At 36.2% G+C, this 140,498-nt stretch overlaps 14 protein-coding genes across 29 annotated transcripts in view; 5 read left to right on the forward strand and 9 right to left on the reverse strand.

Moving 5' to 3' along the window:
• Window positions 1-26,151: 26,151 nt before the first annotated feature.
• On the forward strand, window positions 26,152-27,424 carry LOC109083005 (adiponectin-like). Its single transcript, XM_019097827.2, has 2 exons — window positions 26,152-26,329; window positions 26,874-27,424. The coding sequence occupies exons 1-2, from the start codon at window positions 26,152-26,154 to the stop codon at window positions 27,422-27,424; spliced, it is 729 nt and encodes a 242-aa protein (XP_018953372.2).
• Window positions 27,425-28,316: 892 nt separating this feature from the next.
• On the reverse strand, window positions 28,317-32,342 carry LOC109083011. 2 transcript variants are annotated; one of them, XM_042714479.1, is made up of 6 exons: window positions 32,186-32,333; window positions 31,825-31,858; window positions 31,467-31,548; window positions 30,696-30,740; window positions 30,429-30,565; window positions 28,317-30,184 (listed from the first exon to the last, which is right to left on the reverse strand). In XM_042714479.1, the coding sequence occupies exons 3-6, from the start codon at window positions 31,528-31,530 to the stop codon at window positions 28,715-28,717; spliced, it is 1,716 nt and encodes a 571-aa protein (XP_042570413.1). In that variant the 5' UTR covers window positions 31,531-31,548; window positions 31,825-31,858; window positions 32,186-32,333; the 3' UTR covers window positions 28,317-28,714. The 2 variants fall into 2 exon arrangements, with proteins under 2 accessions (XP_042570413.1, XP_018953379.1); XM_019097834.2 differs by lacking the exon at window positions 31,825-31,858 and having other exon boundaries at window positions 32,186-32,342.
• Window positions 32,343-33,416: 1,074 nt separating this feature from the next.
• Window positions 33,417-38,010, reverse strand: LOC109083010 (otospiralin). Of its 2 annotated transcripts, none has more exons than XM_019097833.2 (6): window positions 37,840-38,010; window positions 37,648-37,714; window positions 37,246-37,269; window positions 35,751-36,975; window positions 34,916-34,988; window positions 33,417-33,591 (listed from the first exon to the last, which is right to left on the reverse strand). In XM_019097833.2, the coding sequence occupies exons 2-4, from the start codon at window positions 37,709-37,711 to the stop codon at window positions 36,788-36,790; spliced, it is 276 nt and encodes a 91-aa protein (XP_018953378.1). In that variant the 5' UTR covers window positions 37,712-37,714; window positions 37,840-38,010; the 3' UTR covers window positions 33,417-33,591; window positions 34,916-34,988; window positions 35,751-36,787. The 2 variants fall into 2 exon arrangements, with proteins under 2 accessions (XP_018953378.1, XP_018953377.1); XM_019097832.2 differs by having other exon boundaries at window positions 37,836-37,935.
• A 264-nt stretch (window positions 38,011-38,274) lies between these two features.
• LOC109067812 (apolipoprotein D-like) lies at window positions 38,275-40,487 on the reverse strand. 3 transcript variants are annotated; one of them, XM_042714485.1, is made up of 5 exons: window positions 40,221-40,487; window positions 39,424-39,558; window positions 39,083-39,204; window positions 38,908-38,993; window positions 38,275-38,803 (listed from the first exon to the last, which is right to left on the reverse strand). In XM_042714485.1, exons 2-5 carry the CDS (start codon window positions 39,538-39,540, stop codon window positions 38,568-38,570), a joined length of 561 nt encoding a protein of 186 aa, XP_042570419.1. In that variant the 5' UTR covers window positions 39,541-39,558; window positions 40,221-40,487; the 3' UTR covers window positions 38,275-38,567. The 3 variants fall into 3 exon arrangements, with proteins under 3 accessions (XP_042570419.1, XP_018940243.1, XP_018940245.1); XM_019084698.2 differs by having other exon boundaries at window positions 39,424-39,579; XM_019084700.2 differs by having other exon boundaries at window positions 39,424-39,554; window positions 40,221-40,483.
• A 194-nt stretch (window positions 40,488-40,681) lies between these two features.
• On the forward strand, window positions 40,682-47,482 carry LOC109083014 (myoneurin-like). 5 transcript variants are annotated; one of them, XM_042714480.1, is made up of 10 exons: window positions 40,682-40,936; window positions 41,418-41,457; window positions 41,719-41,756; window positions 41,894-42,009; window positions 43,112-44,517; window positions 44,780-44,939; window positions 45,462-45,640; window positions 45,762-45,845; window positions 45,937-46,023; window positions 46,557-47,482. In XM_042714480.1, exons 1-10 carry the CDS (start codon window positions 40,694-40,696, stop codon window positions 46,949-46,951), a joined length of 2,748 nt encoding a protein of 915 aa, XP_042570414.1. In that variant the 5' UTR covers window positions 40,682-40,693; the 3' UTR covers window positions 46,952-47,482. The 5 variants fall into 5 exon arrangements, with proteins under 5 accessions (XP_042570414.1, XP_042570415.1, XP_042570416.1 ...); XM_042714483.1 differs by lacking the exon at window positions 40,682-40,936 and adding an exon at window positions 41,298-41,324; XM_042714481.1 differs by having other exon boundaries at window positions 40,836-40,936; window positions 41,719-42,009.
• Window positions 47,483-48,662: 1,180 nt separating this feature from the next.
• Window positions 48,663-51,368, forward strand: LOC109083013 (leucine-rich repeat-containing protein 34-like). The gene is made up of 10 exons (XM_019097836.2): window positions 48,663-48,803; window positions 48,888-49,000; window positions 49,154-49,218; window positions 49,335-49,418; window positions 49,527-49,655; window positions 49,734-49,829; window positions 49,924-50,078; window positions 50,639-50,794; window positions 50,912-51,038; window positions 51,130-51,368. Exons 1-10 carry the CDS (start codon window positions 48,700-48,702, stop codon window positions 51,355-51,357), a joined length of 1,257 nt encoding a protein of 418 aa, XP_018953381.2. The 5' UTR covers window positions 48,663-48,699; the 3' UTR covers window positions 51,358-51,368.
• A 132-nt stretch (window positions 51,369-51,500) lies between these two features.
• On the reverse strand, window positions 51,501-56,998 carry LOC109066661 (leucine-rich repeat-containing protein 31-like). Its single transcript, XM_042714487.1, has 11 exons — window positions 56,844-56,998; window positions 56,625-56,709; window positions 55,974-56,189; window positions 55,757-55,903; window positions 55,489-55,656; window positions 54,655-54,825; window positions 53,493-53,660; window positions 53,106-53,273; window positions 52,871-53,035; window positions 52,611-52,778; window positions 51,501-52,529 (listed from the first exon to the last, which is right to left on the reverse strand). Exons 2-11 carry the CDS (start codon window positions 56,635-56,637, stop codon window positions 52,186-52,188), a joined length of 1,728 nt encoding a protein of 575 aa, XP_042570421.1. The 5' UTR covers window positions 56,638-56,709; window positions 56,844-56,998; the 3' UTR covers window positions 51,501-52,185.
• Window positions 56,999-57,434: 436 nt separating this feature from the next.
• On the reverse strand, window positions 57,435-67,376 carry LOC109066662 (ski-like protein). The gene is given in 8 exon segments (XM_042714486.1): window positions 57,435-59,090; window positions 60,014-60,226; window positions 60,350-60,546; window positions 60,630-60,799; window positions 61,898-61,986; window positions 64,439-64,612; window positions 64,614-65,619; window positions 67,160-67,376. Coding segments are annotated over 7 exon segments (1,938 nt in total). The 5' UTR covers window positions 65,499-65,619; window positions 67,160-67,376; the 3' UTR covers window positions 57,435-58,880.
• Window positions 67,377-73,342: 5,966 nt separating this feature from the next.
• On the forward strand, window positions 73,343-87,768 carry LOC109066651 (polyhomeotic-like protein 3). 6 transcript variants are annotated; one of them, XM_042714489.1, is made up of 14 exons: window positions 73,343-73,481; window positions 75,698-75,901; window positions 77,007-77,096; window positions 77,204-77,359; window positions 79,789-79,890; window positions 80,590-80,836; window positions 81,118-81,950; window positions 82,680-82,839; window positions 83,064-83,314; window positions 83,628-83,760; window positions 84,039-84,153; window positions 85,142-85,238; window positions 85,312-85,582; window positions 86,714-87,768. In XM_042714489.1, exons 2-14 carry the CDS (start codon window positions 75,725-75,727, stop codon window positions 86,872-86,874), a joined length of 2,793 nt encoding a protein of 930 aa, XP_042570423.1. In that variant the 5' UTR covers window positions 73,343-73,481; window positions 75,698-75,724; the 3' UTR covers window positions 86,875-87,768. The 6 variants fall into 6 exon arrangements, with proteins under 6 accessions (XP_042570423.1, XP_042570425.1, XP_042570424.1 ...); XM_042714491.1 differs by having other exon boundaries at window positions 73,362-73,481; window positions 75,712-75,901; XM_042714490.1 differs by lacking the exon at window positions 73,343-73,481 and adding an exon at window positions 73,529-74,064.
• A 945-nt stretch (window positions 87,769-88,713) lies between these two features.
• Window positions 88,714-93,419, forward strand: LOC109066663 (claudin-11-like). The gene is made up of 3 exons (XM_019083703.2): window positions 88,714-89,133; window positions 90,271-90,435; window positions 92,402-93,419. The coding sequence occupies exons 1-3, from the start codon at window positions 88,908-88,910 to the stop codon at window positions 92,659-92,661; spliced, it is 651 nt and encodes a 216-aa protein (XP_018939248.1). The 5' UTR covers window positions 88,714-88,907; the 3' UTR covers window positions 92,662-93,419.
• A 1,161-nt stretch (window positions 93,420-94,580) lies between these two features.
• Window positions 94,581-101,550, reverse strand: LOC109066652 (probable cationic amino acid transporter). Its single transcript, XM_042714494.1, has 7 exons — window positions 101,036-101,550; window positions 99,607-99,843; window positions 99,276-99,493; window positions 99,017-99,163; window positions 97,930-98,138; window positions 96,179-97,029; window positions 94,581-95,377 (listed from the first exon to the last, which is right to left on the reverse strand). Exons 1-7 carry the CDS (start codon window positions 101,331-101,333, stop codon window positions 95,061-95,063), a joined length of 2,277 nt encoding a protein of 758 aa, XP_042570428.1. The 5' UTR covers window positions 101,334-101,550; the 3' UTR covers window positions 94,581-95,060.
• A 6,431-nt stretch (window positions 101,551-107,981) lies between these two features.
• Window positions 107,982-109,490, reverse strand: LOC109066665 (ribosomal protein L22-like 1). Its single transcript, XM_042714497.1, has 4 exons — window positions 109,350-109,490; window positions 108,791-108,895; window positions 108,306-108,427; window positions 107,982-108,215 (listed from the first exon to the last, which is right to left on the reverse strand). Exons 1-4 carry the CDS (start codon window positions 109,356-109,358, stop codon window positions 108,071-108,073), a joined length of 381 nt encoding a protein of 126 aa, XP_042570431.1. The 5' UTR covers window positions 109,359-109,490; the 3' UTR covers window positions 107,982-108,070.
• A 1,839-nt stretch (window positions 109,491-111,329) lies between these two features.
• Window positions 111,330-114,452, reverse strand: LOC109066666 (eukaryotic translation initiation factor 5A-1-like). 2 transcript variants are annotated; one of them, XM_042714495.1, is made up of 5 exons: window positions 114,320-114,452; window positions 113,146-113,336; window positions 112,951-113,055; window positions 112,223-112,354; window positions 111,330-112,135 (listed from the first exon to the last, which is right to left on the reverse strand). In XM_042714495.1, exons 2-5 carry the CDS (start codon window positions 113,311-113,313, stop codon window positions 112,073-112,075), a joined length of 468 nt encoding a protein of 155 aa, XP_042570429.1. In that variant the 5' UTR covers window positions 113,314-113,336; window positions 114,320-114,452; the 3' UTR covers window positions 111,330-112,072. The 2 variants fall into 2 exon arrangements, with proteins under 2 accessions (XP_042570429.1, XP_042570430.1); XM_042714496.1 differs by lacking the exon at window positions 114,320-114,452 and adding an exon at window positions 114,052-114,308.
• A 406-nt stretch (window positions 114,453-114,858) lies between these two features.
• LOC109066668 (TRAF2 and NCK-interacting protein kinase-like) overlaps window positions 114,859-140,498 on the reverse strand; it is a 57,790-nt gene continuing 32,150 nt past the window's right edge. The window contains exons 13-34 of one of the 2 annotated variants that reach the window (XM_042714498.1): window positions 139,495-139,611; window positions 137,534-137,620; window positions 136,980-137,168; window positions 135,390-135,749; window positions 134,059-134,223; window positions 133,729-133,974; window positions 132,816-132,925; window positions 132,194-132,312; window positions 132,008-132,105; window positions 131,375-131,402; window positions 129,387-129,567; window positions 128,209-128,317; window positions 127,732-127,878; window positions 125,249-125,351; window positions 124,984-125,160; window positions 124,683-124,826; window positions 124,429-124,563; window positions 124,015-124,115; window positions 123,598-123,747; window positions 121,962-122,121; window positions 119,871-120,010; window positions 114,859-119,065 (exon numbers count right to left, since the gene is read on the reverse strand). In XM_042714498.1, the coding sequence (XP_042570432.1) occupies window positions 118,982-119,065; window positions 119,871-120,010; window positions 121,962-122,121; window positions 123,598-123,747; window positions 124,015-124,115; window positions 124,429-124,563; window positions 124,683-124,826; window positions 124,984-125,160; window positions 125,249-125,351; window positions 127,732-127,878; window positions 128,209-128,317; window positions 129,387-129,567; window positions 131,375-131,402; window positions 132,008-132,105; window positions 132,194-132,312; window positions 132,816-132,925; window positions 133,729-133,974; window positions 134,059-134,223; window positions 135,390-135,749; window positions 136,980-137,168; window positions 137,534-137,620; window positions 139,495-139,611 (3,150 nt within the window). In that variant the 3' untranslated portion in view covers window positions 114,859-118,981. The remainder of the gene's footprint in view (window positions 119,066-119,870; window positions 120,011-121,961; window positions 122,122-123,597; window positions 123,748-124,014; window positions 124,116-124,428; window positions 124,564-124,682; window positions 124,827-124,983; window positions 125,161-125,248; window positions 125,352-127,731; window positions 127,879-128,208; window positions 128,318-129,386; window positions 129,568-131,374; window positions 131,403-132,007; window positions 132,106-132,193; window positions 132,313-132,815; window positions 132,926-133,728; window positions 133,975-134,058; window positions 134,224-135,389; window positions 135,750-136,979; window positions 137,169-137,533; window positions 137,621-139,494; window positions 139,612-140,498) is intronic. The other variant, XM_042714499.1, reaches the window with a different exon arrangement.

The raw sequence follows: 140,498 nt of genomic DNA on the forward strand, positions 1-140,498 counted from the left end.
TTCCCGTCATTATGGAGTTTTATTTTTACACTGGTGCCGAAACCCGGGAGGAAGGAGGGACGCGCTGCCGAAGATCCCTTGCCGCTGGGGTGAATCCGCGGTTGCCAAGGAGCAAGGCGTAGCAGTCTGGCGCCGTGGACGCTCGAGGCGGTGGGCTGGAGTGAGTTGCCGGGGACGGACGAACTCGCTGCCGGCCGCCCGCGATGTGGAGGGGCGGCTGCCGTCCGTAAGGGAGCGGAGGAGTCGCCGCCGTTCGCCAGGTGGCCGGAGCCTGCTGCCATCCGCCGAGAATGGGGAGGAGCAGGGAACGGGGGACTCCTGCCGGCTGCCCGAAGCGGAGGAGCCGAGCCGTCGCCGTCCACCGGGCGGCGGAGGAGTGTCGTGCCGTCCACCGAGGGCCGTCCAGTGCCGCCGCCAGGCACCGCGGAAGAGTTCACCCAGCTGGTGGAGGGCCGAGCGGCAGCGTGTCTGGGAACCGGATTTTTTTTTTTTCCTCTCTCCCCTCTCTCGTCTCTGTCGCTCCTCATCCTTCCATCTCCTTTTCTCTCGCCTCGTCTGTCTGTCTGTCCTACCCCCAGGTCCCCGCAGCCACCGTGAGCGGTCCCCCCGGAGGGAAGGGGGGGGTGTGGGGGGTAGTAGAGCGCAGTCTCGTGGGTACCCCCCGGCCTGCGAGGGGCGATGGGGGTATGTGACGAGTGGGGCGGGGTCGAGAGCCGTGGGAACGGAGCGAGGCCGGTGGAGTGATTGGGAAATGAGCGACACCTGCTCCACTCACCAGGTCTCGAGTCCCACGGAGGAGATCGGGAGATACAAAAGAGGAGCGACGACAGTGAAGGACGAGAGAGGACCAGGCCTGGGTTTTATTTTGTGTTTGGTTTTTGTTTGTGCGCGGCAGTCGACCGTGAGGGGCTGCCGCGCTGTTTTTGTGTTTATTTTGTTATTAAAGTTGAATTTGAGTGTTCGCCGGTTCCCGCCTCCTTCTTCCCGTCATTATGGAGTTTTTATTATTACAACACTTATCCCCATGTCGTTCCAACTCATAAAAGCTCAGTTTGTTATTCAATAATTTCTTCGCTTACAAAAAGTGTTCCCGTCGCTTCATATTACCCAGATTGCACATCTGATGGCAGATGGAGTATTCTGACGATGACTTTCATACCTTTTATGGACCTTGACACTATTTATTTGGCAGTCTATGGGACAGTCACAGGCCTCCCAGTTTTCATCCAAAATATCTTAAATTGTGTTCCAAAGACGAACGGAGCTTTTACGGGTTTGGAACGACATGGGGGTAAGTGAATAATGACAAAATTTTCATTTTGAGGTGGAGTATTTAAGACTGGTTTTGTGGTCCAGGGTCACATATATTGCTTAAATTAAAAGGGGTTATATCGTTTTCCTTGATGTTTGAAATACAGAAGTTTGATAACTTGCTCCTCAATCCTAAAAGAGAATCTGTTGAACATAAAACCCAAATAAATTTAGCACATTCACATATACCCTTCAATAATTGATTTTCATTGTCAAGTAATTCTGCCCTTGAGGTATCACTTACAGGAGAGTAATATATGAAGAATATCCACTAAACGTTGTGCTTGGCTGTGGTTTTACTTCATTTTTATAATATGGTGTGACCCTGATCACATCAGTGAGTTTGTGCAGCTCATTTCAGCTAGACTTGTTTTATGACAATCCTTAAAATGTTTGCGGACATAAAACATGTTTTGAGCTGTAAGAAACCTTGACTAACAACTTTAATTAACCTCAGGGAAAAATGTGAAATGTATGATATGACCCCTTTAATGATTAAAATGCAATAGTCTACATGAAATAAACTTTACAAGTATTTAAATGCGAGTTCTGAAGTTCTATTTTAGCTTTCCTTGTATTGTAACAGCTGTTGTGTAAAACTGCTTAGCATATGAGAACAGTCTGAGAATAGCTCTCCGTAGCCTTGCCAATGTATTTCCAAATTTAAATAAGCAAATCATTCATTTGAAATACACAATTTCCTTGGTATGTTATGCGAAATTGGCTGCAGGCACCCATCCCATGTAATCTCTTTATCGTACTGTTTACACACAGAGAGAATAATAATTAAATGCCAAAAAGCTTTCATAAACTAAAACATAATGTATCATAAAGCAATGATGCCTTGAAGCCAAAACCTGGAACAGAATCTGTCAACAATGGAATTCATTTCAATTTAATAATTTATAGTGTTTGTATGTTTGTTTTCGGTTCATTTTGTTTTGATTCTGGTGTTTTGTAATCAATATTTAAATTTGTTTGGCATCAAAAGGACAGGCTTCTCAGCGATGAGCAGAATGTTGACTCGTCAAGACTTGAATAATGTGGTATTGGCCCAGGGTCCCAAGTAGGGCTGACTGTTCTTACCAGCTGATCTGTGTTTACTAATGCAGCAACATTTACAATCAAACAACAACATTTCTATTATAACATCCTGGTGAATCACATATACTGTAGCTGAGACTTTGAAGAGAATTTGAAAGTTGTAGATATTTTTTGACTTATCAAAAGCATTTCATTTCAAGTGTTTTGTGTTTTAGTATCATATTTTTTCTGAGCAATTTTAATTTCTATTTTTGTGCATATATTTAGTATTATCTTGTTAAGGTAAACAAAATTAGAAATAATAATTCATAGTCAAAAACACAGTTTTATACTGCTAATCAAAAGTTTGGGGGCAGTAAGGTTTTTTTTTCTTTTATTTTTTTGGACAGTAAAATTTCAAATAAATAATGTTCTTTAGAACTTTCTATTCATCAAGAAATCTTGAAATTTAGCACAGTTTCCACATATTAAGCAGCCCAACTGTTTTTAACATTGATAATAATAAGAAATGTTTCTTGAACATAAAATCATCATATTAGAATGGTTTCTGAAGGATCGTGTGACACTTAAGGCTTTGCCATTACAGGAATAATATATAAAAATATTTATTTTTTTGTAAAAATATTTCACAATATTACTGTTTTACAGTTATTATTATTATTTATTATTATTATTATTATTATTATTATTATTATTATTAAATAGTTGCAGCCTTGGTAAGCATAAGACACAATTTTCAAAAACATTAAAACATTTTATATATATTATACTTTATTTATTTTATTTTTGTTTTTTTATATAAAATTCTCACAAATCAAGTTACCACTTTATGGTTCATATAATGGAGAATTCTGTAACTGAACATTACATAAACACAAGCATTTGGATTAGAGCCACAGATCTGTTTTACAGAAGTATTTTTACAAGAGTTAGATTTGTGAAACAAACTGACAATTATCTAAAAGTCTGTTTACAATTACAGTGTTTATTTTGAGGTTTATTTGTATAATAGGGTTTTTCTGTGATTTGTGTCAACATTAGTGAGTATTTTTATGAGGCCATTTCTAGATGAAGGGGTATGTGACCCATTTTTATGAGTTGCCATAGTAGTGCAAAGCTGACAATGTGCAAAACCTCTGTACATTAATGCAGTCAATGATGTAGATATTGTGTCAGAATACAAATGGAAATGCAAGGTAACAGCACACTGAAATGTAAAAAAATGCAAATCAACATCAGTGAATGAAATTTTTGGACAGCAACTAAAATTTGTTACAGGCCAGTTGTAAGATTCAGACTTTTTTAAATATTATTCCAACTTGCTTTGAATAAAAAAATATTAAGATTACAATTTCTGATTTCTTTTTCTGACATGCCCCAAATGAATCATATACATCATAGTGATCTCCAAATCAGATCCTTTGTTTTGTAGTTGTGTTGTGTTTGCACGTTTAAAAGCACTGGACTGTTTGTCAGAAGGTCACTAATTTATTTGTGCATTTGTTTGTGTGTGCGTGTGTGCTAGCATTCATCTGTATTATGTATTACCAAAGCAATTTTTTCTCTAAATGTTACATATGTCAATGCTAATAATAAAGATATCTGGATATAAAATATGTATGTGGCTTTTATAGAAGTTACTGTTTTTGTGTGATTATAAAATGTCCACAATGCATATATACAATTTGTACAACAGAAAAAAGCATATTTCTAGTTTGTGCTCTATTGAAATTTCCAGACTGCTTTGGCATTGCGGAAAGAAATCTTTCGCGATCTAAGCTCTCAAACATTTTCTCAGATATCCTCTTTTCTGCAAAATGAGTAATGTTTCCTATTCTTTCAGACCAAAATGCAAAGGGTAAAGCATCCACCTTATCTGTCTTTGTGACCGATGTCTGCTCTCTTAGTTTCCGTCATAACAGTGTGATGTACTGGGATCTGATTTGAGACTTGAAAATGGAAAGTCGCACCATAGTGTGATAAATCCCTCTCTGAGCGGGATTAATCAATAGTGAGGGTGGTGGAGAGCTGGTGAGGGAGAGAGAAATGCTGAAAGATAGAAAGAGTTCTCATGCCTTGGAAAAAGTAGGGCCATCAGATGCAGCAGGTACATTATAAGAAATATGCAGAATTAATATCAGGGTTTTAAAAAACAGAGTGTCAATGTGAGTAGTGTCATTTCCAGGTATGCACACTGAATATTTCCAGATAAGTTTGCCAAACAGCAAAAGAACTCACATAATGCATTCATACATGCAGGGAATGTTTAGAAAAATGTGTGCGTATATGTGTATATATGTGGTGTTGATTTCAGTAGTCAGTCAGTAAAACTTTTGTCTAGTTGGGTCTCCAGTCTTCACACTGTAAGATTGAGCTGCTGACAGTCCTATCGCTTATTTTTATCTTCACATCTCATAACGGTCAAACAATTTTACACTCACCTTGGCCTCTGTGTGTGGAAGTGTGTGGAAGTAGGTGCACACTGGTGTGTGTGTGGGTGGGTGATTTATAAATAATATGGACATGTATTGTTGATATATATATATATATATATATATATATATACTATATACATATATAATATTATATATATATATATAATATATATATACACACCACACACATACACACATATATTTTTTATATATACTGTATACGTATATATATATATATATATATATATATATATATATATATATATATATTATATATATATATATATAAAGAGGGATAGTGACTAATAATAATTATGTTATTTATAATATAATATATATTAAATAGATATTGTAATAATAGCTATGTAGATAGATAGATAGATAGATAGATAGATAGATAGATAGATAGATAGATAGATAGATAGATAGATAGATAGATAGATAGACAGAAACACAGAGCAATGCATATCTGCTAATTAGAATAAAAACCCATCATAATAATCAATCTCCTACGGAGACAGATGAATGTTCAGTAAGACTTTATGATTTATCTTTCTGTTTAGTAAAAGACTCACTTACTGTGAACTATGATCAAAGCCCTCAGGCCTGGCCATAATCATTTCCCTGTCATTTTTTCAGAGTGTTAGTGTCACAGTGACATCTGTGAGGGATCTCCCTGTTTATCATGGGGAAAAGCATGTCACTAATTCACTTAAATGGATATGAGGAACCTTTCTATACAGAGAATTCCTCTAATGCATGGTCCTCTAAAATGTAATTGGCCATTTCAGATGCTACCCTAAAATTCTAAATTGTGATTGGTTAGAGTTAAGGCCAGTTCATACCAAAAATCATAATAAAGTTTTACCAATTATTCTAATTATATAAGAATAGAGAACTCCTTACCACAGCTATAACGATAAAGACACAGAAGAATGATATTGCTGGAATCACTTTCAGAACAATATTTTTCAGGTGATAAACAACAACAGAAACTAACAGCCAATCAGTATCCACCTTGATTTAAATGATGCAGTGCATGCTTATAATAAACAACCTTTAACAGAACTTCTCAGTTGGTGTGGACGCTAATATAATATATTAATATAGTTCTCTTTATAGTTATCGTTACTGGTGTGAACAGGCCTTAAGACTTGTATTTTTGGTAATAAATAAAACATTAAATTAGGTAAACATAAAAGCATGAAATACAGTGGACTGAAAGTATATTTATTTAAAGTATAATTTTAAACAATTATTTGAGGTATTTCACGTTTTGCAGTATTAATGAATAATTCATAATTAAATGACAATGAACTACAGAAATTCAAGAACATTTTTTGGTCTTGCTAATTATAATTGTTAATTAGGATTTATTTACATCTATATTAATTATATATTAATTTAATGAATGAATAAGCATGCATTCAAAAACTCAGAAAAGCATTTCTCTGACTGCAGAAAATATTATTAATCTCAGCTTGTTTTGCAGTTTACGGATATCATTGCCATAATACATTTTTGCCTTTTTTGTCTTTTTTTGTATTGGTGACAAAATACGCCCACCCAATCTCTCTCTCCCTCCATGTTTTTGCTTCTCTCTCTCTCTATGTTACTGCCATTTCATAGAGAGAGCCATCTGCTGATGTGCTTCTCAGCGGCAGGAGCCAGATGCCCTCAGTGACAGATTAGACGCCAGTGACCTGCAGTGACTGGCTCCAGTCAGACGTACGGGAGAGAGCAGCACTCGCTTGCTGGGCCAACCGCTGTGGCACACTGGCATCCTACCACCCCACAGCTCAGTAAGCCCATCACACCCCACGCTTATCTCCACTGTGCCACAGCATACAAAGACATGCAAACACCCAAAAGAACATTTAACCAAGTACAAATGCCACATGAAAGCAAGATATACAGTAGGGAAACATTCTATCCTGATTCTATGTGCACTATCAATCCAAAAGCGCTGGAGGCTGCACACATTGCTGTGGTTATCCAAAAGAAAGATTTTTTTTTTTTGTTACAATTCCATAAACAAAACTGCATCTCGCTGGTACAGTTCAACTGAGAACTATATAAAGTCAAGATGAAGTCAGAATTATACTTTCTCAAAACATGTTTCTGCTCTTATCATGAATGATTGATCACCATGCTCAATGAAGGGAAAAAAATCATCTTCATTGATACATGACTGAAAGAGGTGTTTACTTGCATTAATAACTGATAATTGCCTGATAACTGTCTAGACACTTAAACTGAGCAGCATTTTTATTTATTTATTTATTTATTGTTACAATTTAACACGCTTCTTGTAAATTGTGTAAGTTTATCTGTCTAAGATATTATTGTATTTTATTTTCATTTATTTATTTTTTTTGCTCATTTATTTATTTATCTTTATTTTGTTATTAAGTTTTTCTTAGGTAGTTGGTTGAGGGGGGGTGCTTACTAGGGTATTAACAGTGCATTTTTGTCTGTGGATTTGATGTTCAGTGCAGAAAATCCAATAAATTACATTTGAAATAAAAATATAATCTTCATAAAATGTACTGAAATTCCATTTCAGATTATTAATAAGTTCTCATATTGTTTAGGCTAACTCCTTTAAAGTCATACCACTTTTCACTAGGTATGCACAATACGGTATTTACTAATATCTACTAAACCAGTTACAGTATCTAAAATAATTATTGTTACATAAAATAAAATTATTTCAAATAAAAAATACTATATATATATATATATGTTTATGTATATATATATATATATATATATATATATATATATAAAAATACTATTAATTATTACTCATCTCTATTTATCTTGTGCAATTCTCCTTTTCCCTTTTTTACATTTAGATATTATTTGCTATAATCTAATGCTCACTTAAAAACACCAATAACTGAATAACACTGTTAAATGTAATATAAAAAATTCATACAAATATTTTTTTTATTTTGTAAATTATTTCTCATTTTCTCTATTTTTACATTAACATATTATTTACCATACACTAATGCTCACTTTAAAACAGTAATAATTCAATAAAACTGTTAAATGTAATCTTAATAAATAACTTTTCATCCTGTACATATACATTTACTTGTAGAATTTTAAATAACTGATTTTACATTTTTAGTGTTTTATTTTTTATTTACTTATTCATTTATTTAGGGTGCATCCCTTCTTTTTACCATCCATCCATTACCTATGGATAAAATAAAGTCCTACCCTATATTTATGTCTCATTGAATATCTTGTTTCTCTCAAAAATACACCACATCCAAGTAAAATGATAGCACACACTGTGGCATGTTGACTTTGAGTTGTATATATGCTTAAATATTTATCCACTTATAAAAGCCAAAAAATAGCTCTCTGCCCGGATTTGAACTTTCACGCTTGTGTCTTTAATGCCCTTTGGTGCCCTTTTCCAGGTCATTTGCAAAGTAGTCTCCCAGAGTGCAGTGCTCTTGTAAGATTTCTGTCATTGAATGCCTTTCCTGTGCATCAGAGCGCAACCTCTTCAGAGATTTCCCAATGAGCAGTCAAAACTGCTCCTAAATGGCTCTATTATGTCTGACATCAGGTTACTCAGTTGATAAGGTTTGAATCATTGCGAGTCAAACTGGGTCAGCACACCATTCCTCCTCAGCAGCTGTTCTTTTATACTGCCTAAATGTCATGTGTGAGAATGTGTGCTAGGCTCTGGGATATAAAAAAGTTCAATTACATTAATCGCACAAACAGTGATTAAAATACATCTGTGAATTCAGGGGGGTGGGTGTGGATAGATAATTTTTGGATATTTTTGTTGCTAATTTGTTCCTCAGAAGGATTTTTCTGCTTAATCTTATTTATGAGATATTAGCTAAATTGAAAAGCATAGTTCAGTCACTGCAGGTTTTTTTTATTTTTATACACAACCATGGTAATTTGAATATTAATGTATTTTATAAATAGTATTTTTTTTTACTTTGATGAAGTTTACTTTTTGTTTACTTTTACAAAGAAGAAAATACTTGAAGCAAAATCTATAGAAATAATTCCATTTTAAGACTTTTCAAACTTTGTTTTCAGGAGTCAGAGTAAAGATTTAGGTGTTTTTATTTATGCTTTTATTACATTACTTAGCTGTAATTGTATTTTAAATATTCATACCTTAATTTTGTATATGCGGGAATCTAATTTGGCACTCAGAGGTGCTTCATTGTTTTGTTTTTTGTTTTCAGCCATTGTGAATTATAGATGTGTGAAATTTGCTGTTCTCACAAGTTCTCATTTAATCCAGTGATGCATGAATTTTTATATCAGAAAGTTCCATGTTTCATTTTTCTTCAAAACAAGACCATAATCATACTCAGCTTTGTCTCTCGCTCTTTTTTCCAAAAAGATGTATTTTGAGAGAGTTACGTGTCCAATTCAACAGAAGATCATGGTAAATATTCCATACAGAGGTAATGTAACTGATGATGTATGTATGTTGTCATAGACAAAAACATAAAAAAGATGGCATATAGGCATGTAGTTTCAAAAGTCACTCTTGGTGGTCTAGATTAATCACTCTATGAATGGTTAACTTAATTTTTAAAAATATTTTCACAATATTTTCAAAAATATTTTCACTTTTCACATCAGGAGCCAATGAGCTTGCTGCTCAACATTCAAATACTTAGCTAGTGTTTACTGTAGCAGTTGCAGCATGCTTCAGAAACCCTCCACCTTCCCCAGCTCCACCCGTATAGACCTGCTACAGGGTGATTTCATGTATGTTATATGCGGGGGTTATTTCATGTATGTTATATGTGCAGCAGCAGTATTTCTTACACAGCAGCATGTATGTGGATGTATTAGCAGTAGCAAATCTCAGTACTTGCCACAGCAGCGTAGCAGATATTTCACCAAGACCAAACACATTAACATTGTCATGTATATTACCGTGCTAAACTCTCTGAGAGTTGTCATGACAGAACAACACTAAAGAACAAAGAAGACAGAAATGCATTTCCATAGCGACATTAAAACACACAATTTTATGCTTAGGCGAATCGATGGCTAATTCATATGAATTTGTATAATATTATTTGTACGTTTTTGTACGATTCTGCATATGCGCTCACTAACACGTAAAAATCTCATTGTTAAAAATTCATACGAAATCTTCACCTGATAAAATAATTACATTTTCTCAATGGACCACTTTGATGATATCAGATATGTGAACACGCAACAACCAAGACAAATCAGAAAATTTAAATATATGCAGCAAATAAAAGTTTTTTAGTCAAGCATGACCAGAAATGACCGTGAAATGCTCCGCTGTGTGATAAAAGAAGGTAGACGCCTTCTGATGAATGTCCAGGCGGGGGAAGAAATTGAAGCAGTGGAGAAGAAGGTGCACATCAAACCCGTGCAACAGGCTGATAATTTAAAATCTGTGAATGTGTACTCCAGTCTAAATCCATGATTTATTCATACAGACAGCAAGCGGGGAGCAGGAAATGGTAATGGTGGGAGCTGACTGTTGAGCGGCTCTCAAGGACGCTGTTGTCTAGCACAGATCCAGAGACGAGCCTTCTACAGGGCTTCTCTGTATGCGTGATCTCGCTATCGGCCTCTCATCAATTCACACGCAGCTCTCCCTTCACGAGCTGCGTTTACACTGCAAATGGCCGTCTGGCCTTCAGGGACTCCGGCAGAAACACTGTGGCTTTTGAAGAGTTCTTTTGGCTCAATTTGTGTCCTCAAAGGTGGGGTAGATTAAACAGACTTCTGAATGCAGAAAAGCAGGGGGGAAGAACCTCTCCAAGGTCCTCTATTGCTCACACATAGACTCAATCTGTGTGACTTACTGACTGTCAACTGGGTTTGATTTGTCAGGATAATGGATCCGTGCCACGCTCGCATTGTAGCTTGGCTGTTGTTTGCATGTTGGATTGTGCTCTGGTGTAGAGAAAACTCAGAGGATCGTATTCTTCACTGTTATTGGCCTATTTTGAGAGGCCGATTCACTGATTCATTCACTCTGATCAGATCACTGAATCAGTTCTTAACTGCTGCAATCAGATTTCAAATTCACAAAATAAATCATTGACAAAAAGAGAAACGAATCAGTTCAAAAGTAGAAGCCTTCAAATAGTTTCCAGAAATGTAGTGGTGTAAAACACTTTGTTACTGCCCACCACTTAAAAAAATAGTGTAATATTGCATTCAAGTCAAGTCTGCTTTATTGTCAATTCTTCCACATGTACAGTACATACATACAGAGAATCGAAATTGCGTTACTCTCAGACCCCCCGGTGCATACAGATAACACTAAAAGTAGAGCCTAAAATTCTAGATCAAATATAAAATATAAGATAAAACTATACAATAAGGGAATGTAAAAAAGACATAATAGAAAAAATAAAAATAAAAATAAGGTTAAATAAAAGCAGCGCAAGGCACATGGCAGAGATAGAGTGCAAAACCAGTGACAACAAACAGTGCAGATAAAAATATATTTTTAGTGCATAAAAAAAAGCTTATTCAGTCTGATTAAAGTGACAAAAGGGCTCAAGAGCAGTTATTTAAACTGACTGATGAGGTGGTAGAATGACGTCAGTTCCATGGTGAATGAGGTACTGAGCAGACCAATGCTGCAGAAAGTGACTGGTGCATGTCATCGTATGTTAGAGGGAGGGGGGGTGGAAGGACCTGGAGATGTGGGATCTGGGGGGGGTTCATAGTTCAGTGGTGCCTGGGGCAGAAGAGGGACAGGGGGGGGGCAAGTTCGGGAGCGAGTTCAGCTTCCTGACAGCCTGATGGATGAAGCTGTCCTTCAGTCTGCTGGTCCTGGCCTGGAGACTCCGCAGTCTCCTCCCTGATGGCAGCAGACTGAAGAAGCTGTGTGACGGGTGAGAGTCTCATGAGAGTTAAACGTTACGTGAGTATTGTTCACTTAATGTCAACAAGCATATTTTGGTGGAGGATTTAGAGTAATACCAAACCACTGCTGTATGAGAATACAGAAGCGTTCAGTGTTTTGTTCTCTCCATGTGGGAAATTGAATTCTCCCTTGTGCATAGTTACATAGTTTGACCCTGACACGACACAACATAATTTTTGTGTGTTTCCTTTCTGAAATTTAATGATGTATCGTGTCGCCTTTGATCATTTACTGCAGCCTGATGTGAATTGCAGGTGTTGGCGGTGGTGATGGGAGTTTGTGGGTGCACTGCTGCTTTCCTATTAAACTGAGTGTCCATCTTTGTGTGGCTGTTCTACTTCTGACGCAGAGTAAGGACAGAACATGATTAATAATTCTGCTTTGATAAATCTATTTTATATACATTCAGCCTGTCAGTCAGCCTGTTTTTTTTCTTCTTTTTTGTAAGAATAATGTGTATTGAATACATACAGTGTTGCCATTGGTCCTGTGGTCACAAGATTTATTGAGTGAGAAGACAGTTGTTTGAGGGAAGATGTTGAGAGTTACTGTAAAGGTGAGTGTGTTCAATGATTTTAAATAATGACCCCCTTTGAGTGCTGGAGGGCGAAAACCTACATATTGATCACTTTCCAGTTACCTTTGAGCAACTTTTCTGAAAGGTTGTGAGGCCCAGTATCTTTAGAAACTAACACAATAGGGTGATTTTATCACTAAAAGATGCCAGGTTGCTCTTCTTTTAGATGTTCCTACTGCAAATCGTTGTCAGTGAGAATGGCCCCACACCTGCGCCCACTGATATAGCCCTTAACCTTTCTATTAGTTTGAGATAGACTTTAGATTTTGCAAATGGAGTCAAACTGTGTTATCTGATATCTAGCAAACAAATTGGAGGACAAACAATAACATAAAACTGAAGAAAGATTTTTATCTTAGGTAATTGATATCCTCTTTTCTTTTCATTTACTCTACGCTAAACCCTCTCCAATACCAAATCATTATACACACACACAGAGTCAGATTACTGAAACAGTAAGTGTAAGTGAGTGATCTAAATTCAACATTTTCTGAAGGAAAACATTGCCCATGCTAATACTAGGTTAACACAATGTTTGAGTGTTGTAGGTGCAGTCAGGGGTTGCTAAAGTACTCAGAGTGTTGCTAGGGTATATTAACATCCCTAATCCAAAGTATGAGCAATAGTAAAAGTATGATACCCTAATGCTTTACTATTGCCATATGCTGATATAATATTGAAACTAACACTGATTCATTCATATTTTGGTCTCTGGTATTGTTCCGACAAATTTAAAACTTTGTCAATTATGAATTATTACCTACAACATCCTGCAGAAATATTTCATTTTCAGACTTAATAACGTGTCACCAAGAAACCACTGTCTCTACTGAGAGCTCAGATATTTGCAAACATAAAAGTAAATTTCCTATGCACCTTCTTTAGAAGAAACAGCATTCTCTAGAACTGCTTGTACTCAGTTGTTCACAATAATTGCTTTCCATGTATGTGTTTTCTCATTGTGGGACAAATATTTGTTTGTGCGTATGCATTAATACTGTTTGAATGGCTGTAGCGAAGGATTTAATGCTCTGCTGTCGCAGAAAGACCAAAGCTTGCTGTGTCTTTTCCCTCCAGCTAGAGTTGCAGTCCAGTAATAATGAGTCCAGATAAAGCTGATACAGACTGCGTGGTCAGCTGGGACCAGACCTGCTGCTCCGTAAGACACTACAACTCATAACCTGATGTGACCAAACTGGAATTCTTATACTAAACTCAGCACAATTTCTGCAGATTCAGCAGGCCTTACACCCCTTATTACTGTTTCTGTGTTAATTGATCCAACACAGTCAATAAGAGGGAACACGGGGGAGAGTAACAAAAAGAGGTAAATGGTGAGGTATGTTTTAGCATCATTTCAGTTGAAGAAGCAAAAAATATTGTACCATTGCTGTTCGATTTTTTTTTTTTTTTTGTAACATGATTTATTTGTAATGTTACTGAAACATAAATTTTGACAAACAGTTTTGAGCAATTTGATCTTTTCGAATTTGATTAGATGAAGCTGTACTTCCCAGGGGTGTTATTCAAGATGGATGCAAAGAGAACTATAAAGAACTCTAATGTACAATAAGATTTGTATGTATTTTATAGCATGTTTCATTCAAAAGTCAGTTTTAAAAACATGAATAAAAGATAAACAATAATAAATGAAGTTATAAATGACAAATTATATCACTATACATAATCACATGTAATTCGTTAAAAAATAGATAAATACAATGGATAATAATGACATAAATTTTATATTAAAAAACTGACTTTCCTTTAAAGAGTCTATGATGCAGGGTTATTATAGTCAATGAAAATTAAAACTGAAATTGAAATTAAAACGATAAAAAAATTCGCTGAAATAAAACAAAATCTAAATTTTTTTATTTTTATTTCAGCTGCTTGACAAGGTAACATTTCTCATTTTTAATTTAGTTTAAATAATAACCAAAAAAATTTAATTATGGTTTATTAATTAATTATATAGTATTTAGAATTAAAAGTTAAAAGTTAATAAATATTAAAAAAACTGACAAAAACACACAACCAAACTTTTTAAACTTTAACTAAAATTAAAATGAAACTGGAACATATAAAAATAAAAACTGATTCTTAAAATCTTAATAAACATTTTAATAATATCTCAGTAATACTTAAACAACACCCCCACCCCCATTTTTTTTTTTTTCTCCATGCCAATCTATTATTATAGTGTAATTTGTTTCAGATAATCCCACTCCTAAATGGCACATAAAAATAAAACTGTGGTTGGTCGCTTTAAATTTTGGCTAGACAGTCTTTTCCTCTCTAAGTGAGCAATTTATATCTAAAATGCAATCTGTGAACCAGACTTCAAAAAATGTGGCTTTGGAACACTATGAGCAAAATGGAGATGGAGAGTGAAGTGGAGAAGTTCTAGCCAGACTTCTGGATGTAGAGACTTTCCCTCATTCATCTTCTCTCTTGTCTCTCTTCCATCTCTCTTTCAAATGACCTTCGGCTCGTGTTAAACATGAGTGTAGTGAGCAGCAGCTCATCTGGGGAATCCGCCCCTGGGTTCATCATTAAAAAGTTTCTCAGGCAGAGAATGCAGCAGCTGCGTCTCAGTGGTCCAACATCTGGGGTCTGTTGAGGAGGGGGAGGGGGGGTGATGGGTTGTGAGAAGAGAAAATAAAATTAAGTCATTAAGTAATTAGCAAAACAGTATGCAAGGAAAAAGGGGTAAATTAGATTTTCAGAGGTACAAATGAGGCATAGAGTTTATTACTTGATGTCAGTACCTGCCATGCTTAGTGTTGATATCCAGTTAATAAACTCTTAGTGGTTGGTAGTGTGTCTGTGGTCTGCTGAGACCTTCTATGTATACTGGCAACAGAAATGGAGCAATGTCAATGGAAAAATGAAATAAAGCTATAACTGGCACAGTTTGGGTTCTTGGGAAACCTTGGTGTCTGATTGCATCATCTAAAATTCACAATCTTCAAATGTGTTCAACAGAAAGAGAGGCCATTTTCATAACTTCATCCATAATTTGGACACAATGCAGTCTACATGCTGTATCTCTGAAGACATCATCCTGATGTGTGAGGGGTCATCATCATATTCATTTGCTCGGCCTTCATACGATATATGAATATAAACTTGCTTCCTGTTAGCAAACAATATCCATGACTCTCCTATCTTTTTCTGAATGATTTGCTTTTGCTGAACTCTCACGGTATAGTCAGTCGTTTCTTACTTATACCTGCACCCATTTTCATGTCTTATTAATATTATTCATGATTTATTCATGATCATAGTTTTTGTATGATATTCTTTTCCGTCTTTGCATAATTCAGTGAATCCTCAACATGCTTGCATGGAAATGTGACCTAACCCTAGGGCCCCCAACTTATCTCAGATTTTGCATGATTTCAACCTGAAAAAGCAGAAAAACTCACCCAGCTGCGAGACTTAGATGAAATCGATATGACTAGACTGCAGTTCCTGGCTCTCCATCTCTCCTGCACTAAATATTTATGCAGAAAGTCCACAGAGTGGAGCGGTGGCAAGGGAGTTCGTCAGTCAACCCCTCACTGTGTATGTCCTGTATATATGGGCCTAGATATTCCTCATGCAGTTTGGTCAAGTCCTCGTGATGGAATCGCTTATATGCGTATTAAAAAGAGATAAAAACAGGTATACCTGTGCAAGCCATTCTACAGCTCAATATTTCACTAGATTCCTCCGATAACAGGTTCAGTTGTCATAAGGGCAATGGCTCTAGGGTAAGGGACCTTGAATAAGTGAAATGGTGTCTACTTTCCTAAAACAGCCCCGGGGTAGAGAGAGAGAAAAATATGGAGAGCGAGGGAAAGGTTAGAACGCATACCAAATAGAAAAGCTAACACCTCATTATTCCAGCTGTCACAAACTGAAGAAATGACATAACCAGGTCTCTATTCTGTTCGTTGGCAATTTACAAAATGCCTTTTTCTCATTTTGTCACCAGTCGTCAATGTCTTGTTTGCGAGCCTTGCCCTTTATAGAGTATTTTAAGCAGTTTATAAAGTCATCTATATTTTATAACAGTGTGACAGTAAATTTACACTGACAGTCGTGGGTTGGTTGTTTGAGTGAGTGCTTGGTCAGCTGCTGCACAGCGCCAAGCAATTAGCAGGTCGTGTCTCTCAGGAACATGATATTTCAATGCAAAAACCTGCAATTTAGGTTAACCAGGTGCTAAAAACATGTTTCACCTTGAGTATTTAAATTATCAGTTGTTTCCCAAATGACATACTGTGCATTATGCACTTACTATGCACTATTTACTTTACCGTCTGGTGTATGTATGTGCATCATCCAGGTAGTTTAAATGCACTTTTTCTTTTATGAATACTCACTATTTATACTTAAAAAAATTATAATAAAAAAGGAATAGAGACGTTCAAATGTACGCAAATTGAGATGCACTTATCGTTCTTTTCAGTGCATGTGCATTGACTTTGTTTTTGTTTTTTGTTAGATTTATTTATTTATTTTATATATTATAATGTAATATGAATGTTTATATGGTTTTTTGAAAAGTTTGAGGTCAGCAAAAATTGTCTTTAAATAAATTAATCATTTTATTCAGCAAGGATGCATTAATCTAAAATGCCAATAAAGACAATTGTAATGTTAGAAAAAAATCTGTTTTAAATTAATGCTGTTCCTTTGAACTTTCTAGTCATGAAAGAATTCTGAAAATATTAACATTAAATGTGTTTTTTAGCATTAATAATAAGAATAATTACATTTTAAAATATTTTGATCAAGTGTTGGTGAGCATAAGAGACTTTTTTCAAAAACATTTTTTTTTAAATCATACTGACCCCAAACTTTTGAACAGTAGTATGTAATGAACTGGTTCAGTATGGATAGCATCAGTTTGGTTCCCTGGCCTACATTAAGGTCTAGATGGTGTGCCTCTTTATTTAGCAGTGTGAAATCTCAAATTATTATATCTGGTGAAGGCTAACTCTCTGACATACTTTTATGTCTGAGGTTTATTTCTGCCTAGTTTCTCAAAATCTCAAGATGTTGTTAGAAAATATGCTGCAGTTTTATGTAAGGTTTCTAAGGTATCTATGGAAATAGATTTCATTGGATTCCATTAGTTAGTAGGAAAAAGACTCACACACAGAACCCACTCAGACTGAAATTTGCTGAATAGCTCTATTGATCACTATATTTCTGGACTATGTGCATCTATGAGGTTCAGCATGGGAGCTCTTTTTCTGAAAAGGAGCCACAAATCCTATTAAAGGAAGGAATTGAGAGAGAGAGATGAAGGTGGTGGGGATGCTCATAAAAAGCAGAGAGGTCTACTGGGGTGCATGGCCTCCCTGTGTTCATTAGCACAGCCCATGGAGTCAGGATGAATTACCTGTCCTGCATGATTCATTACATATGCCCTTTACTTATCGCCCATCTCATTTTATTTTACTCGGCCCAGATATGTCACAAACCCCGTCCCTTGGCTATCATCTGTTTAATGGTGTAAATGGTATTGTTCCCAAAACATATTAGGGCTTGATTACTACAATAAACTGTAGCTGCATTGTGCACCTGCTGCTGTGAATCTCTAGAAGAGTCCACTATATTCAGTTTGCTGTGGCTTGCTGGAGTAGGACTTTTATTTTGGATATTCTTTTAAAGGGATAGTTGACCCGAAAAGAAAAATTCTCATGTCATTCCAAAACTGTATATTTTTTTTAACAAGTTTTCCAGTTATTTTCATGGATACCAGGAAAAAAAAAACACAGTGAAAGTGGTCAATGCAAGAGCTATTAAAGTAATATCACACAAGCAAGAGTGTGTTATTATTGTAAGGATCTTCAAAAGATGTGTGTAAGCCACCGTTAGGGGTCTTTCACTCAGAACACATTTTTATGTTTTGTGAAAAAAAGCAAGGTCTAGAGACCTTCTTGAACTACTTTTAACTTGAGCGCTGCGTTTTTAGAACACCATGCCATGTTCATGACACTGCAAAAGATGTGCAACATTCAAAAAACGCGTGTTTATATAGAAAAACAATTGAAAAGCAGATGGTGGATGGTAGAAATGTTCTTGTTGTAAGTGACACTTGCTATTGATATTCATAACATTACCAATTATTTTTTATTTTTTATTTTGAATAATTATTAAATAAATAATGTTTATTATTTTTTATTTTCAATAATTAAGTAAACAAGTTAATATTGAGGAACTCACAAACCGCTGCTCTTCTCAGAGCGACACAAGTGGTGTTTTGTTTTGTAAATGATTAAATGATTCAATCACAAAGAAAGTCACGTTTCTTCCTGAATGAATCGGCTTTTTTGAACAAATCGTTTGAGTGAATGATACAGTGACTCACTCAGTAAATGCTTGTTCAGTTAATTGGTTGTCATGGTTTTTTGTGATTAATTGGTTGAATGGTTGTATGTGACTTGTCTTAATAAAAACGGTGTGTATTTTGTATAGTTTGATGAAAAGTCCCCACCACTAATGCAAAGTCTGTTTGAAAGGGTTGTAAATTGTAGTGAGAGTTCTGTTTGGTTCTTCGCAGGAAAATAATGTGTTTAGAACATTGTGAGGTTATGTTGGTGTTGGAATTTTTTTTTTTTTAAGGTGAAACTTTAAACTTTTAAAAACCCTGAGTTGTTTCACTCACAATCTCATGCTTTTGGTGTCCAGTGCTAATTGGCAGCTGGGTAAAATCTGTTTATTCTGAGCTTCTACTTTATTTATATTTCATCAGTGACATATCAGCCCTGGCGGTGTCTGCCACATATGCAGTCAGACATGGCAGACGTTGCCCAAAGGGACGACGCATGCTTTGACCGAGGCAGCTGTGAGCCTGTCCGCCTGGACGCCCTGTTTCTGAAATAAATAAGGGATTATATTATCATCAATCAACATTGTCTCTGTAAATCCACAGATGTGTTTGCATAGATTTTGTTTCAAAACCATATTGAGCTGCCATCTTTGTTTAAGTACAGAGCCTGTCAGACAAATTGGGTTTAAATTGTATTATGCTACTAAAAAGTGTGTTTTCTTCCCAGCTCTGACTGTCATATCTTCTTTAAAAGAGAAAGTCATAATTTATTTATTTTTTAAAAAGGAAGTTTTTAGCATTCAGGCAAGGAGAATATTTGCTCAGCTTCAGTATCCTATATGCAGTCCACTGTCCCCTAGATGGCATAGATAGATCACAGCATCTGCTAAGAGCTTGACAGCATCGTTTTTTGTCATCGCTTCTTTATCCATTCATCACAATCAGCCGCTGCCCTTGCTGTAAAGGATGGTCATGAGGATGGAGATAAGGGAGGATCACGCTTTTCCATTCTGAGCAGCTCCATCCTCTCTTTCTTATATATTTTTAAAGGTAAATCTCGGCAGTGCTGTTAGCAGAGCAGCAGGCCGTGGCTCTAGGGAAGAACTGTCAGCTCCTGCAACGCCAGCAACTTCACCTGATAAATAGCCAGATGTAGGACTGCACAAGTAATCGAAAAAATAATCAAGATTACGATTGCAGCAACTGTGATTAACTAATTGTGAGAAGTGTCGATTAAAGCATTCTGTGTCATTGCAGTGGTCATTGTAACTAATACAGGGTTGTGCTTCATTCAGAAATGAATTTAGAATGCATCCTAAGTTCCTAAATTTACGTTAAATTTTTGCTGAGAGAGCCAATAGAACTGCAATTTGAATGTATTATAAATATGTTTAATTGAAATTGATTTTATTTTTGTTTTATATGTATTTTTTTTTTTTTTTTAAATATAAGTTTTTAGTTACCTATAATGATTTTTGTTATTTATTACAAATTATGGTCACATATGCAAAAAGTGTAAAAAATAAAGTGTTATTTAGTATTATTCATTAGTCAGATTTGTTAATATTTTCATATTTTAATAAGTTTAATAGTTTTCGTTTTAAAATGTACTTTATTTTTATTTAGCTTATTTGTAAAGTTTATTTATTTATTTAAAGTTTAAGTTGTACTAAAATTACTTAAAATTAAACATTAGCTAAATAAGCTTTTTTTTTAAGTTCGTGTTTTTTCCTTCTAATATTTACATTTATTTTATTTCAGCTTTATTTCATACAAAAATGATTTTGTACTAGTGTTTGTTAACAATAACAGTGATTATATAATTGTGTTATTAGGATACATAAAATGCTAGCTATTGAAAAATGTGATTTCCAGTGTATCACTTCCATCATAAAATGATTATTTTAGATGTGCTGTAAATATTCAACAGTTCTTGTTTTTGTCTTAAGATGTGTAATTCCACTGCAGAACTTCATCAAGAGAAGATTTAAAGAGACATTCTGCTCTATGATATAATAATACCTACAAACTATTTCCACCAGGAGATCATCCGATCATGATTAATCAGCTAACAGTATCGAATACAGATGTTCACGTTATCAAGGGAGGTTGTCCAATGAAAGATACTTTGCATTTATGTCACGCTCTCAGATGCTTTACTTTGAGCCTGCGATTCCTGAGCGGCTTCTGGCATCAAACCCATCTGTTATCGATTGCCAAACAATTTAATTTTAAAGTTTACTTTTTAACTGACCCAGAATTGTGCAATAGGCTACCACAAAATGAAATCAGCAATAAGAACTGTTTAACACTTCCTTCCCTTGGTGCTCAGTACTAAAGAAAATAATTAAAGTGACAGGACTCCTGGGATATGGGTGAAACTATGCATCTGAAGGCAGATCTTGAGTTTCAGCTGTAAGGAAGCACTGTTTGGCAGATCATTGCAGTGCACAAATGCATTACAGGGCCTTGGAGACAGTCAGCAAGCTTCTTTCTTTCTCTAGTAAAAAAATAAAGGAATGCACTCTTATGGATGTTCAAAGGAGAATGGTGGTGGAATGACAGATGGACTGAATGTGTGTCAAAGGTCAAGAAAGTCTGATAGCATCATGTGAAGAGAGTGTGCACTGCCCTAGGAGAGGATGCAGGGACTTGATTCATCTGTCAAAGAGGACGTAGTCTCTTGAGACACTGCTTTCCTCTCTCTTTCTCACACACTCTCAGACCTCAGGCATCTCCACTGCCTCTGAAGATTACAGCTGCTCACTATTTTATGTAACTTCTGACAAATTTGAATGATCAGAGATTAAGACAAATCCCTAGATATGTCATTTCCAACTAAATCAATGCAAACTGTGTCTTTGTGGATTAGATGGTTTAAAACCAATTAACAACATGGATAATGATAAACAAACAAGACTAGAATCTTTATGAGGTCATCTTTTTGTTTTATAAAACTGAGGTAGAAAAATTGTGTGTGTGGGCGTTTGTAGGCATGTAGGTGTATAGGTGTAGGACTGTTTTGAGGCTGCAGTTTGACAGGAAAGTAAAAGTGTATTTGAAAATGTTCATGGGGCATCATAAAAAATCTAATAATTTTCCAGCTTGTCAATCAGACCTTCCCCAGTTACTCTCCTTTATGATGATTCATGTGCTTTAAGGCCAAAGGAAGATCTGCCCATGGCCTCTCATATCCCAGCAATAAAATCCTAGCAGTGTATCCAGTGACCCAGCGGTGCTTTTAATGCAGCATCCACATCTATCACAATGTAGTCATCTGCTGTGTTAGTAACCCTTACGAAAAAGAAGTTTATTCAAGTGTGCTATTAGTATACTTCTTTTAAACTAAAAAATAGGAAAGTATGCTTTTAGTTTACTTTTTATGTACTTCTCAGAAATGGGCTTTATGTACTCCACAGAAATATACTTAAAATGACATTGAAATATACTTGACTTATACTTACAAAAAGTCTAAATATATTTGAGCCATACTTGTGCTCCTAGAATCTGTGTTTTCATTGTTATATGGTAGAGGGCGCTAGTACACATCTTCTGTGCACAATTTCCCAAAAAAAAACACAAATGAAGAAGAAAAAAAACAACAGATACTAACACATGTAACACGATCATCTGACATGAAACAGCATCAAAACTGTAATATTATGGAATAAAATGTCGACCGATGAAGAGGTAATAATTACAGTCAAGCTTTGGGATGTTCATTGACTTCATCTACGTTTTGATTATCATTCTGAATCCAATTCATAGTCTTTTTACAGCTTTTTGTTCAAAATGTTATTTATTTTTTATGCAACTTACCCACATTAAAGTGTTTAAAAAAGAATGCATGAAGCTAGAATAAAATGTTTTTGTTTACAAGCAGATACCCTGTTCTTTCTTTGGATGTTTTGTATGTTCAGATATTCATATAACAAAATATATACAAATTAAAACCTAAATAGGGACATAGTAGTATACATAAAGTATGATGTAAAGTTCACTTAAAGAAAACTCATGAGTATACTTGCAGTATAAACTACTTAACTAGTAGTTTACTAAGACTATACTTCAAAGTGTACAAAGTTTTTAATTAGTAAACTATCAGTATGGAATAAATATCCCCTAAATACTGAGGACCAATCCAGAGTATCATAGAGTATTCATTTTCTTCTGCTCTCCAGGGTTTGAATGATGATTCTTCTGAATGTTTTTCACAAAAACTTAATATCTGGACTTTGAGAAATGATCAGCTGCGCTGCCATAAATCTTCATTAAAACCCAGCACAGTTGCAATCCTCATAGTCATATGTTAGGACGACCAGACATCTTTGTTTTCCGGACACAGTTCCCATTTATTGTGACTCGTCATCGTCTTCTAAAAGAAAAAATGAAAAATGATCAACTCTATGTCTGAAGTTCATTGAGGCTGTTAACTAACTGTCAAGCTGCTAGCATATGGTAAAGAAAGAACATACTATATACAGGGAGGAAAATAAGTTCAATTATATATTAAGTGCTGAACTAGTAATATGCCTGGTTTTCACTTCTGAAATTTGGTCAGCTTATCTTGTGGCTAAGCCTCTCAGATGTATAGAGTTCAGAGGTGACTGTTTACAGAGACTTTCATTAAGCTTATTAGCGGTATGGAAGATTGAACATACTGAACGGGTTATTTGATCAAACGTTAAGTTTACTGGCACACAATGAAATTTCCCTAATTTTTATTATTTCATCCCCGTTTGTGATTAAGGCGATTGAGGGGTCAATCGAATATAATGTTTATCCAGTAGAACACTCTGTTTGAGCTAACAGCATAGCTGAGCTGTCTTCAATGAGAGAGAGTTGGACTTTGACAGCCTATGGGAACTTTTCCTCAAACTTCAGCCAGACAACTTTCTACCTCCAACGATATTCATTCAAAGTTATGCTTTCAAACCATGAAAACCCATTTTCAAATGTAACTGTATATTTTTCCCTCCTGAACGAAGCTGTCATAATAGTAATAAACCCCTCACGGTATTATTCCCCTATTACCTCTATAATCCAATTCCAGAGGTATCCTATTAGAGCTGCAAACAAGCAGCCATGAAATGACTCTAACTGTGCATAATGGAAACCTCTGCAGTGGTAAGATAAGCCTTGTTCACTGGGCTTTTCCTTCTCATACCTTCTGAACCATTGGGTTGAAACCCAGATTCCTCATTTGTGTCCATGGTAACCGATGCATACTTGCTTATATTTTGACACTGATTAATGTACATGTGCTCTGATTGATCTCAGTGATGACTTTCCCTGCAGATGCTTGCTACTTGTGCTTGCAGAAGCTGACTGGTTCAATAATGAATCTCCTTTAGGTCTCTGAACTAAATACAGTGCTTTCTTGTAAAAAATAAATTAGGTTAACTACTTGGCATGTTACTTAACTTACATTTAATGCTTTAGAACATTAGTTTTACTCTCTTCGTTTGACAAAATAAAACTTCTGTAGCATAAATGGCTCTGAAATGCTCCTCTAAATCTACATTGCTAAGTTTAAAATAGCTTTTATAGTCAGTACGGTTTAGAGGTCGAAGGTTGTTGTAATTAAAACTGGAAAGTATGTCAAATCAGCATATTTTGTTTTTTGGTTGCATTAATAAATTCTGCAAATATTTGCTTTTCTCATACTTTTGTACAACATGGTCGACATGAGAATGTATTGACTAGAGAAAAAAAAGGTTAAATCAAAGGACATCCCTCTGTAAATATATGTTTTATGTTGAGTATTTGATGCATAATATTTATTCAGAGACCCAACTGAGCAAAAAGTATGCAATTTGTTGCATTTGCTGATTTTATATGACCAAATAGTAAGTTTTACTGACTTTTGGCCATATAATGCAATACAATGTTGATTAAGGAATGTACAAATAAATGGTCTCCAAAGTCTTATGTATCATATTTGATACTCACATTTTTACATATATATTTTTTTCCCTAAAAAATGATGTATGGATAATCACATAATCCTACGTTGCTTCAGTCCGGTGTTCATCTTGAAATATTACTAACAATATATAAGTTATACAAGTACAAGTTTATCAGCAAAGTTTTGATCATGTTCATAATTTAGAAGCCTTTAATGGGTTAATATTTCCCCTGCATATGTATGACTTACCCATTGTAAGCAGTTTCTGATCAAATTAAATTAATTAAATTAAATTAATGGGGTCTCTTTTTTTGCTCTCACAACACCTAATGTGTTCATTGTGCTCACACATGATATCCGCTTAAACAAACACAATAGTAGATCGATGGTGTTGATTCAAAGGTGAAATAGGAGGACGATAATTCATAGTCATGACATTTCAGCAAAACATTGTTTAACCAAATATATGCTGGCATTTTATTATCAGTACAAGTAATATAATTAGTCCAGTGAAGTGTCAGGTACGGCACAGGGAGCTGCGTGAGATGAAAATTGACCTTTTACAGCAAAACAGAGATGAGAAGAGCAGAGAATAGAGAACTCCCTTCATATCTAATGGTTTCATGTTTTAATGAAGCGTCTAATTAACTCTGAGAGTCCTTATAAAGGACCTGGAGAAATGTTGCAGTAATAGGTATGTAACAACATTATGAATTATTAAGATAAATTGTCATGTCCATTGAGCTCTATTGTGCTAACCTTATCAAAACCTGAGGTAGGATTATGATTATAGACCAGCCTGCCTTGACTGTGGTTCAAACAACAGAATTACATTTAAATATAGTTATGAAATGTAATCTGCCAGGTCATTGAATCTGTTTTTGTTATAGAGAATTTTTTTCATGAATAATGGGGGCTGTATACACTACCATTAAAAATGTTTTTGAATGAAGTCTTGTATGCCCACAAAGGCTGCACTTTTAACTTTATATATATATTATATATATATATATATATATATATATATATATATATATATATATATTATATATATATATATATATATATATTATATATATATATACATATAGTAATATTATATTTATATATTACATATTTATATTATAGTCTATATGTAATTCATATGTAATGCATGTTTTGTGAATTAAAGATTAAAAAAAAAAAATTTATCTACCCATATATTTTTACCAATTTTATCTTATTCATCTCTGCCTTGGTGTCTCTGGAGCCCTTTGAAAGCTTGATACTACATTATATGAGCCACAAGGTGGCGCCCCATGATTACATTAAAGTTCCTCCTGCTCTTATGCTAGCAGCTCTATATTGCTAAATTGTATGAATAGAGCACGATTAAATGAGTCTTTCTAGGTTACCAGGCAGTTACTTGCTCCTTTACCTTCCTTAAATAAGCAGATATCAATATTCAGAAAGCTTCAAAAGTGATCAGATAATAACATATTAGCTGTTCACACAAAGTGTGTTAAACTGACTTTTTCATCTAAATTCTAATCATGAATGTTTTTAATTATTACACAACAGATTGATCACATGGCTCTTACAATGAAGCCTGCATGGATAGCTATGCTTTATGTGGTAATGGCAGCCGGACTGGATGTCTCTCAGGAGGAGGACACAGAGCTGGCTAAGCAGGACGGCAGGGAACCTTGTGCCCGTTGGATGAGGGGTGTTCCTGGCACCCCAGGTTTTGATGGCATCCCCGGGCGGGATGGACTTGATGGGCGTGAGGGAGAAAAGGGAGATATCGGAGATTCAGGTGATTCATTTACAAACTCCTAATGGTATTGGGTGCCCATAAAAAGTATTTAAACTTTTAAACCACCCTTTAATATCTAATATTAATATCTAAATTAACCCTAATTGGATTTAGTACAGTTGATCAAAATTCACACTATGATAAACAACAAAAAAGCAGCTAAAAACAGCAAAAACATAGAGTGGCTGCCAAATGCATAAGTGTAAATTCACTCAGAGCATAACTAAAAAACCGACATAAAATGCATCATAAAATGTTTCTATTTGACCTGCAAATATTGTAATTATGGAAATTGTAAAAATATTGTCCACGTGTGTCAGCACTTTTGCAGGCCTGTTCGTGACCCTAAATTTTCAAGATAAACATCACCAGTATTTCAAACAACTAAAAAACAAAATTAGTCAATTTGACCCGCAACCTAAACTGAAGAAACATTCTCTAAAAAACTTTTCTTCAGTGAATATAGATTTATGGATTCTTCTCAGTTAACAAAATAAATGGTTTGTCTGCAAAAATCTTAATTAATTCAGTTATCTTTGTCAAGGCCCCAAAGGACCGAATGGAGAGCCAGGTGAACCAGGGGACATGGGACCTGCAGGAAAAAGAGGATTTCCTGGAAACCCCGGTCTGAAAGGAGAAAGAGGAGAGGGTTCCTTTCCTTATCGCTCTGCTTTAAGCATGGGACCCACAGGTAAAACCAGCCCAGCTAGTGGGGCTCCCATCCGCTTCACTAAAACCTTCTACAATGACCAGCACCACTACAACGACATATCTGGAAAATTTCACTGTGCCATCCCTGGGATCTACTACTTTACATATCATCTTACCATCAATGGGAAGGACACCAAGGTAGCTATGTATAAAAATGGCTGGACTGTGGCCTTCAATCTTGACCAGTTCCACAACGGAAATCTGGATCAAGCCTCCGGAGGGGTGATTTTAAATCTGTCTGCTGGAGATGAGGTTTGGCTACAGTTGTATGATGACATATTTGATGCAGGGATTTATGCAGATAACAACAACGACTCCACCTTCACTGGCTTCCTTTTGACTCCTAAAATCATAAGCAACCCAATTGACAACCACAGACGCTGACACTGTCTATGTGGATGTATTTGTATCCACATGTACACTTAATCGGAACAATTAGTCAGTTTAATGCAGTGAAGAGATTATTTGCAGTGTGTGTGTGTATTTTTGATATTGTCATAAGCCCCGTCATTTTTAGATGTATAGGCCAGATATGTTCACAGGGAGTCTGCCTGCCCATCCGCTAAACATGTCACATCTAGCCAACTGGCTTCCTCTCAGTACAGCAGTTGGTGTGCAGTTTAGCATACTTTATACTCGCAGATATTTTAATCAATGTTCAAGGTCAGTATATACTGTACCACCATACATGCTGAGCTATTACCTTATAATTATATTTTATTTAGATTTGCGGCTGAAAATGTTAAAGTTTGCCAACTGTAAAAGCAGTACATGATGGGTACTTGTTATAAAATATGGATTTTTATGCTGCTTTGGTGCAGATTATTTTATTATCATTGACTGTTTATGTGTTAATAAGTTGAACAGTGAGATAATTAATTGGTTTTAGTATTGCATTGCTCTTGTGAATGACAGTAGGATGGAATAATACTTATGGCATAATAATTCACTTGTCTATGATAGTCCAATAAAATATGGGTAACAATTTCTACCAGCAGTTTTTCAAAATAATGTTACTTGATTGTAATTAATAGAAAAACTGTTTGTTAAATTAGCTAGTTTGTCAATAGTACTCATGCATTTGCAAATAAAAAGAGCTCAAGATCTTTAAAGCTTTTATTTGAAACATTCAAAGAAAAACATCTTACAAATATGCAAACAAATCACAAAGCATCAATTTGGCGATTTAAAAAAAGAATACAAATATGCAAGGGTCCCAAAAGATCATTAAATATTAATTTGAAGGGAAACTTTTAGGTGAATTTACAAATAAAAAGCCAAAATGGGAGAGGTTACAGTATATTCAAGTACACTGTTCACCTTTTACATACTTTGTTTTGTGTAATTTTCCCTCCACAATAATACGAAGAGCTATTTCAAGTGCTCTTCAAGTAGACTATCTCTCCTAGAGATGCTGCATCACACAATCAGGTTACATGGGTTAAAAGAATCAGAAAGAAATCATAAGAATCAAATATTTTTCCCTATACATGTGCTGTCAAACTCCAGAGCCAGGGAATTTCAGCAGCTCTCGAAAAATATTTTGAACGAACCAAGTGAAATCCTGTGAAACTGATGTGTGCACCTTTTCTACAAGTGTGCCTTTAATATTTATCTACAAACAAAAACCTTCTGTCCTGACCTACTATTCTTGGCATACATTGTCACAGGTATTTATTTCTTTCTGTAGTCTCCATTGTAGGCACGGTGGTCATCCTGGCCAGGATACCGACCACCGTATCCTCTCAGGACATCCTGAAAACTAATCGCTCCTGGTTCCTGGGGGCCGAATCCAGCATATGGATCCTCTTGTCCGCTCATGTAGGGCTCGTATTGCTGCTGGTTGTAGCCTGGGGCCTCAGGGTAGGACTCTTCTCTATGCTGAGGGACGTCCTCATGGTGGGATTCCTCCTGGGCTGGCTCCTCTTGAGGTGATGGACTGGCGGGTTCAGCTAACTCAGGTTCGTAGTGGCGCAAACGGCAGTTTCTGTCATACTCCGGGTCACAGTCAGCATCAGGTTCGATTACTCCATTTCTGGATCCATAGGCATTCAGGTGGGGCTCGTAGGCTTTGGTTGAGTAGGACGGCTGTCTTTGCACAGCTGGACGGTGCTCGTTTTGGGAACCCAGTGGGAAGCACTCTTTATCATACCCGATGAAACAGTCATATCCCTCTTTGGTCTTCCCAGGGGGTCCCAAAGGATGTTGAGGTTCCTCCAGTTGGTGCCTCGGAGGCTGAAGTTGTGTAGGCAGGTGTCTTCGCAGGTCAGCCCCAGCATATGCATCACGGTACATGGCGTAAGGGTCTTGACGAGGGCTCGGAGGTGCCCGCATAGTACTGGCTTCCGAGGCGGGCTCATCCCTCAGATCTTCAGGAGCCAAGCTGCCGAACCTTGTGGCTGTCAGAGGGTTGCAGTTATCATCGTAGAGAGGGTTGCAGGGTCTCTCCAAGCCAGAAGATGGGGCTTCAAGATTTTTTGAGGATGCCAGAGCAGCAGCATAAGCACAATATGGGTTAACTCGAGGGTCACAATGGGGATAACGCAGGTACAAACCAGATGGCGCCTTCTGGACCAGATGAGGGACGCAGTGAGGATCGGTCTTAGGGTCACAGCCGAGATGGGCATAGGATGGGGCCGGGGCAACAGCAGGCTTGTATCCGTAAGCAGCACGGAGGTGGTACTGAAGACACTCGACATCCTCTGCATCACAGATGCGCAACAGCTCAGCCCTTTGCTCAGCTGACAGGAAGGGCTGCACCAATGGAGAGTAGTTGTAGTAACCAGAACGTGGATCTTTCACCACAGGGGTGTGGATGTAGGCTGGGGCTTTGACTGGGGCAGGTGCAGGGGCTTTGACAGCAGCTGGGGCCGGAGCCATGTATGGGTAATATGAGTATCCCTTCGAGTACAAGCAGTATGGGTCTCTGTAAGGGTCACAAGCCTTGACTGGGGCAGGCACTGGTGCTTCAGCTTTGGGCTTGGGTCTGTTGGTGTACGAGGCCACACAGTTTGGGTCATCAGACTCGGCACAAGATTTGTAGATGTCGCTTAGGTGCTGCAGGTACAGCTTGTAGGAACGACCTGCCTCAGCCCGATTCTTGTTCTGCAAGTATGCAAGATAGACACGATCCAGCTCTGCGACCTGAAAAGTGACGACAAATGATTTTGATTCAGTACTTGGGTTAGACAACCAACACAAAACACATAAGTAACCGCAATCATCCTCAAGATAATAACAAGAGATTTCCTGGTATTAAAATTCTGGGCCAGTGTGGTACTGATATATTGTGCATCCTTAAGAATAACCTTTGCAAAAACTAACAAATCTCATAGGACCTGCAGGTGTGCTATGTTGTCCTGTTTAGTTCATAATACGCTGTACTCACTCCCTCTTGGTTCCCATTGTCAGTGAAGTATTTGTACCAGCTCCAGAAGTCAGAGTGCTGCTTGTACCAACTGATGTTTCTCCTGTTGCGGATTAGTTTTGGACCTGCTTCAAGGCCTGTTCTTTCATCACTTCCATCTGGCAGAAACACTATGTGTTACTTCATTGTGCATATCTAACATTCAGATTATATGGTAGCTATACAACAGATAAATGAATTGGGACTCTATAAAGAAGCAAACAAAACAGGCGAACAAGCCATACTTACCGTCTCCTTTTAAACGCCGGGTCACAGGGCCAGCCAAGAGAAAATCTGTTTGAGAAGAAGAGTAGAGAGAGAAAAAATTAAGTGGTTCGAGTCTCAACCAAATGTTGCATTTTGTCAAAGATTGAGTAGAAAATGCTTACAGATAGTAAAGGTCCAATGAGCTGAGGGCAGCAGGATGCAGTTTTACAAGTTTTGGGGGGAAAGGGAAGGTGGTAATATAGAGGGTATTGTAGGAAATTAATCTTCAAACACCACACATCAGCACTTTGATGCCTGGTAGCAGGGGGCCGCCATAACTGGGCTCGTATACAAGCAAAAGCTATAAAGTCTACAAAGGAATGGAGCCTCTGTAACTACAGGTGAACTTAATTATCCTAGTGTCAGAAAATATATGAACTGACACTTTTTCCATCTTATCTCTCTGAAGGGGATCTTCATCTCTGCTGGAATAGGAACGAGTGGATCATGGATGGCTTTAATGTGAGGTGACTGAACGGAAGATCTCATTGTCTTGTATGAGGGAGGTAAAGAAAATGTTGCTCTTTCAGAGTATCAGCACAGCAAGTTTCTTTTTTATGAGCTTGTAAACTGCTGCCACATCTGGAAACCTGGTGCACTTGAGTTTTGCTGACAACCGTTAATAATTTTTCCAGTTGCAGAGCAAAAAAGAAAGACCTGGCACTCAGAAACTTGATACCCCCTTGTTTGCTACAGGGCTTTTGGGGAAGTTTCACTCAGAAGAAAAGAAAAAAAATCATTTACAAGTCTCACCTGGTAATAATAGTGTTGCTAGCAGCAACACATGGAAGACAGAAGATCCCCTTAAACAAGCCATTTTTAACCTTCCTGATTCCTTTGGATAAACAAAATTATTTACAGCATTTAAATATGTATTTTCATATTCATACTTTAACAAGATGAACCTCTATCAAGATGAGATGAGAATCATTTTAAGAGAGAGTGTACTATTGCTCCTTTATATTTGATCATCTAAATTTAGTGATATTTGAACTGATATTTGACAATTCTGAGGAAGAATTGATCAAATTAGAAAAAAAACTCTTCAAATAGCACTTCAATTTTACATGTAGAAAGAACTGACATGAAACTTCACTCTATGTTTGATTACCTGCAAATTATTGGTTTTTACCTGCTACAAATGCCTGTATACAAAGAAACATAAATTACACATTTAACTTGTAATTTTATGCTTACAATGTTCCTGTCAATGTCAGTATTTTGCTTGTGCAGCTTTCAACTTTTTCAAACACAAAGAGTTTCTTAAATATAGAACAATTTAAAAATTATCTTACGATTATTTAAATGTGCAAAAAAAAAATGTTTTAGAACTGTTAACATAGTAACATTTGGGGCACATCTGCATATTGTTGAAAGTAACTATATGGGTTTTTGAAATTGAGAAAGGTGCATTTGTTTTATAATCAGACAAATGAAAGGACATACAAAAGGGTTTTTGAGCTCTGTCTTACCTGTGTTAGGATGATGTGAAGTTGAAGTTCAGCTCTACAGCTGACCGACTGGAAGAGGAAGGTGAGCCAAACCCCTCGTGTAGGCTACAACAGTCTCAACACACCCCTGTACACCAACTGGGCACACCGTTGAGAACCTAGCCACAATATAAACCCAACCTTAATAATTAAAAACAAAAAAGGTGCATCCCATTGGGCTGAATACATGCAGCTTCCAACCCTATGATTGGCCCTCTCTGGCCCAGCAAATCAGTTGCAACTTTAGACTGTGTTTAGAAGGTAAAGACAAAAAAAACTTTTCAATTTTTACAGTTGTTTTATTGAGAAAATTAAATATAATTGAGATGTTTTTATCAGCTGTTTGGATGTTCTGACGGCACCCATTCACTACAGAGGATCCAGTGGTGAGCAAGTGATGTAATGGTTAATTTGTCCAAATCTGTTCCAAATTGAAGAAACAAAAACTGAGACTTAGAGTTAGTTCATGTTCAGCAAATTTTCATTTTGGGGAAACTATTTCTTTAAGTATGCTTGCAGGTTCCCTTTAAGTCTATGTAATAACACAACTTCAGGGTTGCCATCAACAGATGGGAATGTACTGTACGTGTCTTTACATTGCTGAGTAAATGGGGAAGGAAGTGCCCATAAATATTTTGTCCGGACCCTGTAAATTCAAGTGATGATCCTTTGTTATCTTTAGATACCAGAATAAAAGAGATTAAACTAATCTAGTGGATATTGTGTCAGACTGAATGCACTGAAGCGTCAACTGCAGCAAACAGGGCAAAACCGTTATGGGGAATTTTATCATACACACATCTGCAAAGCACCAGCTCAATCCATCATCTCACTGCGCAGAATGGCATAACAAGTGATCATTCACAATTAAAACCCTGTTTGAGATACAGCAATACAGATTAGGAATTAATGTATGTCTTTTTTAATTATCTGACTTGAATTATAACAGATTATGATGTCTGTTCAGATACAGTATATCTGCAAGAAAAAATATTTTGATGTCAATGTCAGGGTGTAAAACATCTGTGCTTTATGTTAACAGTGGATTGCATGTATAATTATGCACCCTTTCAGGTGTTCAGGAATGTGCAAAAACCTACAATAAGGACTAGAAACAGATTTCAGCCTAGGGAAAAATCGTTTACAATAATTCCAATTTTTGACTCGGAATGTCTGGGGTTTTTTTAAATGTGGAAACATCTGGAAAAAGGAAGACATTGTATTGCACAAAAGTTTATTATTGAACAGCGTTAACAATGCAACATCACTCTTAAAGTGAAGACAGAAAAAAAACACTTAAATGTACAACATTTTATACAATCGAGAAATCCATCCTATTCGTCCTCTTCGTCACTGAATATCATCGTCATCGAACAGATCTTCAAAATCTGTGGAGAAAAGAGAAGCGTAAAAATTCATGGGAAAAGAGAAGAAATAAATAATGTTTATTTAGTGTTATTTAACAGAATATGTAGAAGAGCTTTTTTTAAATAATAAATTGCACAAAAAAATCATCTTTAACATGCTGTTCTCAGTAGAATGAGGGTATGAGCTCTTATCGTGGTCTGTAGGTTATTTTCTGTAAACCTTTAAAAAGGACCCCCAGAAAAAAACGCCCCTGAGTGACACGTGTTCAGCTACTTCAAGTGCTGATACAGAGCCTCTAAAGAGGGAAGACCTGCTGCGCTGGAGCCAATGAAGCCCAATAAAAGAGCTTTACATGGGCTCAGCTTCATACCTCCTTTATTCTTTAACTGCCTGTTTTTAGGTCTCCCTGTGCCAAGCACAAACTACCTTTACTGTCACTAGAAGACGGAAAAAAAATTGTAGAGTAAGCATGCTAAAGCACTTTGCAAATTCTGTTACCAAGAAAACAAGTGAAAATAGCAACCTAATGGAAAGAATGTTTTTAATAAATAATTTGCACAGTGTATATATATATATATATATATATATATATATATATATATATATATATATATATATATATATATACACACACACACACACACACAGTCAAAAGTTTGGAATAATTTATTAAAATATTTAACCAAAAATACTGTAAAAACTGTTTTTAAAAATAAAAATACAATTTATTCCAGTGATGGCAAAGCTAAATTTTCAGAATCATTACTCCAGTCTTTAGTGTGGCATGATCCTTCAGAAATCATTTTAATATGCTGATTTGATGCTCAATTAACATTTATTATTATCAAGGCTGAAAACAGTTGTGCTGCTTCATATTTTTGTGGAAACTGTGATACATTTCCATTCAAAAGTCTGGAGCAAGAAAGATTTAAAAAAAAAGAAGAAAGAAAAAGCAAGAAACCATGAAATTAAATATTTCACAAAATCACTGGATTTACTGTATTTTTGAATGCAACCTAATAAATTGGATTAAAAACCTTAATTATTCCAATTATTAATCACTAAATTATTCCACAATTTCAACATAGAATTTAAAAATTTACATTTACAGGCTTGGAAAAGTAAATAAATCTTTAAAATAATTGGAATTTGTATGTTTTACTGTATTCTAAAGTATTTCTTCTTTACATAAAACTTAAAAATCTTTCCTGGGAATTTCATAAAAATTATTTTTAATTTAAAAAATTCTAGTAATGACAAACCATTGGAAAGGTCAAAGAACGTAATTGATCGACGTACTGTACTTTATCATAATGAGTCATATATGGAGTTTCTCAGTCTCACCATTGAAAAAGTCTGAATGTACTGCCTTCTCATTGGCGGCCAGATCCATCAGCAGGCCAGTGCTGCCGCCTGCCTGTCAATACACAGCACTGCAGCATTACTACACGACCATTACGATAGACGTGGACTCGTTCGTTTCAGCGAGCAAAGTTATACTGTTTTAGAAAAAACAATACTCCATTATTTATATATATATATATATATATATATATATATATATATATATATATATATATATAAATAAATACATTTATTGAATAAATACTAATTGGATAATATAAGTTACATAAAAATGCGTTTAGCCAAACCATTGGAAAGGTCAAAGAACGTAATTGATCGACGTACTGTACTTTATCATAATGAGTCATATATGGAGTTTCTCAGTCTCACCATTGAAAAAGTCTGAATGTACTGCCTTCTCATTGGCGGCCAGATCCATCAGCAGCCCAGTGCTGCCCCCTGCCTGTCAAACACACAGCACTGCAGCATTACTTCACGACCATTACGATAGACGTGCACTCGTTCGTTTCAGCGAGCAAAGTTATACTGTTTTAGAAAAAAACAATACTCCATATATATATATATATATATATATATATATATATATATATATATATATATATATATATATATATAAATAAATACATTTATTGAATAAATACTAATTGGATAATATAAGTTACATAAAAATGCGTTTAGCACTGTATAGAAGGTTAATCGCTACAGTGGAACGTCACGCTGTGGTTTAAACAGATCGAGATTTTTTAAGTGTATTTATCAAATGGCTTAACGTTGTCTGTATAGAAATCTGTATAGAAACGTGTTAAACACGAACCTCATCCAGGTCCACGTACGGACCGGCTCCCTCGGGAAACATTTCATCAACTGCTGGCTTCATAACTTCAGAGCGAGCACTTAAAATCAGCGATAAACAAAAGTTTAAATTGTGTATTTTCAGTTCACTGTCACATTCACCAAAACAAACACTTCAGCGCTTCCCCTCTGTTTCCGGTTGTGCTTAGATTCACTCTTGAATGAACTGTTCTTTTGAGTCGGATCTTTTTGAATGCGCGACTCCCCGTCTCCCCGTCGAACCCGGTCGAACCGAATACTTGACAGACAGGGCGAAAAGTTATATTTGTTTAATATCCGAACGGCAGAAAAAAACAAATAAATCGTACTTCCAACACGTGTCCATCCAAAGAGTGCATGAATGCAAGCTGTGTTTCTGAAAAGACTTGAATACATTTTAAAATAAGCTGAATCATGGGTGCAACTACACGAAAACCACTCTGTTAATTAATTAATAATTACCGAGTCGAAAATGAAGAGCATAATAAAAATAATAATAAAGCAGTATTAAACTGCCATATGGGTTTATTTAAATGTTTAAAGCATGAGCCAGTCGCCAGGTCCACGTGACGTCGTAAGCAGGTACAACCCGGTTCTTTACGATGAACTGTTCGAAAGAATCGATTCGCTTAGGCTTCGCATCCACTAGTGGTGTTACGTCAACATGTAACCGGGTGGAAAACGGGTCCCACTGGCTCGGTTGGAGAACTGCTCCTCACGGTTTTTTGCAGTGATGGTATTAAAATAATTGATGTGCATCAGTATGACACTTTATTGTTTTATTTCTTACATTTCGCATATTTGTAACTGCATTAGTCGTATAATACATCACAATCATGTACTCTGAAGCTGTTAATCACAATACAATGAAACATTAACTTATTCCTGTATGCTTTTTTATACATTTAAGGATATAACACATCACTCGTTATTACAGGGCTATAAATTGTGTTTAGTTATATTTAGTTAACTATCATTAGTCACAAACTAAACTATTAGTGATGAACTCGTAACATCAATTTAGTGTCCATGTTGCTCTGCCACTTCATAACCCAGCGTGTCTCCAAGATGCTGATGCGCAAAGAATGTTCTGGCCATTTCATTGATCTGGTTGTAGGCCCCAATGTTGCGGAAGTATTCCACATAGTTCCAGAAATCTGAGGTGGAGTAAGGCCAGTAGGGCACAGCCGGGGGCTGTTCATAGGGCACTACGTGTGAGAGAGAAAAATAGAGCTTGTGTATTCCTGCTGAGTTCTTGCATTCCAGAATTGCTGATGTGTAACTGCATAAGTTATCTTGTTGTCTAAATGTGCCTCTTTGTGTCCTCAGGCAAACATAACAATATAGTTAACACAGTGAATGTAATTATAAAACCAGCACCAAGGGTTCAATTAATTGCTTATATAAAAGCTTCATTGTGCATTTAGGATTTTTAAATGTTATATACTAGCCAACAAAATGGTAAATAGTCTGTTTACCCCCTTCAGGAATGAATCTGGCACCTGTGGAAGGAGAGAGTAGAGGAAGAGTGAATGAAATCTGAAATCCTCTCTTACAAAGAGCTGATTCATGCATGAGAACTGAGGATCTCCCGAGGGATTCAAGAAATGTGTGAGTTTCCTTCACAAATGTTATTCCGAACTATGTGCACACTTGTCCTGATGAACACCGCACAAGTCTTTAATGTTTATAATATTAACGTGTGTTTTCCTTTTAACAGATGTTCCATTTTATTTATCTGATAAACATCAATATCCTTTAATACAGAAATATTTACCATAAAATACAGCAGTTTTTTATATTCTGAAAATCTTGAAGTATAGCTTTTAAAGTAAATATCTAAAGTGCCCAAAGTAATATGAGTAATGTACACTGCTTACCGCTTAGATTATTTGCAAGAAAACATAGCAAGAAAACCCCCAAAACAATACTCCACTTCATCATTTCCTGGAAAAAAAAAAAACCTTAGGGTAAATACAAGCAAGCCTGAAAAAAAAAAGGTAAACAGTTTGCTATATTATGTTCATGTATGTATATTGCTAATTGTTTTGGATATGGAACACATTACCTACTTTGCAGCAGTGGTTGTATGAGATCTGTCCGTTTCTGAGAGCTAAAAAGATTTGTGTGTTACAGGTTCTGCGCACACTGAACCCCAAGTTCAGAAAATATTTGTCCCCTCCCAAACTAGATCTACATCATCGAAACCCACCTCAAGACCATATATGAAATTTCGAATCAAGATGGTTAATGCATCATGCCATTAAAATTATTATGCATTCCAAAAGCATTAATATTCCAACAGAAATCTAAACACTATTATCAATATAAAGTGTCCATAAAGGCATAGAAAATTCAATTTTGAGGACATTTCAATGCACATCTCAAATTATGCAGAACAGATAGGACTCCAGTATATTCACAAAATAAACACCTGATTAATAAAACCATTACTCAAGAATGACATGACAGAGAACTCCATAAGCAAAAACTTCATAAGCAAGCGGTAATGCTTTAATTTATTTATTTGAAGTGGTGCAAAAATATGTATATAGAGCATTATATGTGCCAGCTGGGTTCAGATGGTTTTATGCCATATGAATAATAATAATAAATCTTATTTTTATAGCACATTACCAAAGCCAGAGGTTGCTTTACAAATTAGTTACGAGTAACAAAGACAAATACCAAACAAAGTACAACATTATATGAGTAGCTTTATGATAATTCAAACCATTTTCAATCATAATAGTAATATTGAAGGCACCAAAAAATATATCTATATTTCAGTCTTTACTGTTTAAATAGGACCATCGCATCCGTGCTGATCTGTGGGAATCATTTTGCTCACATCGATGTTGTCACGTGAGAAGGTCTCTTTGGCATGATAGATGGCCTCTGGGGGCAGAATGCGTGAGCGTGACAGGATCCAGGCATAGTCCACATGGAAGAGCCGGAGAACATCAGTGCATGAATAAACAAGTGCAATGCTGCTGTAGTCAGTAGACAGGACCCAGTATGGGGTGTAGGGAGTGACTGAATATATATAAAAAAGAAGCAGATGGTAAATTAACAAAACATTCTATGCTGTTCTAGAAATGTGTTGTTTGAACACAGACACAGCACATTCATGGACTCACAGTAGGAGAAACTGACTCCAAGCTTTGCTGGCTCCCTTAGGTCCTGAATGATCGCTGTGCCCTCTGCTTTTCTGATTTTTCCTTTGCTGTTTTATATAAACATACAATTTAGTTATGATTAAAGGATAGTGACAAAATGCAAGTTCTATTTAAGTCAAAATATTTAATTACTCACTATGTCTGAACATTGACAACTTGGACAGTGTAGTCAGGTCTTAGCACGTAGTTCACCTCAATGCACTTGCCTTTCCCAAAGGATGCTGGGAGCTTTTCAATTTCATACCACTTTCCAAGGTATTGGAGTGAAAGGTAAAGCTCATATAAATGCACTGTACACAATTAAAGACACACTTCACCCAAAAATTACAATTCCGTCATTTTTTTTTACCTTCATGCCATTCCGTGCCAAACACAATAACAGCATTTGGATTTAGAAAGATGCGATGTTAGGTAAATAATAACAACTTTGGAGGCTGAATTTTATCTTTAAGATTCATTATATTTGCATAGTCCTACCTTGTTTAATTCAAAGTTTGGCTGGACCATTGGTGTTGGGCAGGGGCCCCAACGAACTGTCTGAGCAGAGACCAAGGGAAGCAGAAGAGGTACGAGCAACACAATCACAGCCTTCATCCTGTCAAGAGCTGCTGTCTCAGCAGTGAGAGTCATGAGCTCAAGATGCATTAGTCATTTTAATGTCAAGACAATATGTCACAGTGTTATATGGATATTTGTAAACTGCATTGTCAAATTACAATCAGGGATGGTTTACACCGAATGAATCTGGTGTTTTCCTTTTCACTGTGTAGAAACATTCAACTTTAAAAAGAAGGGGAAAAAAGTATTCTTTTCCATTACACTGTGCTACAGCTGTTGAACATATATTTTTTTCCCAGGGTCTTTTTTTTAATAGCGTGTCAAGTAACAAGTTCCTTTAAAGACATGTCTGGAGACTCTACTATTTTTTTTTTTTTAAGCACTTTAATGTTGAAATTTAATGTTGCTTATTGATGAAATTATCTTATTTTGATAAATGTAATTTTTTTTAATGAAACATGATACATTTCCATGAACAATAAAAGAACATAATTATAGTCTATATGTACTTCATTACTGTTTAGAAGAAATTATCTGCCTTTTTTAAATTTTATTTTAATTTTTTTAAGGTAGTACATTTTTTAGACCGAAATGTTACAACTAACACTACGGCTACACAATACAAGTATACCCAGAAAATGATAATAGATGATACAATTATGATTAAGTATAATATCACAAAACAGACTAAATAACAATACAAAGTAAATCGATACCTGTTCGAGATGAAGCTGTTGTTAAGCACAGAGCTGAAGATGTTGCTTGTGTGCTGGTCCAGTAACAAGAGAGACAAGAGAGAAGGAGACACTCATAACAGACTGAGATTGTGTTGTAACAAAAAGCAGCTGATTATGTAAATAAATATCATGGGAGCAGTACTGCAGTGACAGGGTGTGTGCTGTTAAAGAAGATTGTCTCTTTATTTGCTCTTCTCCACTGGCACAGACCTTAAGTATTAAAACAGTGACAAAATGAGTTTATTTGTGAAGAGAATTTTTAGCAGATTTTATTAATAAAACTGACAATCAGACTTTCCAATGGGCTGCACAATGTCACGACCTCTAAGTGAATATTTTTTTCTATATTTTTTTTTTTAAAGAATGACTTTTGCCTTGGAATTGTAATTGAATAAAAGTACCTAAAGGTATTTTCCAAACTACACATTCTCAAAATAACATTTAGTATTGTAATGAAGTACAGTTACTCCTGTCACTACACTCTGGTGCTTAAATGCACAGGTTTCTGGACATTTGTGTCCATGCATGTGCTTGGACGTGTGTGTTTGGCTCCACCTAATGGTTACAGCTGTCTTTTTGGTTCAAACACCGGAAAGAATTCAGACGGGAGGATATTACGTCACAGACCAAATCCCCTTGAAGACCTCGAAAATGGCCGTCAAAGCAATGCGATTTTAATCTACTGTCGAAATAACGTGAGACTTGAATTATTATTAAAAATTCGAATTTAACTTTATATTTATTAATCACATAATTTAGGTAATTATTGCACGACTCGGTGTTGTGTTTGTAATATGTAGACCGAGACTGTGAATTTCGGCTCGCGCTCTACCGGATCGAGCATTTTCGAAATAAGAGCCCTTTGTTTTGCATGTCAAAATTATAAACATTCCCCTCTGCATCCATTCAGAGAATAATGCATTAAGTCATTTTTAGTGCATATATTCGCCTAGAATTATTGGGTGTATGTATAATATTTTGAGTGGCCTTTAACGGTGATAGTTTGTCAGCAAGCTCGTTATTAGAGCCAACTTTGGAGTAATGGGCGGGAACTTTAATTTTCCTTAACTGATGTTGTCAAGTGTAAACAATCGCTAATTTTATATCGAGTTATTGATTAATGTATATATGCACACTTTCTTTATTTTTACGTGCATGTCTGTTTCATTTAAACAGGTTTTTGGGTGTGGTTTAAACCATTATAAAGTTACGTGCGGTAAGTAAATTATTTTAGTCATTTTGTTTATTGCTTACAAAGCTGTTGCATATAAAATACGGTCATTATAAGTCTAGTTCACCCAAAATGGAAATTAATTCATAATTTATTAATGTTGTTCCAAACCTTTAGTAATATAACTCTATTATAGAGGATGCAATGCAAATCAATAATAATGGCAGAATTTCTGTTTTTGGTTGAAGTATCTCTTTAGGGATTTTCAGTAGTGGCTGATGTTATAAGATGTTCTTGACATTGCAGGTTGCTCCTCTTCCACGTCATGCCACACATCACTCACAGTGAGTTTCTTCTGGAGCAGCTGAAGAGACAGCGTGAGAGAAGCTTTCTGTGTGACTGCACAGTAACAATAGGACAGTCTCAGTATCATGCACACCACAATGTTCTGGCAGCCTTTAGCGAGTATTTCTCTACGCAGTCTATTGATGCCGGAAAGGAGAATGGCACCATAACTTTGGACCCAGAGTTGGTGAGCGGGGCTGTGTTTGAAAAACTACTGACTTATATTTACACTGGGGACTTGAGTATGGACAGGTGAGCTCATGGAAATCCAATTCTATACGTCTATTGTTATCTGTATGCAGTGTTATATTTATATGTACTGTTCCTAAAACCTGGAAATATTTTTAGAATATATCATTTTCTATATTTTTTGAATAATTTTAGGCCCTGATTTTAAAAGGCTAAGGTTTTATATGTGTGTGTGTGTGTATGTATGTATATATATATATATATAGACACAAATGTGACCCTGGACCACAAAACCAGTCTTAAGTTGCTGGGGTATATTTGTAGCAATAGCCAAAAATACATTGTATGGGTCAAATATCATTAGGACATTAAGTAAAGATGAAGATATTTTGTAAATTTCCTACTGTAAATATATCAAAAAATTTGATAAGTAATATGCATGGCTAAGTACTTAATTTGGGCGACTTTAAAGGCAATTTTCTCAATATTTAGATTTTTTTGCACCCTCAGATTCCAGATTTTCAAATAGATGTATCTTGGGCAACTATTGCCCTATCCAAACAAACCATACATCAATGGAAAGCTTCTTTATTCAGCTTTCATATGATGTATAAATCTTAATTTAAAGAAATTGACCCTTATGACTGGTTTTGTGGTCCAGGGTCACAAATCAAATATTCATATATAGATAAAGTTTTAGCCACGAAATATTTAGCCAATTGAATATTTCATTGCAAGTTCATATTCACTACTGAAGATATTGCCATGCCTTTTTATAATGTGTTTACTTTACTATATATCCTATGTAAATATTAATATGTATATAATATGTCAATGTATATTGGAAACCACAGAAGTCATGGAAATAAATTTTAAGTTATGTTTGTTTTTTGTTTGTTTGTTTTTTAGTAGTGAATATGATTTTTTTTTTATTTTTACTCTACCACAATCTATTTAATTTTTACTGTGCTATGAACTATTTAATCTGCTAAATTTTATTTTGGCTGAAGCTTTACTTTTATAGATTAATTAATATATATATATATATATATATTGTGATATATATATATATATATATATATATATATATATATGTAGTTAATATAATTGCATTTATATAAATATACATTAGAAATTCCTGTGCTTTGTTTTTTTTTGTACTCAGAGAAGAAATTGAAAGTGTTCAGAAAGCTGCATCTTATCTTGGGATGCCCGAGGTTGTGGCTCGTTGTACACTAACTCAAGATGATATAAAAATTGGTGGCTCGCCCACAAGACAAGCGGAGTACGAAGATCCACGGTCCCCCCTGAGCCCAGACGACTACGAACCTTTAGAGCCGATCACAGAGGTGGAAGAACGGGAGCTGTTGAGGGAAAAGAATGAAGATGGGATACAGGATGATGAAGCCCATTCGTCCAGCGAACAGACACCGCAGAGAAGCAGCAGCAAGAGAGGGAGGAAACCCAAAACTAGGCTGTATGAGGATGAGGTTGAGCGGGAGACCATCACTGCTCACAGAGGCAGAGGAAGAGGTCAAGGGAGACCGAGAGGTCGCCCACGGGTGAGGCCGTTGACTTCTGATTCAACTGAACAATCTCCAGCGCAGCAAACCATGAGTCCAAATAGCAGCTCAGTAGGGAGAGGAACCGGAAGACCAAGAGGTCGTCCACGGGTTAGACCACTCTCCACTGACAGAGATGATTCTGGAAACGCTGAAAATGAGTCTGTAGCAACCAAGGATCAAGAAGAGAGCTCTGCTCACAAAAGAGGACGTCCACGAATTAGACCCCTATCATCTGGTGCAGAAGGAGACAGTGGAGATGAAGAACAAGGAGACGCCCAAGAAACAGAGGTTGTTGAAGAAGATTCTGTGAATGCTGGTGAGGAAGATGACGGTCAGGTAAAGACTGATGTGGAAAACCCAGACGGAAGTCCTTTAAAACGAGGAAGAGGAAGACCAAGGACTAAGCCGTTAACCACTGAGAACCAAACCACAAACACTGAGAACTCAACTAAAGACACAGAAGACGGTTCAGAAGCTGCAAAGACAAAAGAGAATGAAGGGACTGTTCGTAAAAGAGGAAGACCTCGATCCAAACCTCTTTCTTCTTCGGCACCTGAATCTTCAAATCCAACATATAAGGTGGAGAACAGTGGAGAAGAAGCCAGTGGAGAAACAAACCAAGACGCTGAGAAACACACTGAAGAAGGCTCATCTCAATGTACAGAAGATTCAGAGTCAAATCCTGCAAAGAAGGTCCGCACCAGCAACAGGAAGAGAAGCTTGAGTAGAAAGCTCAAAGAAAGCCAAGCTAGTGATGAAGAAGAAGAAGAAGAGGATGAAGAACTTGGCAATGACAAGGAGGACTGGGCCGGAGACGAGGAAGTGAAGCCCTTGCAGGACAAACACAGGCCTATTTGTAACGTCTGCGGGAACCTCTTCTCAGAGATGAGCAGCCTGCGCAGACACATGCGCATACACAAGGGCCTCAAACCCTATCAGTGCCAACTCTGTACCCGCTCTTTCAGACAGGGCAACCAGTTGAAGACCCACATGCGCATACACACAGGTACGACTCCTGTGTAGAAGATACACTGCATTAATAAACTTATTCACTTGAATAAATTTGTCTTTCATTTCATTGTTTTGAAAAAGTTTGTTAATCACACACTACTGTTGTGAAAGCCATTGTGCTGCTTTATATTTTTGTGGATTCTTTGTTGAATAGAGTTTAAAAGAGCAGCATTTATGTGAAATAGAAATCTTTTTGTGATATTATATATTTGCTGATAGGTTTATGTGAAGTGATTCATGTATTATTTTGTTTTCAGGAGAGAAGCCCTTTAGTTGTACGTCTTGCGATGCACGTTTTGCTCAGAAATGTCAGCTGATCTATCATTGCCGAATGCATCACGGAGAAGAAAAGCCACATAAATGTGATTTCTGTGGAGCAGCTTTTGCCACATCGAGCAATCTGAAAATTCACATAAGGTATGTGCAATGCATGAGCATAATTCCAATTTCATTTCAGTGATAAAATTACACATGTACATGTACAAGGGCTTTGATTCTCTAGAGATAGTCGCACTTAAATGGTTATCGGTTCTTTAATATTATCATTATTCATTATCATTATTAAGCTGTAACAGAGTTCACACTTGGTTCTATACATCAACCAATTGGTTCTTTAATATTTGATTAAATTTTATTAGTAGTAATATCATTGATGATGATGTTGATAATAATTATTGGAAAATGAATGTTTTGGTTTAGGCTATGGTTTATTGTTTTAATGTGGATTATGTTTATTATTATTACTATTATTAATGTGTAAAGAGCATAATTAAATACTGGTTCTCCATATCCATTTTTGGCCACCTAAACATAAAAATAATGAGTTTAGTACTGGTCCTAAAAAGCCAATCTCCCATTAAAATGTCTATAAAATATCAATAATGAATTATAAAAATAAACTTTTCCATTAACTTCTCATTATTTCCCATTTGCTCTCAGGAAGCACAGTGGTGAGAAGCCGTATGAATGTGGAGAATGTGGGAAGCGCTTCACACAGGCCAGTACTCTGATGTATCACAAACGCCGACACACAGGGGAGAAACCATACATCTGCGACACCTGCGGCATGGCGTTCGCTGTGTCCAGCTCTCTCATCGCTCACAACAGGAAACACACCGGTGGGTTTCTAATGCACTCATTACAGCTTTCAACGTTTTCTGTAGCGATTTGCTAACATACTAATGCCACATGGAGTCTGTGTTTAATAAATGTTTTTTTTTTTTTTGCCTTACATTTTAGGTGTGACCCCATATATATGCTTGGATTGTGGAAAACCTTGCTTAACCGCTGGTGAACTTCGAAAACATATGGACATCCACAATGGTACATTAAGTTAATAAATGAAAGCAAGTGATGCATTTTCTGAATGCAAGAATATGTCCAAATATGTATTTCTCTGTCATTTTGCCTGTAGGATCAAGAAAAGTGAGGTGTTACCTGTGTGGGAGCATGTTTTCAGACATGTATAGCTTGAAGAAGCACAGCGTTTTGAAGCATAACGGTGTGTTATTTTATTGTTTTGTTTTGTTTTTTTAAAAGAAAGAATTTTCTTAGGCTTACCTAGTCTGAATTTAATTAAACAAAACAATAATATTGTGAAATATTCCAATTTAAAAGAACCGTATTGTATCTTAAAATATTTTAAAATGTAATTTATTCTTGTGATGACAAAGCTGAATTTTCAGCATCATTACTCAAGTCCTTCAGAAACCATTCTAATATGCTGATTTGCTGCTTAAGAATTATGTCTCATCAATGAACTCTAAACGGTTGTGCAGCTTAATATTTTTTGGAAATATATTTGATATGCCACCATTTAAAAGTTTGGAATAAGTAAGAAATACGTTTATTCAGCAATTCGGTTATAATGTTACAAGACATTTCTATTTCAATTAAATGCTGTTCTTTTGAACTTTCTGTTCATCAAAGAAGCTTGAAAAAAATTAATCAGCGTTTACACAAAAAATATTAAGCAGCAAAGACTTTCTACCATTTGTATATTTATAACTTGGTTGATCTGTCCATACTTTACAGCTCTTCCAAACCAAGAGCAGGCTCCTTTGGAAACCGACCCGACGCAGTGTCCTCTCAACATCCCCATTGACCACCAGGGCTTGATTGCACGCGTGCGCTCCGCCCTCGTCGATTCCCAAGACCATGAAATTCAGATGGAGTCCCCATTGCCAATTTTGCCCCCGGAAACCTCACTTATTATCCAACAGTCAGCAGAGCCTCAGATGATCATACAGCATGCAGACGGCACAGAGCCCTCAATGATCTTCCAGCACGCAGATTCGTCTGAAGCACCGGTTCTCATCCAACACGGAGAATCTGGCGAGCAAGTGAGCTATGTAGTGGAACAGTACGAAATCCCCGGAAACGCTGAGATGGAGCACACGCAGATTGTCATCGTTCAGACCATTGATTAAAAAAAAAAACAGCTTTTACTTCCATTTTAAGTGTATTTTCTCCATTAAGTGAAGACATATGTCATAAACATCCCTTCAGATAACTTGTTTTCTAAGCTTTTGAATGATGAACTCTTAGCAGATATCAGTTATACAAAGCTGTTGAGTGAATGTGTGGAGCTTCTCCTCTCTTGCCTTTTTCTTAATTAAATGTCACTTTCAGAGCAGAATCAGGATCATTAAAAGCATAAAGTACTTTCTGAAATGAAGGGAAGGCCAACCTTAGGTTAAGCTGTAATATAAAAGCTGTGCTTAAAATGCATTTTGGTTCACTTAAAAATACTTTTCTATTTAATTAAGGACAGTGTGGCTATTACAATTACTTGGTCATTCTGATATTTTGAACTATGCGTTTGTCTTTTAGAAGTATGACATGTAAATACCTATAATGTTATATGACCCGGTCTCTGAACAATTGCATATATGATGTGAATTCATTTTGATCCTCTAACAAACTGGCCAACTTTTATAATAAATCATCTCACGTCTGAATGTTTGTTGTTGTTGATGTTTGATTAATGCATTCACAAAATGAATCTGGTGAAGACCACGGTACCCATCAATATTACTTGTAGTAGTTTTTATATTCAGGTGATTCTTCAACTAGGGGGAAGGTTTCTGTCCTGGATTTCATCTTTACCAAACAGTGTTTGTGAATTTGAATTCAGAAACAGTCCATTTATTTTTATTTATATAAATGAATATATTTTTACAAGTGGCTAGTTTTTTATTATTATAGGTCCAATGCTACTTTCAAGGCCCTTTCTGCAAAAGGTGAGTGTTGATGTGACAGATACCCCTCTAGACACCCCTAATTTTGTAAATGTTCCAGGTTCCTAGACAGCATGGGCCCTCAGCTTTCAGTGTCATTTTTCTTTTCGGTCCTGTACCTAAAATCTCAAAATCCCAAATCTAAACCTGTATGGCTCAAAGGTAGCCGTGAACTGGTTTTAGGGGATTTTTTTCTTTTCTCTGTACCCTGTGGGCAAATAGTGTATGAATTGTGTTGTGAAAAATGGGAACAGACTTGGGTTTTTAAGTTTCATACTATAATTCCATCAGCTGGAGGATATGTCATGACATGTTTGATATTTTGAGTAAATTTGAGAACGCATTGTTTTTTTTTGTCAATTTGTCGTGTGCAAATTAAAGCAATTAGGCAAGTTGGCCAGTGTATGATGCCTATGGTGTTTTAAAATAATGTTCTGATTATAAAAGTGGTGTAGTAAAGCTCTGCAGCCTTGAATCTGCAGAGAGTTTGTAAAGCTGACTTTGGTTCACGCAGAAATTAAATGACATGGTTGCTTTATATGATGTACAATTTTAATCAAGGCTTTTATTCACATCTAAACATTGACCAACGCACATACATAGAGCTTAATAAAGATGGTAAGTCAAAGCGCAGACACATCAGACCTGTAAAATGATTTCCCTGTGTGCCAAGGGCCTGAAACTGGAGTGCATTTGTAAGATGAAGCAATTCTGGTGGGTGTGAAGCGCAAACAGGCTCTTTGGAAAGAAAAGATTCTCATTTGTAAGTCGCTTTGGTTAAAAGCGTCTGCTATATGACTAAATGTAAATGCATACATGCTTATTCAGGCTATATAGCGCAGACCACCTGAAGATGTCGTCATTGCGCAGATGAGCTCTATTGTTGGCTTAGAAACGTCAAACTTTATCTGTTACCATAGCAACTTAGAGCGTGAAACATGGACATGGAGGACTTAAAGAATCGATATTTATCTCTATGCGCCGAGGTTCAGCAGCCTCCAAATACATGTGTTTGGGAAGCCTTGGAAAACAATATTAATAGGTTGGTTTGGAAGGTATATAATGTATAAAGTGTGAACAGTCGTTTCGGCTTTCCTGTGAATTAATGTTGTTTTGTTTAACTCAGTGATGGCTCACTCAAACTAACCGGTAATGATCAACTGAAGCATGGAGACCGACTGACAGATGAAGATATGCTGGTCTTGTCAAAAATATTCGTGGGAAATTCGGCTATAAAGGGTAAATATTAACTCGTCCTAGCCAGAGAACTCTTTTAGGTCATGCAAATCATAAACCTCTACACATATTTACAAGTTCACTGTCGCCTATACCTGGATCAGGTACTTTTAAAATATGATTTTATAATAAACTGAAAGTAAAACTTCATTGCAGGTTTAGATCTTAGATACAACAATATCACAGATAAAGGAGCTGTTTATATTGCACACCTCATTCAGGTACTGTATGCCAGAATGTTCCTAAAGACTCATTCATGAGCTTCACTAGGTTTATATCTTTAAACCAGCTAAACATTTAAAACTAAGACTTTAAAGGAATATTGTGATTTCAACAGGAGAGTGAGTCCCTTCAGTCTCTTGATCTGATGTGTAATAACATTGAGGCAGATGGTGCCGAAGTGATAGCAAAAAGTCTTCATGTAAGTGTGACTAATTCACATTTGTAATTCATTCATTCATTAATTATACATTTTAAGTGAATGCCAATATTTATCCTGATTTTAGCATGTACTTTGTTAATTTTACAGAAGAATAAAAGTTTGAGGATGCTCAGAATGACGGGAAATAAGATTGGAAACAAAGGTGGCATGCAACTGGCTGCCATGTTGCAGGTCAACGCTACTTTAGAAGAAATAGATGTCTCAGACTGTGATCTGGTAAGTTTCTTAAACATAACTGTAACTACAAAATAAAGGTAATTTACATTGGATTAAAGTATTGTGTTTATTTACTAGGCTACACAAAGTGTAATAGCGTTTGCAATCGTCCTTAAGAACAGCAGAAGAATCCGTGCTATTAATGTTAGCAGACCTCTTCTTTTCAGTCTTCAGGTTTGTTTTCAGGAAAATTGTTTTTTGGTATACCCACTTTATTATTAATTTATTTATTTTTAATGGTTAAAAGTACATTTAACTTAAATGATAGGAGGAAACAACAGTCCATATGGCACAGATGCTGGTGGTGAATAAGACACTGAGGGAGCTGCACATGGGAAAGCATGACATGACTGATACTGGTGTGGAGAGGCTGTGTGAAGCACTGAAGTTAAACGTCTCTCTACGCTACCTGGATCTTCGCTGGTATACACTCACTCACATAATTCTTATAATTCATGATCCTAAAGGGATGATTCGTACTAAAAAAATACAATTCTGTTATTGTTTATTCATCCTCATGTCTTGTGAAATCTGTATGACTTACTTTCTTCTTTGGAAAGCAATGGGAGTTTTTATAGCAGAATATCGTAGCTGTTTTTCATGCAATGAAAGTGAAAGGCGACCACGGCTGGCTTTCCACTATCATTATATGGCACAGAGCAACTCAGAAAATAGTCAAGTCACCTTCATTTATATAGCGCTGTATACAATACAGATTGTTTCAAAGCAGCTTCACAGTAATAAACAGGACATTAACAGATCCAAAATGCATCAAATATGAGACAAATTAAATTTCTGCTGCAAAGCAGCTCTACAAAGACAGTGCAATCATTATTCAGCTTACATTGGTTGATTGTGTTGAGTGTTGATTCAGTTCAGTTCAATAACTGTGTAAAGTTCATCAGTTATGAAATTAGTTCAATTAATTAATAACCAATATGTCTATAAAATAGAGAAATTATAATTTCTGTATTTTTTAACAGTAACAGAATTACACGGGATGGAGCCAAATGCTTATCAGAGGTTTTGAAACAAAATCCCTCCTTGGAGATTCTTGATCTTTCTTTCAATCGCATTGAAGATGACGGTGCGGTGTATCTATGTGAAGCTATCAAGCTGCCACACAGCAAACTCAAAGCGTTAGTGTACTTTATTTATAAAACAATGCTATTATCTGTCTAAAATCTCAAGTTTATACGTATAACTATTTCCCTTTTCCATGCTGTCCAATTTATCTCATCGTTTTTGCCTCCTAGATTGTCTGTTACGAGCAACAACATCGGAAAGAAAGGTCTTATGTCCTTCAACAAGGCAATGAAAGTGAATTCCTGTCTCACACACATTTACATCTGGGGGAATAAACTTGAGGAGCCAGTTTGCATGGTGAGATCTCACAAATCTTTAAATGATCAAATACAGTATTCAACTAGTGTACGAAAGGTCATTAAAATGTTCTCTCTGCATGTTTAATCAGGCTTTCTCTCGGCTAATAAGCAGTGGGCGGCTGTGTGAGGAGCACACAGATGTTTCTCCCTATGAGGTGGATGGTCATGTTTTTTTAGCAGAAGCATCTCATGGTTTACACAGGCATTACTATTGGACATCCAAATATGGGGGTGATGGAGACTCAAGTAATTCAGCTCTGGCCCTGATGGCATCAGATTCATTGTCTCTGCAGATCTATCCAGACTCACATTCATGATTCATGATTATCGGTTTTGTCCAAAAGTGTGTGTTGCTGCTTCAGTGTAAGACACATTTAGACTTAACTTGATTTAACGTGACTTTTTGTTGTTGTCGTTGAAACATTTCAGTTGCTGGCAAGCAAAATAATCCACAGCACAGTTGGTTACATTTGTATTTATTATAATTACTCACAAAGTTAGTGTTTTTGATTACAGCCTTTATGTCCATGTGTCCAGTGTTTGGAAATGTCACAGGCTGCCATGATGTCTGCAAAAAACACGTCATTTATGTAAATGATTTGCTCTGACACTTAGTCTTCGCTGTATTGGGTGTCACATGCAAATTTTCCCACAGTTTTGGCAGGACAGATAAAAGTCAGAGAGATTTTGATTTAGCAAGTTTAGTCGAAAACTAACTTTTTGTTTTATGTAAATGAGAAAAGAAGCAAATTAATAAAATCTAAATACTTGTCCGACAAGAATAATCTCTACTGTAGTGCAAACAATATTCAACCCACAAATGAAAATTGATGAATCTTCATGCAGATCTAAGTAAATAATGATAAAGTTTATGATAAAACCAGAACATTTTAGGCAATTTAGAATCTCAGTACTTAGGACGTATGGTCACCCTACCTTAACCCTATGCCGACGAGTTAAATTTTAATTTCTGATACTTTAAATTGATGATAAAACACCCTCTTTTTTATATGATTAATTGTGTGATTTAAAATAAAAATAAAAACGTTTAAAAAAGAAAATGAGTCAAAGGAAAATCAATACATTGTCAGTAACTTCTTGATTTGCAGCTTCAGTAACTGTCAAAGCGGCTGAAATGCTTCTCATTAACCTGCCGCCTTTGGCATGGCCAGCCTGTCACATTCCAGGATGACATTCTTCTTGCGAAGAATTTTTTCCAGCTTCTCTCTCTCAGCTGAGCTCAGACCCCAGTGCTGCAGAGACAGACGGGTGAGGGACGAAAGCTGTGGAAGGGCCTCCAACAAGGCGGGCAGCCAGGGAGACACAGAGAGAGACGCAGAAGGTCGCAGACTGACATCCAGCTCCTCCAGTCCCTTTAGAGCAGCAGCCTTCCCAAAAAGGGACATCCAACCACCATCCCCAACACTCCCATTATAAGACAAATCCAGCTGTTTCAGATGGGACAGAACTCCACGCTGGCAAGCAGATTCTGCAAGATTACAACAGTTTGCAAAAGTGTCATATACCAGCATTTATATAATTAATTGAGCATTCTTTGACCAGAACTGACCTAGCTGTAGCACATCTTCAGTGGTTAAATTACAGCTGCTCAGTCGGAGGTCCTGTAGTTTGCAATCAGGCTGCAAAGGCTCCAGAAATTGTTTCAGATTTTCTCCTACACACTTGTTCCATGACAAGTTCAGCCTTTCAAGCTGTTTTAGCATCTGCATTGCGGTAGCTGTGAGGAAACCCAGAAACACACACATTTTTTTCAAAATCTCTCCATTTAAAAATTTTTTAATGTCTTTTGAAATTATATTGGTTTCATACCAAGGGCATGGCATGCATGTGTGCTCAAAGCACAGTTGTTTAATGGAAGTTTGGTTATCTGAGAAAGAGGGAGGGTTTGCAGAAGATTCTGGAGTGTCTCTCCAACACTTTTATTGGACGACAAATCCAGTTCTCTGAGCTCTTTGAGAGATGAAGCTACCTGGACTGAGAAAGCGAGTTAAAATAATAATACAAACAACTTCAACTTTAAATTAACATTGACAACTAGTCTTACCTAAAGCCAACACATCTTCCTTTGATAGACAGCACAGATGCATGTCCAGACTTCTCAGGTGTGTGAGGAGAGCTAGGTTAGTAGACAGCATGGTGAGACCTCCACCAGCTTCCTTATTACATGACAGATTGATGTGCTCTAGCGCAGGGACGGACCTGAGTGCCTGTCCTTAACATTTCACAAAATAAATTCATTAAATTATTAAGGAAAGGAAAGGAAAATGAATTATAACTGAAATGGTTATTCAGTTATCACTGATATTAGAGTCTGCATTTGGAGCTTCCTGGCAGATAATTTAATATGTGTGCTTTTAAGTTTGTAGCTGTGTTGCTAATAGTCTGCCATTGAAGGTCTATTTTGAAGGACTTTCTATCGTAGCTTTCGTACCCAGAATACTGATGCTGTCTTTACTGAGTCCACACATGCTCAGTTTTAGGGTCTTCAGTTGTGGAGTTGAGCCTAGAGAGGAGGTGAAGTTCTCCATTCCCTTGATTGACAGCTTATTATTGGACAGATCTAACTCCTCCAAACTAGACAACATGCGAAGAGCCTCACCTGCAGAAAAAATAATTAGTGCTTTTTAAAGAAAACTGATAAATAACCATTCACAGCTAATTATAGGCTTCTTCTGAATGACCTAAAGCTGAATTCACAGTTTATCCACTCAAATGGGACTAAAGAATTTTTACTTTGTTACTTGTATCTGCTATGTAAGTGTCTGTCTGTGCTTTATCAGAGTCTATTCATTTGGGGGGGGGTTGGATTACAAGAATAATATCTTTTACTATACTACAATCTAGAACCAAAAAATGCCACTCCTAGTCATTTTGAAGGGGAAAAAAACAAGACTCAACTTTCCAATGAACTAAATTAACCAGTTCACAAACCTCTTCGAGTGGTTTATTTGTGATTGCATCAGTTAACAACTGATTCAGTGATTTGGTAAGAGCAAGTCTCAAGTAAATCTGTCTAGTCTTACTCAAAATGAGACAATAACCGTAATATGTTCCTCAGTTTGACTGCGCTGAGTCATATAATTTATTATGATGTCAAACTGAGCTCGAAACTATTTAAACTCTATATCTTATCTGACCTGACATTAGACCCCTTGCTCCTAAAATAGGCATTTTGAGCAGGAGGAATAATAAACGAAAACTAATAAATGGCAGTAGAGACCCACAAAGAAAGTTATTTCAACCTAAAAGTATTAGTTACATTATAGATTTAATAAAATAAATATTAAAAACAAAATATTTTTGTCATTGTATCATTACATTTATATGATGATTAAGCCCATTTCCCCTCTAATTCTCATAAGTATAATGTGTAAATGCTAAACTTACTCAAGTAGAAGTTTTTACTGATATTATATTTCATCCAAGTATGTTTAATTTAACTCAAATGCTGGATTTGTGTACCCAGTTCACCACTACCCCAAAAAATTAAACTTAATAGTCTTCAATGTCATATGAAATCCTACCGTGGAGTATTTGAAAGGTTCTACTTCAATTACCATCATTTTATGAGTTTTATACAAAGCATGTCTTACTCAGAGCGGTAATGTCTGTCTCAGAGAGCTGACAGTCCACCAGGCGGAGTTCTTTCAGTGTGCTTTCAGCTTGGAGGTGTTCTGCGAAGTGTCTGAAATTTCCCGCACCGACGCCAACATTCCAGGACAAATCTAGCACCTCTATTAGAGGAATGCAGTCAAGAGCCTCACCTGGAATATCATTTTAGGAGAGATTTTTTTATCTTAAATGAGACAAATTTCAAGATGTCTGGTTGGAATTTATATGATTTTCCAAAGAAATGTGTGTATATTTAGCTTTTCAGCTCATGTATGTTAAATCTTGCTTAATTTAGCATTTTTGTGAGGTCTTTTAAAATAAAAAGACTTAAAATCCAAAAATGAAAATTCTGCCATCATTTACTCACCCTCACGTCATTTCAAACTTGTGAAAGTCTTTCTTTCTTTAGCAGAACAAAAAAAGAATACTGGTAACCACAGAGTTTTGGTTCCCATTGACTTCAAGTGTCTTTTTTGACCATGCAATGGAGGTCAACAGGAACTGAAACTGTTTGCTAATCAACATTCTTCGAAATATCTTCTTTTTTTTTTGTGAAGAACATTGGTAACATTCCCATTGATTTCCATTTGCATGATTTCCATTGAGTTTTGGTTCCCAATGACTTCTATTGTATGGTGAAAAAATGATCAATAGGAAGTCAATAGGAAACTGTTTGGTTACCAACATTCGTCAAAATGTCTTCCGAAGAAGAAAGAATGTCATAGGCTGACAGGTTTGGAATGACATTGAGAGTATGATGAGTTTTTGGGTGAACTATCCCTTTAGTCATTATAATAAATGAATACTTCCTGTACCAAGAGCAGTAAGGTCTTGATTTGTTAATCTGCAGCTACACAGCTTCAGCACTCTCAGTTTTCCTACATGCTGCAGATGGATAGTAAGTGCCTTCAGGGAGCCTCCAACCAGATCATTCCAGGACAGGTCCATCACCTCCAGCTGAGCCAGAAATGGCAGTAAGGTGGCTGAGGAAACATCAAAACAATAATCGGAGATCCTGACACATGTACGGTCTTGTAAATATTGTTCTACTGTGGGAAAAAAAAAGTATGTCACAACACCCACCTAGTTCCACCACATCTGTAGCTGTCAGATCACAGTGGCTCAGGCTCAGATTTTGACTGTGAGGGGTTTTCCCAAGCTTCTGAACGAACTGCTTCACCCGACCCCAGCCCACAACAGAGCCAGCCTCATCATCTGTGTCATTGATCTCTAAAGGAAACCAAGGGTTTGTTCATCTATATTTACATTTTTACGTCTTCTAAACACACCTAATGCCCACCTTTCCCAGGCTCATTATTTTCCTTTCCCTCACTGGCCTCTGATTCTTTCACTTCAGGTATGCCTACGTTTCTCTTGTCACTGCTCTCCGATGGGCGGAAGAGGCGGCCCACAGCCGGTTTCTTTCTTTCCGTGAAAGAGGCTTTCCTTCGGAGCTGGTTCATTATCAGATCCAGAGGAGATCTTTTCTGAACACTCTCCTTCCCTTTGGTAGCCTCTGCATTGTGATGACAAAACGGATTCCAAATGTATTATTACATTAATAATCTCATTCAATCTCACACCAAATTAATAAAAAAGATACTATATTTTTCATACAAATTATATATATATATATATATGATATATTTTCAGGACAATTATCTTTGCTAATGTTTCACTTTTAAATTTGTTTCTACAGCAAATACTAAATATATAATATGTATATAAATATTATTTTATATTTTTACATAATATTAATATAATCTTATATATAAAAATCAATATATTTGTGCATTTAACAGTAATGAGATGGTGTTAATTCTGCTTAACTTTCAGATAAAATTAAGGAGGGGGGGGGTAAAAAATAGTTTTAAAGGTTTTAAAAGGGGCTTAGCTTTATATAAACTATATATATATATATATGTATGTATAATTTCTTCAAATAACATACCTGTTGAATCCATTGCTTTTTAAAAGAAGATTTCGGCTTATATGCAGGTAAGTTTTATGTATGGTTATTCTGTCCTTTTTTCAATCTGAAAAATTAATACACCAATATTTAAAACAATATGAACGACAAACGATTTGTTTACTTTGTCACATCCTGCTCATCGGTGCAACAGGACCTGTTTTAAAATCATTCAGTCAGAATGACTCGAGTTGTCCTTACCTTGAAATATTTCTTGAATCCTTTATATATTATGCATTCATCAGCGCGCGATGACTGTAAACATTTTCAGTCCGCATTTAAACCTGTCACATTCATCTCTTTCATTCACACCGGATCCCGGAAGTTAGCCTGAACTTTGGCTTTATTAAAAAAAAAAATAAAACACTGTAAACAAGAGCTGTCATGAATCCGGTCGCAGTAAAAGAGCCCCATTCATTTAAAATGTTAGTTATTCATTTATGAAAATTGCACAAGCCCATGAATTTGCTGAGTGGACACCGGAGATGGTGAAGATATGTCCCAGAAGTGGAAACCGCGAAGTAGTTACTACAGTTAGTGCTTTAAAACTATGAAAAATAAATATGAAATCACCTTCAAGCAGTTTAAGAAGATTTCAGGGTACCTCTGTCATTTTATTTATTTTTAATGGCAGTGATATATAACAGGCCTACAGTTACTGTAGTTTTATTGCAGTATTTAGCACTGAATAGCGTAACTCTGATATTTTGAGGTTACAAATGTGCTTTTTTTTATTACTAGACAAGTAAATTCACTTTTATACACACCTTTTAAAAGATACAAGTCAATGTATATTATTATATATAATCATTTTTATTATTTTCCCCAACAGCACATTAATATATCATTTCCCATGAGTGAATGTAGAAAGATGACATACAAAATTTTGGTGGGTGAAACAAAGTGTCTCGATCACAGTGGAGGTAGGACAAACTTGTCATGTTTTACGATACACACAAAAGATGGCACTGGCAATTATAATTAATATTTTGTACTTAACATTTTTGTGAAATTATGTTTGGCTTAAAGGTAAGGAAACAATACTCAGTATATCTGTATTATATATATTTCTTCAATCTCACATGCATATTTAAATCATCTGGAAACTGGAAAAAAAGGAAGAAAATCATATAAAGAAATGTCATAGCAGCAGCACAGAGGTATTTATCAGTCATACACCTGACTACTCCATCCATTCACTTCTATACATAAATATACAACCTGTATTTTAAGTTTTTCTATGTATATATCTGTATGTGTTCGTTTGAGGTAGCAACTATTTAATTAATCTTACCTGTTAAATTTTGGATATAAAAGCAATTACAGATAAACACGCTGATTGTCAGTTACAGCCAACAATATCAATACATAGTTTACTTTCTCACACATATAAGAATAACACATCTTTCTCTGAGCAAAGTACATACAGACCTGGTTGTCTAGACAATTTATGGAATGTAAAGTACAAGGATCATGTCATATGCTTAAACTGTAAAGGTTGAGGCAATGAGTGTTTTAACATTTATCATCACTTTTAAAATCTATAATTAAGTTTGGTGTTAAAGGTCCTCAAATTGAGAGAATAAAATTGGTGGTCATTAAAAGAGGCAAACATTCACTGTAAATGGCATAGAAAACATTTTCTGTTATATCTGAACTTCATAACACACTGTAAACATAGTATATTTATCCATATTTTATGAAAGTACACATGCATATATTTTGTACATTCATAATGAGCATAACCTGCATAAAATATAAACAAAAATATGGCAAAAAGAAAGTTAAATATGTATAATTTGACAAGAATATTCACATAACATTTATTCATAAACAATAAATATTTTTCAAATGATATCAGTTGAGATATATTTTTAAACAATTCCAATATTTAAAAAAAAAAAAAAAATCATTTGATATCAGTAGTCCTAGCACTGATAAACCAAAATATTGATTGTACGCTTGCAGGGTTAGTGGTTTGCATAATATCTCTAACTACTTAATTTGTATCAAAACACCAAAAATCCTTATTTACATGTCCAAAAAAATCAGTTCAAATCAATAGTTACTCAACAAATTCACAGCATTAAACCCAAACCAACTCAGGACGACTCAAACTGTATAACTGATCCATAGAACTGCAATTAAAACAACTTCGGCATCCAATTCCAAAACGAAGACGCCATTCCGAAATGAATCTTGATCACAGAAATCAGGTTGCGGTGGCCATAGACCACGCTAAGCCGTCGGGTACATGTGTGTGTCACTAGAGACTGAAGACATGGGACTGTCCACTGAAGCAGGGTGGCCGGTTTCCCTCATCTGATGTTTGAGCTCAGAGATGGTACGCTCCAGCCTCTCTCTGGCGTCTCGCTCTCTGCGTAGCTCTTCCTGCAGCTCCTCACGGTCTTCCTCAGCATGATCCAGCCTCTGACGCAGTTCTGATAACTAAGCACAGGATGCCTTTGGTCAGTTAAAGTGAATCAGACAACAAAAACAGGGTTTGATTTTTTTTTATCTTTTAATAATTATATATATATAGTTTGTTTTTTTGTATTGTACTGTTTGGGGTCAGTAATTTATTTATTTATTTTTTAAAGAAATTAATACTTTTGTTCAGCAAGTTTGCATTAAATAGATCAAAAGTGTCAGCAAAGACATTTATAATGTTACCAAAGATAAATTTTTTTAAAAAAAAAGCTATTCATTTGAACTTCCAGTTATTTTAAATTTTAATAATAATAATATTTCACAATAGTACTGTTTTTATTATTTATGAAAAAAAAATATATATATATATATTTACAATTATTTTCTTTTTAAGAAATTACTTATTGAAATTACTTATTCTGCAAGTGTACATTAAATTGTGTCAGTAAATACATTTATAATGCTACCAAAGATTTCAATTTTTTTCTTTTTAAATGCTGTTCCTTTGAACTTTCTATTTGTTAAAGAATCCTGAAAAAATATATATAATGACTTCCACAAAAATATTAAGAAACACAATTGTTTTCAACTTTGATAATTGTAAGAAGTTTTCTTAGGTGTATTATAAGGTTATTATAATGATTTATGGTTGATTATGTGAAAATGAGGATTTTAGTATTGTTTCTGAAGATTTATTTTTGCCATCACAGGAATAAATTATATTTTAAAATATATTAAAATAGAACACAGCTATTTTAAATTGTAATAACATTTCACAATATTACTTTTTTCACAGTATTTTTGATCAAATAATTGCAGCCTTGGTGAGCATAAGAAACTTCTTTACAATTGAAACTAAATTTTATCCTAAAATAAATTATAAAAAGAAAGTATGACAATTTATGAACCTGACATGGTCTTGTGTGGATGTGTATCGCTACCTGTTTGGCATAGATAGTTTCCTGGTGCGGCTCAGTACCGAGTTCTTTGCATCTGCAGCCTTGCTGCCTCAGCTGGTCGAGTCGGGACTTTAACTTTCTCTGTTCCTGCTGGACTTCACCGAGCCTCTGAGCATGTTCAGTCTGAACCGCCTCCAGCTCCCCGTGTATGTCACAGCGGTCTATGGCTTCACCTTGACGCAGAGCCTGCAGCTCCTGTTCACAAGTATCAGAGTGAGAAAGAGTCATCAGATACTCACATGCACCTTCTGGCAAATAAAAAGAAGGTGCTAAAAACACATTATGTGTGCTGTATTGTAATCTAGTCGGGGTAAAAACCTTTTCGAGCTGTTTCTGTCTGCGTAGTGTTGACTGAAGTTTGTTGTGTTGAGCACTGTACATCTGGAGGAGCTCCATCACCATGCCGTCCTTACTGTGCTCCACAGTCACACCAACCGACCGCTTATAAGCTGCTGTATCTACTTTCTGCCATTCATCTGGACTGGCATCGTCTGACTGGCCATGTTTTTCTTGCCCTATATCAGTTAGAGCTCTTGTTAAGAAACATGTATATTTGTTTGTGCAATGTGACTATGACTTATTGTGAAAGCAAACTCACCTGGAAAGGTGGGCGTCTTTGGGTCGGTGTTGTATTCTTCCTGATTCTTTACATTCTGAGTATCACCTAGCATCTCTGTTCCTGTAGACCGCATTTCCTTTCCAGGCAGATACCCAGGGTGTCGTGCCAAGCCATTATCTTCCAACTTGTCAGGCATGTACTGGTACCAGCTAGGGAGGAATACAATAAAGGAAATTACTTGCTGTTTTGTACTAAACTACTTCTAGCTGTAGAATTATTACAGTAATGTGTGTGTGTGTGTGTGTGTGTGTGTGTGTGTGTGTGTGTGTGTGTGTGTGTGTGTGTGTGTGTGTGTGTGTGTGTGTGTGTGTGTGTATTTATTTTATTTTTTATGTTAATTGTGAATAAGATTATTATCAGTACCCTGAGATCTGAGTGTTTAACATTGTGCTATAAGTCCACAATTTGTGTTTAAAGTCAAAAGACTAGACACAGACACACACACACACACACAAATAAAAAGAAAATATATATATAAAAACGTAACCTTATTTTATTTTAAAAAATTATATTTCAAAACAAAATAAACAAATGAATTCTAATTCAAAATATAAACAAAAAATATAAACAAAAACTATAATAAACTATAATAACTATAACAATATCTCAATGCTAAAATAGCACTGCTTTTAAGAACATATCCAGATCTTTTTTCACCTCAAAATCAACTGAAAGAAATACAAAATTATATTTTACAAACAGCAATGCCTATTTTAGCACAAAGATTATTTACATTGTGACATTATTTTAATTACAATTAAGCATAGTACCCCAAATTAAACTATATTCATATCCTAATAGCATTTATTTATTTATTCATTAATTCACATTCATTTATTCTTTTAAATCTCAATGTAACAATTTGAATTAGCATTTTACATTTTTTAATTTTAATCTTTTTATTTGATAATTATGACCACTGAGAACAATAAATCTTTTCATTTTTAATTCATTTGCATTTATCATTTTAATGAATTGTATTTATATTTTTATTTTGATAATTATGAGATAATGAGAATGATTACTGAGAAGAATAAAAATTACAGATAAACTCAAAAAGTAAAACATCCATTGAATTGCAGTGATTCATTATTTAACAGTAATTATTAAATAATAATGTCACAATACAAAAAAAAAGTATTTGTCCTTTGTATATTATCATATTGCTCTTTTTGGGAAGAAATATGGCCAGAATCAGATTTCTTCTATATATTATTAAATAATGTATATTTGTAAATGAATTGAACCTTTGCCACATCGAGTCAACATGGCCGGGGTCCTCCTTAAGACTGGCAAGCAAACTTGAGTCGAACACAAATGCAGGTGAAGATACTCCCTGAAAGACAGAGATAAAAGAACTTGTGAGCCTGGTTTCACTAACAAAAAGGGATTGATTATCCCATTGTGAGTTAATGCTGATTGCTCTTAATGTATTAGCAGTCCCATTGAGTTGTATTACTTATTTAACATTGATTTAATCCCTTCACATGCCAAGCAGCCTCCTAAAGCACACGAGTATGAACAGTGTCACTTCTGCACGCCTTTATGCACACACACATTTAGTTCTTATGATTCATTCTATTCCAGTAGAGAAGCCAGATCTGGAAACATGTAAACAAGACTTTATATCATTGTGAAAGCTCATACTGATTAATACTCTCATTCTGACATGTTTTACAGGCCGTGTGATGATGTTGCACTCCCCAATATAGGACAGAACCTTGAATCTGAACACTGGAGGAAATATGGACGTTTCTCCCATCAACAGCCGGTAACGTAAGCCGCTTTAATGTAAATAGGCCATCTGATCTATCATAAAGCCTCAGCAACCAGCTTGCACACCACATGCACGTTCAGAGCATGCAGACCAAAAAAAAAAATATAAACCACACACCCACATGATGTAGAGTCAGAAATTTCCTTTATGGTCATAGTGTGACAATTCACACCTACTCAAAAGTCCCTCCACTGTGGTTACGAAGCACTCGATACGTGGTTCTTCTGGAAATCGAGTCTTTCTAAGCATACTCTTGAAACTTTGTATCAGTGGTAGAAACGGTTTGGTGTATGTCTCTTAGAAACAAAACAAGCAATACAGGTTTATTAAAAAACACACACTCATACACTCTTTCATACTTTTACATGTGAAGTGCAGGGAACTCCAAACGCCTCTGGTTGGGGGAAGGGTGTGCTGTCTGGGGGCCATCACGTGGCACTCGCGGCATGAGGGCTCTAATCTACGCTGCTATTTATGAAGTGACATGAGCAGGACGGTCACTCTTCATGCAGTGCATTGATATGATTCATTTGTGACCTTGTGAATAAGCTCAGATGCACCAGATTTGGCTATTAGGTTCAATTATAGTCCAATATAACTCTGCCTTGACCTTAACATTGTCATTGACGTGTACATTACAGGGTGTTTATGTGCATTTGGTTCCATATATATTCATAAAATTGTAGATAGATAGATAGATAGATAGATAGATAGATAGATAGATAGATAGATAGATAGATAGATAGATAGATAGATAGACATTGTAAGGTGTTCTAAGTGGTTGATAAGTGGTTTTATTTTATTGTACTTTTTTATTGTCTCTAGAAGTATATCTAATAAGTATTACTATTATATATTAAATGTAAACAGAAAGTCTAGTCTGTATCTGGGAAAATAGCTGGGGATGTTGTTGAGTCTCTGGCTAAGCATTATATAATGAGATGGGAATTCGCTGAATGCGCTGAGATTTGATTGGCTGAGAGGGAGGCTGGGGCCAGGAGTTCGCTCTCTGATTGGTTGGTGATGGAGGTCCTGCAGGGTGAGTGCTGGGCCTGTAAAGGGGGAGCAATACACTGCAGGCACATGTAACAGAATGTCCCAACCACTCTCTTTCACTCCCTCTCTCAATCTTTTTGCTCTTTCTTTCCTCAACTGTCTTTTTCTCTCTCTCTCCCCCCTCCCGCCCACTCTCCTCCTCTGTTTCTCTCCCCTGTTGCCAGGGCACCCACTGTTTGTGCAGACTCTGTCAGAAGTAGTTTGAGAGTCTAGTGACCCGGTCTGAACCACATTCAGCCATTTCCTTCGGAGGGAAACATCTGGTGCAGCTTGAGAGCTAGATTCAGCTGACCCAACATTAGATTTGCTGTTTACTTTCCACTCAGAACATTTCAAAAAATTTTGGAAGGAGACAAATATGGTCTTTCAAGCTTTCTCGGCTGCAAACGCTTTAGTCCTGATAACTTGCATATAGGGTGAAACTCGCAAAACATGTCAAGAACATGTCATATTTTATCTCAAAAATCAATGAAAAGGAACAAATCAAATATATATATACATATATACATTTGTTATTTGTTCATTTTCGTGATTAAGTATATATATATATATATATATATATATATTGTTTTCTTTGATTTTTTTATCTCACAAAACATGCAGCCTATTAATCTTTTTTTTTTTGCACTGTTAATAACTGAAGCCTGTTAATCTTTATTACGATTAAGAAATCATTTTATTAATTTGACTGAAATGCAAAAAAAAAATGAACTGTAAATTTAATGGAATAAAAAAAAAATGAACTGTAAATTTAATTTACACATTATGAAATAAATGTTTTATGTGATGTTTTATATAGTGAAAATTTTTTTTTTTGTTTGATTTATCGTATATGTTTAATGCAAATGGTGCCATTAACATTTATTTCCCCATCTTTGTTCATATTTTGCTATACTACAATACATTAACTGCTTAATTTCTGAATTACTATAGATTAAAAATAAGAGATACTCACTACAAGCGGCTGCCTCTTCTCTTCCTGGAACTTCATCTTCATATCCTCCAGAGATTTCTTTAGCATCTCTTCATCCACTGTTCCCAGGTGTCTTTGTGCCAGCTGCAGATAGCAGGCCCACTTGGCTGAATCGAAGCCCCAGTGACATGTGCGTTTGTCTGTCTGTCTGTCGGTGGTGGTTGATGAATAGGTGATGGGGGAAGAGGATCATACATTGGGAGCAACGGATACAGTGCGCATCTGGGCTGGAGTAAAGCTGGGGTACAAACAGGCCTTGACACTTGCCCAGACATTGGTGTTCCACCCAAAATCCTCCAGATTCCTCACCGTCTTTCTCTTCCTCCTCTCTATCACCATGCCCTTTGTGTGAATCACGAGAGGGCTCCTCGCCTGGATGCAGCAGTGTGTTGCAGAGGCGCTGAGAATCGGTCAGTGTGATGAGGCCGCAGGATGGAGTCCCTGGAGGAAGGATGCCTAGCACTTTGAGGATGTGTAACTGTGTGGCATCACAGCGGGAACAGTACAAATACAGCTGGTCGCACACAGAGTTGATCTGTTGCAACGAGAAGTCCCGCAGGACGGTGTTGAGCAGCTGAGGCAGACAAAGACGCAGTTCGCCTCCCACAGAGAAGCAGGAGATGAATTCGCCCTCCAGACAGCAGAGGCCAAGGTCTGTTGAGCTGTCAGGAGGGACTAGTACAGGTCCCCCTGCCATACCTCCCTGTGCCAGAGGGGGCGCCATCTTATACTGACCATGTTGACCTGTGAATGCAGCTGGGCCACCGAGGGAGCACTGGCTGCTCAGAGAGAACTGCGCTAGAGTGTGCTTCAAACCAGGGCTCAGATCCGGATTGGCATCCATTTTGTCTGTTGCCTTTGAGACCTGATAGCCAAGAGAGGTTTTTGGGATCTTTTTGCAGGATAAATTGAGAGCAGCCATCACACGTTTCTTTATGGGTGTGCCGTCTACAGCTTTGTCTCGCATCAACCTCTTTAATGGCACTTTTAGAAGTGCCTGTTCCTTGGGGAGTTCTCGGCGCTTGTTCTTAGTAGTCTCCATAATGTTGTTTATGGATATCGCTAAGTTGTCTTTGGGGACCAGAAGATACACAGAGGAAGTGTCAGGAATGCAGTGCTTTTTATATGTGGATCATAGTAAGTCTTCAACACTTCCCAGATGGCTGAAAAGTCAAAACAAGCATCATAGATTAATAATAATAATAATAATAAAAGTTTTGAATAAAAAATAAAAAAATTCATTACTTTGATATTTTATTTAAAAAAAAAGACATAACATGACATAAACTGTTATTATATTAACTAAAACTAAGACCATTAAAAACATTTTGATAACTCAAATAAAATTAATTTTAACTTAAAACTATATATATATACTGTATAAACATCGTTTTTCAGAATTTTAAGCCAGCATTTCTCATTTTCATTTAGTTTGGGTTGATGTACTAAAATTAATCAAACTAAACTGAAATAAGAATTAATAAAAACTATAAAGACATTCAACCAGGATTTAGTTAACTAAAACTAAAACCAAAACTAAAATTAAAACCACAAAAAAACCTAACTGAAATAAAATAAACATTAACTGACATAAAATAAAATATAATAAACTTTCTATTTCAGCTAGTGGCCAAAGCAGCTATTAAAATTTTTCCTGATGAAGTAAAACAACTACTAAATTATATATATATATATATATATATATATATATATATATATATTATATATATATATATATATATATATATATATATAAAACAAAAATGCATTAATAAAAAAAATTATACAAATTTTAATTAGTAATTGAAAAATTTACAAAAACAACAAAATTGCTAAAACCTTAACTAAAATTAAAATGAAAGCATTAAATGTAAAATATGAACAGAAAGTATAATAGTATCTCAATGATATTGAAGTAACTCTCATGGACATTTCCCATGTTTCTTTAAAGAGCCTAAACTCGTTTCCAGGAGGGGTTAATAGTATTAGTCTCGTTATAGCGCAATCATCTCACAAATTAATCATATCTGCAATGTGTTGTGTCTGCATGTAATAGACTTTACACCCCCTTTCACAGCGAGAGGCCCCGCCCTCTTACAAAGCCACTCCCCTCTGACCGGGCTTAGAGCTCCGCCCCTCCCCCCTCTGCTTTGGTAATGATATTCACTCGTGCCAGAGACCTCTGCGGGACTACCCCCATATGTTCCCGAACCTATGGCTATGACACTTTCACATTTCACAACAAACTGTGAAGGCACCCCTCGAGAAGATTTCATTGCGGGAGGGAAAGATTATTTTGTTTTGGTGTTGTTGTGATTGATTTGGTTATGTTTTTGTTGTGTGTGATATGATCAAAGCGATGATGAAAAAAAACATAGGCTACATTGTAATGTTTTTCTAACAACACTTGAAGGAAATAAACTATAACCGTAGCCGATTACTGTCGATTATCAAATATAGTATGTATGAGTAATCTTAGAAAATACCACATTTAAAATTCAACTGAAACAAACCTGAAAAATAATCCTTTAAGATGTAATACGCTAAAGAAGGCATTTAAAGTAAAGGCACGGGAAGCAATCATATCATGAAGTAACGTTAGTGAATATATGAATGAACATATATTGAAATATTAAATGTTGAAAATACGTGCTTTCGTTATAGAAAATGTAAACCAAAAAAACAATGTGTATTCAAGCTTACCTTTAAATCTGAAGTATCATTCAACGCTGTTTTGACGAGAAGATAATGAAAGCGCGTGAAATAATTGTATTTTTATATCACGGGATTCCGTCTCGGAGTTCACAGCAGAACGAGCGCCCGTCGCGCTGACACCGATAACACTGGTGCGGACTTCATACAACGTCAATCCACAACCCAACAACCTACGTCACCCGACGGGTGCCACGGCTAGACGGCGAGATTAGCGGAGGAAGCCTGTCTCGCGATCTGGGGGCGTTACCCGTATTCCTATTAGGCCCGCCCTTAAACTAATCACCGATTGGGGAAGCTCTCTGAATGACTTTACAACTGTCCAATCGCTGATTGCCATTCGGTCTGTTCTACCGACCATGGCCATAGCAACCGTAGCAAGAGTAGGAAGTCTGTCTGGCTATCTAGGGCAGTGGTTCCCAATCCTGTTCCTGGAGAACCCCCAGCACTGCACATTTTAGATGTCTCCCTATTCAGACACACCTGATTCAACTCATCAGCTCATTAGTGAAGACTCCAAGACCTCAAACGTGTCAGATAAGAGAGACAACAAAAACGTGCATTATTGGGGGTTCTCCAGGACAAGGATTGGGAAACACTGCTCTAGGGTTTACGTGCGGTAAACATGCACGATTTATTGTGAACCATGGTAAAGGTGTGTCTGTGTGCAGACAATTGTAAAACTGATTTTCTTTCGGTTATCTTGTTGCTTTATAAACACGGGTTAATTGCACAGGATATATTATGAAATTATGATATTAAGTCATTTTAAAATGAAGAAAACACCAGTAGGGGACCATGGATAATAGTCACACATTTTTATTTACTTTATGGAGATTTTACAGAGTGGGTTTATTAAAAAAAAAAAAAAAAGTTGTCACATTATATATGGTGTATAGCTATTATCAGTGTTTCAGCAAAAAATGTAATCATAAAAAGTCATAGGATTGTTTTGACTAACAGAAGAAGAGATTAATAAGAGATTAATACATTGATTATAAAGGTATAATTTGCATAATTCTTTTGCTTGAATGTGTACCCAAGAGTATAGTAGAAATATTATGCTACTGAAATTTTAGATTGGAAGACACAATTCGCAGACATTAATCTATTTTAAGACAGTTTTTAACTGAATTGGACTTTTGACTCTAAACCTAATTACCTAGATAGCCTTTGTGATAGTGTTCCTGCCTGATAACTAACCCTAGTCTCCTTGTGTGATTTTTTTTTTACACTGATTCTTAATAATTTTCTAGATTGCTAATATATATATATTTCATATATAGTTCAATCCTGTCATTCAGCATCACATTACTATGACTAACACACATCCTTTGGCCTTCGTTTATGTAAATTATGTGTTTTTCAGTGAAGTGGGGGGAATTATGTCATAGTGCTTAGCACTGACCAGCTGGTATTAAGTTACTGTAAACATTGATAGCTTTTGATTCACATTCAACTTTGTCTTTAAGAGTATTTGCAGCTTGATACCAAATCTCCATTTTTTTCTATTATATATGAAATATATATGTTAATATTATTTTTATTTTATTTTTTGATACTAGATGGTTGTGTTAATGGAGGTAGTGGCCTCATAATCAATCTTCAGACACCCATTTGCATTGTCTTTCTTCTTTTTGTCCTTTTCCATGTTGAAATTAGCATAAGGCAAATGGCTCTAATTTGACTTTCATTTGTGTCAAGGTTTGCATTTCTATAGTTTAGCTGCTAACATGTTGTTCACACCCTGACCTATGCCTGGATTACTCAATTCAGAGGAAACACCCTCATGGTTAGACTTTTGTACAACTGTGTGTTAGAAAGAAAGAATGTAAGCATCATAAAATTATATTCCTTAACTAAATCATTGTTATTTATACAAAAATACAATTTAAGGGTATTTAAAGGCCATTTGAAAATATCTTTTACACTAGTTGGCCACTGTGCATGTTTTCCGGGAAAGCTATTTTGTGTTTGTTTTTTTTTTGTTCAGTCTGAGACTAATTTAATGTCCTTTTGGGGCCTTTGGCTTTTACTTTTCATTACTTACAGACTCTCAGAGGAACTCTTTTAAGAGTGTTTCAATGCATAATAAACAACAACAGTTTCTCTGCTATTTTCAAAGTGTATTGTAAAGTTGCAAAGGTTTGAAAAGCAATAGGTCATGTGGCAGACCTGAAGGCAAAACAAGTGATTCAACTCACCTAGAAAGATAATCAAGAGAAACATTTTTTGAAAAATATATTTGTGAACCTTAAAGCAATACAGTCAAGTTTTGTGAATTATGTGCAGTGTAAACACAAGTTATTAAATGTGTTTTATAAACAACATAGCTGAACAGTGTTGTATTGTGCTGCAACTCATGACAGATAAAGGGACTGAGACTCACTAGATTAGAGGACTAGTTCACCTAAAATGAAAATTTGCTAAAATTTACTCACCCTCAAGATATTCCGAGATTTAGATGAGTTTGTTTCTTCATTGGAACAGATTTGGAGAAATTCAGCATTGCATCGTTTGCTCACCTATGATTCCTCTTTTATTGGATGAAGTGTTATTATAGATTATGGTCTGGTATTTCGTCCAGAAGTGATAAAGTTAAAACGCCTTAATGAATAATTTGTTTATTACATGCTTGCAGCTTTTCACTTCACAAGACGTTAACTGATGGATTGGAGTCATGTGGATTATTTGTGGATTATTGTGATGTTTTTATAGTCTGTTTTTGGACTCTCATTCTGATGCGTAATGTGAAATTTCTCCAAATCTGCTCTGATGAATAAACAAACTCATCAACAGCTTATGCCCTGAGGATGAGTACATTTTCAGCAAATTTTCATTGAGTGAACTATTCCTTTAATTTACCAGGGAAGAGTAGAGCTTCATAATGCACAATTTAATAATTTATTTTATTAATTTATTTGCCCTCACCTATCTACTTTTCATTACACTGTCACTCTCCTCTTGCCAGGCAACAGGACCCTGGTTCATATTTTTGGAACCTTCAAAGCAGACAGCTCTCAGAATATACACAGAGGACAAAACAAAGAGAGAAAAATCCTTGTTGCTAAGAAACAGAGGAAAAACAGATCACCAGGAGGACTGTTTGCATGAAATAATAGACCAAATTAAGCTGAATTACTACACCATGCTTCACAATTGTAATAACACAATGTGTTTTTGTCATTTAAAATTTTATAAGAAAGAAAAAGTATTTTACACCGTTTTCAAAACATTTTAAAATATTTTAGTAGTTGTAGTGCACTAAATATAACAAACACACAGTCATTATATTCTGTAAATGATTCTTTAATTTTAATATACAACCTATTTGTCAGTATACTGTCTACTGATGAGAATTTGCATTTCACAAGTCATGTACGTCACACATTCTTGAATATAGAATGAATATAGATTTAAAACATACGGTCACATTAGAAAGTCCATGGAGATTAAGCTGCACTTTTTAAATTAAAAAGCAAACTAGAAAGAAATTTAATACTCATCTGTTGTTGGCAGCATTCTAACCGTTATACTTGCTTAAGAAGTTAAGAAGACTTAAGACGTTTCTAAAACACATTTTTAACCTGAAAGGGAAAAAGACATTCATCAGATCACTGTGCTTATTATATATTGAGAAGTTTTGATTCACTGGTTATCATTTTGGTCTTACCTGCTTTTGTCTTCTCTTGATTTGCATTTCTTGTTGTTGCTTTGCCCTGACCTCCTCCAGAGTTAAGCACCCGCCTGGGAAAGTAGCAGACATGGTTAAACCAGACTTATTCGTAAAATACTGAGGTATTCTATTTGAAGAACACATGTAGAAACAGTTGATCAGATGTGGTGACCCAGGGATCATAATGTAAATTACTGATCAGTTTCCACACTCATTGCTTTTATGGTTGTCCCAGACCTATAGACATTCATGTATAAAAGGAACTTTAACTCCCCCTAGTGGTCATAACACAATTTCTTTTTATTTGAATTCTATGAAAAAAACAAACTCATCAGTAGACTTCTCATTTTTGTTTTCTGACATGGTTGGTTGAATTACTCACCCACAGTACTAGATATGGAAATGTAACCCATGGCCCGACTCAAGCGCAGATCCTCCAGAGCTGCCAATTCTGCTTCTGCCTCTGTTAAATACCAAACCATTTAGTCAGTGAGCACTGACCTTCTGTAACTTTCTTTTCAATGTAACAAGTAAAAAAAATCACATATTTAAATATGTAAAGAAATATAACTGCATTCAGTGATATAGGCTAATATACAGGCTACTGTGCTCTTGTCACTTCCACTGACAACTTTCTTTTTTTTTTTTTTTTTTTTGCTTTTTGGAGAAATTGTTCTCTGAAATGGTGTGATAAATGATTATTTGATATTCAAAAAAATAAAATAATTGTAAACTTAAATACCAACTAAGTTTTTTTTTAATTCTAAGGAAAAGTTAGTAAAAATTAAAATTTCCTAAATTTTAACACTTACATTTAAATAGTAATTGAAGAGACAATATAGATGCAATTAAATCTTTCATTTAAAACAATTTCTTTAAAATAATCGGTTATAATCTTAAGTTTCCCCTAATTGAAGAATCACCCATTTAGTAAGAAGAAAGAAAGAGAGAGAGAGTTAAGAGAAATATCAGTGTGTGAAAATGCAGCAGTATACCTACTTTGCTGAATATCTTGTCTTTTCTTTGGGTTTGGTGCAAATACTGTAAATGCCTTTTGACTGTCACACACACACAAAATAAATAGGAAAATGTCAGTGATCAAAAATAATTATTTGAGTGCACAAAACAATGTTTCCACTGGCACTGTCCTACCTGTGGATTTCAGACAGCGCATGCGAATATGTTTTTGGCATTGGTCGTTCCTTCGGTGAATATTTTGAAGGTTTTGACCTCGGTGAAGTCTCGGACGGTTTCGCCTGTATTGCTTTATTTCTTCTCTCCGTTGCTTTGGGTTTGTATTCGGTCTCATGGGTGCATCTTGGGCAGCTTGATGCCCTGTTTTTGCGGTGACCGACATCTCTGGTCCTGACTGCAGGTGTGGTTTCAGCTGTGCTGGCTTTCTTGTTCAGATGCTTAGGTGTCGTTGCTACAGGTTTCGGCTGTATAAGTCTCGTGTCCGGCATATTTGCAATGGTAGATTAACAATGAAACACCTGACTCTCACCGATTTGCAAAGTCCTTTATTCCATTGATGAAACTTAATGCACCGGTTTTAACCAGCAAGATAAAACAGATATTTTAATTCAAAGGATTTGGTGTCTTGCATAAGAGAAAGTAAAGTTTGCTGGACAATCATAAACAGCGCAACCGCGTGTCTGATCCGATTACTGAGCACGCAAGGCACTCTGGTGGTGATCTCAAGGTAACCCATAGTAACCAGGCATAGTAACCGGTAGCCTACTGCAACAACTATCAGGTCTACTGCTACTGCTACTAATTTAAATAATAATAATAATAATAATTATATAAAGGTGCATGCATTTTATTTTTAGATCTTTCTGTAATTTCTAGCGACCTAGCCTGGTGTTGCTATGGTTACTACCTCAATCGCACGCGATACATTTTTTGAAGACATTTAGAATTTTCTAAATATTTTACAAATTATAGTTTTCCTAAGTTGATTCTTTGCAATACTAAAGATTCTATACCCTATTCTATAAAATAAAGATACTATTCTAAATTAAATCATTAAAAGTAGGCTAATCTAAAAAAAAAAAAATGCTGGGTTGTTTCAACACAACTTTGGGTTAAATATGGACTAACTAAACTTTTGGGTTAAAAAGTTGATTTAAAAATGTAACCCAATAGTAAGGTTAGTCCATATAAAATATACATATATAGTCATAATCGATAATGCTTGGTTCACTAAGGGTTAAATTTGCCGTTATGTAGCCTAGCTGTACATTAGTATTTCCAAAGAGAGCTCTGTGTTCATTTACTCAGCCTCTCAGTAATCGATTCAAGGAGCTTTATTAATAGAATTGTTATTATTGGCTTCAAAATGCCCAAGCGGCAATATAAAATATACACGCACGTGCACACAACAAAACTCTGTTTAGGGTGATGATATGTTCACAAATATAAGCATATAAGTGTATAGGCACATTTCCTCATATTTTTTTTAATGACAGAAGCATAGTCCTCCTACACTGTAAGCGGTGCTGTAACATTCACCGCCCTGATGAATGTCTATCGGTCTCTACTTTACCTTTGACGCATTAGGACATGACGGGATTGTAGCAGTCGCTGAAAACGGTCAGTGTGTGATGGGAGAACTACCCCGTTGACTTCGGACAGGTAGGATTATCTTGAACAGTCATAAATCAGTCGTAAAAAAAAAGATGTTTAGGAAAGGTCCGCGACCGGCTCGGTTGGAAAGGGAGGAGCGCACGCTCGCGCACAGGGCATCATCATTTTCTCTTTTGACTTTCATTTTGAGTATTTCGATGTGCAGCAAGTTACGGTGATTTGTGCATTTCGTGTGCGCGATAAAAGGCAGCTGCTTTTATATGTATCACGCCTCGCCATAATTTAGGGAAGTGCAGGTCTTCAGGGACGGACAGAGGGCTCTAGCTGTCACTGCACGAACACACGCCCATTTTCAGTATATGACCAAAATAATGACCCGCGGAATGAACGTAAGACGTGAATGCACCGACTCTGCAAGGCGCCGTCGTACTCAGCGGGTTTTTTGTAGGACCTGTGCTTTTCTTTTTGTTGCGATTTCAGCCGCTCCGTTACAGGCCGTCGAAACGTTATGACAAATACGGGGATGTTTTTGGGGATCGCCGTGGGTGTTTATTCACAAATGACTGCGGCTCGCGCATAAACATTGAAAACACGCGTGGCATTCTGGCACCTGTGCGCGCGGCGCTTCCTGGTATGTGTGCATTAATGTCGTTCACCTTTCACAGTTATTGCACGGAGAGAGGGTTAAAACCTTGATGTTCAGTAACTATACGAATGTTTCAATCACACTCGGGATTTTTATTTTTGTGGCTCGTATGAAACAAAGGGCAGCGCGTTATTCGTCTTCGTTGTGCAGGCATGGCGCGATATCACATTATTATTGTAGCCGATTTGCCCTGTTTTAAGCAGATATGCTCAGATACTTCATGTTTGCTCAACTGCGGCCTGGTGTGAGTTATAATAATAATAATAATATACTGTACATTTTTTGACAAATTCACGGTTAAATAAACAACTGGCAGCTGTGGTTGGCAGAACTTTACCGTAAAAATACAGTGATGATATTACAAGCATTACGGGAGGTGTTTTGGTGAACTGAAGGCCTGCATATTTTTAAATTATGTACTGTTAATATACCAATATATTTGAGCTATTTGACTTTTCAAGCAACTGTGGCCACTAGTATGGTAAATAAAGCCCAGTTACTCACACAAACACAACACCAGTTACATGATTATTATATATTAATAAAATGCAACACTATAATGTACATTTAAAAAAAAACATTAAAAAAAAAAAAGCTAACTTTTTAAAATAGTAATTAAAAAAATCCAAACAAATGTGCAGGTTTTGGATGGATTTCTGAAAATGCTGCTTATCTCTTGTTTTATACTTTTTACATATTGAAAAAGAAATGTTAACAGTATTTCACTGTATTACTGTACTATAACTTAATAACTGTTTAGTAATTAAGTTATGTGTTGTTATGTGTTGTTTAGTTTCAATATTTGTTTCTGCACATACCCGGCATTTTAAATGCACAATTCTGACAGTGTTTGTGACTGTCTGATAGTTGAAATCGGAAACTGCTAATAATATGATTAAACACAGTTCATATTCATATGTTCTGCTGATTGTATTGAATCTGAACTTTATGTCCTGATAGAAATTCAGTCAGAACTGAAACAGTGTAACATATTCACTCATGTGCAACTTCTGCTTTAAAGTTGGTTTACTGAACAGAATCAACATATTGTTTAATCCACATAAATCCCATAAAATTTAAATATTTGTGCTGCGTTTAGTGCAGTGCATTTGTTTTTTTAATTTTTTAACATGCAGAGCAGCCATATCTAGAAAAGGAAGTACCACTTTCTTTATATAGTGTAGGTATATTTATAGGTATAGTGGTAAAATGTATGTATATGTAGGGAACTTTATGTAGCATTATGCATGCAGATGTACTTATTAAAACACAATTATGATTGATCTCTCCTCTCTCATTGATTAATGAAATTCAAAAGACCTCTCTGCAAGGTTGTTATGTTTCATTCTTGTGCAAAGTTTATTTTTAACTGTTTGGTTGACTTAAGTCTCACCTTACATCAGAAGACAGGCCCTGTAAGCAAATACAAGAAAACTGTTGGAAATTTGCATGTTCAGCTTGAGTCCCTAGACAAATGGCCTGCCTGTGGTTGCTTGTCTCTTGGATATGTATAGGTTACTTCAGTGGAAGTGGATTTTACAAATGAAATTAACTTCAAGGATGATATTTTAACTTGAGTTTTAGTACACATACATATTTACAGTCAATTGTATTTCAGCTTCTTGTGTCCAGATTCTGTGGAACAATGGACAAGGACCCCCAAACTAAAGCAGAACCTGCAAAGAGCACAGTCAACACCACGACCACCACAGCGGTGAACCCTTCCCATCAGGCTAATGGAGGCCCGAAAACTCCTCCTGCGCTCACAACTGTAACCACCTTCCACAATCAACCCACCCCCACCAACAGAAAAGTAGTGCAGGTATGTTTGCTCAAAATATGTTCATTTTTTGGCATTATTTATGCCCTTTTTCAAAGAGCAATTGTATATATACTTAAATAATTAAATAACAAATTGAAAACTGTACTGCTGACATAACCCTGACTGTGCTGTAAACTTATTACTGTGATGCTGCAGTGTATGTTAGACCTGATGAATTAAAATCAAAATTAACCTTTTTATTTATATGTATTAAATAGAAATAAAGGCAGTCACTTCCTAATGGCTAGAGAGTCAGACTTTGAGTGTGTGTGTGTGTGTGTGTGTGTGTGTGTGTGTGTGTGTGTGTGTGTGTGTGTGTGTGTGTGTGTGTGTGTGTGTGTGTGAGCGTGCGTCACTTTCAGTTTCACTTTTACTTTCACTTTCAAATGTTTCAATCACTATTCTGTGTCATTTCTCACTATTGTAAATTACGTGTTTATTTCAAAATTCTTCATTAATATTTAGCATAGTATATTATAGTATTTCTGTAATAGTATTTCTGCTGTCAACACATAACTGTAAGATAAATTAAATAAGTTTAGCATCATTAAATTTCTATAAGAAAGGTGTTCATTCATGTATTTAAAAAAAAAACGGTATAATCACATGTGCAAATCTTGCTTATCAGTCAGATAAATTTATAAATGGAAACTCAGCAGATATGAAATATGATCAGTAAGTAAAAACACAGTTAATGAAAAGAACACTGGACTGCTACAGGTTCAGGAGGATATATATTTTATTTTATTATTCAGAATCCACATTTGGAAAGGAAATGTATATATTTACCGTAACAATTCAGATAATTCATGTTCATGCATAGAACATGATTAATTATTTATAATCAACTGACAAAGTAATTATCTGCGTAAATAAAAAATGAATAACCTGCATTCTAATGAGCAATGCTGTTACCAGAAACTGTAATGCTTAGAACGTGGAAGTAGTTTTGAAAGTAGTCCCTAATGTGTAAAATGTAATATTAATGTCATATTTAGATATATGCAGATTTTGCATATTTATACACCTTATACTGTTTGTTACTATTGTTTATCATCTTAAAACTCTTTTTTTATCATTATAAAACTTCCATTTCTTCCTCCAGGTCAATCTGTCTGGAGACCGACTGGCACCTTCTTTTTCACCAAGTGAGAGAGTCAACCAAGCTTCATCTTCACTGCAGAGCCCAAAAATGGTGTGTGTGCGTCAACACCGAAGAAATAATTGGTGCCATCATGACATTTATTTTTTTAATTTCTCTTTTGCACCCTCCACTGATTTTATCAATTTCTTGACGATCAGATTTCTCTGCCCAACACTCCTGGATCAACACCCCTTGTAAGAGGAAGTCAGAATCCAAGCACTGCTACGGCCGCCCGTAAAATCTCCCCTCAAGCACTGCTTCTGGGGAAGAGCCCAAGTTCAAGTCAGGCTCAGATGCTCCTGAGGGCTCAGATGGTGAGACAACCTGTGTCATGTCCTGTTCTGCAGCATTTTTAAACACTTTATCATTCAAATTTCAGTTCCTCACATGCACTTTACACTCGTTTTACCCACAATGCAACGGAAGCCGTGCCCCCTTTGATACTCAAATGGAAACTTTTCTGGTTTCTCAACTCTTAGTGAATGCAGATCTAAACGGCTGTCCTGTGACCTACTGCACTGCTTACCTTCAGTCCTTGTTGCTTGTATCTGCATCAGAGTGATGTACCATTTTTTTTTACCCTTTTTTTTGTGTTTTTAAAAAAAATATCTAGTGCTCAGCAAGGCAGTAATTTATTTAATAACCAGATACAGAAAAAAAACAGTAATACTGTGAAATATTACAATTTTAAAGAAATTATTTCTTTTTAATATATTTTAAAATGTAATTTATCCCTGTGATGTAAAGATGAATTTTCCACAGCCATTACTCGAGTCCTCAGTGTCACATGATCCTTCAGAAATCATTCTAATATGTTGATTTGGTAGTCGTTATTATCAAGTGTTATTGGTGCTCAATTAATACTAATGGCTCCTATTACGGCATAATTTTTTTGTGGAAACCATGATACCTTTTTATTAGGATTCTTTTCTATTAGGAATAAAAGGGATCATTTCTTTTTTTCTTCTTCTTTTTTAAATCGTACTTACTCCAAACCTTTTAATGGAGGTTTTCCACAAAAATATTAAGCGGCACAACTGCTTTCATCATTGATAATAATAACAACAAAGTTTCTTGAGCACCGAATCAGCATTTTAGAATAATTTCTAACGGATCATGCTACACTAAAGACTGGAGTAACGATGCCGAAAATTCAGCTTTGCCATCACAGGAATAAATTGCATTTTAAAAATGTTAAAATAGAAAACAGTTATTTAAAATTTTAATAATATTTCAGAATATTACTGCAGTTTTGATTAAAGGGGTCATATGATGCTTTTTTAAAGATCATTATCTTCTATATTTGGTGTAACAGAATATGTTGACATGCTTTAATGTTCAAAAAACACATTATTTTTCAAATACTGTACATTATTGTAGGTCCTCTTTGCCCGCCTTTCTCAAACAAGTCATTTTCTACAAAGTCCCTCCTTCTGACAAGCGCAGTCTGCTCTGATTGGCCAATTGACCCAGTACATTGTGATTGGCCGAACACCGCAAGCACTCATTGGAAAGTAACACCCCTTTCCATAATCGTGAGCTTCATATTTTTAATTTTTTGTAATGAATGTTAATAATGTTATTTGCTTTTTTCATCAGTTCATGAGTTAAAGGGGGAAAGTGTAACGTGGTATAGTGAGTGATGAAGCTCGTATGTGTTTGCAGTACACAAGCCACAGATGGTTAAGACAGGGGATTCTGTGATGTGACCCTGTCTCTCTCTCTCTCTCTCTCTCTCTCTCTCTCTCTCTCTCTCTCTCTCTCTCTCTCTCTCTCTCTCTCTCTCTCTCTCTCACACACACACAAACACAGGCACACGCGACACTCAAAACTCTCCATTTGAAGTCGATAGCAAATACTTAAACTAATAACAAAACATTCTTACAGTGCCTGATTGAGAAGTGCCAGATTGTCGTAGCAAAGTCAGAATGATGAAGTTTGTTTGTTTTTGGAGTAGGTCGTCCATAAAATGCATTGCAGTTCTGTTGTAAGAAATCTTAAAGCTTCCTAAATGCATCTATTATCAGAAGGCCAAATAAAGTGCTTTTGCTTTAACCTAGAAACACAACTAACTGCGTTTACTGAAACCACGGCTTCTTTCTTTGCATGAACATTTGGGCGGCATTACGCAAATATTTCCACATCGTGATGTAGACATGTGGGGGCGTTTGAATGAGCGTTTTGGTGGGCATGCCAGAGTCTTAATTTTGATAAAGAATATCTCTTAGGTTTTGAGACTTTAGTCTTTGCAACTTCAGGGATCTTATCTATGCACAATCAGCTTGTAACACTCCAAAGAGAAAGGAAAACTTAAAATCGCATCATATGACCATTTTAAACAAATTGGAGCCTTGGTGAGCAAAAGAGACTTCCTAAAAGATTGTAATTATTCCAAACTTTTGACCGGTAGTGTATGTGCCGTGCACACATAACTGGTCTCTACAGGTTGTATTTCTTCTCAGCTCATGGTCTAGTGTGACCAGCAGGCATATTGACTTAAACAAATGGAGGATTAGTATCTAGAGGTCTGCACAGGGTGCATCTCTGATGAGGACAGATTTTACTCGACCACATCAAAAGCTTTTGCGCTGTGAAGTTCACCATCACACCTACACAGCAAAAGCACAACAGGCAGGAAATAACAGGCAGCCTTCTAGTTTGCACCACTGGCACTTTTTCTTTATCTTTTTACCCTCTCTTTTTCTTTTTCTTTTTCTCTTTCTCTGTGCTTGCCATCTGGCAGTTGATTCTAACGTCTGCTGTGCGGCCTGATGTACCTGCCCTCTCCTCCTCCTCTTCCTCCTACTCCTCCTCCTCTTCCTCACCTCGATTTCCCTCCACACAGGTGAGCTTGATTGTGGCTGGTCATGTGATAAATACATCCGTTCTTCTGAATTTAAAGGGAAAGTTCACTCAAAAATGAAATTTTGTCATCATTTACTCTCCCACACCCTGAACTTACTTTCTTTCATGTAACACAAAATGAGAAGTTTAGCAGAATCTCTGCACAGTAAAAATGAATAGGGACTGATGGTGTTTTTATTATTTGCTAAAAATAATCTTCTCCACAACGGTTCTCAAATCTCATTCACATTAACATTAAAAGAAGCATGTTAATGTGTTGTTTCAGGTTTGACATCAATGATTTTGGTTGGTTTCGTATACAAAGCTATCATATGACTTCTGAAATTTTTGGAAGAATATCACGGATAAGTCATATGAACTTTTTTGTTTTGTTTTTTTGTGTGTGTGTGTGCATTTTTATAATTTTTTAAAATATGGAAAAAGGAGCTCAGATATTCTGCTAAATAACTTCTCACGTTTAAAAAATAAAGTTATACAGGTTTGTAATGACATGAAAGTGAGTAAATGATGACAAATTTTTCATTTGTAGGTGAACTAACTTAAATGTAACACATAACTGTAAACATCTTTTTTTTCTTTAGTTTTAAATCTGTGTTCATCTGGTTTCTGTTACATGTGGTGTTTTTCCAAAACCAGAATTTATGGCATCAATATCTTTCATTCTGTCTCTGTTCTTCAGCTCCAGAGTCTGACTCTCCGTCCACCTCCACCTGGCACCCTTACCATCCCTCCGAACTTACCACTAAAACCCACAACATCAAGCCAACCCCCTCCTCTTTCATGCCCAAGATTACAGACCTTCCATCTGAGACCCAGCCAGCCAGCGAATGCTCCAGGGAAGGACGGAGCTACAAAGACAGAAAGCCCAGCATCTCAAACAGCTCAATCAAAAGCACCCGTTCGCCATCTTACGGTTCCACCTCCATGTAAGTGACCACATACATATCTCACTCTTCAAGAGATATTCAAAATGCAGATGTTTTAATCCAATTTAGAAACAGACTGCTGTTCAAAAGTTTGGGGTCAGTAAGATTTTTTAATATTTTTGAAAGAAGTCTCTTATGCTAAGGCGGCATTTATTTGATCAAAAATGCAATAAAAACAGTATTATTGTGAAATATTATTACAATTACAACTGCTTTATAGTTTAATATTTTTTCAAATGTAATTTATTCTTGTGATGGCTAATTCTTGCTTGTGTCTTCAGCCCTGTATGCACCTGCACAGGCCCATGCCTTAGCGAAGCAGAAGCTGAACAGCAGCATTCTCAAGAGACCCCACAGCCAGATCAGCATCCCCCAGCACCCCTTCAGTCAGAGGCATACACCCCCCAACTCTCCCCCTGCAACACCAAAGAAGCCTCTTCCAGAGTTAAAGCGCTGCCCATCCACCCAACCATCCCAAAGCGTGTCAGCACAGAGCGCTTCAGTGCCCATCACCGTTCCTTCCCCCGCGAGGTCTCACCTCACCCCCCCTACCCTGACTTTGCCCTTGAGGTCTTCCCCACCTGGTGGGACCTTACTGGCTACAAAACAGCTGCTGAGGATCGCGTTGTCTTCTGCATCCCAGTGCACCAATGGCCAATCAAAGACAGCCACTGTGTCCCCGCCCCATGATCTCATCCAATCAAAGCCGCTTGTCTCGCCAGTGCTCTCTAAACCAGAGTGCCCCGCCCAGCCGCTACGGACTCCTAACCCATGCCCACAGCTGGTGCAGCTGTCACCCTCCAGACAAACCACAGCGGCCACACCTCTCATCACCACCCCACCACTAGCATCTCCTCAAAGGGCATCCCCTCCGTCTCCAGTGCTGCCCCTGGTGTCCACCAGCAGCATTCTCGCACCACTGCAGTCCCCTTTGACCTCACAGAGTCCAACAAAAACGTCCGAGACATCGAAAGAGCCAAAAGATAGAAAGGAAGAGCAAAAGGAGGGAGATGTACCAGAACAGATTCCTCAAGATCTGAAATGTCCAGCACCCCAAGAGAAAATCACCCAGGCTGTCGCTGTAGATCAGCCATCAAGTGAAACTTCAGAGAAGGTTATTAAAAACAGTGCAAACCACAAACCTCTTTTTAAAGAACTTGCCTTTTCAGGCAACCAATATGGATTTTTCAATGATAGCAGTGTGGCTGATATAATGCTCAAAAGACAATTTAATGATGACAAATGTTACATAGATAAATTGCTGAAGTGAAAAAAAGTTATATTTTTAAATTGCTGAAGTGAAAAAAACATAAAATTTGTTAAAAACTGGATTTTGGTTATTGTGGAATGGGTTGTAATTGATTGTCGGTTGTTTCATAATGGCCAAATATGGTCGATATATCATTACTTCTTAAAATAACTTTTTTTTTCAGCAGGGTTATTATAGTTAATTAAAACTAAAACCATAAATTTTTTTTTACATTTTCATTATTTAATTATAAAATAAACATTAACTGAAATTAAATATAAACTTTTTTAAAAAAAATTATTTCAGTTTGTTCCATTTCTAATTTTCATTTAATTTAGCTTGTATTAAAAAGAAAAAGAAAAATGAAATAAAAATGAATAAAAACTATATAGACATTTAAAAAAAAAAAAAACTAAAACTAATAAAATGACCAAAAAACAACAACATTACTAAAACTAGCTAAGATTAAAATGAAAATGGGAAATATACAAATTAAAACTAATTATAAATATTAATATAACTAACTTAATATTAATATAACTAATATAACACTATTTTACAGTAATGCCTTAGTAAGTATATGTTGCATTTCAGGTCTTGGACAGGATGACAGTCTGCACAGAGGATTCGAGGATAGACAGCCAGATGAAGACTTCACAGAAGAATGAGCCCCTCTCGTCCTCGGTCGCACCATGGCCAGCTGAGAAAGATGACCAGTGTGAGGAAACATCCACCCAGTCAGACAATCACTCAGGTATATAGAGTCATGGTCTGTAATAAAAAGTCAAAAATTTCAATATGAACGCAAACATTTCTCATCAAATTTATCCAGTTTATTTGAATGTTTTAGGGTTTTAGTATTAGATTGTTGGTTAGCTGATACCTTTATATATCTGAGAACTGCATAAAGTCTTCAGAGATCTGAAGCAGCATGTATAGAATCTGTTGGTAAAACCACAACTGTCTTCATCTTTGTAGCAATCTCCAGCCTCTCCTCTGACATGTCACCCATCCAGTCCTCTATCACTCAGCCATTAGATATGTCCCCTGTGGACAGCTGCTTTCCTCCAAAGTTTCATCCTGTGCTAGAGAGGCCACCAGTTCAGCCTCCCACCGTCAGTCAAATGAAGACCACAGAGGCTCAGCAACCAGCAGAAGTGGTCAAACCTTTAGTTCTGACACACCTGGTGGAAGGATTTATCATACAGGAGGGACTGGAGCCATTCCCGGTAAACAAAATATCTATCAACCACTGCCTGAAACGTATTTTTGTGGTCATGTACAATCCTGGAATATATGTAAAACAGTTTCCACCAAAATATTAAGGAGTACAACCATTTTTAACATTGATAAAAATAGGAAATGTTTTTTTAGCACCAAATCAGCGTATTAGAATGATTTCTGAAGGACCATGTAACACTGAAGACTGGAGTAATGATGCTGAAAATGTAGCTTTTCCATCATAGGAATAAATTACATTTTAAAATATATTAAAATAGAAAACATTTATTTTATGTATAATATTTCACAATAATCCCACAGGTGAGCAGGTCATCTCTGATGGTGGGTCCTGTCCAGGAGTCTGGAGTGAATGGGGTGAGGGAAGCAGAACTCATCCCTTCTAGTTCAGAACCTCCAGAGGACTCCACAGACTCAGATGATGGGGTTACAAACAGTAAGTAAGACACCCGTCTACTTTTCCAAGTTTGTAATTGTAGTAAAGTGCAGCATCTTTATTAGAAAAATACCATGTAAGATTTATCTAAACCATTTATGACGGTCACAGTTAGGGGTTGAAAATTAGCAAAGCCATCAAGGATCACATTCCATGCAAGACACCATTGGTCTACTCCAAATCTCTCATTCAAAACTGAAAAGGACTTAAGATTGACTGTTTATTGCAGTATTTGTGTGTGCTTTCTATCTTTGTTTTAATAATATTTCTCACTGTAGATGGTGTCGGACGGTCCCACAAGCTTGTTCTGCAGTGCCAGTTTTGCAAGAGGAAAGGCACTGCCCAAACATTCCCACGCTCCAAACGCTTCTGCTCCAAATCCTGTGCCAAGAGGTACACCTCCCTTACATGACACAAATAACACATTGACAGAGTAAAACAAATCAATTGTTTTTATGACTGACACAATAGTGAATGGGTGCCTTACTTGTATTCTGGCACTTACAACTGCTCCATCAACACCCTTGCAAATGTCTCTCTTGCTTAGTGGAGTGAGAAACCACAACTGGAAGGGTCTGAGCATGATTTCCTGCATGTATCTAGAGTTCTCTTCAAGAATAACAGCAGAATGCATGGTGTTGAAAAGGGTATTTCCATATGCAGCTTAACAAATTAAAATGCATGTTTACAGTGGCCACAAAAAGTGCTTGGACAAACCTATAAATGTATGAATGCTATTGCATTATACAACAATTATCAAACCAAGTGGAGTTTAATTTAAGTAATACAGAACAAAAAAAATATTTCTTTTTAAAACCTTTTGAAGACTTTTTAGGGAAAATTGTTTGGTTTTAAACTAAATCAATAGATATACAGTTCAAATTGAACACAAAACATGTTCTGGATGTCAGACAGTAGTGGAGCAGGTTCTTAGTTAATGTGGTAAACTACATCTGTGGTTACTGTTCACCTATCTCAACTTGAGGAATTAAAAATTACACAACTTGGTCATTGCAAAATGACCGAGTGAAGTTAGTTAAGAGAAAAGCTGAATAATTTTTTTGCAGATGCCATTTAGCTTGATATTTTGCATCTAATGCAACGACTTGCATGCATTTACATACATCATACATTTTTAACTGTACAAAAGTGTTCATATACTTTTTTTAGGAGCACTGTATTGAAGTATAGTTCATAAGTGATTCAAGCACTGAAAACTAAAAAGACTCACACACACATACACACTCTGACAGGATGTGGTCATGGTTTGTGATAAACATCAACCCTTGACACACATAACGAGCTGCTAGGCTGATTTTGGTCAGTGTGTTGGGTTGACTATAAAGACAACCTTTGTTTACCTCCTTAATCTTTTTTGCAGGTTCAGTTACACCAAACGTTTCCGCACGCTCAGACGCTGTGTAAGTGAGGGGGGCCATCGATCTGAGCTCAATGGTGCTGAAGAAAATTTCCACCAGGTTTGTCCAAGGCCTGTAAAACAATGTATGTGTTTGAGATCTGTGTGCTATATTAAACTTTGTTATCGTCTAGGCCAAACATGGGACCACAGAGCAGTGGAGAATCCTTCAACAGCCGCCACATGAGGGGGAAGATGGGACGGCCGCTCCGATGAAGACCAGGCTCCGCAGACACACGGAACAGGAACGGGAGCGAGAGATTAGAGTCAGGCAAACGGTGGAGGAGACGAGAAGTGCTCCAACTTCACCCATAGATCCTATGTCTCCCACTGATGTCTCCCCCTTCCCCAAACCAGCTCAGTGGTCAGTGGATCAAGTGTCAAGCTTCATATCCAATTTACCAGGTACAAAGAACCCCATCTATCTATCTATCTATTTGTCTGTCTATCTGTCTGTCTGTCTGTCTGTTTGTCTGTCTGTCTGTCTGTCTATCTGCCGTCCGTCTGTCTGTCTGTCTGTCTTTCTTTCTATCTCCTGTCTATCTGTCTGTCTGTCTGTCTGTCTGTCTGTCTGTCTGTCTATGTATCTATCTATCTATCTATCTATCTGCTGTGTGTCTGTCTGTCTGTCTGTCTGTCTGTATGTATGTGTCTGTCTGTCTGTCTGTCTGTCTGTCTGTCTGTCTGTCTATCTATCTATCTCTATCTGCTGTCTATCTGTCTGTCTGTGTATGTTTGTCTGTCTGTCTATCTATCTATCTATCTGCTGTCTGTCTGTCTTCTGTATGTCTGTATGTATGTTTGTCTGTCTGTCTATCTGTCTGCTGTCTGTCGTCTGTCTGTATGTGTCTGTCCGTCTGTCTGTCTGTCTGTTTGCTGTCTGTTTGCTGTCCGTCTGTCTGTCTTTCTATCTATCTGCCGTCTGTCTGTCTTCTGTCTGTCTGTTTGTTTGTCTATCTGTCTGTCTGTCTATCTCTGTCTTGTCTGTCTGTCTGTCTTCTGTCTGTCTATCTATCTTCTGTCTATGCTGTCTGTCCGCCTGTCTTTTGCTGTCTTTGTGCTGTCTATCTATCTTTCTTTCTCTGTCTGTCTGTCTCTTCTGTCTATCTATCTCTGTCTCTATCTATCTATCTGTCTGTCTGTCTGTCTATCTCCTATACTGCTGTGCTTGGCTGTCTGTCTTTGTGCTGTCTATCTATCTATATGCTGTCTGTCTTGTCTGTCTGTCTTTGTGCTGTCGTCTGCTGTCTGTCTTCTATCTCTGTCTTCTGTCTTTTTTTTTTTTATTTTTTTTTTTTTTTTTTGTCTGTTTTTTTGTGTTTTTTTTTTGTGTATTTTTTTTTTTTATGTATGTCTGTTTTCTGTGTGTGTCTGTCTGTCTCTGTCTATCTGTCTGTCTGTCTGTCTGTCTGTCTGTCTGTCTATCTATCTATTTGTCGTCTGTCTGTCTGTGGTTTGTCTGTCTGTATTTTGTTTGTTTTTATAAGGTTTTGTTTAAATTTGTTTTGATGTTTTTTTGTGAATATTTTGTCTCAGGGTGTCAAGACATTGCAGAATCCTTCAGAGCCCAAGAAATCGACGGGCAGGCCTTGCTTCTGCTGACTGAAGACCATTTGATGAGTGCCATGAATGTCAAACTTGGCCCCGCTCTCAAAATATGCGCCCGCATCAACTCCCTGAAAGAAGGTGGAAGATAAAGAGAATGAAACAGAGACACAAAAGAAGCTAGGTATATCCTTGTGGACCATAAGAGCACTTGCCAATAGAATAGAGCCATTTTGTGCACTTTAATCTTCAGAGATTTATGCGATAATTTCATTGTTATGAAAAAGCTTACATGTACTTGCTTGAACTAAACTAGCAAAACCTTACAGTTCTTGTAAACTTAGCCTCTGTCTGAAAGCATGGTAGCAATATAATGGTCTCAGTCTGTGAGCGTTTTACAGGATGTATATTTAATCGCAGTAGGAGGGAACTGTTAGCGTCTCCTTTTTTGTATTGGTAATCATGATCAGGGTCAATGATTTTATATTTTTGCCTGAGAGCGAAGGAGATCACTTCCCGTGTCAGTGCGGAGAGTTTTGACAAGAACGGAAGGGCTGTTATTGTGTGCATGTCCCATTGTATATATTTTCCTATCGTATTCCATATGTATACATGTATAACAATGCAGTGTTCTGTTCTGTGTGTATAAATTAAACAAATGTTTTGTGAAGGATTTGTAATATTTAATATATTTGTCTTCTAAGGCTCTAGAAAGTACAAATGCGAATCATTTCAAGTTTATAAACATTTTTAAATGACGTTTGAGATACTGACATAAATGACATTTGGTGGAATCTCTGCAGTGGTACCGTGTAAATCAGACAGACTGTCCAAGAATAAGAAGAAGGTATACACAAAGGCAATCTTTTAAATCAAGGCAGTGAAAAGGTGCCTTTTTTATGAGACCTTATGAAACTACTGTAGGTATTTTGCTGAGGCAGACTATGTACTAGATTGTGTCATCAAGTGTTGTTTCTCATTGTTATATAACCTTTCTTGTGCCACTTTTGATTATTTAATTAAACCAACTACATTTTGTTACGGAACTTTGAATTGGCCATTTATTGTACCAATTTTTTTTTTGGTAATTTTTTATTTATTTTATCTTTTTTGTCCCTTTACAGGTGGTAATGTGGATTAACCAGCTTTTTGAGTTACCATGGTATATAGATAACTGTTCAAAAGTTTGGGGTCAGTCATTTTTTTTTCTTTTTATTCAGCAAGAATGCATTCAATTGATCAAAAGACACAGTAAAGACTTTCACAATGTTACAAAAAATAAATTGAAAATGTTCTTTCTTTTCATCAAAGAATCATGAAAAAAATATATCACGGTTTCCAGAAAAATATTAAGCAACACAACTGTTTATAACATTAGTAATAAGAAATGTTACAAGCACCAAATCAGCATATTAGAATGATTTCTGAAAGATCATGTGACACTGAAACTGGAGTAATGGCTGTTTTGTCATCCAGGAATAAATTGTTATAAACATAAATAAAAATCGTACTGAACCCAAACTTTTGAACAGTAGTGTATGTATGTGGTGTTATAGATAAATCTGTTTTCTGTCATTTAGTAAGGGTGGTTTCTCTGAGCTTAGTATGAGTCATCATAAAGCGTCCAGATATGTTTTAAATGTCAAAAATTGGTCTTGGACAGAGTAATATCATCTAACCCACTAGATGGCATTCACACCCAAAATAGTAATTTCATACCTCCTCAGAGAGAGTCTTTTTAAATTATGTTGACACAAAGTTCTGTTGTAGTTTGTGAAATACTATCACGATTATTTGATTTGGGAATAATCCGAGAACTGTAACACTGAGAGAAAAAATAAAAAGCAGAGACTTATTAATGCTGTAATAAATCAAAATATGTTTTGGATTCTCCAGGCTTTGAGGGAAGGCCGTTGTGACGTATATGGCTGTGCTTCCTTCTGATTGGCTTAAAGTTATGTTGGGCTCGTCCACTATAAAAAGTAAATTTACCAAACGGATTGTTTTACAGTCCATACTCAAACTGTTTCTATGCCAATTTGCTCCAGCATGCGTTTTATTTAGGATCAGTGATCTTGATTTTATTTTATTTTTTATGTTTTCATATTAGTTTTTGACTTGAATACCTTATAACGTTAGTAGTAAACATCTTCTTTGCGAACACATTTGTACTTATTCAGTCAGAATGACTCATAGCTGTCGTCTGCTTAGTGGTTTTTTAATGAGTTGCATCGGCTGGACTGGTATTATAATAGCGACCTCGACAAACGAATGGGTGCTGACCTGTAAGTACGGCATGCACACCTGCAGGAAGATGGATGAGCTGGAGACCAAGGGCTTGTGGACCGAGTGTGTCATCTCTACTGCTCAATATCACTGCATCTCACTCAACCAGATCCTCGATATACCAGGTGAGGACATCTTCATGTTTTAGTAAAAATCATTATTTTATTTGTATGCATCCTTTTTTTTTCTTTTCATTTATGGAATGAAATCCTTTTATTATTATTTATTTTTACAATTTTTTAAATCACATAATATCCACCTGGGACCCAGGCATAGAGAGATTTTAGTGAATGTCTCAGAGACCCTACATGCCACGGTCTGGATGTCCTGTATAGAGCACATTCAGGGCTTTTTAGAAATATAAATAGTCTGGAGGTTTGATCATAAACAAATCCCTCTCCTTGATCTGTAAATATGACTGATATTGACAGAATGATCACATTTAGCAGTCTTATGGAAATATGAGTAAATCTGGCTAATTTTCCAATTGTTTGTCGTAAATAAACATCTCAAAAAAATTTTATGGGCTTTCAAATCAAATCGGAATATGACTTTGTGTTATGAAAGTCTTCTGTAGAGGACACCAGGACAAAGGGCATGTTAATCAGGCATTTTTTGGAGACACAACAAGTCAATAAGGAAAGAAATTATAGATCAATATTCTTATGAAATATGAGATATTCTTATGAAAATGTTGGCAAGTTATTACTCCCATTATAACACTTCTTTTTTCATTATGGTTTCCCCCAAGAACACATTTATATGCAAATTGGATGCAATGTATAGAATGGGAATACCAATTTATGGACATTTTACACATGTATTCCATATTGGTACAGTAGTATATAAAATCATTCTGTTATGTCTTCATAACATTGGCTAAAAATAGCCTGAAACCTAAAAACTGATTGGTGAATGAAATGAAAGGATTTTTTAAATAACTTTTTACAAAGGACATATTAAAAACTGATTGGTGAATGAAATGAAAGGATTTTTTAAATAACTTTTTACAAAGGACATATAATCAAATATGAATAAAATAAGGATTTTTTAAATAACTTTTTACAAAGGACATATAATCAAATATGAATAAAATATATTTGATAAAAAAATGTAATGAAGTTTTTAAGTTATGTCGCAGGAATTATTAAAATGTAATTAAAGTATATATACATACCATTTTAATGATATATATATTATCTTTTTTTGTGCAAATGATGGGTTGTCAGGGAAGCTGAATGAATCTGTTGTTTTTGTCTGAGCTTACATCCAGACGTCGCGCGCTCTGATGGTCTCCGCCTCTCTGCTCGGACTTCCCTCTCTGGCGCTCGTGCTGCTGGCGATGCCGTGCTTCAAACTGAGCCAAGAGAGCGAAGACACCAAACACAGACGCGCAGTGCTGGGAGGACTCCTTATACTCTTCATATGTGAGTTATTGCTGTGTGAAATATATTAGGGTCAATCAAAGGAAAGGGTGTCATTTACATCTCAACAAAATGGAAATTTCAGTGGTCATTTCTTAAAGGGATAGTTCAGCCCAAAATTAAAACACTGTCATTTATTCACCCAAATGTTGTTCCAAAATCTGTTCACTTTCTTCGTTATAAAACTCGAAAGGAGTTTTCCCAGATAGCACACGTACGTCTGCAAGATGTCTGTTAAAGATCGCTGCATCTGGAAAGCATCTGCTGTGAACAAACATCTGATAGACATCTTTCAAACGTCAGTTTAACATACATTCCAAATCAAAACATTTTCTTAACGTCTATTTGACATCTGATAGGAAATGTATTATAGACGTATTGCAGATGAGCAAACACTCTAAAAATATGTCTTGCAGCTGTAAATGCAGACATCTCTGTGATGTACGTGTGCTATCGGGGATATACAGTAGTTTTGTGCATTATATTCTACCGAAGTCATTATATAGTTATAATACCACCTCCAGTGGGTTAGAGTCAGTGTGTGAACCTGAGAGCTGGATCAGTACAGTTTGTGAACAAATCATTTATAAATTGGATCAGTCAACTCTTTGAAAAGATCTTACTTACAAGAATAATTTGTATTACTGCTTCGCTCATGAACTCTCATGTAAGCCCCAAGAAGAACTAGGATGTTCAATGAATGTGTATTTTAATTTTTAAGTGAACTGTCCCAGTCCTAAATATGTGGATTCAACAGTTTAAAGTAGCACTTAACACTATTAAAAATAAAGGCTCTTTATTATCTTCTATGGTTTCATGAAGAATCTTGAACATGCATGGAACATTTCCATTGCATAGTGGTGAAACGTGCTTTAGATTATTAAAATGTTCTACACACTAAGAAATGGTTCTTTTAGAACACTTCACCGAAAGGTTCTTTGGAGAACCAAAAATGGTTCTACTTTGGCATCGAGGTAAAACCCCCTTTTGGAACCTTTTTAAAAGTGTTAAATGCTACACTTATTCAATCTCATCATAATAAACTTGGTATCTACCAAAACCCATTTAACCAATAACATCGGAGTACCTTTCCTGGAACAGTCATGGTACAATTTCCTGCAAAGGACCCTTTGATATATTACTCATGAACCTAAAATAAAGCAATTTGTTAAATTGTTGAAATTTTAGCAGTTCTAAGCAAAATGCTAGATGTTGTCCTCTGGTTGCTCATATCCTCTCTAAAGTCAAGCTTTCAACATACAGGACTGAAAATGGCCTTGAATGAAGTAACTGTAATACATCCAGAGATTTCCTACATCCTGTTAGAGTGGGAAGAGCCAGTCATGGTCAACTGTCCATTTTTACAGGTGGCTAGTTTGTTCTGTAAACAACACAAGTAAAACTCCCAGTCTTAAAGGGATAGTTCACCCAAAAATTAAAATGATGTTATCATTTACTCACCCTCATGTCCTTTCAAACCTGTTTGAGTTGCTTTCTTATGTTGAACATAAAAGAAGTTATTTTGAAGATTGCTGGTAATCAAACAGTTGGTGGTTCCCATTGACTTCCATAGTAGGAAAATAAATACTATGGAAGTCAATGGGAGCCACCAACTGTTTGATTAAATGGTGAGTAAATGAGACAGAATTTTCATTTTTGGGTGAACTATCCCTTTGAGGTGTGGTCACATTTACCATGAATTTTCATGGCCAAAATGCATTCATTTAAATGGGAATCTACCATTTCTGGAATTCGAGTGAGGGTGAAAGATTGCCACGCACAAATTTCACATCATGTTCAAATTCGCCATGTTGAGACACAGAAAGCTGCTTGTTTTAAAGCTGACTTCTGTGATACATCACTTCACCATTGACTATTGACTTTTTTGCTAATGTGACTGCTTGGAAGTCAATTTGCTATTCTCTATGATTATGGTACGTCATTATAGCACCCTTCCTCTTGTTTTCAGCTCTGTGTGGGATGGTGTCAACGGTGTGGTTCCCTATTGGCGTGCTTCACGAGGACGGCCTGATGTCGTTCGGATTCTCTCTGTATGCTGGCTGGGTCGGTTCAGCCCTTTGTTTTTTTGGCAGCTCTGTGATGATTTGCTGCTCAAGGGGTGATGGCCCAAGTCAAAATCTTGAAAACCGCTACTACTACTCAAAACACAGCGGCGTTACCAACTCCGGCCCTCCTATAAACAGTCACGCCAAGAGCGCACATGTGTGAGAGTGAAGACACACTGGATAAGACCGCAGGCGCCTTACCTCAAGATTTGAACACACACCAATGAAATATGTGAAGAATTTGTTTTCTACTGCCATGGTTTGACTGCAAACATGTGAAGATTTGGCGGGAACAGAGAATTCAGTGGAAACTGTTCTGTTCTTTTTTTTTGTGCTAAAACAGACGTTTGAACATTTAAGGCTTTGTTTGAACAGACGTTGAAATGAATCCAAAGGGAAACAGCTCTCTTCTCCCTAGGCATTTCATTTTTCATTGACTTTACAGTATTTACACAGTATTCATTTTGCTCCTATATTTTATTTTTACCAGCGACTTTATGTTATCTTGTGTAAAAGTTGTGAATATAAGCTTATTAGCTAATGCCAACATTTAGGAAAGTATGTACACCCAGACAGACAGATAGATAGATAGACGGACAGGAAACCTGTGTGGTTGAATGACCAGATGTCATCTGCACTGTTTTCCTGGAGACCTCCTCACAGCTTCCTGCATACAACTTTCTAGGAAATCAAATTTGATATTTGAAATATCTGTAACAGGAAAACCGGTCATTTTTTCTGGTCTCATATGGTCGGTGATTGATTAATTGTGGTCATGCATTTTTTTTATGTGCTGTTTGGGAGTTTGAGGACATAATACTTCTTATACCGTCTACTTTGTTTGTTATGCATTTTACTTGTTCAAAATCTCATAATACACAAATTTAATGTATCTGAATAAAAACATGAACCTACAATATATATATAAAATTGTTATATCTGATATCACAAAAAAGACACCATTTGTGCTTGTAAAATATATTAATTTTAATATTTCATTTTAAATATATTTCATTTATAATATATTCTTTTCAAACATGTAACTCTTGATCTCAGTGAATATAAGTGTGTTCTGAATCTGAATGATTTTTTGTGCATAGCTGTAAGGAAGAAATGTAAATATCCTCGTGCAGACCTAAACAAGGGTGAAACCACAAGACATTTCTACAAACCAACAGAGAAAGAATTTGATATCAATGTCGCAAAATATTTTGAGAACTATTGAGCTTTCACAGGGAGCCAATCATAATATTTCCTCCCTTGAAATTCAAGGGAGAGCTTGAGACTTTAGATCAAACACAGCTGTGGAGATGAAATAAGGTGAAAAGTCCACTCAATGCATCTTCGGAGGGTTTCTGCTCATGTAGTGATTACTTGCACTGGTTTTTGCTTTAAACAGGCATCCTGAGTTTGTATATGGAGAAGAGCATTGAGTGCTGTTTGAATTAAAACCAACACTGAAACAGCAGCTCACTGTAGAAAGAAATACTAATTCTGTTCAAAATCTAAGCATATATTAGAATAATAGGATAGAATAATATTAAGGAGGGTTTATTTAAAGGCATTTTTGAAGCCTTGATAAAAAACTGGGGTAAACATCCCTGTAGATAAGTCACTTATCTATCACAAGGTGCAAATGCATTTAACAAGCACCTGTTCAAGAACAAATATTTTTAAGTTCACTATACACTCAAAAATATTTTAATAACTAGTGAGACATGATTAACAACACCTTCAATCCTAGAAAATCCATCAGTGACTGATTTTGTCAGGTAGAATGTGTTCCTGGATTAATGTTTGCTCCTGTCAAAAGAGTACTAACCTTAACCGTTAACTACCCACAAGGTCTTATTTATAATAAAAGTGTTCATTTTAATAATGAATTTTGTTTAGTCATAGTATTTGTCTTTTGACAAAAATATTGTTTCATTTCATTTTGTCATGTCACACTAATTTAGTATATAAATTAAATCATATATATTTAATTTATACAAATTAAATATATTAAATTATATATATATATATACTGTATATATAATATAAATTAAAAATAAATAATTTTAATATGGAAGAAAAGATATGTTGCTTCCATATCATTGTGACTTTAATAATAGCCCTACTTTAAAATGGCTACTAATTTTAGTAAAAGAAAATAACATTTCAGTTTATGAGAAAAATGTATGTTTTATTTATATATAGACTTTTTATTTTTATTAAGTCTTTATTTTATTTATACTTACCTCATATGTATAGGATGTGTTGGTAAGTTAATTAACCTCCTAACAAAGTTTTTTTTATATATACATTAATTATATAGATCCTTACTACTATAAATGTGTCTATAAATCCTTGCAGTGTTTTTTTTTTGTTTTTTTTAACTATATATTACCAACAGTATGTTTTAATTTAAATTGTCTAAATTATTGTCATGATACACATTTTCCTTTTGTCTTCATCACTTATTAGGTCATTGCGGCACTGATCTAGGAACATATTCTGTTTGCCAGAATCAAGGTCACCCAAATCCAACCTCTACTGCGACAGTAGTTTAGTGTATATTGCTCACTCAGGTGAATACTCTTCATTGTCCGGCTCCTCAAAGCCTTTATTGGTCCTGCCTTTGCTACTGTAATTGTGACTGTTGGACGGTCTCTGTTCATCATAGTGTTTCTGGTACTGAAAACTGTGCTCCTCAGCCGCCCAGCTCTGGTACTGTCCCTCTTGTTCGTCCTCCTGAGGAGGGAGGTCTTCATCGATATTGAAGCTGTCTTCCACCTCTGTGTCATACCTCTGGTAGCAGCTGGCGTGAGCCGCTTCCTCTCTAGGGCTGAGTTCCAGCGAGCTGTTCCACATCCCATAACTAAAATAGATGAGCACACCTGTAGGACGAAGAGGTGGGGTCAGTTAATGCCTGTTCACACCATAAACGATGAAGTTTTATAATCATTCTATTTAAACATGAGAATATGGAAGTCCACACCACAACTATAACAATAACGATGAAAGATATCATTGGAATCACTTTCTGAACAATTTTTTCCAACTGATGAACAGCAAAAAATACTGATAGCAAATCAGAAAGAGCTTGAGCATTTAATGCAGCAGATGACAAAACTAATATAACACTAATATAGTTATCATTCTTGGTGTAAATGGGATTTTGTTATATATCAATATGACTAAAAATAATAATAATACTCTATTTTATTTTACAGTGAAATATTACAATAATAAACTTTCTTATTTTGTTTTATTCAGATAATTAACATATTAAATAATATATGTAAATAATAAAAAAAGGAATATTTCACTGTAAAATTTTGTTTTATTCAGTTAATTAATATATTTTTTTGTTTATGTTAATAATAAAAATAGTGATATTTCAATTTATAATTATTATTATTATTACTAAATGCCCAAATATTTAATATTATTAAATATTTTATATAAATAATATATTTATAATAAAAAAGAAATCTAAAATAGATTATTTAAGAAAAAAAATATTTAATTTCACATTACAACGATAAAATTGTAAACCCACTGTGATTTAATTTCTTCTTATTCAAATGTGAAATCATAGAACCAAAGTGACACTTTCTTGCAGCCTTTGCAATTTTATAATTTCATTAATCGCACAACCCCAAAATGGAGCGCATGTAGGAGAAGATCTGGCCTACCTAGTGAGCACCACACCACAAAGCGCACCCAGGTGATGCTGGATAGTTTGAGCATGAGGTAAATGTTCACCAGCATGGCAGCGGTGGGCACAAAGGGCACACAGGGCGCCATGTAAGGCAGCTTTTTAGGGTTCTCAGGCTGCCGGATAATAATAATAACCAAAGTAACCATGAGGACAATTACAGTCATTATAAAAGGTAACATTCCCCAGTGAGCTCCTCCTGAGACCCGGTCGAAGCCATAGATGACAAGGGTCCAGAGAAAGAAGGTCAAGATGAAGAAAAGGAGTACACAGGAAGTAACAGTGCGTCCTGTGGCAGGAGTGGGCCTATCGCCCAAGTTCGGCAGGCCCAAACGCATCCGTATAGTGTAATAATGGGACCCTAATATGCGTTTCAAGAAACTATCAGAGTCATCCACCTCAATGCCATTCTCTCCAATACTATAGCCGGAACTAACAGACTGGTAGCCCCCAGAATCTGACTTTTCAATCAGCGATTCGTCGTCTCCTTTGGAGGGGAGGTTCTTGGCTCCACAGGGGTTGTCGGCATACTCTTCTCCACCAGCTGAGTTCATGTCCTTCTCGCTAGCTGCCATCATTTCCTCCTTCCTCTTTCGCTCCTCCTCTTCCTCCTTGGTGAGGAAACTGGTGAAGCCGTCTCTATCTGGCTGATATCGCAGAAGCAGCACACACACCGACACCAGTGTGTAGGCCAGCAGCGTGCCGATGGACATCATCTCGATCAGGTCCCTCAGACTCACCAGGAGAGCCAACAGAGCAGCCAGAGAGCCTGATACAGCACAGGCCACCACAGGGGTCTCTGTGTGCGGACTCACAAAGGACAGGAACCTGGTGCACACACAAACAAACCAGAGTTATTTTAGGTAACTAAAACTAAAACCATAAAACCATAAAAAAAACATTATTGTTACTTGAAATAAAATAATCATTAAATGAAATAAAATATTTAAAAAATATTAAACATTTTATTTTAGCTAGTTGCCAAGACAACATTTCTTGTCTTCAGTTTCATTTAACTTTAAGTACTAATAATAAATAAACAAAAACTAATTTATAGTAATTAATTTAAAAAAAAAAAAAAAAAAAAAACTATGGAGACATATAAAAAACAAAACTTTTTTTTTTACAAAAATAAACAACAAAATTACTAAAATTGTAACTAATTTGTGATTAAAAACTATATACATAAATTAAAAAAAAAACTGATAAAAACAATACAAGATTACAAAAAATTCAAGGGGGAAAAATTTGAAAAACTACAAAAAAAAGAAAATAACTAAATATTTACTAAAATATGAAAACAAATTATTTATTTGGGGGGGGGGGAAATGCTTTTACAATTTATTTACAATTTAAATTCTAGGTTTGCTGTGCTTCTTTGTAGGGCTGCACAATTTGGCAGAACATTTGTGATTAAAGCATTTTTTGTTTTGTTTTTGTGATTAAGACATATTTAAAAAAAAAAGAATAAATAAGAAAGAAAAAACACAACAACAGCTAATAAAAATTACAAAAACATACGACAAAATTATTAAAACTAAACCAAACTTTAACTAAAATAAAAGTGAAAACTAAATAAAATCTAGTAAAATAACATCTTATTCAAAATAGTACCAAAAACTGTAATAGTATTTCACTAAAATAACACTGCAAAAACATGGAATGAAATGCTTGTAAAAACATGCATAGCATAAAGAAAAGAAAAGGATGTACAGTATACACATGTACCCGAAAAGCAGACCATCTCCCTCCATGGCATAGATGACTCTGGGCATAGGGAACAGAGATCCCAGCAGGCTGACAGTGAGTCCTGCAATAGCACCTATGGCTACAATATACTTCCCTGCCAGGAAGCCATGAACAGCAAACATCTCCATAAGCGGGGCATCGCCATCAATCAGGTTAAATGGCACCAACAATGTCAAAATCACACTCACCTAAGACATATAAACAGGTAAAATGCTTATTATGTAGCAGTTTGCCACAACAATATTAAATATATGGCAGATTGAATGAGAATGTGACACAATCTCATTCCTGATCTCATTCTAGGTGTGACTGTGGATGGATGCTGTAGGATGATTCATCCAATTCCATTTCACAATAAGGAAACTCATGATGCATTTATTCTGTCTCAGAAGAGTCAAAGCAAATCGCTTTCAGATTAATATTTGAAAAAGAATGAGCAGAGGTCTTCAGCTCTAGGGATCAGCATGGGGGTTAAAAGGATACTCCACCCCAAAATGAAAATTTTGTCATTATTCACTTATAATAAGTGAATAATGTGGTTCCAAACCCTTGAAAAGCTTCGTTTGTCTTCGGAACACAATTTAAGATATTTTGGATGAAAACCGGGAGGCTTGTGACTGTCCCATAGACTGCCAAGTAAAATACACTGTCAATGTCCAGAAAAGGTATGAAAAACACTGTTAAAATTGTAAATATTCCATCTGTGGTTAGTGGTTAAAGTGTAAAGTTGAGGGGAGGGAGTTTTTTTTGTGAGGAAAACAAAAATAACGACTTTATTCAACAATTCCTTTGTCAACAGTCTCCTCTGTGTCTCTCCATATCACCGTATGCTGCGCATGCTCTTCTGTATCATCCGCGCCACAAGGATACACTGTTTCTATATGTATTTAGCTTTGATACAGGCTGATTTGGCTGATACAGAAGGCATTCTCATCGCTTCATAACGTTATGGTTGAACCACTGATGCCAGATGGACTATTCTGACGATGTCTTTCATACATTTCTGGACCTTGACAGTGTTTGACAGTGTTCAGTGTTTGGACATGAGAGGAGTTACTGTACTCACAGAGACATACGCCGTGAGACAGGTGATGAGAGACGCTGTTATGGCATATGGAATGGAAGTGTCGGGGCTCTTGGCCTCTTCTCCTGTGGTGGCGATAATATCAAAGCCAATGAAAGCATAGAAACAGGTTGCAGCTCCTTGCATGACCTACAGAGCACATAATAATTATTGATCTCTGTTATAGTGGAATGCTCATTTTGCTAAACATCACATTCAATAGAGTAATGCATTTACATTCCCATACAGTTAACATTCTTACCCCTGACCAGCCATAGGGTAGAAACCTTCCATTCTCCCAGTTTTCTCCAGAAAGGAAAAACAGTCCGGCAAACACCATAAAGACCCACACAACCAAGTTAACAACATTCAGTGCATTATTGAAGCTCACAGAGTTTTTCACCCCTAAACTCACAATCACCGTCACCACCATAGTGATCAGCAGAGCCAGTAGGTCTGGATAAGATTCCTCTCCCTTACCTGAAAAGAGACAAACAAATGAACTGTGTGAGGAACATGAAGGATGGATAAAGACCACATCAAGCACACAAGCAATTTATTTAGTATTTTGTATTATTAGGAAAGACACACACCCAGGCCATTTAATGTTCCAAGATGGTTGATCATGTAGTGGCTGATGGTGTGATTGGCTAAAGAGTCGAACATGCTGCTCAGTGCACTGGCCCCCGCTGCTGTGCCAATCAAATACTCCAAAATGAGATTCCAGCCAATAAAAAAGGCCACAAATTCTCCCACTGTGACATAACTGTATGTGTAGGCGGAGCCTGTTGTCTTAGGCACTCTCACTCCAAACTCAGCATAGCAGACGCCTGTGATTAGCAGTTTGACAAGTTCATAATGCAGAAACACACTTAAAGTCAATATCTGGAATTTCATTTGGTCATGGCCTTTGTCTGGATTTGGGTCTCAGCTTATCGTCTCTATGCATTTTCATTTTCTGATTATTAGGAAAAAGCAATTAATGGCAATGTAAAATTATTTACAATTATAATTTAATGTAGAAATTTTAATTATTAATAATGTTAATAATATAAGAATAACAATAAATGTACTAATTTCATTTTTATATATAGTCTTATGTTCTTTTTCTCTTTATTAGGAAAATGTAAATGATAGTTAAAGCTTACCATTTTTAAAGTTTTATTGGCAATGTAAAATTATTTATATTCATAATTGATGTAGAAACTATTATTGTTGTTGTTAATATGCTTATTGTTTTTTAAATTTATATAGTCTTATGTTTTCATTTTCTGTTCATTAGGAAAAAGGAATTGATATTAAAATTGTATTGTCAATGTAAACTTATTTATATATGTAATTTATGTAGAAATGTATTATTATTATTATTATTATTATTAACAACAAAAATATTTTTTTTTATATATTTTTTTATAATTTTCTAAATTCAATTAAAATAAAAATGTGGTCAACATATATTATTATAATATAGTTTTTTATATATTAAAATTTATTTTTTATGTATTGGAAACAAGGTGAAAACTTGATTGTTGGGTGTTTAGAATTCAGTAATAAATTCAGCATTTTATTTATTTATTTATTTTTGTATTATTATTATTATTTGATTTTATTACTCTGTTTCAATTCATTCAGATGAAAAGTCTGGTTCTTGCACTGACAGGTCTCCGTCTTGTGGTTCTTGGTCTAGAAATGGGTCTTGGTGGGTCAAGTCTTGGTCTGGTTGAGTGAGCTAAGAGACCCCATAAGGCATAGATTATTGCCGTGGTTTTGTGAACTTTAGACTTAAGTTTGAAGAATTAGATCTAAATAAAGCAAAGGAAACCTCAGCACAGCTGGTCATGATTACAGAGAGGTGGTCATCTCACAGCCTCAAGATCACATGACAAAATATAAAACATGCAATTGTGAAGTTGACTGGACAGATGAGATGTCTATTTATACCAGAGCACCAGCAGTGATTTCTGACACTATGTAAACATAATTGCAAACTGTTCATAAACTATAAAAGGCATAAAGTCTCACCTGACAGAATGGATGCCACAGCTGCAATGATGAAGGACAAGATCACACCAGGTCCTGCCATTTCCTTAGCAACAAGCCCGGCGACCACATACATGCCAGTGCCCACGCAGCTGCCCACCCCAAGTGACACCAGATCCACCGTAGTGAGCACACGGGCGAGTCTGGTGCCATGCAAGTCATCTGAGGCCTCCTGCATGGAGTCCACAGGTTTAGTGCGCAGGATTCGAGAGTGGAGTCCATACCAGGACGACTCCCACTCAATTCTCCTGGGGTCCAGTTTAGCAAAGACAGCGCTCATCCTCCAGCACAGGAAGACTCGGATAAAAAAAAGTGTGAGGTTTGTTTTCTCTTACGTGTGTGTCAGTGTTTCGTTCCAGGTGTTTCCTCTAAACTTGTCTTGTATGGGTGTCTCCAGCCTTATTCTTTGCTCTGTCCTCTCTCTCTTTCTCCCTCTCGATCTCTCTCTCTCTCTCTCTCTCTCTCTCTCTCTCTCTCTCTCTCTCTCTCTCTCTCACACACACACACACACACACACACACACACACACACACATGCACTGTCTCAGAGAGGATCCATGAGCTGATCAGTCATCATCGTGCTCTATACTGAATCCGCAATGATGTCCTACAAAAAGAGAAAAGCATGTATATTGCACATCAGCCACAGATAATGAAAACAATCAACATCAGGCTGGGTTTAATACTGCAGAGCAACATGTTACAATAGTCAAACAACAGAAAGTGTGCCTTCATTCACTTAGGTGAAATGTTGCTATGGTGGCGTGTCTCATTAAACTTGCAGATTAGCATATGTCCAGTGGACACTGATATACTAATAGAGAAAACAATGTGGATAGACTGTCATATTTCAGTCTGGAGAAACAGTGCTGAGGTCTGTAAACAGAACAAAATTGGTGCTTTATGATAAAAATGTTGATACAACGTTGAAAGTTTACTGTTACTGGAACAGACGAGTATATATAAAAATGTATATACAGTATGTATATAGTCTTACTAAAGAAACAGAATATGTATCATATTACTAATAGATAAAAATAGATATAAATTAATATAATAAATTCCCAACAGTCTTGCTAAAACAAAACTATATAATTATTGTATTATTATATATTATGTATGTTTAAATATTATAACATTTAAGATGAGCCTCAAACACCATCCTGTTTTGAAAATTCCTGCCAATAACATACTGTAGCATATTTTAAACATTCATTACATGTAATACATTGCCAACAGTCTTACTGAAACAAAACAATATTGTTATTGCATGTATTATATATGTGAAAAAAGGCTCAAACCTTCTCCTGCTTTGAACATTTATGCCAATAACTTATTTTAGCATAAAATGTATATTCACTACAGAATTGACAATGTTTGAACGCTTTTTCAGTCCAGCTTTATTTTAGTATCAATTAGATACTCATAGTTTTTGCAAATGTCATTTTTATATTTTCCTGCGTCATGTTAATTTTTTTTGTTGTGTTTTGTCATTTTTATTAGTTTTTGTTCTTTAAAAATATGGGAATATAGTTTTTATGAATTTTTATTTCAGTTTTATTTTTAGTTATTGTAGCACTTTAAGTTAATCTAAAATAAAATGAGAAATGTTGCCTTGGAAACTAGCTAGAATAAAATAAGTTTCAGTTTTTTTATATTTTATTTTATTTCAGTTCACCTTTAATTTATTTCAAGTATTTTTATGGTTTTACTTTTTGTTTACACTGTTTAAGACCATTCATTACCATAAGTTCCAAAACTACAGTTTTTCGTCACATTTCCAGGTTTTCCATAATTGTGGAAACCCTGATCCACAACTTTTTATATTTGCTGTCATCATTTCACTATACTTTCTACTGCCTATCTGCATGAGGCCCATTTATGAGCGGTCATCTTCTATATCAGTCTCCATCTGCTTCAATTCACCATGTACCTCACGGCCTTCTTTTGTTTTTCCCTTCACAGATAGCATCACCACACAGTGCTATCTTGTTTCCGTCAATCTAATGCAGGCCTGCATTCACCGAGACAAGCTGCAGTTGCCGTCACAGACCTAAGATCTGTTGGTAATTACCAGTCCCACTGCTCTGTCAGTGCCTGCAGGCTCTGTTTCATACAACCTGACAATATCTCATCTGTTATCAAAACAGGGTGAATTGAAGCACGGCTGACAGCGATTTACCAGATGATGTCAGATACAGAGGGAAGTCATATCTGCATTATCTATGGAGTTTGAAAGAGGGAGAGAATGAGAGCGAGAAACCAGATGCCAAACCCTCTCAGGTGTCTCCATAATAGTGCTGTAATATAGACATCATAATTTTATTGTGGTCTGAGTAACCTATTCACTTTCCTGCTTCTCATTTCACCTGCCGGAATTAAGTGAATAACTGGAAATGGAAAAATATTTCCATATAAAACGGCAAAGAAAATCAAGCATGCCAAGTCACAAAAAACTGATATGACCTATCTGTATTTGTGTTATAATTTCTAACACAAATAAGCTACAATATGTGACCCTTTTAATTAAGATATTTTCATGGAATACAATGTATTTTTGGCTATTGCTACAAATATACCCCAGCAACTTAAGACTGGTTTTGTGGTCCAGGGACACATATGTTAACAAGGTAAACATACCCAATATGTCCACATTAAATATTCTTAATATTTTATAGACAAACACATAAGATAAAACTCAGTTTTCATCTTCTGTGTTTAGAAATGATTCATAAAGTCTTGAAAATCATTACAATTGCTCCTGACTAAAGAACTGATGTCGTCAGACTCCAGAGCAAGGGAAACAGATTATAAGGAAGAGAGATGAATGGCATGTATATATTAAGGGAGAAGCCAGACATCAATACAATTACACAGAGCTCCAGCAAAATGCTGTGTACTGCCTGTTACTCAGAAGTGAAAATTTGTAGTAAAATTTGCAGATTTTGAGAAACAAGCAATTTAAATGAGTACTAATAGAGCAAATATCCATGAGCAGCTAGATTATTAAATAATGTTAAAATTTGTTTATCCTGACCATATTTTTTTCAGGACCTTGGTCAGTTCCATTGTCATACAGATAATGTGACAACATGCAATAATGCTCCTTAAAATGAAAAAGAAGGCTATTCCTATACTATCCTAAATAGTTTACTAAACTCTGGGATAGTGTACTGAAAGTTTAGAAATAACATTAGCATTTTCCTCCCAAACAAATCTCCAGATTTTGCATTTGTCTCCTGCATTTAATCCAAATATCTGTAGTATGTGTAAAATCAAAAAGGGATGCAATAAGTCATTTAAATTGTGCAACTTGTAACCTTTCCATATATAATATTAATGAGGATCTTCTGTGGTTTGTCAAGGGAGAGCTGAAAGTCAAACTAAGGAGTACTGACCTGAGCCATGAATTAATTGCTTTTAAAACAGACATAGCAAGTACAATTTTCTCCAACCTGAGCCAAAGTAAAGCCCGCAACCGCTCTATCTACTCTGGTAAAACAAATAGTTCTGCAAAACAGAAATAGAAGTGTCCAGTTTCAAATCAAAAACATTATTCCTTGGCAGAAAAGGATTTTACACTTTATACTCCATTATGTCCAGCAGTACAAAGGAATCCAGGCAAAGCTTGTAGAGACAGCAGGGGACATAATGCAGAGACATTGTGAATTATTTCGGCTTTTCTTCACGTGATCAGAGGAGAGTTCATTATTAAAAGATGTGTCCACCATTCAACAGCTGCCTAGGATGGAGCTTCCTGGACTGTTTTAGATTGTCATACTGTATAAGGTCAATGTAGGCTACATTCTTTACATTCCCCCGGTGAGACTGATGATATTGGATTAAATGAGGCTTGGATTAAAGCTATAATCCACCAGGACAAATATATAAGATAAATTCCAATGTTGGTCCATAATGGTGTTCAAATGCACAAGATGATTAACAAAGTAAAGCAGGGGATCTTTTTTAATGTGAGGCTTAGAAACATTACTGGATACCATACTGACCCACAACGTCAATGATTGTCATAATCAGAAAACAGACAGCCTGTATGCTATACAGTTAATCAAATAAACTTGCAGCACATTCTTTTAGTCTGAGAAGTAAACAAGATCAATGAAAAACTCAGCTGGTAGCAGACTGAATAGCCTCCCAAAAAAGCATGTGTTGTAGAGACACAAAGCCATCAGTTTCATTATTATTGTAGTAATTCTTGTCTATGGCATTTCATTCATTTTTAATAACCCTGTCACTCAACTTCAGTGGCTGAGACTCAAGTGGATGTAGCAAGTGTTTGCAACGGTCACAGCTCTCACTGCAACAGTGAACACGCTTATTCTGCAAAAACAACTTTTTCTTTTTTTTTTTACAACAACAATATAGGTAAATTGCATTTCAACTGCAAGACCAAACACTTTTCACATCTTTCCATGCATCATGTCAATCTTTGTTTCTAAGCATAAGAATGCTTAAAATGCCACCAGCATTAGTCACACCTGCAATGAAATTCAATGAATTTGCTATATAGCCTAATAATTCCTAGAGTTTAACGAAAAATTTGTCGATTTACATGATTTATACATGAATCAATAAAGTTACATCATTATATAGGCCATTTTTTTTCTAGATTAAGTTCAATGTTTTTTATTTTTTATTATTCAACCATTATTGCTCAAGAAATTAATTTGATTTACGTAATTTAAACAAAGACTACAAAACTGGAGTAAGCTACATTTTAGGGGAAAAAACCCATTTCTGTCTTCAAAGTTTCACGTTTAATTCAGTGTGTTACTAGCCATTTCTTTTTAATTAACTGTTAAATTTATTAACAATATATTACTTAAAATTGTTTCTACACCGTTTTTTCTGTGTATTATATATTACATAAAGCTGCGATCTTACGCACGTACTGTTCATTTGCAAATGTAGCAACTTGCATTAAAGAGCAAACTGAGAAGTGCAAAGAATATTCATAGTTACAGCTCAACTGCATCATCCCCAAAATGCATAACAAATGCACCATTGCGGCACCATATTAATGGGACGTCAAAGAGTCCTTTCCACCTGATTAGAATGAAAGAATATATGTTCTGATTTTCATTCTCAAGTTAAAACAAATGTGGCTTTGGTACGAAATTACAATAAAAGAAAGCTAGAGATAAAGAAAAAAACAGAAGGTGACCCATTGGAATGGAGGGAATAAAATGTAAGTATGGCACGGTCAAATGTACAACAGTGTGGTGGCCTTCTTTCCCCCTTATCTGTCAGACACATCTATCACAATACAGAATCTTGGCATTAAGATATATCATACTCAAAATAAAAATAAACTGTGCTCTGTAATATGTGACAAAATTGGTTTTGGCTATGCAATATTTTCTTTCAAATATTTCCTTTACATGGCCTTGACTCCCACATCCAAACCTTGTCAGACACATTTTCACAGCTTCTGCGCACTGACTTGTTGACACACAGCAGTTTCTGTTATTCCACAATTTCTGTGAAAACAGCCGTATCACAAAGATTTATTTCCCCTTTAGACAAAGTTCAGAAGAAATATCTCTTGCCTGGCATTGCTTTAGAGAAAACCTGAATCTTGGCCAACTAGGCTAGGTCATGCAATGGAACAATATTTTTCATAAATAACTAAAGCTGTCAAAGTTTATTTGACTTTAAAAGAAGACAAAAGGTTTAAACGCCTGTTTGGGGTTCTTGTTAGAAATGCAGTAAGAATGAACAAAACAGTAGGGATCACAAAACATTTAAAATAGCATTTTTACATGTGCACAGCTGTACATTTAAATGGAAATTTAAACAAAACTAAATAGATCTCTGCTGACATCTGGTGGATATTAATGGATATGTTTACTAAAATTATGAACGAGTGGATTTGCAACGCGACAACATAACGAATCTTAAAGACTTGAGCATGATCAGGTCACATGACTCGATAGTTTCCGATCAGCGTCATCATTGGCTGATTAACATTTATGCGCTACAAGCAACGCTGCACATTTATATAACTGAACAATTCAATTAAGACCAGTTTGAGGGATAAGCTTGGCTCGGGTGATTATTTTTTATAACCACTGTATGTATGTATGCATCTATCTATCTATCTATCTATCTATCTATCTATCTATATATATATATATATATATACATACATATATACATACATACATATACACACACACACATATATATCAAAAACAAGATTGATTTAACTTTAACCACTGTGTGTATGTATATGTGTGTATATATATATATATGTACATATACATACACATCAAAAACAACACTGATTTTTTTAAGTGTTACATATGTAACATATAATGGGCTTAATGGGCATATAAAACTTTTTTTGTTTTTAAAACAGCCTGTTGTCTTTGTTTTATATTTTTCAACTGAAAGCTCAAATCAATTACATTTGAAAGCAATATAATAAAATAAAAGCCTCTATAATCCTATTCTAAAAAATTAAACTAGTTGTTTATTTATATATTTCCAGACGCCATTTAAAAAACAAAGAAACAAATGAGCTCTCTATTCTTTAACTTTAAATAGTGTCTTCAGGAATTATTAAATGCAGTTTGATAATTTACACTTCTAAAAAAAATTCATCATTCACATTAAAAATATAAGGTACCATTACCATTTGTAAAAAAAAAACTAAAATATACCCATGTTAATTTTCTTAACTGAGAAAGCAACTACCTCATTTAATATTGCAAATACACAGTTGCATTTATTGTTACTACTGTAATGACTAACAGGTAGTTTTATCCCTGCAATCTAATCTCTTAGACACCACTGGCAACAAGTTTAATGAATCTGATTTCACTCTCTTACCCTTGTTCCATCTTGATTATAAATCAACCTCATTACAAAGCATTTACTACCACTGAAAACATGACACTTATAATTTCTGTGTATCTTTTTATTTACAAGCACAAATTAAATGTGTAGCCCTGCATTTGAAGATGTGACAACTTCTGCAGGACCCTGATACACCCATTCATTCATCAGCATCAGATTCTTCATCATCTTGGCTGATCTGGAAGTAGCGAAGCTCATAGCTTTCCTTATCCGACGCCACCACCCTCAGCCAGTCCCGCAGGTTGTTCTTCTTCAGGTACTTCTTTGTGAGGTACTTAAGATACCTGAGGAACATGGGGTGGTTAGTATATGCACAAAGCCTATAAAAAGAACACTGATAATTAACAGCAGCCCGCTGATGTAACAAATCTCACCTTTTAGAGAACTGCTTCTCTGATGTGACGCTGATTTTGTTCTTCTGTCGCACAATTTGCACTACATTTCCCAAGTTGCCTGTTTTGCCATTAACCTTCACCTTCTCTTTCAGAAAGGTTTCCTGTTAGTAATAAAACAGCATGAGCACTAGGGAAGAGAACCCTAGGCATTTAACTAGGGAAGAGAACCCTAGTTATGGCACAATGTTAGTGATGTGACTACCTTAATTAATAGATTATTATTATATATATATATATATATATTTTTTTTTTTCTGACAGGAACAAATAAAACATTCATTTGATCTCTAGCCAATGCAAACATAATTTTTTTTTTCTTTCCAGTACAGAAATGTTCATGATTTTATACCATGTCTGGAAATTAAATTCTCCTAACATTTTCAGTCTTTCCATGCCCACAAGAACCCTGACCATGAATAGAAGCCATGTGATTCTAAAATTAAATATAGTTTTTATATAACTTACAAAGTTGGCAGATTCAAGGATCCCATCCTCCACAGGGTGAGTACAATCAAGGGTGAATTTCCAGGAAGCACCCTTTTTATTCCTTTTCACAAAAGTCTGCCTTTTCTAAAGAAACAAAATATATATATATATATATATATATATATATATATATATATATATATATATATATATAAAAACATAAATACTAAATTAAGCATCTGCTTCTTCAGAGTAATAATTCACTCATAATTCGTATATCCTTATAAACTCATTACTCTTATAAAAAAACAAGTGACCACAAAATGAAACGCATTACTGTAAAGTTACTCTCTCTCATATAATGATAACCAAATAATAATGATGATAACCCATCTGAATGGTTTGGTCATGCTAAAATGCTCATCCACGTGTCTCCCAGCAGTAAGTCAAACTAATTCGTTCATATATTATTCCATTTGCAAAAGCTATCTATAGGTAACGTAGTACATATAAACGTAATATGCATGATATTTTAATCACACAAAACAAAAACTAAAATGCATTTAACCATAAAGACCATTCTCCGGGTAACACATACCGGTGCCATCTTGACGAGGTTGACTTAAAAGAGGAAGTAGCGTATGTCCACGCAAGAGTTCACAAAATGTTCTCGCATTTGATTGGCTGCCGGTTAGGGAGTATTCGCGTGGACTTTTTGGTTTAGTTCGGCGACGTCTGATTTGTGAATGAATCGTTCTTTTCAATGAGTCGGATCTTTTGAATGAATCAGTTGAACGCAACATAAGCGATCTGAATAATTCGTACCGAGGATTTGACTGACGGGGCGAAAAGTAAGTTACTTTAATAACTAAATTGGAGAACGTTACAATAAAACGCGTTGGAAATTTGATTGTTAGATTTTATCAAAACATACGAAACGGAGCGTTTTCAGTCACGAGATTAAAATGAATTTGTTTAATGTCAATACAAATTATATTTAATTTATAAATGGATTTATGTTTCAGAATCAGAGCTGCAGAAACTAAACGCCCTAATTAATAATGTTTTAAATACTTTAACTAAATGTACCCACATATGAATCTATTATTGTGACGTCACCTGATGTAAAAGAATCCGTTTTTTGAACCGGTTCTTTAAACGGAACTGATCGAAAGAACCGATTCACGGAAATTGTTCGGTTTGGATGCAAAGTTATATTTGTACAATATTTGAAAAATGTATTATTGTATAAATATTTAATATAAATTTTTTATAAAATAGTATTTCTGTTTCGCCATGTAAATTCGAGCATTTAAAGTTATGCATTTCAAATCCACATGCCTTTTGTCACACAAACCTAATCAGTGATTTTATTACAGGTTATATTTTGTGCACTCTCTAGTATTGATTAGATAGACCTGCTGCATGGCTCTTCAGTAATTGCTGTATTTGGATGTAGCTGGCTTAACATTAAATTAACATGAAAATAACCACAAACAGGCTTTTCAAACATTCACACGTCTACACACACACTCAATAGAGTTAGTTACAAGGGAGAGACTGGGCTCTGCTTACCTACTAGGGAAGCATGACTCATCCTTACATCATTGTTCAGACATACCAAGACAAAACTGGGTGAGGCTTCAGCAAGCACATGGGCACAACCTGATTTGCCACTTATAGGGCAGATTTCTGCTCTTGAACAAATTTAAATAGGCACATATTCCTGTTTAAATACAATCTTCAGTTTAGTGTCGCTCGGTTACACAACAGGAAAACTGGAAACTAATCCATTTTAATTACTGACACAAAGACATGACTCAACGTTTGAAAAAGCACTCAGTAGGAGCAAGTTAGATTAAGTTTTTTTGTTTAAAAAGACTGCAGTGCATATGTCTCAAATAACGAACTGCAATACTTTAATTCAGTCAGTGTTGTCTGGGCACCAATCCACAAATGGGAAATGAGCGTTGGCTCCACCCATGCAGATGATTTGGCAGCCTAACCCAACAAAACTTTCATTCTTTCCCAGTTACGGTCCTCAGTTTCTAAAATTATGTGCCATGTCATTTTACCCACTTATTTAAGTCTTTAAATTAACATTATAAGCATACAATAGATGTTAAAGAAACGTTTTTATACATGTATAATATAAAAATGTATACATTATTTTACTTTGTTCGATTCAGAACATACAACACTGCTATGACGAACAACAAAATCACACCAAAATAGACACTTCCTGTTTATATGAGGACCTTGTTCCAAATTTATAACTCTAACTTGATCAGACAAGTTACACTAGGTAATTTTTCCTGAATTTACGCAAGTACGACATTCATTCACCATAGTCTGAGATAAATTCTCACGTATTCAATTTTGGCAGATGAAAATCTGCTGTAACTATGAAGAAACACCTTTAACCAGCTTTCTGAATCTATTAAGTTTTTATTTTTTGCTCTCTCCAGTCAAGGTGACAAAGGCCTCGAGTGAACAAAGGAAGATTAGAACTCACAAAGATTTAGTCCTCAAGCTCATTCTGGAGCAGCACTGATAAGAGCCTACCTGGAGACAAATACAGGCTTCAACACTTTATTTAAGGTCATCAATGACAGCCAAAATCAAGCTGGCTGCTATTGTGTTACAGAGGTATTCGCACATGGCCATCACATCCTTTCCACTTCTGAACAATTAGAGACTGGCATTTAAGGGGACATTTTGCTGGAGTTTATTTCTCCGTCATAGCGGTTTTACTTGAGAAGGTACTTTTAAAGTACTGCAGGTACAAGGAAGTGCCAACTACCAGTGTGCATCTCACTTTGGGAGGAGGGGCATTCAATTAAGAGGAATTAACTATAGTGCCAGCATGGCATAGATTATGAAACGAGAAAAAGTATGGCACCCAGAGAGGGAGAAGAAAAAAAAAGTTCAGTGTCAGTTGGGGGTTTCCTCTCTTCGCAACACCTTGCGTAAATCCTGCACACTAATTACTTTTAAGAAATTCAAGAATACAAAAAAGGATAAATGGATCCCATCATTTAACATTCAGGAATGTAAGTGGTAAAAACTTAAGGGGGGGGAAAGGGGGCAGTTGAGGGGGTAAACACTGACATTATTAAACCTCTTACCCAAGAGAATGCCAACTGACCCAACAAGTCCAGCACAGTATTGAAAGGAGAAGAAAAAGGAATACAATCACAACAAAAAATTGAGGTTGCTTGTGAAGGCCATAGCTTTGGTGACAAATAAAACCAAAAAAACAAATGCAAGAGATTTGTTAAAGTGTAGCATGTTGCAGCCTGAGCAGCCCAGTCTCTCTTCCTATTTGGTCATGGGTTTGACAGCCACTGCAGATTCTTCGCCCATAGCTGAAAGCACAGTAACCTGCCAAACACAGAAAACAATGAGTGGGTTACAATGACAATAAGCAGCTAAAGGACTAAATGCATTCGTTCAAACAGGTGCACTTACCAACATCTCTTCACCAGCTGCAAATTTGCTTTCGATTTCTTTGCCCAGGTCACCTTCTGGCACACGCAAGTCCTCACGCACGTCACCATTGTCCATCATAAGAGAGAGGAACCCCTCGCTTATGTCAACCAGCTACGAGATTAAAAAATATTTATTTTAAACAACAAGAAGTGGAATAAACAGAATATCTAGCTAAAGTCCGAGACTGAAGTATTGTGAAAAGCTAATGTATCACCGCTTTATTGCCCTGGTGGAAAAGATTTTCCCTTGGACAACCAATTAAGCTGAAATAACTCACTACAAGTACAAGAAAACATCAGCGAGACAAGCTGCAATGAACCAATAACAGTTAACAAACTTTGTGCATTTATATTATATACAATGAGATTGGGACATATTAAAATTAAAGGATCCCAAAGTGTCTAATTTTTCTCCAAATGCATAGCAAAACAATGATAATTTAAATTTCACCTTACCTAAAACTAGCTAATTTTATTTTCCAGCTAATAAAGTGACCAAAACATTGTTCAGTGCAATCAGGAACAAGTAATAAAGCACAGTGACCTCTAAATCCTGAATAAACTGATAAGTCACCATGTTGGAGACTGTGCAAAGTTTGCCGTTATTATGCACAACTACAGTTCAGAAAAACTTTGGGGTAAATGAGGTACATGAATGCCCACAAGCAAGCTTAAATCTTGCACTGCACAAAGCCATGCACATCTCACCTGGTAGTCATTTCTTTTGGTGTTAGGCACGTCCATGTTGTGGGTGGAAGGGCAGATATCTTCATACTTCTTATTTGTGAAAATGTCAATTCCAACCATGTGAACCTGCAAAGAAAGACCGGAGCATTTAACACTAATAACTAACACTAGGTGGTTAAAAATCAGCCATGCAAAAGTGAGACATCAAAATATTACCTTTGCGTGACCATGCTTGCCAGTTTTAGAAGTGGACATTTCGACAATTTTGCAGGGACGACCCTTCAGAACCACGAATCCGTTCTTGCGCAGGGCGCTGCACTGCATGGGGTAGGTGGTTGAAGCCCCGGCATCTCCGCTGGTGAAATCAAGATCTGGATCTGCCATGATGGGGATCTAAACAAGGGGCACTGGAGGGGGACATGTGGGGAATTAGTACATTTTAACTAAATAATAATAATAATAAGTCTGCATCACATAAGAACATCACGGTTAAGTCGCGTGCGAATGAGCAAAGCTTCCACTGCACGAGCCAGATAAAATGACGTTTACTATAAATAGATTATTTTTTGTTTGCATTAGCACCCAAACTTGCCGCATCATGCTACCCTAATTCTACCACATAACGGATCCGATCCAGATAAACGATCAAACTTCAGCTAACAGTTGTTTGTGTTATCTAATGTGTGGTTAAAATACTTAACTAGTCTCAAATGACACTTTACAGCCGTTATTTCGCACTCAGTGAACACAAAGACCACGCCGAACCAGGCCAGATGGACTCTCTTTAGGCTAACTTAGGTACGTTATGCTAATGTAAGTTAACGTACACCGCCTTAACCAGAAACACTCACTAGAAATAAAATAAGCGGATTAACTCGCTAATTCAACGTCACTGTTTACAGAAAAACGAAGAGTAAACCGCACGAAACGGATCTAATTCGCGTGGCGCACATCAACGTGGTTTCGCTGCCGATCAATGACTCGGCTAAGAGGCTAACGCCCCATTCTTCCGTATAACTAAATATTTGAAACACACAACATAACGACCACGACTGATAAACTATAACGTAACAAAGCGGGGGGAAAGGGTTTCGTGCGGTTTAGCCAAAGTTTCTCACGTGCCTCTTTTCAGTCAAGTCACTGCGCGCGCGGGGAAAGGCCTCCCGCGTGCGGCGCTGTGCAGTGCTTGCTCGCGGCCTGCGAACTAGAGAGCCGCTCCACGCGCCGCCATAAAGAACCACCGCAACACGCTTTCTCAAGACGACTCGGTAACGTTCAACAGCAAGACTCGCGCGTTCAAGCCCGACAGCGATTTAAAGACAACACTGAGACAGATACAGTTCTGTATAATTTTTCGTCACAGTTCAAACACACTGCATGCAGCACTTACTTCCAAGAAAAAAAAGGAACGTCAACGCGCAGGCGCGGCCAATTTTAATGCGGCATCCGTACAGTGGGCGGGATTCCTCTTCTTCTGCGGACACGAGGATGCACTGGGCCTGAGGTTTGCGTTTAGTGCCTCATAGCGGTTAGGATCGTGATAGTGCCGCTTTAATTTGACAAATGACATTTCATATATATATATATATACACTTCCAGCCAAAAAAAAATAATGTTTTTAGGCTAATTCAATCAATTAATAATAAAAAAAAAATGCAATATAATATAACAGAAATTATATACTCAATAAATGAGTCAAAACTCCAGTTACACAACGGCTTTTGAGCAGTTGTCTTGTTTTGAATTCAAACAACTAAATTAAGAGAATTCTGACCTTTAAACGAACATCTTAAAGATTACACTGGTTAAAAAGTCTTGTATAACACAAACATCCAATATGCATATGACAAAACAATATATGCATTATTATTATTATAAAATAATAACACAGAAATGATTATGAAAAATAAAGTACTACAGCACACATGGTCTGGTTTGATGTGTCAGTTTATTTTTTTAAAAAAGCAAAGAAACTGTCTGTTTTAGGTGACAAGTGAACACAATGGGTGAGTTTCCAAAATCTGAAATATTTCCATTTATCCATTTCACATTCTCATTCAGAAACGCTTGACTCCATCTGAATAAGATCAAAAACTGGTGTTTCAGAAAAAGGAGAATAAAGTCTAATGTGAAGACTTGAGCAAAATCAGTAATGCTCATTATTGCTAATAACTTTTCTAGACTGATCCTCCAACCTGCTTTACCATCACATTTGATATGCAGTCTTCTCTTTGTGATTTTCCTCTTTAAACATAAACACGCTGAGTATTGATTAACAAGACTGGAATAGATCCACACACAACCCTGTAATATGAAAACATTTTTGCAGTTATCAGGGGTGAATTTCTTTTATTAGGAAAGAGCACTGAACAATACTGCATTAAAATAAGAAAACAAACCAACAACTTATAATAAAAAACAAAAAAGCACTCATATTAAAGCATCTCTGACATTAAAATATAGATTTCATAGTTCTTTCAAACTAATCCAGAACACAGCTAAAGAAAACAATCCCTTAAAAAAGAAACAGCAATAATACTGCTGCTTTCTTAATACAATGAGGTAAAGCACTGTACAAAACCATAAATAAAATGCATCAGAATATCAAGAAAACTGGATTGTAAAAAGTTTTACGACCATAAAATATTCGGTTTTGAAGATTCAGCTCTTTTGTGGATGACACAAAGGGGATTTGAGTGACTTTGTTGGTTTGATTTACAATATGTAATAAATTGTAAGCAATAAAATGTAACGGCAACTACATGGACTAGGCACAGATTAGATGAGATCACCTTCTCTTAAAAGTCCAGGCTACATTTGGAACAAATCTCTAGTTTAATAGCCTTAAAATCAATTTATAAAATACTACAGCCTGTATATTTTGTGAACAAAACATGATATGCCCAGCTTCAGCTTCAAATATGTATCTATAACAAAAGGCTTGTAATCTTGAAACCTCACCATCATTTTAGTGTCCAAATGCCCAACTCTTGGTTTTACAGGCTTAAAAATAAATGGTATGTTTAATCACACACCCAATCACACACACTGGAACAAAAAATAACAGCCAATATCCAGAATGCTCAGTTGTGCTATAAATCTCAAAGTTTAATACATGAAAAATAAGAGAAATACAGAAATTAAACAACTCACTCGGCCTGAATATAAAGGATGTACTTACAGTATTAATGTCCATATTAAGAAAGAAAATTAGGTCAAGCACACATCATAAGACTTTCCACCACTGAAGGTAGTGCATGAGAGGTGAAGGAATCAACCAACCTCACAGTTGTTGATAAAATGAATGGGAAGACACATAAAGTACTTCACACACACACACACACGCTCTCAGTTCACAGTTTGATGGACAAAAACATGAAGTCTCAAAAGATCCTAGTTGTGTCAAGTGAATTTCACACACTTTTGCCCTTACATAACCGTAATGAAAATATATGAAAGTATATAAAGGAGTGTTATTTCATGATTCCACCTGTTTGAATAAAATGCCACATCATTTGGAAGGTCTTCAAGGCATTTTTGACTATGAATAATCCTAAAAATGCAACTAATGCAAATAAATTACAATATATACGATATTTTTGAAACTCTCAAGAGGATTTTGAAATAATGTGATAGTTGTGTGCTTGGTCTAAAAAAAAAAAAAAAAAAAAAAAAAAAAAAATCACAAAAATCTAAAGTAAAAACCTGAAAATTAATTGATAAAATAAGATTCTTGGCATGGCGGTGATGACAGTAGTATTGGATTAAAAACATTTTTTTTTCTTTTTTAATATTTTCCTCTTAAAATCATCCTTGGGTACTGAAAAGTTGCCCTAATTGAAGAATCACCCTAATATGAAATGTAGGCTTGATTTGGCTGTTGCACAAGACATTGCACCAAGATTTTTCATTTATTTCTTTTTATTATTATTTTTTTTTTAAAGCATTCATTTCTGAATATTTCTGTCTGGCACTCTACACTCAAATCACCTCTGAATCTACATGGAATGACACCTCTCACTGTGTCACTTACAAAGGTTTGATTCACGGCATCAATAATCATTACCCACATAGAAAACTGAACCGGTCCAACAGGTGAACAGAAACGAGGTAGCCTAAAAGGAAGCTCTACTCACAAAACACTACCCTTCGTTCACAGATTCATGTGATTCACACGGAGGAGGAGGAGGTGGATCTTACAGAATTCTGTCACACCCTCACAGTTCCTATGCATTAGATTCGGAGGCGGGACTGGATATTTACAGAAGGTGGTAGTGAACGTCCCTCTAGAAACAGTTGGAGATTCATCTTGAGTAGAGGTGAGCAATCGACTCACCAGGCTCCATTCTCTTTGCCTTTATTGCACTTTAATGAAAGTCAAGAGACAACAAACTAAAAAATACAAAACTGCAACACATTCTTATCCTTTATAACACGTGTTACTCCTGATATGAAAACAAGTGAGATTGCTGGTATGTTAACGGTAACATATCTACTTTTTTGTATCGTTGGTGGAAAGCATTACATTTCATCATTCATTCACATACACACTTTTACAGAGAAACTCAAAACAGAATCTTAACGTCCTTTTTTATGTTTCAATAGAAAAGCTCTGTAGTATTTACCGATCAGTTGAAGTATTCACTCTTTCTCAGCACTGTGATAAAGCGTTCTCTGCAGACCAGCTTCACCCTCAAATAAAAACAATGAATGTTGTCCAATCCATGTGGAAATACACGTTCTCATAGGGCCAATAAAACAGTTAAAGGAATAATTCACCCAAAAATGACTAACCTTATTGTCTTTTTTTGTCAGTGTCCAGGCTGTTATTTGTGACCAGAGTTGTCAAGTAGGAATTTCAACAACTTTTCTGAGCCTGATCATCGCACAAAACATCATATATGGCTTCAGAAACTAGAAATATAGTGCACATTGACTACTTTCATGATGCTTTTTGTCTGTTTTGGAGCTTGACAGCTTCTGGTCACCATTTACTCTCACTGTATGGAAGAGAGCAGATTAATGTCTCTTTTTGTGTGCAATTGAGGAATGAAAGTCATACAGTTTTGGAACAACATGAGGGTGAGTATATGAGAAAAGAATTTTCATTTCAGAGTGAACTATCCCTTTAATTGCCAAAATACCCATCACATAAGTTGTGAAGACAATGGAAATGAATGGAAAAAGGTCTGATCTACAGCACCATCTCCCTGAGCACAAGGAGAACAGTGCCAAACCACAGGCTCCAAATGTGAATACTATAGAGCTTTGGGCTAAAGCTAGGAATGCACAGTATGAATATTCAGGTTCATTTATATTTCCATTATACGTCCATATCAGCAGGCATCAATTTCCATCCAAAAAAGTTGCATTTTCCTTTCCTTACAGAAATATGCATAAACATCAATATATTATGGACTTAAAAAATAAACCCGAGCAGCTTTGCGAATTCATATTTAAGGCATTCTGTGGACAGCCCGAAGCGTGTCTGCTCCAACATAACGTGGCGAAGTATCACACAAGTCTTAAATATCAGACATTAGAGTGATATCCACATGACACAAACATCTGTGTGCATTCCAAGCTGAAACATAAAAAAGAAAAAGCACTGATCACACAAACCAGCCTCAGTGGGAGGTTTACTGACGTTCAGCGCAACCGTGATAAATTGTCAAAAAGTGTCTTAACAGTACAAATATTCACTCTACTCTGGGGGCCTTATTCCCTATATTTCCAGTCTCGACCTCCAGAAGAATCTAGATAGAGATTTTTAAGGACAAAAACACCAGAACCCCACGCATGTTAATGAAAGAGCCATAAAAAAGAATGCAGACCGGTTGTTCTTCTCCTCCGGCGCCCCTTTTTGGTGGAGGGGACGTGTGGATTTTGGGTTAGTCTTTGACTCTTTTGACAAGGTCCTAGCAAGGTTTGGTCTTTTTGCAGTCTGCCAGATTATCCAGCGCACCTGGATTTTCCTGTTTTTCCTTTTTTCACACTTTTCAATAAAGTAGAAAAGGTCCACAGATAGAATACAGGAAAGGGCGGGGATGAATTACCAATTCATCATGGAGTTTCTGTTCAAGGTCATGAAGAAAACTTGGCTGCTGCCTCCTGATCTGACTGAGGCAAAGAACACCTGCAAAAAAGAAAAGAGTCCACATGGAGGAATGGACGTTATTATATTGCCTATTATACACATTCAGAGGATCAAACTATTACAATCTAGTGCCTTAGGTGACTGACAACATTCAGTTTCCATTCAGGCTTACTTTCACGTATTTTATTTTTTACTTAGTTGCCAAGGCAATATTTCTCATTTTCATTATTTTAACTTGATGTACTCTAATAAAATGAGAAAAAAAAGAATAAAAATGACAAAAAAATAGAATATCAATGATAGTATAACAGCTAAAATTTTTCATGTCATGGTAGTATAAAAATCAAGAAAAACTTAGCACTTAACTTAAATTTTATTATTTATGATTTTAAATGTTGATTACATGATTACATTATGCGAATGCACATATCTAGATTTTTAAATATACAATATTATATAAATAATTTTTTTTAGAACTGTTTAAGTATTACTGTTAATTGTACTAAAAATGAGAAAAAGTTAAATTAATGAAATAATGAATAAATTATAAATTAATAAACCAAGACAAACAAAATGAGCGTCATGTCACTGACTCATAAAGACTCACATAATTTAAAGGTGAAGTTTTTAAATTTTAAATATAGTTAATTGTACCCCAAAAAAACAGTAATGAAATTAATTAAACAAATTATAAAAAAAAATTTAAATGAGCATCAAGTCATTGACCCATATAAAGACTAGCATAATTTAAAGATGAAGTGTTGAATTTTTAAATATTATTAATTGTACCAAAAAATTTGATAAAAAAATAATATTAAGTTCATGCATTATCGTGGGACCGTACTTTATCGTTTCTTTCCGAAAGGAACTTCAGTCGCTGTGCTCGCTTGTGCATGAAAACTCCGTCGAGGTGTCCCGTTTCCACGGAGCGGATCTCAATGGCTTTCTCTCCCCAGCCCATGATCTGGCTGGAGTGGATGTAGGCTGCAGAAGGGGAGGGGGAAGCATGTAGATAGAAAAGACAAAAGAAACATGTGACAGGGGGGCGCTGACACCAAATGCAGTATATCATCAGAACACCCCGTTCCTCAACGACTTCTGACGTCCAACAGCAACTCCAAACTAGCCCAGATCCAATGAAAACAAGCCTGCCAAAGCCACCCCACATCAGGAGGTCATTATTGCAGCAGTTTCTGAGCATCACAAATTCAAATCATGATTGAAGTACCAGTGGTTATGGTTATTATTAGTCTTTCATTTTCAAATGATCCTTTTGCCATGTTCTTTGGATCCTCATGAGCTAACATAAACTTTCTCCGTGGACTTTCTGTGGCTGATATAGAGCCCTTTATAGAGATAATAATGATCTGGTTGTTTTGACTTTCTTTTTCTGCTGATATCTTGAAAATGCATGAGTTATGAATTTGACTTTGTTATGAGTGCAGAATCACTGAAGAGTTGAACCAAATTTGGCTGAAACATTAATTTGTTCAGAAGTGAGGGTGTGGGCGGCTGCTGGTCTACATCTGAACCCAAAGACATCTAAATTATAACATTAACATTCTTCACGGATGAGAGATGAAAACACATATACAATCAAACATTAAAGCTGGAAATTAATTTTAGAGACACATGGCACAATAAATGATGCATGATTGTAGTAAAGCAAGAGTTGAAAGACACTAAAATTTACATCTGAAATGACAACAATAATTACACTGAAACTGATGATGGTCTCTTTGTCCTAGTTAAATGTAAAAAAAAAAATTAAAAAAAATAAAATATGTTGGATAGTAGGGTAAATCTAATGAAAACAAGTCACATTTCACTCCCGAATCTAGAAAAAACATTGGAAATTATATTTTGCATTAAAAAAAACAAGCATATTTTAAGACCAAGATTTTTTGCATTGTGAATTTTTTTTTGATGATTAAACACATCTGTCCATTTGCATATGGACATGACAATGCAAAAAAATCTCAAGGATCCTAAAAACGGAATACTTTTCTTCAATCAGAATCAATTTAAACAAATTGAATAGAAAAAAAATAGTTTTACCGTAAGTAAATCCCAAGAATACGGTCACATTCCACCCCAAAATCAAGAGCAAAAAATAATTATGTTTTGCATGAAAAAACTAAGCATATTTTAGGACTTTTAGAGATTTTTCTTTTGCATTGTGAATCTTTTATAAATGACAGTTAAATGCATTTTCTATTTGCATATTCAAATGAGAATAGCAAAACACTGTAATGTCTTAAAACAGCCTCTAATAATTTTCTTAAAGCAGTCAATTTAAAAACATTGACTAGAAATATTTAGTTTTGTATAAATCTCAAGAAACAGATCACATTTTCTTTTAATTAAACACATTTTACTATTTGCATATATAAATGAAAATAGCAAAACATGGTCCTAAAATGGGCTTAAAATGTTCTTTATTCTGAAGTTAAGGTGGAATATGACCCAGACATGTTTTGTGAGATTCACCCAAGTATGACATGAAACAAAATAGGATCCAAGGTCAAATCTTGGCCATTTCTTGGGCTTTTGCTCAGAAAGGAAATCAGTTAAAGGTTATTAATAACAAAGACTTGTACTGGGTTAACCGGGTAAACAAAACAGTACACAAGATGTGCTAGACATACAGACAAACATTTCACTCTCTGTCAGGGTGTAGTCTGGGTGGGCCGGGGTGGGGTGCAGTGGGGCAGCACAGGGCAGATTACATGGGCAGAAAAGCACTAAATCGTCTAGTTAAATGAGAGACAGAGAAGAGTTAGTGAGTGGACAAAGACATGCGTGTTTGTGTGAGAGGACCGATTCAGATTCAGAGGGGTGTCGGGGACGTGTCAGGTGCTCTCGCACAGACCGGCATCAGGGCTCTAGAAGGAGAACAGGAGCGTTTTGTGTGAAATAAACAACCAAAACCTACCAACAGAGGTGGGCATCTCTCCCCACTGGAGCACCACGTCTTTAGTGATTCTGCCGTATGTGTTCACATAGACTCCCTCATCTTCATAACACAGAAGCATCTCCATGCCGTCAGTCTTGGGAAGCACCACAATGGCGTGAGGGGTAACACTGCCCTGAATCTGGGAAGGGAGGGGTGGGCGCAGATGAGCCTTGGGGTGACAAAAACGAGCCGTAGTGCAAAACATTCCCCACTAGGTGACGCTCTCCCCCCTCCCCCGGGCGGCCCTGTCAGTCATGTCTCGTGCTGTGGGCGGCCAGAGCTTCTCCCTTTGAGAAACTGCTGCAACAATCGAGACTCCTGCCCTCCGCTTGACCACTCGATGCCTGAGCCCAAAAGCGCCCTGCTAACGGGCTACCATGGGGTATTGGAATGGTTTGGCTGCTTTGGTTCGTGTACGTGTTTGGTTTGTCAAAGGTCGGAGATCGGGGACATGTTTTCTTCTTAAATTAGAGATACTTTTCTATCACACTTGATAATGTTAGAGCAATAATGTCAGTTACATGCAGTGTAATGAAATCTGTTTTAGTCAACTTCAAAACCATTCATCTGCACACAGAACATTCATACGAAACTGGCTTCTAAACGGTGTAATCAGGGTCCAAAATTAACTTTGTTTTTTTTTTTATTAATTTAAGACCATGAAACTGCATTTTGAATTGTTTTCATTACTAATAAATATTCATTATTATTAATTAAATGTATTTATTCTTATTTATATTTAAAATAAATATTGCATAAAGAAAAACAGCTAAATCTTCTGACATTGTGGCAGCATCATATACAAAAGCACATCATGTTTGAGATTTCCTACACTACAGTTTAAAAGTATGGAATAATTAAGATTTTTTTAAATCTTTTTTTTTTTTAAGTAGTCAGCAAATTCAGTAAAAACAGTAATATTGTGATTTCCTGAAGTAATTGTTGCTAAAAGTTCAGCTTTTAGCAGTTAATTACATTTTAATAAATATATATTAAAATAGAAATCCAAATTGTAATAATATTTCACAATAGTTCTGTTTTTACTTCTTTTTTAATCAAATAAATGCTGCCTTAGTGAGCATAAGAGACATTTCAAAAACAATAAATTTTCTTTAATTATTCCAAAATTTTGACCGGTAATGCATATTTTAGACATATATTTTACTTCATATGTTTTTCTGGATAAATACACCAAATTGATACCTTCAAAGTACTTTAAGAAGCTAATAAAAAGTTAATAAGATACATTTATTACAATAAAATATGCTTAGAAACGTATGATTTTTCATTGTGGAAAATGTTAACACACAATTGTTTTGAATATACTGTATATGTGCGTATGTTTAATTTAATAAATAACTAATTAACTACACACACACACACATACAGTCCTTAAAAAGTTACCACCCAACTGGGAAGCATTTTATTTTTCTCATCAAAACCAGTTTTAGTGTTAAATTTGGACCCTGTCTGTAATTAAAAGGCACATATGTGATACAGACATCAACACTACAGTGCATCCCAGTGTCCCGGGAGAGGAGTCGTCCTATTTAAAGTCCCTTAGGATCAGGGTAAGGAGGAGAGAGCTGCCTCCGCTCGGCCTGTCATCACTTACGTGGGACGGAATGTAGATATCGTACGGATTCCCAGAGTCGACATCTATCACATGAAAACCAACGCTGGAGCCGTAGATCACCTTTAACCTCTGACCCTCCTCCACTGTCAGGTCCACGAGCAAAGGCTTGTGCTGAAGATCTGTGAAAGACTTTGGAGAGACAGAAGAAGAGACACTGAAAGCATGATATATTCCCAAAGAAATATGCTCTGTGCAGGTGTTCTCTGACACAATCACTGCACTAGTCACAAGTACCAAAATAGCTACTTAATTTGCACATTTTGTGCTCTGCCCTGCCGAGTTAGGGTCTAAAGCCTATTTTCTCATGAAGTAATGCGGTTTATTTAAAATGAACACACAAATGCTATTTTTTAAAGGGGGTGAAGTGGGTATCCCAGGACCGAACATCTGTCTCACCTTGAAAGCCATGAATTTGTGGTAGGGTTTGGGAGCCCAGGCATAAATCTCCACTGAATTCTTCAATGCAATCACCAAGAACTTAATCCTCTCATATTTGACTGTTAAATAACAAATACAGGTAAAAATATTATTAGTATTCAAGAAACCATATTCTCTCTTTCTCTGTATCTCTCTCGAAATAGATATAGATATGTCATATATAAGTAAAATAGAAAAAAATAAGTGAAATAATAAAAATAGATAGATATATGATTATACATCTCATTTATTTGATATTCAACTATGTTTAAAATTTTTGTACTTTATTAATAAGTAAATAAAAACCTATTAGTCACTATATATTTTTATATTTTTTCTGTAGTTAATTAAGCATTAAAACAATTATTTGCCCAAATAGACCAAAGGACATACCGACTTTATAATGGACACAACCCTCCAGGTCACCAACAGTAATCCACCCTTGTTTTTTTTCTACTTCAGGGTCATTGTGAAGTATCCTGTTTCTAAGCCATGACAGATAGTAGACCCTCAGTTTATTCTTTTTGCCTGCGTAAAAGAAGACGATGCATGCACCACTCGTTACAAACAGATAATACACAGATCTAACAAAACTAACATAAAACAGATCTTTGTACAGACAACTAGAGAGCTGATGATGATCTCACCTGATATGGTGACCAGGACATTGAGTCCCTCCAGAACTTCCATCTGCTGAAAGCGCCTGCGGTTGATCAGATTGTAGACTTTGCCCTGACCACTGCGATCTAGCAACATGAGTCCATTTTCTGTTCCCACCAACAGATTCACTCCTACAGCAAACAAACAATGTAAAAATAATGTGTAGATTATAATATGGATCTGAAGTGATATGAAGGCATTTATGCTACTTTCATTAAGGAATATTCTAATAGCTGTTGAGTACAAAGTCAGAAAAAAGTCTGTAAACCAGCTTGAGTTTAGATTCACCCCATAGTGCCGCACACAGGATCTCAGAGTTGAAGCGCTTCTTGTACTTGCGGATTTCCGGTGTGTCGCTGTGTGGCCGGATATTGGTGGGATTGACATTCACAATAGATATTTTCCTAGCCTCATTTAGTCGAGCTTGATCCTGTTCCTGCCGTAGGAGTTCATCTGTAAAATGAGCTGCATGACCAAACAAATGTCAAAATCATTATTTTCCAGCACCGGCTCTATTTCAATGGACAAGGGGGATAAGAGGTAAATTAGCCACCTGAGGCAAGGTTGTCCTCGTCGTCCTCTGTGGGGGAGGTCTGATACACCCGTGGGTCCACAAAAGGAGTGAAGGAGGCTTTGGATCCGCTCCCCATCCCAAACTGCCAATGTGGAGAATCAGGATGTGAGAAACAAGGATCTACATACCATACAAAAGGCCTTTTCTAATGATATACGGACACACACACACACACACACACACATACATACATACATATATACACAATATATATATATATATATATATATATATATATATGTATATATATATACACACACACACACACACACACACAAATGAATTTGTTCAGTGAGGCAAATTCCTTTATTTTTGTTGTGGGTTGGTGAGGTTTGTTTTTTTATTTTAAAGATGAATATCAGACAAGAGATTTACATGCCAGCTTTTATTTCCAGGTATTTACATCTGGATCTGGCAAACAACTTAGAAGATATCACCTTTTGTATGAACCCACCCATTTTTCATGTGAGCAAAAGTATTGGAACAGATAGAATTAACATTGATTCAAATGAATAAGGCTTAATATTTAGTTGCAAATCCTTTGCTTTCAATAACTGCATCAAGCCTGGGACCCATTGACATCACCAAACTTTTGCATTCTTCTTTTGTGATGCTTGTCCAGGCTTTCAGCGCACCTTCTTTCAGTTGTTGTTTGTTTTGGGGGGGTTACCCCCTTCAGTCTCCTCTTTAGCAGGTAAAAGGCATGCTCTATAGGGTTTAAGTCTGGAAATTGACTTGGTCAATCTAAAACCTTCCACTTCTTGCCCCTGATGAACTCCTTTGTTGTTTTGGCAGTGTGTTTTAGGTCATTATCTTGCTGCATAACGAAGGATCTCCCAATAAGTTTGGTTGCATCTTTCTTTAAATTGGCAGACAAAATGTTTCTGTAGACTTCTGAGTTCATTTTACTGCTGCCATCATGTGTTACATCATCAATGAAGATTACTGAGCCTGTCCCAGAAGAAGCCATGCAAGCCCAAGCCATGACATTACCTCCACTGTGTTTCACAGATGAGCTTGTATGTTTGGGATCATGAGCAGAGCAGACTTTAGCCTTTCCATCAATTTGGTAAAGGTTAATCTTTGTCTTCAGTCCAAACTTTGTCCCAGAATTTTTGAGGCGCATCTCTGTACTTTTTGGCAAATTCCAGCCTGGCCTTCCTATCCTTCTTGCTAATGAGTGGCTTGCATCTTCTGGTGTAGCCTCTGTACTTGTGATCATGAAGTCTTCTGTGAACAGTAGATTGTGATACCTTCACCCCTGTTCTCTGGAGGTTGTTGCTGATCTCACTTACAGTTGTTTTAGAGTCTTTCCTGACAGCTCTCACAATATTTCTGTCATCAACTGCAGTTGTTTTCCTTGGTCTACCTGTTCGATGTCTGTTACTTAGTACACCAATGGCTGCTTTCTTCTTCAGGACATTCCAAATGGTTGAAATGGCTATGGCCAATGTGTGTGCAATGGCTCGGATTGATTTTCCTTCTTCTGTCAGCTTTACAATTGCTTGTTTTTCACCCATAGACAGCTCTCTGGTTTTCATGTTGGTTACACCTCTTAACTATATAACTTGCAGTCAACAGCAAAAATCAAGGAATTGGCCTCACTGTCCCAATACTTTTGGAGGGGAGTATCAAAAGTTCAAAAGTTGGGGGCCATAAAATTAATTTTTTGAAAGAACACATTTAATTGATTAAAAGTTACTGTAAATACATTCACAAAGTTGCAAAAGCAGTTCTCTTATCCTTTCAAAGAATCCTGAAAAAAGCAAACCTGTTTCCACATAAATAAAAAACATTAATAATAATAATGAGAAATGTTTCTTGAGCACCAACTGATCATATTAGAATGATTTCTATCACAGGAATAAATTGCATTTTAAAATATTAACATCGAGAATAGTTATTTAAAATTGTAGTATTTCACATTATTATTGATTTTTATCAAATAAATGCAGCCTTGGTGAGCATAAGATTTTTTTTTTAAATTACAGACCTTTTAAATGGACACATTACCCAATTTGATTTAATTAATTCATCTTGTTAAAATGATGTTTTTAAAATTTTACAAAAAAAGAAAGAAAAATACTGATTATTAATATTATTATTATTATTTGCAGTCAGAGCACAAAATCAGGGCACTTACAAGAAGGTAAAATGGGGCAAAGGGAAGAAAGCATATTATTGACTGGCTGCTGTCCTACATGTTTGAATGTAAAAGAATAAATAAATAAAAATAAGCTTAAAATGACAGTAAATGAAACAAAGCAAATAAATAAGAACTAAATAGAAAAAATGTAAAACCAAGAAAAGCAATGTGAGTTATGAAGAGATCTGGGCTTCTGTGAATCTACAGCCAGATAAAAAGGTGCATTTGAATCGAATAGGGATGGATTAGAAGTGCTGGGTTAGAAATTTGAGGGTTGGAGTGCAGAGTGGCTCTAACAGGCTTGTCCATCACCTACTTCAGCCACAGAGTCCAGGTCCAGCCCACTAGAAAGCCTCCCAGGGCCCTCGCCAGACGAGTGGCTTTGCTGCACTAGATCAGGCAGATTGGAGTTACCGGGGAAACCATTGCTCTCGGCTTGACCGAGCTTTCTTTCCCCAAACGTCTGCAGAGAGGAACAGAAAGAGGAGTAGGGCTACACTACTGCAGACCCCTTGCGCGGCTAAGCCATCTTACAGAGATATTTGGGAAACACACAGGGCGTGCCTCTGTCAGCAAGTGTGCAGCGAGCTTGATCAGAGATTTTGTTGGAGAATTCAGAAGCAAAAGAGGTGAAAGAAACAACAAAATATAACCCAATAAAATAAGGCTTAACCAAGGCAAAAATAAACATGAGTTGGTAAACTTAAAGAGAAATAAAACTGTGACACTAGAGGAATGAGTGTAGGAGTTTTTGCTAACCGGGAAAGGAATCTGTCTAGTTAGGTGCACCTACCTCCCGCATCATCAGGGTGCTGTCTTGTGAATTTTTGCCAAATGAATCACTGGCATGAGAATCCTCCTGGTTGACCAGTGAGTCAGTGCCACCCTGGCCAGCAGGAGGCCTGTTGGGAGAATAGGGCAAACAAATACAAATAAAAAATTCTAGAAATGATGAAGCTTTCTGTAAGACATTTTAAAGACCAACACAATTTTACTTTTCTGTGTTGAAATTATTTAGCTGACAATGCAGGCTATTTCGAATACTAACATACTATATAAACGATTTTTGGAATATACAGTACACAGTGTACAGTACACAAATCTTCTGCATGCATAGAAACCAATTTTACCTGATATATTTACCTTATACATAATACCATCTATACGCTATAATGGTCCGTGTATGTTCCGTTCATTCTTTTTTTGCTTTTATAATTTAAACCAGAAACATGAGAAAACGGTACCTTTTTCGTATTTTAAAAAAAAATGAAAACACAAGAATTCCGTGCAACAGAATAATAGTCCTCCACTGCATTTCGTATTTTAAAAAAAAATGAAAACACAAGAATTCCGTGCAACAGAATAATAGTGATTAGCTGAAGGCTTGACAAACAAATGAATGCAGATTTTTCTGACTTATTTTTTTTCTTTTGTTTTTGATATTTTTTATTTTCTTTCTTACATGAAATTATTTTTAAAATAATACGTATGTTTAAAATTATGATTTCCTTATTTATTACTACAATTACAACTGGATGCCACTTGCTGATATTCAATATTAAACCTTATATGGTAATGTGCCAACATTAACATATATATAAAAAAGTTTATTGTTACATGTTTCACATACTACTTTATAAATACAGCAGGCAGTATAGTATTTATAATAAGCAGTAAGTATTCAAATACAAAATAATTATTAAAAGATTAAAAACAAAAATGAGAAATGTTGCTTGATCTAAATAAGTTAAAGTACTAAACTTACTAAAACTAAAATATGTATGAAAAAAAAACAAACATTATGTTAATTTTGGAGTTTTTTGGTTTTATTAAAATAAACTGAAAATATGAAAAAATTCAATTCAAAACATTAATAAATGGTCTAATAGTATTATAGAAGCAATAAAATAACACTATCTGGCAGACTAAAAGCCACAAAAATCAAGATTTTTCATTTGTGAAAACACTCACATAATACGTGGAATATCACTAACTGGCACGGTTCCATCATGAGCCCCGCCTTCTCCATCCTCGTCCTCACTGCTGTCTGATTCCTCACTGGATGAGGAATAATCCGTCACTTTCCTGGGAGGCCGGTTGGTTTCCTCATTGGTTCGCAGCTCACGGAGTTCTTTGGCCAAAGCAGTGAGGTCTTCAGGGCAGGGAATGACGGGTCAGGTCAGAAGAGACAGAAAGATACAAAGAAGATGTGTAAGATTTCTTTCATGCCTTGATCTGCTTGATTTGGTCTCCAGTGAACAATGAATTCAGTAAAATGTGAACAGCATTTCATGTTTTAAGCCTGCAAAGAGCATACACTACAGTGAGTTATCTGTTAGTAGAAATCATGACAATAAACTTCGTTTTGCACATTTAGGTCATGTAAATGGCACCGAAAAGATTTCCAGAAACAAACAAATAAGCAAAACATCACAGATAAGCAAATTAACTACAATATTTGATAAAGCTTTACAAATCAACTCTGAAAGTGGGATAAAAACATCCACCATCATTTCAAAGAATGATGCACAACTGTATAAACCATCACGTGCACGAGTCAGAGAAATAATAGACCAGAACATTGAATAACTGAAGCAGAACTATGGTTCGTTCCTGAGGCCTGTGCCCTGCATGCGGAAGGTTAGTAGGAATCAGCAGTTCCTTCTCTGGTTCTGTCTTACCAGCTCCTCCTGTTGACAGGCCACCCGGCAGCCAGATAGAAAGAAAACGCCATTGAGAAACCAGAAGTCAACTCTTGTGCTATGGAAACGAGATTGAAATAAGAGACCATAAGTCAACTGTTGTTCTATTTTATTTATATTCTGATGCTTGAATGAGATGCGAATTTCCATTTTTGACTAAATGTTTTTGACTTAAATATAACCCATGGGAAAAAATTCTCATGCAAACTGCATTTTGGACAGAATGTGACCAAATGTTCGCTAATAATTACGTATGAAAAGGTTTTTACAATTTTCTTCGAACACAGTATTTAGATTTTGACTATCTGATAGAAATGATCTGAACGTAACAATTTACGAAAGAATAGTTTTACGAAATTATTTAAACAAGCTAATTCTGCTCATTTTAGGTTAATGCAACATTTAGAAAAAATGCACACCAATGCGAATGGCTTATTCGCTCACATGACTATATTGCGACAATTTACGCAAAAAATACTCTACGAATGATTAACACAGAATTTCGTAGTGCTTTACAACTCACATTGACTTTTTGCATCAATTTATGTAATAATTGCTTTGCAAAAGATTTTTGAAGTACCTTGTTTTGATTTGAAATTAATGCGACGATTCACGCAGGAACGATTTAAACAATTTCCACAAATTTGTTTAACTCGTCTGCTTGTATGGAATATGACAATCTATTTACAAATGACAATTACAAACCAATTTACACAAAAAGTTTCTGGCTAAGAATGATAACCATTGAATGCTCTGTACTTCTATCCCTCACTGCCTTGTTATTTTGTTCACGTCAAATAAAATAAAAAGTCTGCTGATGAAATCAATTAAAGTCAATATTCCTAAAGAGTTAAAGAATTAAATAACCTTAAAAAAAGCTAAATAATTGCAGGGCCCTTCTTTGACCCCTAAACATTAGTTCTAAACAAAATCCCTTTTCCATGGCCTAAGACAGATGTTGGCTAGGTAACAGCGAAAACTCTGAAACGATGACACTGTGAACGATTGTGACAAATTGGTGCGATGGAGAAATGTGCAGCTAATGATGGTGACTGACACGGGGTCTGAAGCTGTGAAAGAGAGCGACAGACAGAAAGATTGGAGGGGAGTTAAGGAATGAGAGATGGCGTGAAATATTGATGAGAGAACGATTGAAGACGAGAGGGCGTGTGACAGAAATAGATGAGACATACAGCGAGTGGTTAAATCTGAGGAGCACGAACATGGGCAAAGAGAGATGAAGTGAGTAGATGCCACTAACCTCAGCTACGGCTTTCTTATAACTCTGGAGAAAGAGAATTGACAATAGAGAACCACGCGTGGAGGAACATTTGAGCGGATTAGACAAAATGTTAAATGAGAAAATGGTTAGTAACACAAAGCGACACACAAACTTTTAAACTTCGAGCCAAGTGAGAATATCTACACATCTAAGCTTGCTAAAGGTTATGGAAAGGTTATGTGTAGGTTAGCTCAAATGGGACTTGATTTAACTGGTGATATATTAAAGACCCCATAAAATCCCTGCATTGACGTACTGTACTTCCTGTTGAAACAGGAAGTTTGGGTGAGGGATATTGAAGGACTTGTACTTTTTATAAAACACATCTCACATATAGGTGATTTAAAAGCTAAAAGATATTAACTTAAACTATTTTTGATTTAATGGGGTATTTAATTGATGGTTAAGACACCATGTTTGGAAAGAACATCAACAACTTTGCAGATCTTAAAAAGAAGTTAGTTTAAGAAGTCTTCAAAAGAAGTTAGTTTAGGGTTAGATGTTTTCATTTTAAGCTTATCCTGGTCTGGGAAACCAGCCCTGTGAGAGCTGAAACATTTATACAGTCATACTGTGATCTCAGTGGATTCTGGGAAATGTGTTCTCACCGCTGGTCGGCTAGGTCTGGTCACCTCCCTGTTCTCCTCCTGGGTTTTTGGTTTGGATTCTTGGGACACTGCTGGGGATCCCTCAGGATTACTGGAGCCTGTGGAGACAATCGAACGTCAAGACTCGGTGTGCGGAGCTCTAGTGCGGGTTCTCAGACTGAGAGAATATTCCAGAGGGTCTCTCACCTCCCACCCTATTTCTCTCGCTGGAGCCTCCCTGAGAGCTGGGCGTGCTAGAACAGGAAGAACTCCCACTGCTGGCTATCTGGAGAGCTGACTCCATGGGAATCCGCAGGTCTGGGTTACTGTGCCAACGGTAGGACACAAGGAAGGAGATTGTCATTTCTTATTCACTTACTACAAGCAACCACACAACTAGATGAAATAACAGGAAGCCACAAAAAAATTGAAAGGGATAAAAAAGTTAGGAAAATAAAATCTTATATTATATATATAAAAAGTATATTATAATTATATTATATAAAAATGTTATATATATATATATATATATAGATATATATATATATATATATATATATATATATATATATATATATATATATATATATATATGAATGCGTATATGTGTGTTTTAATTTATTTATTTATTTATTGTTGTATATTTTGTCAAGCTCTATATTATTTTATTGGGTAAAAAGGGCTGTTTGTGAGTTAAAAGAATAAAAATTATTTTAATTGTTTATATTAAAAATAAATATCTTTCACTTAAGGGGCTTTAGATCTTTATCTATACATGTGTAAAATTAGTTTCAAATAAAGACATAATTTAATAAAAAGTGGAAAATACCTGGCTCGGATCAGATGTGCTCCGGTTCTTGGTCCCAGTCCACCCGGTCCATTCCCTGGAGAATTTTTTCTCACCAGCGCAGGGGATATAGAAGTGGTCCTTTGAGGCACCTGAACCATGGTAACAGATGTGAAAATGTTACTTTATGTAGATTAGAAAATTGCTGCATAAGAAAAACAGCTTTTTTTAAAAAAAAAAATATATATAGGCATTGTTTTTATAACCTGTATCATCACATTTAGTAATGTATTACACATTTACGAATGAATTGCACTCTATAGCAATGGATCTCAAGCAGTTTTGGTTCAATAAAAAGATTTAACCTTTGACATCAAATTGTGATCCAATACAGTACTAAAATTGTTAATCGTACAATAGTACATAAATAATCATTAAGATAAATAAAACACTTGATATTAAACTGTGCTAATAATTATTTAAATGAGATGAATGATTATGACAGAAAATAATAAATAAATAATAAAATTATAAATAATGGCACTTTTTGTTTCAAGTGAACCCTTATTTAATGTAGTATGAATAATATTTTCTTATACTTTGTATAGTTATATTTAGAGGTTTAAGAATGAGTTTGGCTAGGCTAGGCTCGACAAAGTGACAAATCAATGTGTGGCAAAAATTTTTAGAGTTTGATTGGATGCACAGCCTTTGACAAAAGATATAGAAAGTGTTTCTCCTCCCTTTTTAAAATTGTCAAGTCTATTATTTAGTGGTCTTCTTAACTATGTTTGATTATATGGTCAGTTACATATCATGGTTATAATTCAGAAATGATATTTCACTGCTTTCTGTGACCCAATCAGAAAAGACCAGTTGAGAACCAGGACTCCAAATGAATTACTATTAATGTCACTGGAATACAGGGACAACACATTTTATCCCAGATCATCACCTTCGGAGGGACATCATTTTCCTGTCTCAGCCAAGAGCTGTGGTCAAACTTGTCGTCTCGGCTGGTGATGCGAGGTGGTGGGGCCGGGGTTTCTGACGTGGGGTCAGAGTTCTGCCGAGGCATCGGAGGTCGGTGAGGTGACAGACCCTCTTGGAAGGCTGAGACGCCCTGAGAGGACTGATCATGCAGCGACTGGGATCCTGTCATGGAAGGGCCATGGGACTTCACAGAAACCAGGTGCGCCATCTGAAAGGAGAACTCTGAGGTCAGTGTATTTCACAACATATCTGTCTCACTAAAGACAGATCAGGAGGTCAGGAAGTGAATTACGTGTGTATCTGGCGGTGGGTGGGTGGGGTGCGTGCGTGCTTTATGTATGCATTGATTGATGAATGTGTGTGGGCGGGGAGGCAGGGAGGGATCAGAAATACGATTGGCCACTTTGTTCTGGAGAGCCGGAGAGCTCTGGCGGTTCAGCTTGGAGCGTTCCTCAACCTGACAGACAGAGAGGATGTTAGTGTCCATGCAACTCTTCACAACCAATCGGTTTCCTCTTTGCTTGAGAGACAGAATGGACTGCGAAACATGTAAAGTGGCTGACAAGTGACACTATAGGACAGGGGTCACCAAACTCTGTCCTGGAGGGCCGAATTAAGAAGACAGCCTCATTACGAGACATTTGAGATATTTTTAGACCTGTTCCCTTAGCTTGACTGAAGATAATTTTTATTCACTTCTGCAGGCCCAATCAAATGACTCAATAAGCAAAGATGAAACATACAACCAAACTCAGCTGTACAGAAAAAGAAATATCACCAGGTTAAAGACAGAAAGGAAACGTTAAGTCGATTACATCCAGTATGTTAAAGGAGATGCTGTGAATTTTCAAATTCAAACTACAAGCCTCAAAACTGACATGCACCATTCACAAGCATTTTCAGACAAGAAAAGAATCACTTATGGCCATCCTAAAAGTCGGGTGACCAATGGGACAGAAAGACTCATTAGTGAGAAAACCATGTTTATTTTTTCTCTAAGAATGGAGGGATGTTTGGATCTGAAATGACACACTATCTTCAGAGCACCATCTGTGCCTACAACTAACACACAACCCCTTATCAACAACCCTTTTATCAATGCAATAAAAACTTAGAAAATTAGTAGCTTTGACATTATAATAATAGTATCAAAAATATCTTGGTCTTCAAATATTCATTTTGATAATGGGGGCCTTGGAGTCAAAAAGGTTAAGAATCACTGGTCTAAAGCTTTTGTGGCCCAACACATCCAAACCTCTCTCATTTTTGCCCCACAATCCCATGCTCCTCTGTCATCAGCTTTCTGTAATGAGGAGCGGTAGGTGAGATCAAAGAGAAAATGACAGAAAATTAGAACAAGACAACAGCAAGAGTGGAAGCTGTCAGAAGAAAATCCACCAAACCAACTGGGAGACAGAACCTGAGGAATATTTTCACCCAGAGAACCAGAGGAAAAGAGAAACCAGGCATTCCAAAAGAGATCATCCAAATGCCCCGATAGAAATTTGGAAAAAAGGTATTTTTCCGCATTAATTCTTTGAATATGTTCCATGACCAGATTGGTAGGTGTCTAGGTCATGGCGAAAAAGGAGACATGAATAAATCATGCTAGCGGAGGCAGACCTTTAAGACATTTAAGTCTCTCTCAGTATCAGCCCCTTTGCTGGAGTGTCCGGGACTACGGCCCCGGGACTCTTGCTCAAGATGCTGCTGGACCATCCTGGCCAGCTGGGATGGATCTGGCTCGCAAGACACACGGACTCTAGGAACGTTTGGCCCACTGATTATCCTGAGCTGAGGCTCTGCCAGCTCCATCTCTCTCGGGTGCGAGGCTGCTGGGTAGGAGGGGGGCCTCGTGGGCTGATTAGAGGAGCTCTTGTCAAGAGGCAGGAGTTGGCCAACACGTTTTTCTCCAGGACTGTTAAAAGAATGGTGCTTCTTGGGAGGGATTCGAGGAGAGTTACTCTGAGCTCTCTCCATCACCTGTGTTCAGATAAGCACAATAAAACCATTCAGATTATGACCCACAAAACTGAAGACGCAGGGGGAGGCCGCTTCAGAGCGTGATAATCAAACATCATCCAGTGGATTCTGAAACTAACCCAAAAGTTATTTACAGGAAGTGAGATTCATCATGTGGGCACCAAACCTGAAGAATTTGATAAAATAGAGCCATTAGCTAGGGCATATTGACATATAATGTCTACAATCAGTGACTGGAGAATCTTGACAATGAGCACTAGGCCTGGGTATCAAATACAGATTCCTGATTCAATTTGATTCTGATTCATAAGCTCTTGATTCAGTGCTAATTTTGATAAGGTTCTAAGTCATCTGGATTTATTTCAATTATAATGTTCATTTTGCTTTCATATAAAAGGCATTGTCTCTTTACTAATGCTGTAAATTATACAGGGTGATGTTTCAGATTCAGACTGGTACAGTAGCTCACCTTTCAGAATGATTCATTAAAAGAACCAATTTGACATGTCATTTGTCTCATGAATCAGGCCGTACTAATATGGTGTATATTTTGTGACTCACTAAAAAGAACCATATCACTTGTTAACTGAATCTAGGTTTTGTTTCATTAAAAAGAACCAACACATAAGAATAATTTGTTTTGTGATTCGGGCTTTTCTAATGTGTCTTGAATAAGGTTGCAAAAAGGTGGAAAATTTCCAGTAAATTTCAGAAATATTCCAGAAATTTTGGAAACTTTCCAGATTTTTTGGAAAGTTTCTGGAAATTTACCGGAAATTTTCCAACCCTTTGCAACCCTAGACTTGAATCACTAAAGAACCAAATCACAGGAGATGCTAATTTTGTGAATCGGCCTACATTAATGCGGTGTAATTTTCTGATTAATTAAAAAGAACCCATTCATAAAAGTCTTTTATTTGGTGAATCAGCCTACACTAATGCTGTGTATGTTTTTGATTTACTAAAATAAACCGGCTCATAAAAGTCATTTGTTCATGAATTGGCCTATGTGAGGTGTGTTGTAGGTTTTTGCCTGCAGCCCTCAAAGAAAGACATTTCTTGCCATTATATCAGTAGTAAACTGTCTTTTAATTAAACTCACATTTAGGATTTTATGAATCAATACTGGAATCCTTTAAAGGAAGATAGTGATTAATCAGAAAATCAATGCTTTCACCCAACCCTAGATAGTACTAATCATATAAGAGTCCTAACCAGATCTTTCTGTACCTCTTTGGCCCAGGCCGGTTTGTCACTGGGGTTGGCGGAGTCTTTGTAGTGGTATAGCTGTTTTTTGTCTGCAGGTCGTGGCTCTTGTTGCTGTTGCTGCAGTGAGACCAGGTAGGCCCTTTCCTGCTGCAGCTGCCGCTGTAACCGCTCAGCCTGCCGCTGCTCCTCCAGCTGCTTCCGTTTGTATTCCTAGAGCAAGATTTGAGGCACATATGGAGCAGATAACCACATGAGACAAAATAATGCTAACAGGTATGGACTTTTGTATTCCTAAAAATAACTGAAGGCTATCAGAAATTTGAAAGAACTTCAAACTCGACAGCTCTATAACCTAATCTAATTGATGGCCTGATGGCCGTGGATCCTGAGTCTCATTTCCCCAAGAACTGAGCAATAACAAAACAGAGCTGCCTCAAATCCCAAACGCCCCAGATCAATTCACACAATCAATACTCTTTGTGAGTGCTCTGATCGCAGAGGGGACGGACAGATAGCATAAGCGCAGTAGATGAAAAGAAAGGAAGTGCAAGGTGAAAGTTGAAATGATAGTTTACCAGGAGAAGAGCTTGTTCTTGGAGAAGCTGCTGTTGAAGAATCTCCAGCTGCCTTTGTTCTTCTTCTAACTGGCGGCGGATATACTCCTAACCCCATAGCACAGTGCATCAGAACGAGAGTGAGAAAGAGAGAGAAGAAAAAGAGATGACAGGGCCTTCAAAGAGTTTAAAAATGAAAGAATGAAAGATTAATCAAGCAAATGTAAAGGTAAGAAACCTTGATAATAACTTGCTGCCCTGCCTAGATCCCATGTGGCCTTATATGTGATGAGCTCAGTACCCAAAGGTCACTGGTTCAAACGGTGGAATGAGCCATCCATGCACTAGGGAGTCACTTAGGACCCTGATCCTAATTTCCTGAAGCAGGGCAATTAACCCCAGACTTCTCCAGGGGAATGTCACCCCAAAGAAAAAGTATTCGAGGATGGTTTGAATTGAAACCTTTTTGTCAAAATTACAAAAAAGTGTGTTAGGTGCAGCACAAAATTAAATTCAATTCTAAAGTTTACTTTTATTGCCTTCTAAACAATAGCTGCATAATGGATGAAAATGCCATTGGATATCAGTGGGAATGACCTCTAATAATGCCTTTTGCAGTGAGTTATAATAATTTAACCCCAAACTGAACGTACATAGTGAATTACAGCATTATAGTGCAAAACAGGTTATGAAAAGATTAAACGAGATTTGGCTTCAAACAAAACAAATGAAATAGTTTACGACAGCAAATAAAACGCAATGCTTTGTGCAATTAAAAGCATTTTTATGGAATGACATTTAGGAAATAAACTATTAACAGTTAGATCAGCTTCCTTTGCAGCTGTTGCTGCTCCTGCTTCATCTCTGATTACAACCGTTTCAACATTAATTTTAAAGGGCGGAGATTTGGGGGAAGGGGGTGTCTAATTTAAATAAAATTTCAGAATAGCTAAATGGCTAACATCACTTAACTTTTGGGATAAGTGAGAACTTGTGAACCTTTACTCTCATTAATGTCTCAGTCATTCTTATTTGTCTTTGCATAGAATCTCACACACGGCCCGTGAGACGTCCTCATTCACTGCTGAACAGGGCTGCATTTGAAAGGGTGGGCGGGTGCTTTAAATATGCATACCATCCAACAGAACATTTCTCTCTGTGGAGGAAGTGAGTCATAGACTGGAGAGAAGGCTTTAAACAAGGGATCGAGGCATGTGAGAGTCTGATATGCATATCTAAGAGGACAGTTACAGCTGAGAGCAAGTGCACTGTGCATTACACATGTGATTAACAGAGAGTTTTAAAAACGAGTGCATGGATGCACGCTCTCTTCATGCACGTCAAATGTGCATATGCCCTGACATATTCCTAGCAATAATGTTTGCATTGATGTTTACATGAAGAGACTGATCAAAAAGCATTTTCACATTTTTTTCCCCACCAATATGAGTTTCTCATGGCAAATTCCTGTTCATCAACAATGATACTGTTATAACTATTTTAGTTTCAGAGGAGAAAATGCTGGTAAAAAATGCAATAAAATAAAATATCAGTTATTGAACGCTAGAATACTGAAATAACTGGTATGTCCAAAAAAAAAAAAAAAAAACGTGGCCGATCTCTAAATATATGTGCCATTTATTAACAGAAAGTACATCTTGTCTCCATCCCTGTAGTGGTGAATCAGTGGGAGTCTGTTAGCATGGAGTGTGAGTGTGTGAAGCCGCCACATCACTTCATTTCTTCTCTTCCTGTTCATATGAATTAAGTTGTCATTTCTGGCATGGTTTAGCTTCCCAATCTCTTTTTGAACAGTGAATTATGGGTTAGTTTGTAGTCATGGACCAATATACTGTATAACAGGTTGCACAATTATGTATATTTTCAGTCCTGAAATAACTCTAACCATCCCTCATTGAGGAAAAAAAAAACATAATTAGCCATGTATGATAGTGGATGTGCACTTGTGTGTACTTATGTACCTGTTCCCTCTCAGCATGCCTCCTCTCCTCCTCTCTCCGGAGCTGCTCCATCTCTTCATAACGCCTCCTCTGCTCTCTCTCCTGCTGTTTCCGGAGCTCTCTCTCCCGTCGCTGTTGCTGTGAGATTACAAACACATGTTCTCATTAACGAACATCCCATTTTTACAAATAAATCTCAATGCCGACCCCAACCACTAGCACATGCAGTTCCTTCCTATACCACTAGATGGCAGTTTAAAAGACAATGCATTTCGAGCAGGTAGCCATACTGAATGGCCTTTCCCTAGCAGGGGCTGCTGACAGGAGCTGTGCTGAAATGAGGCGGCCTGACAGTGGACCAACGGGAGATTGATGTGTTGAATGAGAGGTTGACGCCCAGCTGGACCCCCTGATTCATCCCCACAGGTTTTGTGCTCCCTCCCCTACTGAGAAAACCCTACATTACATAACTCTGGAATATCTCTACTGGCTCAGTGATCATTGTCTTTCTTTATCTCCCATTTGAAGAATTCCCAAGATGTTGGGTAACCATCCTGTGGACTGATCATAGCTCAGTGTCTCCCATCTCATGAGCCATTACACAGACAAAATAGAGTACAGGAAGTGTGTGTTTGAGTGTGACCGGAAAAATACCAAGGAAAAACAATGCTAAATGCAAACAATTAAATGCAACCAAGTATATAATCATGCATGAAAGCAGAAGAAAATGCTTCCTATTTATTTTATTGTTGATGTCAGAGGCTGTGTGAGATTTTGGCTCAAATTCATGTGTTAATTGGTAATATGTTGAATAATAATATATTTTTTGATCCATGTGTCTGCTTTTGTTGTTGTTGTTAATTTAGCATATTGTTTATGATAATATTATTACATTTAAATGTATCTTTTGATTCAGAACAACTTTGGTTCTTTGTTGGGTCATAACTGGATATTTAATCAAAAATCTGTGTCTTAAAGCAAACTCAGATGCTGGAATAAGAATCAAATCAAATCAAATCAAATCA

The sequence above is a fragment of the Cyprinus carpio genome, chromosome A24 (assembly GCF_018340385.1).
Source record: "Cyprinus carpio isolate SPL01 chromosome A24, ASM1834038v1, whole genome shotgun sequence".
Taxonomy (NCBI): Eukaryota; Metazoa; Chordata; class Actinopteri; order Cypriniformes; family Cyprinidae; genus Cyprinus; species Cyprinus carpio.

Excerpts from the sequence above, each read along its gene's own strand:
- LOC109083005 (XM_019097827.2), top strand. The coding sequence starts at position 26,152 with ATGGCAGCCGGACTGGATGTCTCTCAGGAGGAGGACACAGAGCTGGCT. Across the intron at positions 26,330-26,873 it reads GGGAGATATCGGAGATTCAG|GCCCCAAAGGACCGAATGGA; the intron begins GTGATTCATTTA and ends ATCTTTGTCAAG.
- LOC109083011 (XM_019097834.2), bottom strand. The coding sequence starts at position 31,530 with ATGGCTTGTTTAAGGGGATCTTCTGTCTTCCATGTGTTGCTGCTAGCA. Across the intron at positions 30,741-31,466 it reads AGCAACACTATTATTACCAG|ATTTTCTCTTGGCTGGCCCT; the intron begins GTGAGACTTGTA and ends CTTCTCAAACAG. Across the intron at positions 30,185-30,428 it reads ACAATGGGAACCAAGAGGGA|GTCGCAGAGCTGGATCGTGT; the intron begins GTGAGTACAGCG and ends GTCACTTTTCAG.
- LOC109083010 (XM_019097833.2), bottom strand. The coding sequence starts at position 37,711 with ATGATGAAGTGGAGTATTGTTTTGGGGGTTTTCTTGCTATGTTTTCTT. Across the intron at positions 37,270-37,647 it reads TCTTGCAAATAATCTAAGCG|GTGCCAGATTCATTCCTGAA; the intron begins GTAAGCAGTGTA and ends CTCCTTCCACAG. Across the intron at positions 36,976-37,245 it reads CAGATTCATTCCTGAAGGGG|TGCCCTATGAACAGCCCCCG; the intron begins GTAAACAGACTA and ends TCTCACACGTAG.
- LOC109067812 (XM_019084698.2), bottom strand. The coding sequence starts at position 39,576 with ATGACTCTCACTGCTGAGACAGCAGCTCTTGACAGGATGAAGGCTGTG. Across the intron at positions 39,205-39,423 it reads CAAACTTTGAATTAAACAAG|TACCTTGGAAAGTGGTATGA; the intron begins GTAGGACTATGC and ends CTTTCACTCCAA. Across the intron at positions 38,994-39,082 it reads GTTGTCAATGTTCAGACATA|CAAAGGAAAAATCAGAAAAG; the intron begins GTGAGTAATTAA and ends TATATAAAACAG.
- LOC109083014 (XM_042714480.1), top strand. The coding sequence starts at position 40,694 with ATGAAGTACAGTTACTCCTGTCACTACACTCTGGTGCTTAAATGCACA. Across the intron at positions 41,757-41,893 it reads CATGCCACACATCACTCACA|TCTATTGATGCCGGAAAGGA; the intron begins GTGAGTTTCTTC and ends TTCTCTACGCAG. Across the intron at positions 44,518-44,779 it reads CCACATGCGCATACACACAG|GAGAGAAGCCCTTTAGTTGT; the intron begins GTACGACTCCTG and ends TTTTGTTTTCAG.
- LOC109083013 (XM_019097836.2), top strand. The coding sequence starts at position 48,700 with ATGGACATGGAGGACTTAAAGAATCGATATTTATCTCTATGCGCCGAG. Across the intron at positions 49,219-49,334 it reads ATATTGCACACCTCATTCAG|GAGAGTGAGTCCCTTCAGTC; the intron begins GTACTGTATGCC and ends TGATTTCAACAG. Across the intron at positions 49,419-49,526 it reads TGATAGCAAAAAGTCTTCAT|AAGAATAAAAGTTTGAGGAT; the intron begins GTAAGTGTGACT and ends TTAATTTTACAG.
- LOC109066661 (XM_042714487.1), bottom strand. Across the intron at positions 53,661-54,654 it reads GACAGACATTACCGCTCTGA|GTGAGGCTCTTCGCATGTTG; the intron begins GTAAGACATGCT and ends TTTTTTCTGCAG. Across the intron at positions 52,779-52,870 it reads ACATGCATGCCATGCCCTTG|CTACCGCAATGCAGATGCTA; the intron begins GTATGAAACCAA and ends GTTTCCTCACAG.
- LOC109066651 (XM_042714488.1), top strand. Across the intron at positions 77,097-77,203 it reads CACTGCAGAGCCCAAAAATG|ATTTCTCTGCCCAACACTCC; the intron begins GTGTGTGTGCGT and ends CTTGACGATCAG. Across the intron at positions 77,360-79,788 it reads TGCTCCTGAGGGCTCAGATG|TTGATTCTAACGTCTGCTGT; the intron begins GTGAGACAACCT and ends GCCATCTGGCAG.
- LOC109066663 (XM_019083703.2), top strand. The coding sequence starts at position 88,908 with ATGACTCATAGCTGTCGTCTGCTTAGTGGTTTTTTAATGAGTTGCATC. Across the intron at positions 89,134-90,270 it reads CCAGATCCTCGATATACCAG|CTTACATCCAGACGTCGCGC; the intron begins GTGAGGACATCT and ends TTTTTGTCTGAG. Across the intron at positions 90,436-92,401 it reads ACTCCTTATACTCTTCATAT|CTCTGTGTGGGATGGTGTCA; the intron begins GTGAGTTATTGC and ends TCTTGTTTTCAG.
- LOC109066652 (XM_042714494.1), bottom strand. The coding sequence starts at position 101,333 with ATGAGCGCTGTCTTTGCTAAACTGGACCCCAGGAGAATTGAGTGGGAG. Across the intron at positions 99,494-99,606 it reads TGGAACATTAAATGGCCTGG|GTAAGGGAGAGGAATCTTAT; the intron begins GTGTGTGTCTTT and ends GTCTCTTTTCAG. Across the intron at positions 95,378-96,178 it reads TGTGGTGTGGTGCTCACTAG|GTGTGCTCATCTATTTTAGT; the intron begins GTAGGCCAGATC and ends TTCGTCCTACAG.
- LOC109066665 (XM_042714497.1), bottom strand. Across the intron at positions 108,428-108,790 it reads TCCTTGAATCTGCCAACTTT|GAAACCTTTCTGAAAGAGAA; the intron begins GTAAGTTATATA and ends TATTACTAACAG. Across the intron at positions 108,216-108,305 it reads GAGAAGCAGTTCTCTAAAAG|GTATCTTAAGTACCTCACAA; the intron begins GTGAGATTTGTT and ends CATGTTCCTCAG.
- LOC109066666 (XM_042714495.1), bottom strand. The coding sequence starts at position 113,313 with ATGGCAGATCCAGATCTTGATTTCACCAGCGGAGATGCCGGGGCTTCA. Across the intron at positions 113,056-113,145 it reads GCAAGCATGGTCACGCAAAG|GTTCACATGGTTGGAATTGA; the intron begins GTAATATTTTGA and ends CTTTCTTTGCAG. Across the intron at positions 112,355-112,950 it reads CCAAAAGAAATGACTACCAG|CTGGTTGACATAAGCGAGGG; the intron begins GTGAGATGTGCA and ends TTAATCTCGTAG.